Genomic DNA, 144,179 nt, shown 5'->3' with positions numbered 1-144,179 from the left:
AGTTTGCATACCCAACAACAACAAAAAAATGGTTCAAATGGCTCTGAGCACTATGGGACTTAACATCTGAGGTCATCAGTCCCCTAGAACTTAGAACTACTTAAACCTAACTAACCTAAGGCATCACACACATCCATGCCCGAGGCAGGATTCGAACCTGCCACCGTAGCGGTCGCGCGGTTCCAGACTGAAGCGCCTAGAGCCGCTCGGGCACACCGGCCGGCATACCCAGCAACAGATGGCAACACTTATCTCTAATTATTTACATTTGAGGTTTAGCCCGTTTTTCTGCACATGTCTTCATTTTTTGTGTGTTCTCCGCACCTAGTTTCGAAGTTTCTGCCTGTCTGTCCCATGCAGAATTTATTACGGTTTCCACAATTTGTTTTATATATGCCTGGTTGTGTGTGTAGTAGTGGTTTCACTTTATCGGAATGGAATCGTGTTCTGGGGTTGCATTAGGTTATGTACGCGAATTTACCTGCTGTCTTCTTTAGTAATGTGTTTAGTTCAGCTTACATTCACCTGTGATCTTGCAATCTTAACCACTTAAATACGTCACCTAGCCAAATGTATTCCCGAAATTTCATTACTCTACATTAATTATGTTTTGGTGCTGCGATTTCTTTTCCAACGCGTAATTTCGTAACAAACAATCCTGCGTGAGCCAGCGTACAGTGTTTCAACGACCAGTATGAAGTGAGGAACCAGGGAACTGTTTGACGGCGCTGGTCAGGAGCGGGAATGAGCTCCAATGTATCCCCACGTGCAGCTGCAACGATTAAGATGCAGGACCGCAGCTGGGCTGCTTACGGTCCCTCCCCCCCCCCCCCCCCCCCCTTCTACTGTGCGAGCACCCAGCCTGGGTGGGCGTGTTGAGCCATGCTGCGCAAAACCCCGCGTCATTCCGTGGCACGGCCTTGCCGCGTGCCAGGACGCCATTCCGTATATCGCATCCGCTGGTGTCGTTCCAAGCCCGCCAGCGATGGCACACAATCGGCACGGCTCGTAAATACCTCTCCACATCACCGTGGCCTTTCTTCCTGCGTCTTCCGCAAATAAATTCGCCTGATATCCGCAACACGTTTTCAGACGTTTAAGCAGCTGGTTGGAACGTTGGCAGCGTGCCGCTGGATTGTACGTGAACCGTAGCTACGTGCGTTGGACAAAATAATGATAACAACCAAGTTTAAACATCTGATTTCCCGGTATCGGTTTTCTAGCTTCCGTACGACATGCGAACATTACACTGCTATAAAGCGGTTTTTTTTTCTTTTTTTTTTTTTGTAGAAGCGAAAGTAGACGGCCTTTATAGGTTTCGATATATTGAACACAAACATCACATTAAAATTGTCTCCTAGCTCACGTATATTGCTACACTGATCAACAGTATCAATACATCAATTGAACTTGCCTAGTTTCTTCTTGGCGTTCTCTTGTCTTCCTCTTGTACGTGGTGTCTACCGTCGTTTCGTGAGAGAAATGTCCTGGTGGAGCCACTTGCCATTCTCATCCCTCAGTGCACCACACATCTCTGGGAACACATCGAGCTGGGAGTAAAGGAAATACACAATACTTAGTGTAAATCAATTTGTAAACCTAACAGCACCACAATGACTCTGCAGTCTGCAGATCCTGGCCTTCATGCTTATTGTAATTAACACAGTTTACAACGGATTTCAACATAACTTTCTTTAGCTAAGGCAGTAAACCAGGGGGTACCCAAAAAAGGACGGGATTATTTTTTAAAAGATATATATTTTCAAATTGTTTACAAACCAACCTTATTCCCTTCAAAAATACTCTCCATTATTTACTAATAATGTCCTTCCACTGTTCGAAACATTTTTTACAGTCATCTTTAGAAACAGCTGACAGCTCCTTCCTCGTTTTTTTTCTTGACTCCTTCAGTGTTGTCAAATCGATGTCCTTTCATGCTTATTTTCATGGATCAAATGGCTCTGAGCACTATGGGACTTAATATCTGAGGTCATCAGTCTCCTAGAACTTAGAACTACTTAAACCTAACTAACCTAAGGACATTACACAAATCCATGTCCGAGGCAGGATTCGAACCTGCAACCGTAGCAGTCACGCGGTTCCGGACTGAAGCGCCTGGAACCGCTCGGCCACCGCGGCCGGCCCATTTTCATGCATGGAAATGAGAAAAAGTCGCACGGAGCCAGGACAGGACATGACAGGTGCGTGGGACAGCGGAATCGTGCCATTTTTAGTCAAAAACTAACAGAGATGGTGGTGCGTTGCCGTGGTGGAAGAACCAGTCTCCTGTCTTTTTTGATCAACATAATTGCGCAATCTTCTTAAAACTTTGAAATAAGAGGTTTGATTGACAGTCTGACATGGTGGAACAAATTCTGAATGAACTACGATCTTAGCATCAAAAAAGCAAATCAGCAATTTTCTATGTTTGATTTGACTTGACGACTTTTGTTCGACATGGTGTCGATGACGTCTTCCATTGGCTTGGCTGTTGCTTTCTTCCTGGGTCGAAAAACCCTTCAGCAGCATTTTTACTGTCCAGAAAACAAAATTTCACAGCTGCACATTGTTCACTTAAACTTGCCATCATAAACAACAAAACAGCGCTAGCAAAAACAGTCAATGCAGATGAACCGAATAACCCTGGTCGACATCACAGGCAGCAATGAACTGGTCATGAGTTAACGCTATACACGCCTACTGGCATACTGGCAGAAATGGGTACTACTTAATCTCCGTCCACGGCAATGTTATCCTTTTTTTTTTTTTTTTTTTTTTTTTTTACACTCCTGGTTTGCATATAATGTTCAGGTCATCTAACAAGCTGTCCTCTTGTTATTATCGACTCCTTTCCTTAAGAGACATCCACACAAAAATAGCAATCAGGTGCATGATTTATTGATTTACGCCAAATATCAGGCATGGCAATTTCCATTTAGACGTTTTTACCATGCATCCAACCATTCAGTGTCGACCAACGAACACAAGGTGCAACATACACGTGGACCACAGAATTATCTTGGAGTCCTACTCGACCCCTGAAGTACCAGGTGTACGCTTCTTTCAGTGCTTTACCCGATGGTCGCCTTCTTGAACCACAAATAACATTTGCACAAATGTAACAGAAGTTATCAGGTTTGTTACTGCTTGTGATGGGCACTTTTTGTGAAACCATACGCATGCACAATAACACAGTTCTTCACCTCACATACATTCACTGCCAACCGCCACGACACTCGATCCAATAACAGGGTGCTTGGTTGATTTGGGAGAGTGGACCAAACACCCACGTCATCGGTCCCAGGGTTAGGGACGGATAGGGAAGGAAGTCGGCTGCGCCCTTTTAAAAGAACCATTCCGGCATTTTCCTTAAGCCATCATAAAATACCTGAATCAGGATGGCCAGATGCGGGTTTGAACAGTCGTCCTCCCGAATGCAAGTCCAGTGTGCTAACCACTGCGCCACCTCACTCAGTCCATAACTAGTGAACTAATGCAGCACCAGAGCACGCAGGCGTGACGAACGACAATCAAAATTGCTTCTGGTTTGCACATTCGACAATGCTCACGTGACTGGACGGTGCGCACGAGGCATGGTGTATAGCAGTGTTGCCAAATTGCACTGGTAGTAACCACCTCACTCACTCACGGCAGAGGAATCCTTGTCACAATGCTTTTGCTTGTAGCTCTTATAATGCGCCATAACTGTGACTGTGAAGTGTAGACACCTTATTTGCTTGTAACCCTGCGCTGGTCTTCAGTCCTGAGACTGGTTTGATGCAGCTCTCCATGCTACTCTATCCTGTGCACGCTTCTTCACCTCCCAGTATCTACTGCAGCCTACATCCTTCATAATCTGCTTAGTGTATTCATCTCTTGGCCTCTCTCTACGATTTTTACCCTCCACGCTGCCCTCCAGTACTAAATTGGTGATCGCTTGATGCGTCAGAACATGTCCTACCAACCGATCCCTTCTTCTTGTCAAGTTGTACCACAAATTCCTCTTCTCCCCAATTCTATTCAGTACCTCCTCATTAATTACGTGATCTACTCATCTAATCTTCAGCGTACTTCTGTAGCACCACATTTCGAAAGCTTCTATTCTCTTCTTGTCTAAACTATTTATCATCCACGTTTGACTTCCATACATGGCTACACTCCATACAAATACTTTCAGAAACGACTTCCTGACACTTAAATCTATACTCGATGTCAACAAATTTCTCTTCAGAAACGCTTTCCTTGCCATTGCCAGTGTACATTTTATATCCTCTCTACTTCGACCATCATCAGTTATATTGCTCCCCAAATAGCAAAACTCGTTTACTTTTTTAAGTGTCTCATTTCCTAATCTAATTCCCTCAGCATCACCCGACTTAATTCGACTACATTCCATTATCCTCGTTTTGCTTTTGTTGATGTTCATCTTATACCCTCCTTTCAAGACACTGTCCATTCCGTTCAACTGCTCTTCCAAGTCCTTTGCTATCTCTGACAGAATTACAATGTATCTAAATCTATAAAGCATGGCTACTTTTGTTTCTGTAAAAAATGAAAACAGAAAATTTGTGAACGAGTGTTATCTTGTTCTCTAAAATGTGTGACGGTGTTCTAAACACATCTGCAACGATACATGGCAAAGGCCGGTTTTAAAGAGGTCCTTTACGTCCAGCACACCACATGTGTGCCAAACACTGACCATGTGTACTTAACGTTTTGCGCCAGTGATACTTCGATTTTCTCTATCTATGATTCACTTTATTAGAAAACACTTCAGTGTATTCTAAAAATTTAAAAGTTTGTCTCGGGTGAACTATTATTATCAGGGGCCTAACATCAAAATCCTTTGAAAGTATTATTGTTCCACCAGAAGAATTACGACGGCAGCCTAAAATATGAATCTGACTGCATAATAAAATATTCAACTCAATGCGCCAATCAAGTTCTCACAAATGCAGAGAGTACTTCCCATTACACCTAAGAATAAACAGTTCTCACACCTTCACATACAAGTTCTATACCAAAAAACAAATTACTGTCTTGTCTGAATAGTGATCTCAAAAACTACTAGCCGAATTTTCATGGCGTTTTCGTAGGTAATTTGAGCAAAGCTTGGGGCACAGTATAGGCTTGATTTCACCAAATTCGGACCAAGAAAAAGAAAAGCTATCGTGATTTAAACTTTTATCTAAAACTGTCATATCTCTTTCTTTGCTCAAACACGCTAGTCTCCAAAACTACCAAACGAATTTTCATGGGCTGTTCATAGGTAACTTCATCATAGCTTGGGGCACCGTATAAGCTTTATTTGATTGGAATCGGATCATAGAAAAAAAATACGCTAATTGAAAATGTTATCCATACTACTGTTGTAAATGTGAAAGTAAGTCTGTGACGTTTTCGAGACTAACCCGCTGAACCGATTTCGACTAAATTTAGGTTTGGAGATGGGTTAAATGCTGAGGAAGAACATGGGCTAATCTAAAAAGTGTATGGTACGAGACAGTTATTGATTTGAAGAATATTAGACGAATTAGGCAAAAATATTTAATCTTTGAAAACGCTATTTACTCTTTGATTTTTAATCTTTTTCTCATTAATATTTGTGAAAATGTTTTTATTGATTGATGTGTGCTGTGTGATACTTTAAAGTAAGGAATACAATGTTTATGTATTCTTCAATGTGTTTAATCCATACTTAAACACACTATTTGTTTCATAATGTACACGTTGTGTAATATATAGCTTCTTAAATAGCATGATGCACAGATACACACTCCTGGCATTGCCCCCCTGCACGCTCTGCTTGGTATGATGCTACACATGCCGATGCATGGAGCATTGGGACTGCTTGAGAGGGGGAGGGTAGAGCGCATATCATGATGCGTGCTTACCCGAACAGGCAGACGCGTGAGGACAGCTGACGTTGTTGTGTGTACAGTAGCTTAGAGACTCACCATCATTCATCATAAGGAAACTACTGGTATGTGAACACAGTCACGGGTAACAGCTAGAACTAAATAAAAAGAAGCAGTACAGACTGCAATAAATTCAATAAGCACACTAACACTCATATCCCTTCCTTACGAAACAGAAAGTGCCGAATTATTGTCAACACTTAAAATATACAAATATTCTGCAAAGAACAATAAAATCTCATAATATTGACACTAACTGTTTTTGAAAAATACGAAAAATACACTCCTGGAAATTGAAATAAGAACACCGTGAATTCATTGTCCCAGGAAGGGGAAACTTTATTGACACATTCCTGGGGTCAGATACATCACATGATCACACTGACAGAACCACAGGCACATAGACACAGGCAACAGAGCATGCACAATGTCGGCACTAATACAGTGTATATCCACCTTTCGCAGCAATGCAGGCTGCTATTCTCCCATGGAGACGATCGTAGAGATGCTGGATGTAGTCCTGTGGAACGGCTTGCCATGCCATTTCCACCTGGCGCCTCAGTTGGACCAGCGTTCGTGCTGGACGTGCAGACCGCGTGAGACGACGCTTCATCCAGTCCCAAACATGCTCAATGGGGGACAGATCCGGATATCTTGCTGACCAGGGTAGTTGACTTACACCTTCTAGAGCACGTTGGGTGGGACGGGATACATGCGGACGTGCATTGTCCTGTTGGAACAGCAAGTTCCCTTGCCGGTCTAGGAATGGTAGAACGATGGGTTCGATGACGGTTTGGATGTACCGTGCACTATTCAGTGTCCCCTCGACGATCACCAGTGGTGTACGGCCAGTGTAGGAGATCGCTCCCCACACCATGATGCCGGGTGTTGGCCCTGTGTGCCTCGGTCGTATGCAGTCCTGATTGTGGCGCTCACCTGCACGGCGCCAAACACGCATACGACCATCATTGGCACCAAGGCAGAAGCGACTCTCATCGCTGAAGACGACACGTCTCCATTCGTCCCTCCATTCACGCCTGTCGCGACACCACTGGAGGCGGGCTGCACGATGTTGGGGCGTGAGCGGAAGACGGCCTAACGGTGTGCGGGACCGTAGCCCAGCTTCATGGAGACGGTTGCGAATGGTCCTCGCCGATACCCCAGGAGCAACAGTGTCCCTAATTTGCTGGGAAGTGGCGGTGCGGTCCCCTACGGCACTGCGTAGGATCCTACGGTCTTGGCGTGCATCCGTGCGTCGCTGCGGTCCGGTCCCAGGTCGACGGGCACGTGCACCTTCCGCCGGCCACTGGCGACAACATCGATGTACTGTGGAGACCTCACGCCCCACGTGTTGAGCAATTCGGCGGTACGTCCACCCGGCCTCCCGCATGCCCACTATACGCCCTCGCTCAAAGTCCGTCAACTGCACATACGGTTCACGTCCACGCTGTCGCGGCATGCTACCAGTGTTAAAGACTGCGATGGAGCTCCGTATGCCACGGCAAACTGGCTGACACTGACGGCGGCGGTGCACAAATGCTGCGCAGCTAGCGCCATTCGACGGCCAACACCGCGGTTCCTGGTGTGTCCGCTGTGCCGTGCGTGTGATCATTGCTTGTACAGCCCTCTCGCAGTGTCCGGAGCAAGTATGGTGGGTCTGACACACCGGTGTCAATGTGTTCTTTTTTCCATTTCCAGGAGTGTAGCTGCAATAGCTAGCGCACACATATGTCAGTCAGTCCTTATCTTATTAGTCCATCTAATTTCTGCATACTTGTACGGCACCACAGATCGACTGCTTCCATTCTCGTCTTTTTCTGTTTTGGTTCGGTCCATGATTTAGTATCATTCAAGGTGTACTCCAAACATCTGTTCCCAGAAATTTCTCTCTCAGGTTAAGGCCGATGTTTGAGAGCATTAAATTCCTATTGGCAGGAATTCCCTCTTCACCTGTGCTAATCTGTTTTTATGCCCTTCTTGCTTGTCAGTCACGTGTTATTTTGCATCCAAGGTAGCAGAATTTCTTAACTTCGACTACTTGATGGTAGCCAATTTTGATGTTCAATTTATCGCTAATCTCATTTCTGCTAGTCCTCATTACTGCTTTTCTTTGGTTACCAAAAAATGGTTCAAATGGCTCTGAGCACTATGGGACTTAACATCTATGGTCATCAGTCCCCTAGAACTTAGAACTACTTAAACCTAACTAACCTAAGGATATCACACAACACCCAGTCATCACGAGGCAGAGAAAATTCCTGCCCCCGCCGGGAATCTAACCCGGGAACCGGCGTGGGAAGCGAGAACGCTACCGCACGACCACGAGCTGCGGACTTCGGTTACCCCTCAATCCGTATTTTGTACTGACTGGACTATTCATTCCATTCAGCAGTTCCTGCAGTTCTTGTTCACTTTCACTGGGGTAGCAGTGTCATCAGTAAATCGTATCATTGCTGTCCTTTTACACTGAATTTTAATCCCATTCTTAAACCTTTCTTTTTATTTTCGCCATTACTTCTGAACAGTACGGGCAAAATACTACATCCTTGTGATATATTCGGTTTAATTTAAGCACTTTGTTCTTTGACTTACTTTCTAGTTGTTCACTCATAGTTCTTGTACGTATTATATATTATCCGTCCTTCCCTCTAGCGTTCTCCTATTTTTCTCAGAATTTCGATCATATTACATCATTTTACATTGTTGAATGCCTTTTCAAGGTCGACAAATTCTATGAACGTGTCTTGAATTTCCTTAAGGGGGGTAGGACGTCAAACGGGCAGACTTGGAGCAGGAGAGGCACCACAGGACATTTTAATTTCTACTGTCTATACTTTTACAATTAAATTCATAAAACTTTGTCAGCATGACCAGGAAGGATTGAGGACTCACACTCATAGCAGTGGAAGTTCAAAAACGTAGAAAAATACCTTTTTTTAAAATGTGAAATTTCATCATTTTTTTCACTTACTACTGGCTGCATTTGTTTCTGTAGGTACAATTTTCCTCCTAAATAAGAGAGATTCTTCAATGAATTTTGCACAGCATACAAGCAGTACTTACAGGCGTATGAAACTCTAGAATTTTCCAAATCTATTGAAAACCGTGATAAAAATAGAGATAATTAACTATAAAATTTGAGTTTTTTCTAAACATCAAGTTTAAAATGTAACAGTTCATTCATTTTTTTAATAAATTAAATAAACTCTAGTTTGTATGCTGTGCAAAATTCATCGAAGAATCTCTCTTACTTAGGAAGAAAAGTGTACCTATAGCAACAAATGCAGCCAGTAGTAAGTGAAAAAATGATGAAATTTCACATTTAAAAAAATGTATTTTGTTACGTATTTAAGCTTCCACTGCTATGAGTGTGAATTCTGAATCCTTCCTGATCATGCTTTCAAAGTTTTATGAATTTATTTGTAAAAGTACAGACAGTGGAAATTAAAATGTCCTGTGGTGACTCTCCTGTTCCAAGTCGGCCCGTTTGACGTCCTACCCCCCCTTAAGTGTTGCTTCCATTATCAATCAGAACCTCGGAACTGCCTCTCTGGTTCCATCATATTTCCGAAAGCCAAAGTAATCGTCATGTAATAGATCCTCAATTTTCTTTTCCATCATATTTCCGAAAGCCAAAGTAATCGTCATCTAATGGATCCTCAATTTTCTCTTCCATTCTTCTGTCTATTACTCCTTGCCGGCCGTTGTGGCCGAACCGTTCTAGGCGCTTCAGTCTGGAACCGCGCGACCGCTAGAGTCGCAGGTTGGAATCCTGCCTCGGTCATGGATGTGTGTGTGATGTCCTTAGGTTAGTTAGGTTTAAGTAGTTCTGAGTTCTAGGGGACTGATGACCTCAGCTGTTAAGTCCCATAGTGCTCAGAGCCATTTTCCGTTACTCCTTTCAGCAACTCGGATGCGTGAGCCGTTAAACTGATTGTGCGATAGTTCACAGCTGTTACCAGCAGTAGTAAAGAAAGAGTAGCTTGCACCTTTGCACTCGGTTTGTTTTGCAAACACTCCTGATGCCTGCGTTTCCGTCGCTGTTGGCGGTGGAGAGAGCCACGGGCTTCCTGTTTGCCGACGCCGACCGCGCTGCGCCCGAGCCGCTGTCCTACTGGGAGCGATAAACTGGGAATAAACAAAAACACCAGCCGACCGATACGGACAGCGTCCGTGACACGCACGCAGTGTCCGTCCCACTTGGAGGTTTGCCCGCTGCCCACCGCCTGAGGTTGCTCCAGGTCGTGACACGCCGAGCGCTGCTCGTCTCCAAACACTGCGTGTCCAAAGCCACTTACCACCCACGATCAATGGCGCCGCCATGAAAAACTTTGCGCGTCGGTGTCTCTGTCTCGTGTGTGTGTGTGTGTGTGTGTGTGTGTGTGTGTGTGTGTGTTGTTTATGCTTCCAGTTCCCTTCTCAGTACCTTGAAGAAAGAAAGATTGAGGTTTAACGTCCCGTAGACGACGGAGTCTTCAAAAATGGATGGAAATCCGCTTCCTACACAGTGTTCTGTATCCGTAATGACCTGTTCAATGACGACACCGTAAATTCTGATGCCAATTCTTCTTCTAATGATGATGTCGGCGATGAAACAGCACACGTTGATCTTCGTTCCCTTATGTTTACTGTTTTCTCTAGTTGAATCACTATCGACGTAATGTAAGCGACGTTAACCAGGAATGTCACATTTGTTTAAGCATTTACGAGCGCATATACAGGGTGTCTTAAAAAAGTGTCACCTATTGCTACAGGAGATAGTGTTGGTTGAAAGTAGAAGAAAAGGTCCGATAATGATATGACCGGAAATCAAATCACACATATCTGAGGGCTGTAAATACAACTAAATACTTAGGGATTACAATTACAAATAACATAAATTGGAACGATCACATAGATTATATTGTGAGTAGAGCAAACCAAAGACTGCGATTCATTGGCAGAACTCTTAGAAGATGCAACAGGTCTACCAAAGAGACTGCTTACACTACGCTTGTCCGCCGTATTCTGGAGTACTGCTGTGCGGTGTGGGATGCGCATCAGGTGGGACTGACGGATGACATCGAAAAAGTACAAAGAAGGGCAGCTCGTTCTGTATTATAGTGAAATAGGGGAGATAGTGTCACAGACATGATACGTGAATTGCAGTGGCAATCATTAAAACAAAGGCGTTTTTCGTTGCGGCGGGATCTTCTCCTAAAATTTCAATCACCAGTTTTCTCCTCCAATTGCGAAAACATACTGTTGGCAACCACCTACATAGGGAGATCACGATAAAATAAGAGAAATCAGGGCTCGCACGGAAAAAATTAAGTGCTGGTTCTTCCCGCGTGCCGTTCGACAGTGGAACGGTAGAGAGACAGCATGAAGGTGGTTCATTGAACCCTGTGCCAGGCACTTTATTGTGAATAGCAGAGTAATTATGTATATGTACAACAGCGGTACATGTTGGGGTATGGGCCGTTGAAGATGCGCAGTAAACAAATGGTTCAAATGGCTCTGAGCACTATGGGACTTAACATCTGAGGTCACCAGTCCCCTAGAACTTACAACTACTTAAACGTAACTAACCTAAGGACATAACACACATCCATGCCCGAAGCAGGATTCGAGCCTGCGACCGTAGCGGTCGCGCGGTTCCGGACTGCAACGCCCAGAACCGCTCGTCCACAGCGGCCGGCTGCGCAGTTAATAACGTGCATTTTATTTATAGGTGAGGTAGAATTCGCAGGAGATCTCACAGGAAATTACGCACATGGGCAGAGCATGAGCAAGCATGAAGGTGAGCCCAGGATCGCGTCAGTATCGATGTATGGGCAGTAACTGTCGGTATCAGCGTGTTGAATTACCAGCGCTGTTGCAGAACGTTGCCCTTACAAAAAGACGGCTGCTGTGGTTTATGCACGATAGGGCATCATCTCATGTTCTGCGGATTGTCTGAAAGTAGCTCACCACAACATTTCATGGGCGACGGATTGGCTGAGCAGATCCGGTAGCACGGTTTCCCATTCATCTCACCTAAATTCGTTGGGTTTCTCGGTGTAGCGAACACTCGTAGACAATAAGATAATTTTCACAGGTAGTGCAGGAACTTAGAGGTGCGAAAGGTATAGTTAAACATCGTATATTCATCAGCGACAAGCGCATTGCTTATATTCCCTGTCTGAAATAAGCTGTCCGGACTTAATTTTCGTTACCACCATAAAACGGGACGCTGGTCGATTTACAACGCTGAAGATGGAATAGAACTTCCAGTGCGCGGTCAGAGCCGCCCTCCTCCCCCTCCTCATCCAACAAGTCATGGCTGCCAAGTAGTGCGTATACACCAGCCTGTTGTGTGGCATGGGGTCAGTAAGGCGGGTGCCCGTGGAGACGTAACAGAATGTCAGAAAGGAGATATCGTCTTTGAACGCCCCATGACCATAGTGTGAATAAAGCTTTACCCGATTTTTTGGCATATCAACGCAGACTGGTTGGTGCACGGTTCAGAGGCATGTCAAACACATTCAGAACAGTGTTCGCAAAAATATCCTAACAGGGCTGGAGACGCCAAACAACACAGAAACTGGGGAGGTGTGTGGTGCTGTTTGACAAGTCCCGATTTCGACTCCATTCAAACGTTGCGAGGCTCCGAGTGCAGCGACGGCCTAGTGAGGCGTTTTAACCCGCTTTAAGGGGAGGGAGGGGGGAGGAAGGGGGGGAGGGGGTTAGCTCCGACCAGCGGTGGTTCTGTGATGTTTGCCTGGCGTTTTTAATACCATGACCTGGGCTTGGCCCGCCCGGTTGGCCGTGCGGTCTAACGCACGGCTTCCCGGGCGGGAAGGAGCGCCTGGTCCCCGGCACGAATCCGCCCGGCGGACGTGTGTCGAGGTCCGGTGAACTGGCCAGTCTCTGAATGGTTTTTAGGCGGTTTTCCATCTGCCTCGGCGAATGAGGGCTGGTTCCCCTTATTCCGCCTCAGTTACATTATGTCGGCGATTGCTGTGCAAACAAGTTCTCCACGTACGTGTACACCACCATTACTCCACCACGCAAACATTGGGGTTACACTCGTCTGGTGTGAGACGTTCCCTGGGGGGGTCCACCGGGGGCCGAACCGCACAATAACCCTGGGTTCGGTGTGGGGCGGCGGAGGGGTGAAGTGGACTGCGGTAGTCATCGTGGGGTTGTGGACCACTGCGGCTGCGGCGGGGACGGAGCCTCTCCGTCTTTTCTAGGTCCCCGGTTAACATACAATACAATACCTGGGCTTACTCGCTCAGGTTGCCATAAACATGGACCAGCGTGTTTAATTCCATATCGTCGGTGACCCTTCTACGACTTCATTTCATGCTGTGGGTGCTCCCGTCTTCCAAAGTTGACAGCACCCGTGTTCACAGGGGTGCACGCTTACGTTCCTGGTTTGATGTACACTCAGGTTGTAACCTTCCGCTTCCTAATCAGCCTACTGGACTGCGATATAAATGACCGTCATCGCATACGCCTAATGGAATTTTTAAAGTGAGTAAGGCTATCCTCACGGAAGGAAAGTAGTACTGCAGCCACTAGGACTTTGTTTTTATAAAAAAGATCTGATGATGGTCATTATAGACCGAAACCGGTAATCTGTTAACAAAATGTTTGTGGTTCAAATGGTTCAAATGGCTCTGAGCACTGTGGGACTTAACATCTATGGTCATCAGTGCCCTAGAACTTAGAACTACTTAAACCTAACTAACCTAAGGACATCACACACATCCATGCCCGAGGCAGGATTCGAACCTGCGACCATAGCAGCCGCGCGGCTCCGGACTGAGCGCCTATAACCGCTAGACCACCGCGGCCGGCAAAAAGTTTGTGACCATAGACGTTAATTAAATGAAATTTATTGTAGATACGGGTCACTGTTTTACTCGCGACAATGTCACAGCTTGTGAAGGAAAATAATACAGGTTAGAAGAAGGAAAGTGTGCAACTGATCCTTCTAAAGGCAGAATCTATTCTAAACATAGTCTAAATACTGATAATAATTTTGAAACGGGTGGAACTGGGTGCACTTTTTCACGAACCGTACGGTTGGTAGGGGAAGGGGGAGAGGGATTAGTACCACTTAATATTTAATATAAAAAATACTGATTATGAAAAGGAAGGGATAATTAAACGCCCGCCAGTCCACTAGGGCAATGAATATCAAAATCCTAAGAAAGGTAACTGCAAAGAAAACTAAACAAACGGTCACTGGCGTGAGCAGTACATCATCGCCATCATCATCATCATCAGCCAATTCAATCATTAAATGATGTGGCCTCTTTGAGTCGTGGATTCAGGTAGGGTTTCAGCAGTCTTCTCCAAGTGGGACGGTCTTGGGCAGTTCTCTGCCAGGTGTTGCTAGCGATCTTCTTGATGTCTTCGTCCCGTCTGTCTGGTTGTCTTCCTCTAGGCCCCCGGTGCTCTCTTGGATTCCAGTACTAACTTCGTCCAGCTGTTGTCTTTTCTTCTTGTGACGTGGCCAGCCCACTGCCATTTCAAGGAACCTACTGTCTCTAAGATGTCATTAACCTTCGTCACAGACCGGATGTCATCTGCCCTTTTCCTATCCTTTCTTGTATAGCCCAGCATTGATCTCCATCCATGGCTCTCTGTGCTGTCCTAAGTTTCCCTATTGTGAATGAGTTCAGTGTCCATGTCCCGCAGCCATATGTCATCACGGGAAGAATGCACTGATCAAATACTGCTTTCTTCAGATTTACAGTACATGAGAAAATAAATGAATCAGAAAGCTCTCAGTTTCTGATACTTATTCTGAAATACTAAATTTTCAAAGCAAGTTAACAGAAGTTGCTGCTTAAATAAACGACTGTAACTGAACCTTCGTTACATGAAAATGACTTTCAGTAACTTCAGCGTAGCGCAATAAAAGATTTGGAAAAAGGCAAGCAATTTGTTTTTAATTATTGAAATATTCAATTGAATTTACTTTGAGCAAATGAGCAACTGACTTATTTTCAACATTAGAACAATAAAATACAAGCCAGCAGAAGGCAATCACTAAGCTGCATACAGAATAAATGAAACTGCGCGCTCTTAATTTGAGCTGTATCTTTAGTTATTAGTTTTGCCAGTGAAATTTTACATTAATATGAATGAAGCTAATACTCAAAATCACAAATTAGTTAAGCCTCTGTTATGCAGTACAAGAATGAACAGTTAATGAGGCAGCAAAATTTAGACTGAAACTGGTCATTAGCAAACAACCAAAACTGGCAGTAAATAGTTAACGTTTTCATGTCTTACGACGCTCGGTGATAGCATACAATGGAAAGTGACCCTACTTGGTAATAATATCTGAGGACAATGACAACAAGGGTGCCCTACAAGTTTTAACTATTGCACGCTATTGTTCAAGAAAGGTAGTCATCATACTTTGTTAAAGTAATGCCTCACGGTGATGCCTGTACAATATTTAGTTAGTTCTTATGATGTTGTACCTGTGCCGACGACAATACTGGGCTGCTCCTGCTGGTTGAGAACCACGAGTCGTCTTCAGAACCACTGATAATTACAGGGCAGGCAACAGTTTGAATTGCAGCTTCCTCTGCCTGCGCAGTGACTGCCTTCAGCTGTATATGGCTTACCTGAAGAAACGTGTGGACGCTCTTGGTAGTCGAATTGAGGCCATTACCTGGGCTGGACGCGGTTTTACACGGAACTAGCATTATGCTTCGTCTTACTCAAGTGCCAGTTATCTTTTGAAACTAAGTGTTCCTCCCTTCCCCCAGCGGCGTCGTGATATCGTTTGACACCCAACACCAGGGCTCTCGCTGCCCGCAGCATCTGAACGGGTCAATAAACACTGCGAAGCACGTGTACACTTTATCCACCAATAAAGAACTCAGTTACAGGTCGGACACTGAATGAGACACCAGGCGGGCAGCCGATGCAGTGGGGCCCGGACGCTCAGTAAGTGCCCAAATCGCGTATCGCCATATGCCAACGTAATGAGGTATCTTGAACGGAATGATCTCTTCAGTGCCAACCAGCATGGATTCCGAAAACATCAATCATGTGAAATCCAGCTTGCACTTTTCTCACATGACAAACTGAAAGCTTTGGAACAAGGCGATCAGGTAAGTGCAGTGTTTCTCTGTTTCCAACAAGCATTTGACTCAGTACCACACCTACACTTATTGTCAAAAGTACGACCATATGGGGTATGAAGTGAAATTTGTGACTGGATTGAAGACTTTTTGGTAGGGAGGACGCAGCATGTTATCTTGGATGGAGAGTCATCGTCAGATGGAGAAGTAACGTCGGGTGTGCGCCAGGGATGTGTGTGGGGACCCCTGCTGTTCAAGTTGTATATTAATGACCTTACAGACGATATTAATACACTACTGGCCATTAAAATTGCTACACCACGAAGATGACGTGCTGCAGACGCAAAATTTAACCGAGAGGAAGAAGATGCTGTGATATGCAAATGATTAGCTTTTCAGAGCATTCACACAAGGCTGGCGCTGGTGGCGACACCTACAACCTGCTGACATGAGGAAAGTTTCCAACCGATTTCTCACACACAAACAGCAGTTGACCGGCGTTGTCTGGTGAAACGTTCTTGTGATCTTCGTGTAAGGAGGAGAAATGCGTACCATCACGTTTCCGACTTTGATAAAGGTCGGGTTGTAGCCTATCGCGATTGCGGTTTATCGTATCGCGACATCGCTGCTCGCTTTGTACGAGATACAATGACTGTTAGCAGAAAATTGAATCGGTGGGTTCAGGAGAGTAATACGGAACGCCGTGCTGGATCCCAACGGCCTCGTATCACTAGCAGTCGAGATGAGAGGCTCTTATCTGCATGGCTGTAACGGATCGTTCAGCCACGTCTCGATCCCTGGGTCAACAGATGGGGACGTTTGCAAGACAACAACCATTTGCACGAACAGTTCGACGATGTTTCCACCAGCATAGATTATCACCTCGGAGACCGTGGCTGCGGTTCCCCTTGACGCTGCATCACAGACGGGAGCGCCTGCGATGGTGTACTCGACGAACCTGGGTGCACGAATGGCAAAACGTCATTTTTTCGGATGAATCCAGGTTCTGTTTACAGCATCATGATGGTCGCATTCGTGTTTGGCGACATCGCGGTGATTGTACATTGGAAGCGTGTATTCGTCATCGCCATACTGGCGTATCACCCGGCGTGATGGTATGTGGTGCCATTGGTTACACGTCTCAGCCACCTCTTGTTCGCACTGGCGGCACTTTGAACAGTGGAAGCTACATTTCAGATGTGTTACGACCCGTGGCTCTACCCTTCATTCGATCCCTGCGAAACCCTACATTTCAGCAGGATAATGCACGACCGCATGTTGCAGGTCCTGTACGGGCCTTTCTGGATGCAGAAAACGGTAGACTGCTGCCCTGGCCGGCACATTTTCCAGATCTGTCACCAATTGAAAACGTCTGCTCAATGGTGGCCGAGCAACTGCCTCGTCACAATACGCCACTCACTACTCTTGAAGAACTGTGGTATCGCGTTGAAGCTGCATGGGCAGCTGTACCTGTACACGCCATCCAAGCTCTGTTTGACTGAATGCCCAGGCGTATCAAGGCTGTTATTACGGCCCCAGAGGTGGTTGTTCTCGGTACTGATGTCTCAGGATATATGCACCCAAATTGCGTGAAAATGTAATCACATGTCAGTTCTAGTATAATATATTTGTCCAATGAATACGCGTTTATGATCTGCATTTCTTCCTGGTGTAGCAATTTTAATAGCCATAAGGCTTTTTGCAGATGATGCAGTTATCTATAATGAAGTTCTATCTGAAAAAAGCTGCATAAATATTCAGGTTTCCATAACATTTCAAAGTAGTGCAAAGATTAGGAACTTGCTTTAAATGTTCAGAAACGCAAAATTTTGCACTTCACAAAACGAATACTATAATATCACTCAGTCACTGTTGTAATCGGCTAACTCATACAAATTCCTGGGTGTAACACACTGTAGGGATATGAAACTGAATGATCATGAGGGCTCAGTCAGGGGCAAAGCATGTGGTAGAGTTCTGCTCATTGGTAGAATACTGGGGAAGTGCAGTCAGTCTACAAAGGAGATTCAAGTGTGTTGGACCCATACCGGATAGTACTAACAGGGGATATTAAACGTACACAGAGCAGGGCAGCACGAATGGTCACAAGTTTGTTTGAACTGTGGAAGAATGTCACAGACATACTGAAGAAACAGAACTGGAAGACTTTTGAAGATAGACGTAAACTGTTAACAAAGTTTGAAGAAACGTGTTTAAATGGTGGCTCTAGGAATGTACTAAAGTCCGCTACGTATCGCTCAGATAGGAATGGTGAGAGTAAGGTTAGAATAGTTACTGCACGGACAGAGGCATTCAAACAATCATACGTGAATGGAACACTAAGAACCCTAATAACTGGTACAATGGGACGTACCCTTTGCCATGCAGCTCACGGTGCTTTGCAGGGTACGGATGTAATTGCAGATGAGAGAATGGCTGCAGACTTGGGCCGATTGTTTAATCTGTGACTAAACCCATTCTCGCTCTAAAATTAGCGAACGAGTGTACAGGTATCGTTTTGCACACACTGTATAATTTAGAGGCGGAACGGTTGTAGGGCTGCTTAGTAAGTGTAAAATAAGTTTGTTGAAAACATCGTTAGTGAGTCGACTCTAACAGGAGTTTGTTGTCTCATTACACCGGGGTCCGTCTGTATCGGCAACACCGGTGTAATAGCTGGTGCGGGCCAGGAGGGAACATTAAAATCTCGGTGCGAGCTTATGCACACCCCCCCCCCCCTCCACCCTGCTGTCGCCAAAGCTCTTGGCTCGCCTCTGGTGAGACGGCTTGCACTCGCCGCAGACAAAACAGCTCTCCTTATCGCTGTGCCCGCATCCGGTGTGCGCAGACTGCACTTGCCTGAGCCGCCCGTACAGTCCACGTCGTGCCGCATATCGACTCCGCAGGCTTCCACGTTCGCTAGCGAAGCGCGTTTCACACACATCAAGACATTATCGACACAGTGGATAGGACTAGCAAGAAGAGGGGCGGTGTATACCGCATCAGTGAAAACGAATCGACGAGTCTACGTTTCACAGTGAGGTGGTATCACGTAAAATGCATAACCTAAAATATTTCTTACTATCATTTGCTTGTCAGCCCTCAAAAAATCGTGTCATATTTTGATCGTAATTATCTGCGTCGGTTTATTTCTTTGCGAGCCAAACACACGAAAAAAATACAAAACTCCACTTCTGTTTCATCAACATCTATATCTACATGGTTGTCCTGGCAGAGGGTTCATCGAAACACCTTCAAAATAATCCTCTCTAATTCCACTCTCGAACACCGCGTGGAAAACAAGAACACCTATATCTTTCGGTGCGAGCTCTGAGTTCCCTTATTTTGCTGTGATGGTCTTTCCTCGCTATGAAGGTCAGCGTCAAAAAAATATTTTCCCATTCGGAGGAGGAAGTTGCTGATTGAAATATCGTGAGTAGATTCCGTCGCAACGATAAACGGCAAATATCGTGAGTAGATTCCGTCGCAACGACAAACGGCTTTGTTTCAGTGACGTGCACCCCAAATCCTATATCTTGTTCGTGACACTCTGTGCCCTATTTGTCGATAATACAAAACGCGCTGCCCTTCTTTGAATTTTCTCGATGCACTCCGTTAATCCAACTTAATAAGGATCCCACACCGCGCAGCAATACTCCAAAAGAGGACGGTCATGCGTTGTGTAGGCAGTCTCTTAAATAGACGTTGAACCGTGATTTATTTGCAAAGAATATTCTTAAGAATTTATTTTATTTACTACCGATTCATCAAGAACATTAACACATTTAATCACACTATGTAAGCATGGAAGCAGTTGCCAGAGAGTAACTGATGAAATCATAACCAAATTTCTTTTAACAAATGGGAATTTTATTCACTTTAATAGTGCCTAAAAGCATTTTTTAAAGAAAGATTTAAAATTATAATCAGAAAGCACCCTCTAAATATTAAAGCTACAATTTATTCAGAGGCAGAAAGAAACAAGTTTTGACTGTATGAGCTTTTGGGCAGAGAACCTTGCCGCTCTCTTTTGATACGGCCGTAGTTACGACCGCTCACAACAGCCTCTGAAAGACTACACTGGTGCAAATCTGCAACACACCAGATAACTTTAAACTAAGAGTTTTAACAATTTACACAAGCACACAAACTATGCACCCCCCGTGGGAGGGATGGAAATGGTACAAAACACTAACAATTAAAATATTAACCTTGCCACCGAAGGTGCAACTTGATTTTAACTTATAAGAAAAATCTTACAGTGAAAGGGTGGCAACTTTATATACTAAAATGATCATTTAAATAAAAGCTCATGAAATGCAATCTTATATAAAATTCTACAAGCTTGGCCAAACAGTAGTTAAGATGCTCCACAGTACACAGATACCGTCTCTCAAGATCATAGGCAATAATATCAAAGTTTCAAAAGATCAAAACATATTTCAGGTATTAGGGCGTTACACTCCAAGCAATAAATTCGTTAACACACCAAATCCGACAAATATGACAGAGGCAGCTACTAACGTATGGTAGATTGATAGGGAGAGTACCGAACAACCCGAACCGCATGTTGCTGTAACCCTAACCCGCCCCTACTCCACGAGGGAAAAACGGACCATCCAATTTATAAACAACCACCTTCCCGTGGGTGGTGTGTCTCAGTGCGCGACCGACCAACTGATCGATCCAACCGCCAATGACCATCGCCTGAGCAAACTCGAGCAGACTGGCGGCCTAACGCGCAGACTCAGATGCAGGAACTAAGCCCCGACCGGGCGACCACTCGCTGACTTCTCTTACTGGCGGAGTGGAAAGACTCTCATTTTGCCGGCTTTAAAGTTTGATCCGAACGAAAGACATACTACCACCCCGAACGACAGACAGACACTAACTGCCTAACAAATGCGGACGAGAGTCAGACTAGCAAGCTGGGGACGAGAGACTGGCCCAGACTGACCGACTGGCGAGTTTTTTTTTTTTTTTTCATTTATTGAATTTCAATTCCTCCCGAAGGGGGCGGGCTGGCAGCAGCTTAGTATGCCGCTCTTCAGCCTACAGACTTTGTTTTAAAAACATGAAGAGAGTAAATAATAAAAACAGGCGATAAAATCGGAGACTTAAGGAGTAGAGTAACATGGCGAAAAGAAATCTTGGAACTTAAAACAAAGAACAGAGGGATGATGACGCTAAGAAAATACATACAAAGCAGACAGGTAAAACAATAGACAGACAATTAAAAAAACACGGCGACAGTCTGACATAAAATTCACACCCAGCGACAGCATGGTTTCTGTTCGCAACACGAGAAAGACGAACAACACTGAACAGTCACTGGAACACTGCACTAAAAAGTTGGCAAATGGGATGTACCACAGCCGGGAGCAGGTGGGGGGAAACTGGATAGATGATGGGAAAATAAAAAAAGGGGGGGAGCCGGTAAAGGAGCTGATGGAGGATGAGAACCCATAAGAGGGGTGGGGGGCGCTGGGGAGACACGACACGGAGTGGGGTAGGCAGAGGAGGGGAATACAAAAGGACTCGGGGGGGGGGGGGGGAGAAGGGAGGTAGGGAGAGGTTTAGTGGGGAGAAAACAGGACGGAAGGGGGGAAGAGGGAGCCCAGGGAAAGGACAGAGGAAAGGAGGGGGAGTGAGGATCAGAGTTGATAGGAGGGATAAATGGAGGGAGAGAGGGCATCATCTGGGAGGGGGAGTTGATGGAAGCCACCTTGGGAAAGGAGATGTAGGGTGTAGAGATGGAGGGTAGGGGGGACACAACAGTGAAGACGTGGCAGGGGGCGGGGATGGGAGAGGAGAGGAGAGGAGCAACCAGGGGCTGAGGGGGTTCAAGATGGCGGGAGGTGTAGAGGATGTGGATATGTTTGAGGAATAGGAGCAGATGGGGGAAAGGAGTGAGTTCATAGAGGATCCGCATGGGGGATGGGAGGCGTATACGGAAGGCGAGGCGGAGTGCATGACGCTCGAGGATCTGGAGGCACTTATAGAATTTGGGGGGGGGGGGGCAGATATCCGGGCAGGACTGGCATAACAGAGGATGGGATGGATTAAGGATTTGTGGGTGTGGAGGATGGTAGAGGGGTGCAACCCCCATGTCTGGCCAGAGAGGATTTTAAGGAGTCGGAGGCGGTTGTGGGCTTTGGATTTTATGGAGCGGAGATGAGGGATCCAGGTGAGGTGACGGTCTATGGTGAGGCCAAGGTAGGTGAGGGTGGGGGTGAGGACTGGCGAGCTCATAGCGCCCCTTAAATGCACGTGAACGGGCAACCTTTCCCCTTTCCCACCAGAGGGAGACACCAAAGCTGCGATTGCCGCAGCGGCGCCACCGCCAGAAACGGAGGGCGACTGCTTCACACTACACGCTGCGGCGCGCTCTTCAAAACACCAATTTTTACCACGGCTCAGACGTGTTACATTTTCTAAGTGTTCTGCCAATGAAACGCGGTCTTTCATTCGCCTTACCGGCAGCATTTTCTACGTGTTCTTTGCAGTTTAAGTTGTTCGTGATTGTAATGCCTAGGTATTTAGTTGAATTAACAGCCTTTCGATTTGACTGATTCATAGTGTAACCGAAGTTTAGCGGATTCCTCTTAGCACTCACGCGGATGACATCACACTTTTCATTATTTAGAGTCAATTGCCAATATTCGCACTATAAAGACATCTTTTCTAAATCGTCTTGCAGTTTATTATGATTTTCTAATGACTTTGCCAGACGATAAACGGCTGCATCATCTGCAAAGAACTTAAGACGGCTGCTCAGATTGTCTCCGTAAACGTTTGTATAGACAAGGAACAGCAGAGGACGCATAACACTACCTTGGGGAATGCCAGAAATCACTTCTGTTTTACGCGATGGATTACCATCAATTTCTAGGAACTGTGACTTTCCTGACAGGAAATCACGGATCTAGTCGCATAACTGAGACGATATTCCATAAGCAGGCAATTTCACTACAAGCCTTCCGGGAATCTAGAAATACGGAATCAATTTGAATTCCTTGACAATAGCACTCGACGCTTCGTGTGAGTAAACAGCTAGTTGTGTTTCACCGGAGCGAATTTTTTTTTTCGAAATCCGTGTTGGCTGTGTGTCAGTAGACCGTTGTCTTCTAGGTTACTCATAATGCTTCAGCACAATACATGCTCCAAAATCCTGCTGCAGATCGACGTTAACGATATGGGCCTGTAATTACGTGGATTACTCCTACTACCTTTCTTAAACACTGGCGTGGCCTGCGCAACTTTCCAGTCTTTGTTTCTATCGCCCTCAGCCCAAAGCCTGATTTGATGCAACTCTCCAGCCCAGAATATCCTCAGCAAGTCTGTTCCTCTCAGAATACCTACTGCAACCTACATCCGTTTGAACAAAGTCACAATATTCGAGCCTTGGTCTCCGTCTACAATTTTTATCACCCAGACGTTCACTTCCCGCCATTATAAATTTAATTATTCCTTGATGCCTTATAATGTCTACTATTAATCGATCCCTTTTTATAGTCAAACTGTGCCACAGATTTCGTTTCCCTCCAATTCAGTCCAGTACTGTCTCGTTACCTTGCTGATACACTCGGTTAATCTTCTGCACTCTTCTCTAGCAACAGATTCATCATCCACTTTTCAGATCCGCATCAGGCTGCACTCCAAAAGGTACTTTCAAAAAATGCTTACTGCTACTTAAATTTATTTTTTATTTTCAAGTATTTCTCTTGTTCAGTAGTTGGTTTCTAGCTATTGCCAGTCTGCCAACTGCGACATGGTCGCGTATACAAACAGTGATCCAAAACTGTCAAATGTTCTTTATTCCAGTCTTTGATCACAATATGAATTCTTTAGACGATGACCGGTTTCAGTCCGTAATGACCCTACTCAGATATATAATATACAAATATATACACCTAGTGAGCAGTCTGTCTTTCAACATAATACAGCAACACGTATCACAATATACTATCATACAACCAGGGAGAGTACAGAAAATACGGTAAAACGTACCTTTTTTACACCATGTCCTAAAGTGATAAGCCCATAATGGCATCGTCAAAACATCTAAATATAATCAGCATAGCATCGTCATATAGATCCAAAATATGGTGTAGAATAGGCCGCATCGTCCACACAGTCATTATTGCAACTGGCTACTGAAGTACAGTAGCTACCAGAAATGTGTTTTCCTACATCATCCCTAGATGTCGCTACTGTCGGCTTAGATGTAGTCATCCTTTACGCAAAAACCATAATCTGATAAAAACACATTATGTAAAATACATGTAGCAAACTTTTAAAATTGACATTAAAAGGCGAATACAGTTACCCATATAAAATTATTAAAAGGAAATATATGAATAGAGTAGGATCGATCCTTTTTATGGTGAATTTACGGTCAACAATTAATATAAGTATTACATTGCCTGTAGCAACCTATAAATTACCTATGAAAGATAAAATGTCTATACGACAGCTGAAAAAAAGGACAGACCAATGATCAGCGCCCTCTGTTGGGTCAGCCGCCAGGATGTTATTTAGGCGTGCACCGATCTTAAGAACTTAACCACTAGAGGGCTTTGCATACAACGTGATATATCTCCAACAGGAAACTTTTGAACAACATATTAACACGGTGTAAAAAAGGTACGTTTTACCTTATTTTCTGTACATCTCCCTGGTTGTATGATTGTATATTGTGATACGTATTGCTGTATTATGTTGAAAGACAGACTGCTCACCAGGTGTATATATTTGTACATTATAGATCTGAGGATGGTCATTACGGACTGAAACCGGTCATCGTCTAAAGAACTCATATTGTGAGCAAAGACTGGAATAAAAAACATTTGAATTTTTTCTGCGCTTATCTTTTACTTACTGTTCATAGTCTCCTTCGAAATACTCTCCTCCACAATCGATACACCGCTCCCAATGCCGTTTCCACTTCCAGAAGCAGTCTTGGTACGCCTGTTGCTGGATCGCACGAAGCTCCGTCAGCGGTTTTTCTTTTATCTCGTCTATCGTTGCAAATATTCGTCATTTCAACGGAGTTTTCAGCTTCGGGAATAAAGGAAAGTCCGCAAGGGCCAAGTCTGGAGCGTACGAAGGATGAGGCGGTACAGCATTTCGTTTTTCGTGCAATAGCCACGCGCCAACAGGAATGAATGTGCGGGTGCATTATCGTGATGCAAGAGCCATGAATTGCCTCGCCACATTTAAGGCCGTTTCCTCATCACATTTTCTCGCACGCATCGCAACACGTCCCGACAGTACCATTGATTAACAGTTTGTCCCTGTGGCACGAATTCATGCTGAACTAGTCCTTCAGAGTCAAAGAAAGCTATCAGAATGGCTTTGGCATTTGACCTGGACTCACGAGCTTGTTTTGGAGAATCTTTCCCGACCCATTGTGTAGTTGAACCTTGGTTTCAACATCGTAACCGTACACCCACGTCTCATCACCAGTTATGATTCTGTTAAGGAACATCCCGTTCTCATCTGCTCAGTCGAAAAGCTCTTCACAGAATGCCAGACGAAGGTCTTGACTCATGAGCCGTTGGACGAACTTGGCTGCAGTACGACGCAATCCAGGATGCAGTGTCAGGATTTCATGACATGATCGAACGGAAATGTTGCATTCTTCCGCAATCTCTCGGACAGTCAGTCTTAGATTGGCACGCACAGTTTCGTTGACGTTCCTGATACGAACGTCGTTGGTAGACGTCTAAGGGCGTCTTCAACGAGAGTCAGCTTTAACTTCCGTCCGGCCATTTTTAAACCGCGTGCACCGTTCGTAAAACCAAGTACAGCTTAAGTACTCATTACCGCAGGTTTCCTGCACCATTCGGTGTGTCTCTGTAACGGTTATATCGAGTTTCACGCAAAACGTAACGTAGATACAGGACACAAGATGTTACACGTAGCCCGCATCCCGTGGTCGTGCGGTAGCGTTCTCGCTTCCCACGCCCGGGTTCCCGGGTTCGATTCCCGGCGGGGTCAGGGATTTTCTCTGCCTCGTGATGGCTGGGTGTCGTGTGCTGTCCTTAGGTTAGTTAGGTTTAAGTAGTTCTAAGTTCTAGGGGACTTATGACCACAGCAGTTGAGTCCCATAGTGCTCAGAGCCATTTGAACCATTTTGTTACACGTATGTTTAACAAGATCAAAAACAAATCCGCGGGCATCAGTAGCGATTCTAGGAAAATTAAAGTTAAGAAGAAGTTTGTCACCCTGACATACAAAGGGCGTGTGTCGGAAAGAATTGCTAAATGCTTTCCAAAAAACATCGCAGTGGCATTTCAGAACGAAGGGCAAATGGCACATAGATTAAGACATAAACCAGCAACGACGAAACAAATGAAATACAATAATTCCGGAGTATATAAGATTAAATGTGCTGAATGTGACAGTTATTATATAGGGCAAACAGGGCGGAATTTTGAAATTGGATACAGGGAACATTGCAGTTATAGCAATCGAACAGCATTTGGAACACATGTAAAAGAGAGTAGACATGAAGTGAGTAATATAAATGAACAAATGGAGGTGCTACATAAAGCTCCAAAAAGTCTATCTCAACGTGCTCGAAGAGATTGAAATATACGCACATCAAAGAAAAACGCCAGGCCTACTACTTAATGAGCAAAGTGCTTTTATGCACAGGAATTATGAGATTTCTAAAGACCTGTTTTAGGCTTACTCTTGAATGCAACAGCACGCCCCAGTAAGAAACAGCTACAGCGGAACGGCCCTCAGCGTACTGGCGGTGAGGTGAATTGGGCGCGGAGCAAGACGACGCGGCGTGGCGTTGTATGCGTTCTGACGTAGGGAAATCCACTCCACCACCAATCAAAAACAAAGAAGAGCAAACGCACATTTTCGGAAGAATATCTACATTTTAATTATATTTTATGTTTCTTTATAAAGAAATTTTAAATTAATGGAAAAATTTTTCGTTTCATGGTCCACTCAAAAAGATTATTCATATGTTATTACCTTAAAAATAGTTTTATTGAAAAGAATATTCGCCATTAATATATACGGCGAAATAACAGATGCACAATTGCTATAGGTAGAGGGCACTTTTTACTGTTACCAATCAGGTTACTCTTAAATACTGCGATATAATGTTTTAACAGCTTGAAATTACTTTACTTATGACAGTGAACTTTGTGTTCTGTACGGACAAGTTACTCTGTAACTACAACATATGGTATGTTGGCATTTAATACGTTCCAAAATTTCTTTTTGTAAACTAAGATATTTTTATCACTAACTGTATCCCTCTTATTAATTACATTTTTAACATTGTCTAACAGATCTGAAGATGGGCAGCTAGCCCGAAATCGGTAATTGAAAATAAAGAATAGCGATCGAAGACTGAAACGCCATATTTTATTTAACGTAGATGAGTTGCTCCTCTAGCTCTACCATCTCGAAATTCGCCAACTGTGCGACAGACGTTCTACTCAATACAGCACTGAACTATAACTAACAGACATACAACAATGAAACTTCGGCAGTTAACGCATTATACACGAGCGTTCTTAACGATGCCAATCGCATTTCACTCCAGCACGTCATTGGCGCGAAATTACGAATGTTCCTTAATTTTTTGAACAGACCTCGTACACTGGCTGGTCAAAAGTATCCGGACACTTATTACTGGATCTTAATATGGGATGTGTCCACCCTCGCCTTTACGGCGGCTCGAACTTTGCTGCGGACACTCAACGAGATGTATGTTTATCTGTGGAGGAATGGCAGCCCAACCTTCCGTAAAAGTCGAAACCAGAGACGGTAGTGGCGCGGTATGAAAGGGTCCGAAGCGAAGTCGATGCCTCTAACTCGTCCCAGTGGTGTTCCATTGAGTTGAGATGGGGAGACTCTACGCTGCGCAGTCCATTTCAGGGGTATTATTGGCCACAGACCAGTGCCCCAAACAAGCTGCTATACTACAGGGTGCACTGTGGTGCTGATACAAAAAATAATCGGCTCTGAACTGTTCCTCTACTGTACGCAGTAGCAGTGCTTTAAAATGTGATCATATCCATCTACACTTAGGCTTTTCTTAAGCACGAAGAGGGGACCCACGTCCTAAGCACTAAAAGCAGCCCTGTACCGAAACAGCTCCTACTATAGCTTGTACTAAACATGATGGTTCGTAACCTTCCCCAGGCATTTGCTGGACACAAACCCTTCCATCGGATTGGCACAGGGTGTGTCGTGACTATAAATCGCTCATTTGCAATCGACCACTGTCCAGTGGCGTCTCTCTTCACACCGCCTCAACCGTCGCTCAGCACTGACGACACAAACATGTGGCTTATGAGCAGTCGTGCACCCATCACACCACATTATTTTCCACTCCCTTCCCACAGTCATTGTGCTATCTGGACTGCTACCAGCACTTTGGAGATCCCTAGTGTTTTGTTCCACTGATTTCGTACGATTTTTCACAACCATCTGTAAGGTGGCAGAATAATTGGTCAGATTCGCACTTTACACAAGACCTTTACACATCGCAATGAGAAGGTGAAGATGACACCTAACGTAATTTGGCAGCTATGAGAACATTTGTCTATCAGTATGTAATGCAAAAAGGGAATGACAGCCAATTGACAGGAATTATCACATCATTCCTATACACAGCATGTCTCTGAGCACAAGGTAGAACAGGGAATGCGAGTCGAGTCGCTTTTAGTTTTGAAGAGCCAGCCGCACAACGATGTAGCAAAAGTGCACTGCAGGAGTTACGCCGGAAACCACTTAAAGGGGTGGACAGCGACCCCGGGCCAGGTGATTCAAGCCAGACGACTGAATGTAGTGGGACATCTGAACAAGGGCAGAGGGCGTTTCGGAATTCCTACGGGATACGAACTAAAGCAAGTGACGCATTTTCGCCCAGCGAGAGTGACACGCGGAAAGGTCAATGTACTCTAGGAGTCTAGAAACAAAGTAAGAGCATATGGACTATCAGACCAATTGTGTGACTGGATTGAAGAGTTCCTAGATAACAGAACACAGCATGTCATTCTCAATGGAGAGAAGTCTTCCGAAGTAAGAGTGATTTCAGGTGTGCCACACGGGAGTGTCGTAGGACCGTTGCTATTCACAATATACATAAATGACCTTGTGGATGACATCGGAAGTTCACTGAGGCTTTTTGCGGATGATGCTGTGGTATATCGAGAGGTTGTAACAATGGAAAATTGTACTGAAATGCAGGAGGATCTGCAACGAATTGACACATGGTGCAGGGAATGGCAACTGAATCTCAATGTAGACAAGTGTAATGTGCTGCGAATACATAGAAAGAAAGATCCTTTATCATTTAGCTACAATTAGCAGGTCAGCAACTGGAAGCAGTTAATTCCATAAATTATCTGGGAGTAGGCATTAGGAGTGATTTAAAATGGAATGACCATATAAAGTTGATCGTCGGTAAAGCAGATGCCAGACAGATTCATTGGAAGAATCCTAAGGAAATGCAATCCGAAAACAAAGGAAGTAGGTTACAGTACACTTGTTCGCCCACTGCTTGAATATTGCTCAACAGCGTGGGATCCGTACAAGATGGGCTTGATAGAAGAGATAGAGAAGATCCAACAGAGAGCAGCGTGCTTCGTTACAGGATCATTTAGTAATCGCGTAAGCGTTAAAGAGATGATAGATAAACTCCAGTGGAAGACTTTGCACGAGAGACGCTCAGTAGCTCGGTGCAAGCTTTTGTTGGAGTTTCGAGAACATACCTTCACCGAGGAGTCAAGGATTATATTGCTCTCTCCTAAGTATATCTCACGAAGAGACCATGAGGATAAAATCAGGGAGATTAGATCCCACACAGAGGCATACCGACAATCTTTGTTTCCACGAACAATGCGAGACTGGAATAGAAGGGAGAACCGATAGAGGTACTCAAAGGACCCTCCGCCACACACTTTCAGATGACTTGTGGAGTATGGATGTGGATGTAGATGTAGAACGGGCAGAAAACGAACGGTGGGCGGAAACGCACTAGGAAGGAGAAAAATACTGAAGTTTCAACGCAATTTGATAGAAGGGACATTGCGACTGGTAGAGAGAGTTTCTACAAAACAAGAGGAACGCTCCTATTCGTCGAAAAAAAAGCAATGATATGTAAGAGAAACCTAAGTGGAGGGAGGCAGTTCTGCCATGAGAAAGACAAGAGAGAAATTTTTTTGAGGAAGCTTCTCTGACCTGGCGTCAAGTGCAGAACAGAGCGCTTAATGCTCTGTACGACGCAGAGAAGAAATTTGTGTGGACACTGCGTTCACAGCGGCTGCACTTCACCTGGAAATTAGCTGTAGCAACGTTTAGCTCCAACTGTGGAGAAACGAACCACCCAAATTAGTTAATTGTTCTTGCGAGAACTGAGAGGGCACTATAATATGCAAGCTGCTCCAACTGTGCGCATGTATTTCGCCACATAATAAGACTATCGCATATCGAGAAACATAGGAAAAGTTTCTGCTGGAAAGTTCAGCAAAGGCCAGATTAGTTTCATAGGAACTTCAGTGGGAGAGAGCGGCCTTGCAGATAGCAGCACGTCACAGCTTAAGGGAAATACCGTGTGCAGAGGTGTAAACGTTGTTGGTTCACCAGCTTGCGTCCACTGTAAACTCGAGCGGCCTTGGGTAATCTTGCGCTCAATTTTGTCACTTGACTAACCATCCACCGTAGACTTGATTGTCATCCTAAATAGTACCGAACTTTGAACCGGAATTGGACGATTTTCATAGTACTGACCAACATCATAACGTATGTGTAGGAGCAATTTTGTGAAGAAACTTCCATTTAAACTTTCATATTATTGTGCTTAGGAGTAATGTAAAGAAATTTTCAATTAAATTTTCATAATATTGTGCTTACGATTGATGTTCTTTCAGAGAGTTAATATTTAACATTGTCGTGCATAAAATTTTGATGTTGGCAAGATGCATTATCCATTCTGCTGCTTTTATGTTAGCGAGTTGAAAACTGTGTAAAAGCTGTAATTTTGTGAGAAACATTGCGGCATTAAACATGTCATTTCACTTTACACGGCTGTTCTCAATTCTAGAAGAAGAATTAACAAACCTAACCTTACAAATGGCCACCATGCCAGGATGGCAATTGGTCTGCCTGGATGACAATTAGTCAAATTAGTGATAAAAACAAATTATTTGAATTTTGAAAAAAAAAATTTCAAGTTGTTTTGTGACGAGGTTACCCAATGCATATAAATGTATAGTGGCCAGTAAATGTGTGATCCAAAGTGTAGAAAAGTTGTATTAACACGTAGAATCAAAGTATCATTGAGTAGAAGTAGATTGTGCCTGACCTCGCTGGTGCGCTCGAAGTTGTTCACGACGTTGTTGAGTTGGGTTGAAATTCCACAAACAGTGAACAGTGTTGCTAATCTTGTGTACGTAGTCTAAGAAACTTCCTATGATATTTTGGAAACGTGTAAGGTCCTATAACTTGATGTTGAAGAGAGTGCAGGCTCGCGCATTTCGAGAAAGACTGAGGTTAGCTAAACGATCAGAAATGGTGGAAGAACGGAGAGTATCGGAGATAGGTCAAACTCAAGATCTTGACAGGATAGAAATTGATGTAGAACAAATGGTACCGAGTACAGGTCACTAAATGGGACATAGTGATAGTTCAGAGGGAATGGTAGCAGTTTCAATATTGACATCACATTCTGAGAATGCACAAAAAGAAATGACGCGGCTAGTGGGTCGGAAATAGAGTCAGAGGACGAGCAACCTCGGTACGTTGAACCTAATGTAGTAATTTTGAACCAAACGGGACAGTTTCCAACAGAAAGAATGTGTGCAAGTGCATCCGCACTGAGCACGGAAGTCGGTGAAACGCCACGTGAAAGACGGGAAAATTTTCGTCGAATAGTGACAGGTGACGAGGGCGAAGAATCAGATAGTATGTTCGCAATATTGAAGCAACTCACTATGGTCGTAAAGCAGACAAATGCAGGGTTAGCTGACTTGAAAACTGAAACGGCAGATGTAAGGACCGAAACGGCGAATTTAAAAACAGAAACAAATGCAGGGTTAACAGATTTAAAGACCGAAACGGCAAAGCTCCAATTTGAAACTTACGCTGGGTTCGAAAAATCCGCGAAGATCAGCAAAAATTACGAACAGAAGTCAATGAACAGTTTAATGAAATCTGGAGAGTGGCGAGAGACTCACGAGAGCCGATACAAGCATTCAAATGGTTCAAAGGGCTCTGAGCACTATGGGACTCAACTGCTGAGGTCATTAGTCCCCTAGAACTTAGAACTAGTTAAACCTAACTAACCTAAGGACATCACAAACATCCATGCCCGTAGCGGTCTTGCGGTTCCAGACTGCAGCGCCTTTAACCGCACGGCCACTTCGGCCGGCGATACAAGCGTTAATGGCTCACCAGAAAAAGATGCGTTCTGACGTTGACCAGGTGCAGGATGCAGTGTCTAACGTTAACCAAAGAGTGGGTAAGTTAGCACGTAAGACGTCTCGTAAGGTGCAAAAAATCGTGGAAGAGCTCAATGTCAGAAAAAGTGTCACGCGAGTCGCATTAAAAAGATTTGACACACGCATTGAAAACATAGTCTCGAAAAATCAGAAACAGTTTGAAGACCCTCGCTCAGAATTGAAACAGTGTATCGAGAATCGTACAGAAACTAGCAGCGAGACACCGGAATCGGTAGTATCACCTACATCTACATCTACGTGATTACTCTGCTATTCACAATAAAGTGCCTGGCACAGGGTTCAATGAGCCACCTTCAAGCTGTCTCTCTACCGTTCCACTCTCGAACGGCACGCGGGAAAAACGAGCACATTAATTTTTCCGTGCGAGCCCTGATTTCTCTTATTTTATCGTGATGATCATTTCTCCCTATGTAGGTGAGTGCCAACAGAATGTTTTCGCAATCGGAGGAGAAAACTGGTGATTGAAATTTCATGAGAAGATCCCGTCGCAACGAAAAACGCCTTTGTTTTAATGGTTGCCACTCCAATTCACGTATCATGTCCGTGACACTATCTCCCCTATTTCGCGATAATACAAAACGAGCTGCCCTTCTTTGTACTTTTTCCATGTCATCCGTCAGTCCCACCTGATGCGGATCCCACACCGCACAGCAGTACTCCAGAATATGGCGGACAAGCGTAGTGTAAGAAGTCTATTTGGTAGACCTGTTGCACTCTCTAAGTGTTCTGCCAATGAATGGCAGACTTTGGTTTGCTCTACCCACAATATTATTTATGTGATCGTTCCAATTTAGGTTATTTATAATTGTAATCCCTAAGTATTTAGGTGAATTTACAGCCCTCAGACTTGTGTGACTTATCACGTAATCGAAATTTAGCTGATTTCTTTTAACATTCATGTGAATAACTTCGCACTTTTCTTTATTCGGAGTCAATTGCCACTTTTTGGACCATACAGATATCTAAATCATTTTGCAACTCGTTTTGATCATCTGATGACTTTACAAGACGGTAAATGACAGCATCATCTGCAAACAATCTAACACGGCCACTCAGATTGTCTCCTACGTCGTTAATATAGATCAGGAACAACAGAGGGCCTATAACACTTTCTTGGGGAACGCCGGATATTACTTCTGTTTTACTCGATGACTTTCCGTCTATTACGACGAACTGTGGCCTTTCTGACAGGAAATCACGAATCCAGTCGCACAACTGAGGCGATACTCCGTAGGCACGCAGTTTGATTAGAAGACCCTTGTGAGGAACGGTGTCGAAAGCCTTCTGGAAATCTAAAAATATGGAATCAATTTGACATCCCCTGTCGATAGCACTTATTACTTCATGAGTATAAAGAGCTAGTTGTGTTTCACAAGAACGATATTTTCTGAATCCGTGCTGACTATATGTCAATAAATCTTTTTCTTCGAGGTACTTCATAATGTTCGAATACAGTTCAGCGGATTCTCCTACTTCCTTTTTTGGTTATTGGTGTGACTTGAGCAATCCAGTCTTTAGGTATGTATCTTTCTGTGAGTGAGTGGTTATATATATATATATATGCTAAATATGGAGCTGTTTTATTAGCATACTCTGAGAGGAACCTGACTGGTATACAACCTGGACCGGAGGCCTTTCCTTTATTAAGTGATTTAAGCTGCTTTGTTACAACGAGGATATCTACTTCTAGTTTCTCACCTTGGCAGTTGTTCTTGATTGGAATTCAGGAATATTTAATTCGTCTTCGTTGATGAAGGAGTTTCGTAAAACCGTGTTTAATAACTCTGCTTTAATGGCACTGTCATAAGTGACTTTACCGTTGTTATCGCGGAGTGAAGGTATTGATTGTGTCTTGCCCCTGGGGTGCTTTATGTATGACCAGAATCTCTTTGGGGTTTCTACCAGATTTCGAGACACAATTTCGTTGTGGATAATTATTAAAAGCATCTCGCACTGAAGTACGCGCCATATTTCGAACTTCTGTAAACCTTTGTCAATCTTGGGAATTTTGCGTTCTTTTAAATTTGGCATGCTTTTTTCGTTGCGTCTGCAACAACGATCTGACCCGTTTTGTGTACCATGGGGGATCAGTACCATCACTTATTAATTTATGTGGTATACAGGGTGTTACAAAAAGGTACGGCCAAACTTTCAGGAAACATTCCTCACACACAAAGAAAGAAAATATGTTATGTGGACATGTGTCCGGAAACACTTACTTTCCATGTTAGAGCTCATTTTATTACTTCTCTTCAAATCACAGTAATCATGGAATGGAAACACACAGCAACAGAACGTACCAGCGTGACTTCAAACACTTTGTTACAGGAAATGTTCAAAATGTCCTCCGTTAGCGAGGATACATGCATCCACCCTCCATCGCATGGAATCCCTGATGCGCTGATGCAGCCCTGGAGAATGGCGTATTGTATCACAGCCGTCCACAATACGAGCACGAAGATTGTCTACATTTGGTACTGGGGTTGCGTAGACAAGAGCTTTCAAATGCCCCCATAAATGATAGTCAAGAGGGTTGAGGTCAGGAGAGCATGGAGGCCATGGAATTGGTCCGCCTCTACCAATCCATTGGTCACCGAATCTGTTGTTGAGAAGCGTACGAACACTTCGACTGAAATGTGCAGGAGCTCCATCGCGCATGAACCACATGTGGTGTCGTACTTGTAAAGGCACATGTTCTAGCAGCACAGGTAGAGTATCCCGTATGAAATCATGATAACGTGCTCCATTGAGCGTAGGTGGACGAAACTAAAATGAACTCTAACATGGAAATTAAGCGTTTCCGGACACATGCCCACATAACATCTTTTCTTTATTTGTGTGTGAGGAATGTTTCCTGAAAGTTTGGCCGTACCTTTTTGTAACACCCTGTATATGTCTCAATTGCTGTCGATACTAACTCTTTGAAACATTCCACAACTTTTCTACACTTACATGATCAGATCGACATAGTAATGGATAGTACTCCAGAAAGAAAAAAGTCAGTTGTGCAATCTTCCGTAGCAGTAGCGGAAACACAAAAACGCCATGAGATTCCAGTCGTACATCCACAGGAGGTTGCGTCTATAATTACGGAAGCAGGTTCGAATCCTGCCTCGGGCATGGGTGTTTGTGATGTCCTTAGGATAGGTAGGTTTAAGTAGTTCTAAATTCTAGGGGACTGGTGACCACAGCAGTTAAGTCCCATAGTGCTCAGAGCCATTTTTTTACGGAAGCAAAACAAAAACAAATAGGGAAGGAACAAGTAACACAGGCGAGCGAAGTAGGTGAAGAGCGGTCACACCAGACAACGGAGCGAGAAACGGTAGACGCGCGCGTTCCGGCAGAGCGGCAGCCGACCCACCGAAAGAAAGCGGGTGACGCGAGAGCGGAGCAAAATGCGGCGACACATGTCCCGATTCTACCATTTCCGATTTACAGCACAACAGGTTACAGACCGCAAGTCAATGTAAATCTAATAGAAAGGCAAAACACGAAACCAGTAATGGGAAATGTAAACGAAACTTTCAATCCGATACACGAGGAACGATACAGTGTAGGCAACTGCACACCACTGCGTAGCTACGATGCTAAATGGGACATAAATACGTCAGATCAAGACCCAAATGTGGTTGAACGAGTACAAGAAAATATGACACAAGTAAAAGATACGGGTAATGTTGTGAAAACACAAAAGCCTTATGATGGAAGAGAAAAATTTGGCAAAGGTCACTTTTTGAAAGTCAGAAAATTTCAACATTACAAAGAAGGAGGGAACGGCTTACATCCACACACGTTCATAAATCAATTTCAGATCGGTTCACCAGAGCACCGACCACTTAGCTATAAACTTGACTTCATTTCTGGACCTATGGACGGCGCAATAGCGGAAACCATGCAAAGAGTAGCCGCGAACTGTCATTCTCATGAACAATTTAAAACTGCATTCTTGGAGCGTTACTGGTCCACAGAAACACAAAATAGAATAAAGTATGAGTTGTTGCAGAAAGAGTTGTTCGAAAATTCCGGAGAAGAGAAACCCGTTAGATTTTTCGAAGATATGACAAAGAAAAATCAGTGCTTAGATAAGTGGTGGGGAACTGATATGGATGTGCGCAATGAAATTACCGTTACGTTGTGAGCAGTCATTGGTTGGTATGGCAGGAGATAACACACCAGCATTTAAAGGAATGTTGAGAGAACTTGGATTCATATTCAGTAAAGATGACGCAAGAAAACATCGTACAGCAGTTGTAGGGGATTTGCACAGCACTGGAAGACCTAAGTTGAAATAACGTTCCGGGAGTAGACAACATTCCATTAGAACTACTGATAGCCTTGGGAGAGCCAGCCTTGATAAAACTCTACATCTGGTGAGCAAGATGTATAAGACAGGCAAAATACCCTCAGACTTCAAGAAGAATATAATAATTCCAATCCCAAAGAAAGTAGGTGTTAACAGATGTGAAAATTACCGAATCATGGGTTTCATAAGTCACGACCGCAAACTATTAACACGAATTTTTTACAGACGAACGGAAAAACTGATAAAAGCCGACCTGGGGGTAGATCAGTTTGGATTCCGTAGAAATTTTGGGACTCGCAAGGCAATACTGACCCTACGACTTATCTTAGAAGAAAGATTAAGGAAAGGCAAAGCTACGTTTCTAGCATTTGTAGACTTAGCGAAAGTTTTTGACAGTGTTGACTGGAATACTCTCTTTCAATTTCTGAAGGTGGCAGGGATAAAATGCAGGGAACGAAAGGTTATTTTCAATTTGTGCAGAAACCAGATGGCAGTTATATGACTCGAGGACCATGAAAGGGGAGCAGTGGTTGAGAAGGGAGTGAGACAAGGTTGTAGCCTGTCCCCGATGTTATTCAGTCTGTATTTGGACCAAGCAGTACAGGAAACATTTGGAGAAAGAATTAATGTCCATGGAAAAGAAATTAAAACTTTGAAGTTTGCCGATGACATTGTAATTCTGTTAGAGACAGCAAAGGACCTGGAACAGCAGTTGAACGGAATGGACAGTCTCTTGAAAGGAGGATATAAGATGAACATCAACAAAAGCAAAATGAGGAGAATGGAATGAATAAAATCAGGTGATTCTGAGGGAATTAGATTAAGAAATGAGACACTTAAAGTAGCAGATGGGTTTTGCTATTTTTGGAAGCAAAATAGCTGATGATTCTCGAAGTAGAGAGGATATAAAATGTAGACTGGCAAGGAAAGCGTTTCTGAAGAAGAGAAATTTGTTAACACCGAGTTTAGATTTAAGTGTCAGGAATTTTCCGAAAGTATTTGTGTGGAGTGTAGCCATGGACGATAAATAGTTTAGACAAGAAGAGAACAGAAGCATTCGAAATGTGGTGCTGCAGAAGAATGCTGAAGATTAGATGGGTAGATCACATAACTAATGAGGTACTGAGTAGAATTGGGGAGAAGAGGAATTTGTGGCTCAACATAAAAGAAGTCATTAAACGAATACCAATTTATTATTGAGGGGAAGCGTGAAGAGTAAAAATCGTAGAGGGAGACCAAGAGATGAATACACTAAGCAGATTTAGAAGGATGCAGGTTGCAGTAGTTATTTGGAGATGGAGCGGTTTGCACAGGATAGAGTAGCATGGAGAGCTGCATCAAACCACTCTCTAGACTGAAGACCACAACAACAAAATCTCTCGTTTACGTTAAGCAGTGATCTTGCAATATTAATCACTTACACATATTACCTACACAAATATATTTCCGAAATTTCATTTCTTTATGGTAATTATTTTTTGGTGCTGCGATTTTTTTCCGTCAGTGTATGCGCGAAAGGCGATGTGAAATGTGTCAAAGATATGTCACATACGTGTACACGGGTGAAGCACTGGGTAAAAAGCTAGTGTTTTAGTAAAGAATTAACATACAACTACCAGTATTGGGCGAAATCACGGTATTTCACAAATACTTCTATTCAACTTTGTGTTAACGGAATTAGTTTCCAAAGTCGCAAATGGGGCCTCATAAAACTGCAGCAAAACATTTGGCAGTTATAACTCGAATAATGGCTTACCAAAGAGTCTGATGTGCCCGCTGGCTTTGACTGTTAGTTGACAGGTGGATATTATTATAAAATACGTCTGAGACCCTAGGGTCGCACCTAAGCCTCAGTTGGGCCGCATGGTCCCCTCGGGCTATAGTTTGGCGACCCCTGACTTAAACTGTATTTACTTATATTTCTTCTTCGTTTGGCTTTTTAAGCCATTATCGAGAGTTTAGCAGGGAAAAGGTGTCACACATACGAAAATGTTAGTGTATACATATGGTGTGTTTCCGTTAGTTTTCGTTTTCGTTCTATTACTCGTACGATTTGTAAACCAAAACGAACGGAGGGACATAATGTGAGTACGCTGCCATTTTCGTACGTATGGGACCTTCTTTCTGGCTAAACACTGAAAAATGACTTAGGCAAAACGAGTCCAAAGCAATAATATAAAGAAATGCTGCGTAAGTGGAAAAATACCACACTCATTTCATAAATTTATGGGTGTATGAAAAAGACTGGCTCTGATGAAGGCAACCTCAGATCTTTCCTACGACTTGTGAGGAGAGTTACGTAAGTCGTAGTGGAAATGTGTGTGCGCGTATCGTGTGAGAACTGAGGCGAAATCGTGAGAAGCGGCCAACGTGCCGTGGGAGCTCGTGAAGGGAGAAAAGGGCGAAGTGCGAGGAGTCATCCAGTTACACGGGCGCGCGGACCCACCACACCTCGCGATAAGCGACTGCTTCTCTGCTGTTTCCCTATTATTTACATTTTAATGCACGAAACATTTAGACACTACAAAAGTGCTGCGATACGCTGTACTGACCCAATTTCAATGTATTATGTGCCAACACTAACAAGACACTGGTTAAGTGTACGGAGTAATATACCGTATGCGCCACTGTTACAGCGTCCATTACACTTCTTCAGGACGCTTAAAAAATTCACATCTCAAAGAAAAATCAAAACATATCTGGACCACCTTCGTTTTGTTGAGGACATTATACTGCTTGCGTCTAATTCAAATTAGCTTCTGTAATTAAAGTAAGTTAAAGTAACCTCTGGCGTGCCACAGGGGAGTGTTATGGGATCATTGCTTTTCACACTATATGTAAATGACCTAGTAGATAGTGTCGGAAGTTCCATGCGGCTTTTCGCGGATGATGTTGTAGTATACAGAGAAGTTGCAGCATTAGAAAATTGCAGCGAAATGCAGCTCGCGGTCTTGCGGTAGCGTTCTCGCTTCCCGCGCACGGGGTCCCGGGTTCGATTCCCGGCGGGGCCAGGGATTTTCTCTGCCTCGTGATGACTGGGTGTTGTGTGTCTTTCATCATCATTTCATCCCCATCGACACGCAAGTCGCCGAAGTGGCGTCAACTCGAAAGACTTGGACCAGGCGAACGGTCTACCCGACGGGAGGCCCTAGCCACACGGCATTTCATTTCATTTCAGCGAAATGCAGGAAGATCTGCAGCGGATAGGCACTTGGTGCAGGGAGTGGCAACTGACCCTTAACATAGACAAATGTAATGTATTGCGAATACATAGAAAGAAGGATTCTTTAGTGTATGCATATATGATAGCGGAACAGACACTGGTAGCAGTTACTTCTGTAAAATATCTGGAAATATGCGTACGGAACGCTTTGAAGTGGAATGATCATATAAAATTAATTGTTGGTAAGGCGGGAACCAGGTTGACATTCATTGGGAGAGTCCTTAGAAAATGTAATTCATCAACAAAGGAGGTGGCTTACAAAACACTCGTTCGACCTATAGTTGAGTATTGCTCATCAGTGTGGGATCCGTACCAGGTCGGGTTCACAAAGAAGATAGAAAAGATCCAAAGAAGAGCGGCGCGTTTCGTCTCAGGGTCATTCGGTAAGCGTGATAGCGTTACGGAGATGTTTAGCAAACTCAAGTGGCAGACTCTGCAAGATAGGCGCTCTGCATCGCGGTGTAGCTTGCTCGCCAGGTTTCGAGAGGGTGCGTTTCTGGATGAGGTATCGAATATATTACTTCCCCCTACTTATACCTCCCGAGGAGATCACGAATGTAAAATTAGAGAGATTCGAGCGCGCACGGAGGCTTTGCGGCAGTCGTTCTTCCCGCGAACCATAAACGAGTGGAACAGGAAAAGGAGGTAATGATAGTGGCACGTAAAATGCCCTCCGCCACACACCGTTGGGTGGCTTGCGGAGTATAAATGTAGATGTAGAATTAATGGTAGAAATTAACAGACAAAGCTGGAAAGCAGGGTTGAAAAGCAATTACAAAAAGATTGAAATTCAACATGCTGAAAACTCACGAAAAGCTTTAGAAACTGAACTGTCAATATACCGCTAAATGGCGTATATGTTCACGAAATACTCGCTTAATGAAACGTTACACACTCAAAATATTTACGACAGCTTACAAGGCGACATAAAATCGGTGGCACCAAATAATATAAAATCCATGATTCGTCATTGGCTGTAAAAGTACGACACCTAAAGTAACATATCACACTGTGCCAGTATGTATCACAAAATACTTAGATACGTAGTATAAATTACATCTTCAATGGTGGAAATGTACCAGGCACTGCTCTTCCTCGCGTTACAGTAACAGTCAGTTTACATCGTTACGAGGGCAGTCACTTTACGTACTGCCTACCCTACAGCTGATTATTGTTTACAAGTCGAACCAAACATGATCCAAAGGTTTGCCTACATCGACAGCTACAGTACGATTTCAGCGATTATGTTGTGCAGGATGTATGCCATATGTTACTGTGAGTAAATGTGACGTCCTAAGTGTAACTTTATATACGTTGTACATAGTAGCATTATGTGCCTTACAAGAACATCAGTGTTGACAGCAACAAAACTGAAGTGTGTAATGTCTTATATAGTCACGTCTGTGTGAAATAAGTTACACTTGTAATTTTGAACGTTTATAGTGACTTTATTATGATATAGTTTGTTTCTGTAGAATTCGAAAGCGTTTTCGAGAAGGCATTACATGTCTGAAACTTCATCAAACAGAAAAAAAGACAACACCGCCTCAGACCACTGTCTCACTGTCAAGAGAAGAGGTCCGAAAAATTACAGCCCTTGTGCTCCAAATGGAAGCAAACACGTGACTCAGATTCGGTTCGAGTATTTATTATTATGACTGTCATATCAAGTGTTTAAATGTTTACGTTGAGCGTCCATACAAATTATAAACTTATTCCAGACAAATAATAATTCTTCTTCTTTTTCTTCTTCTTTCTACGTGTATTAGGTATTTCCCTGTTACTACCTCGTAGTTTAAATTATTGATCTTTCCACATTTTCGTCTGTCTTCCTACATATCTGTGTAGGAATTCACCATCAGTTTTGGTGCTCTGTCTTCTTCCATTCTTGTGAGACACCCCTTCCTGTTCTTCTTGTTTAGCTCGTCACTCCCAGACCTTCTCTGATGACAGAATTTCTCCACCTGTCGGTCGGTGTGTAACTAGTTACTGTTCTTAGCAATCGCATCCCTGAAGCCTGTATTTTTTGTTCATTTCTTTTTGTTACGATCAACGACTCACTTCCATATGTCATGGTTGGTACTGATGTCGTTTTGTCTTTCCTTAGTCCTAAGGGTTCCGCAGATTGTTAATGTAATTAAATCATTCTACTTTCTTTTGTATGTCCATTTCTGTCAAGAATAAGATAGTACACACATCAAAAAAAGTTTTGCTTGACCTCGGTTCCGAGAGTTCCGGAACCTGTACACAAAATTGGATTAGAGATCAACATAAACATCATTCCGCCCTTTTTATTGCTCATGAAAACCACACATTGCATGTTATACCACCATACAGCGAGACCTTCAGAGGTGGTGGTCCAGATTGCTGTACTCACCGGTACCTCTAATACCCAGTAGCACGTCCTTTTGCATTGATGCATGCCTTTATTCGTCGTGGCGTACTGTCCACAAGTTCATCAAGGCACTGCTGGTCCAGATTGCCCACTCCTCAACGGCGATTCGGCGTAGATCCCTCAGAGCGGTTGGTGGATCACGTCGTCCATAAATAGCCCTTTTCAATTTATCCCAGGCATGTTCGATACAGTTCATGTCTGGAGAACATGCTGGCCACTCTATTCGAGCGATGTCATCTTGATTATCATTCACAAGATATGCACGATGGGGGCGCGAATTGTCATCCATGAAGACGAATGCCTCGCAAATGCCTCTTGGGTAGCAGCCCATTCAGTTTCGGCGGCTTCTCTAGGCCTGCCTTTTTTACTGCATTAAATCACCATGCCCTTATAAGATGTTTAACTTCTTCACCTCCCTCGTCAATTCTGACACTTTAACAGTGTATACTGAAACAATGAGTAGAGACTATATAAGGCCCCTTAACAAATATAATAAATGAAATCATCACATCAAAGACATTTCCGGAGCAGTTAAAACAGGCAAAAAAGGTAATGCAGAAGACATAGAAAATTACCGGCTCATTTCCCTGCAGTCAGTGATTCTCAAAAATAGTAGAAGCAATTATGAAAGACAGATTAATGAATTGCCTGAATAAATACAATCTTTTAAGCGAATCACAGTTTGGTTGCCAAAGTGCAAAAATACAGAGTCAGCCATAGCCACAAACGTTGTACTTGATGCTATTGACGAAGATGAGTGTGTCACAGGCATATTTTTGGATCTTTCTAAGGCCTTTGATACAGTCGACCACCAGATTCTATTAAGTAAATTAAAAGCATTATGAATAAGAGGGGCAGCTAATGACTGGTTTCGATCATACCTAGCAGATAGCGTACAGCCGGCCGAAGTGGCCGTGCGGTTAAAGGCGCTGCAGTCTGGAACCGCAAGACCGCTACGGTCGCAGGTTCGAATCCTGCCTCGGGCATGGATGTTTGTGATGTCCTTAGGTTAGTTAGGTTTAACTAGTTCTAAGTTCTAGGGGACTAATGACCTCAGCAGTTGAGTCCCATAGTGCTCAGAGCCATTTTTTAGATAGCGTACAAAGAGTAGAGGTAACACATACCTCAAATAGAGCCAAACATAGTAAAACACTTATCAGAACCAAAATACATTAACATAGCGGTTCATCAAGGTAGAATATTAGGAGCAATACTATTCCTGGTATACATCAATGACTTCCCCGGTAGTGTTACTTGTGGCGAAAAAATTCTCTTCGCCGATGACAGCAATATTATAGTCAATGAGAAAACAAGAGAACTACTTGCGGAGAAAGCAAATGAAACTCTCAAGGAAGTTTATGATTGGTCAATAAGCAATAAAGTGACACTGAATATAAAGAAAACTATTGCAATGAATTCAGTTTGAAGAGGTAACATGACAATGTTAAATTAAATGTAGATGGCACCTCTATAGACTCTTTAACAAATGCAAAATTTCTACAAATGAATATTGATTCTCAGTTGAAGTAGTGTGAACACACAAAGGTACTTGCAAACAGAATGTCTTCAGCATGTTACGCCCTTAGAATCCTATCACCAGTGTGTAACATGCAGTGTCTTTTAGTTACATATTGTTCATATGTACACTGAATTGCTAGCTATGGCATTCTTTTTTGGGAAACAAATGCACAAAATATGAACACAATTTTCAAACTCCAGAAAAGAGCCGTATGAATAATAACCAAAAATAGTAGTTGAGCTCATTGTAAAGATCTGTTCAAAACCCTGGGGATTTTAACTGCTCTTTGTGAATACATTTTCCAGTCAGCTGTACAAATCAAAAATAACATTGGTAATTAGTACACAAACAGCTCTGTCCATGACCATGGAACAAGAGCTAGACTCAACTTACATTTACCAAGAAAAAATAAACTTAAAATTCAAAACAGGGTTTTCTACCAAGGAATAAAACTGTACAATAAATTACCAAAAGAGATTAAAGAAATTGCAAAAATACATTTTTTTAAAAAGACAGATAAAAAGTACCTGTTATGCAATACATTTTATACATTTAAGGATCACTTAGATAAAACAGAGTAGGGGTTTGATAAAAAAATTGTATACAAATAAATAATAATAATAATGATTATAAAACATCCAACATTCCACATAACACCTTAACTTTACGCTTTTTTCCTTCTTTTTTCCTTTCTAGAAATACTTTACCCTAAGCTATGCATAGCACAATACTAACATCCCTTCCTCTTTCTGAGATCAACATCTCACTTATTATGGAGGGATACTGTCTCAGGTTTTCAGGACAGCAAATGGGAAGTTGCGGTACAGAGAATGGCCCAGAGATCACCAATGTGTGTGTGTGTGTGTGTATGTGTGTGTGTGTGTGTGTGTGTGTGTGTTATTGAGTGAAGTGTTATGAAACAATGTGTGTATAGTCTGTGCAGTGACAATGAGATATGAGTGAACAGTGTTACATTACGTTATTTAATAAGTTGTTTTGCCGGCCGGAATGGCCGTGCGGTTCTAGGCGCTACAGCCTGAAGCCGAGCGACCGCTACGGTCGCAGGTTCGAATCCTGCCTCGGGCATGGATGTGTGTGATGTCCTTAGGTTAGTTAGGTTTAATGAGTTCTAAGTTCTAGGCGACTGATGACCTCAGAAGTTGAGTCGCATAGTGCTCAGAGCCATTTGAACAATTTTGAATAAGTTATTTGTCAAAAAAGTATTGTATACCAGGAGTAAATCTAATGGTTGTCTCTAACTAGAAGTCTGTAAATGTATGTGTATACTATGATGTATCATGCAGCGTAACTTGCTGTGACAGTGCGAGAGAGAGACAAAGATATTGTTTATTACTCTGTGGCGGTCAGCGCTCACATAATTATTCTTAGGATATAGAGTTTTTTTTTGTTCTTGTTAAGAAAAAATTTGAGGGGAGGAGAGCCATTCTTGTGATGTAAAAAATCGACGCCATTGCGAGTTTTTGATTCACATTGTAAAATATAAGTGCATATGAAAGGAAATCAGTTAATAGAACAATAAAATATTGTTCATTTCAAGAAGGTACGTCTTATTATACACCCAGCGATATACTGCTATTGTGATTTACTAATAAACACCAGCTGAGAACAGTTCCGACGGGAGCGTTCAGTTCTAGCGAAATAGTTCGATGTTTTCTTCGGAGAAGAAGTCATTTCATGGATCATTCAAATCCACAATAGTAACTGGACATTTCTCAGAACTGAAAGCAATCTGATTGCTATGCAACAGAGCCCCGAAGAATATTTCTCCGTACTTTGGTTACCACTTTCAGCTCAACACGGTATCTGCAGCATCTGGAGCAGATTTCTACAACAGCGGAAGATTGTAATCGCTATCAGTTTCACACACCGCCGACACGATCCTGATACAACACTCATAGTGAACATGAAATATAACCATGTTAGTAATTTAGTAATTAATGTTTCATTGTGTGTATATATGTCTAGTTTTATAGAGTAACTACATTATGGTCCTTTGTATGTTTCATGCTAACTGAACGTGCGGGAGTATCTTGTGAAGAGGACGAGTACGCCGTCCCAGCAGCCGAGCAGAAACTTCAAAAAGGCCAGAACATTTGAATTACTAGCTTTCTGGAGCATTTATGCATTTAGTGACCTTTCATGTAAAAGAATCCACAGTTATGGCCGAACGATTGTAGTTTCGTCAGGTCATAAGATTCAGAGTGATGGCTTCCTATAACTGCAGTAGAATATTTGTTACGAACTGTAGATGACTGTTTAGAGTCTCATCATAAAACAGGGGCCTGTGTCGCTATACTCGAAAAACATACACTAACCAGACCAAGGCCGTTTTTGGTTTCTCTCAGCCAGAGTTGATTTTCAAGGGACCAATAGTGCATGTTGCGAGTATTGATTTGCCTGTGAGTTACAAACTATGCTTCATCCGCAAACAAAATCTTACTTGGAAACACCACATCGCCTTACGCTTTTCGTAGACACCATACAGAGAAATGTAAACGAATTTGAAAATCATTGCCATTCAGCCATCGACAGGCAAGTCGCCGAAGTGGCGTCAGCTACAAAGATTTGCACCCGGCGACCAGTCTGCCCGATGGGAGGCCCTGGCCACATGACGTTTCATATGAGTTGTTGGTGGAGCGAAATGTGGAAAGGATGAAATACGCTTGAATGAATAATGGAGTGATGGGGAACCTAGCCCGATTTTGGCATTAAACTGATATCATATTAATTGCACAAACTGATTAATTGTTCAATTAATTCCCCCCATCGTCTCGTGACGTCATGGGTTTTCCCCAACTGTCACATGAGCCTCTTACCCCTCCCCTCCTGGCCGGCCGGTGTGGCCGAGCGGTTCTAGGCGCTTCAGTCTGGAACTGCGCGACCGCTACGGTCGCAGGTTCGAATCCTACCTTGGGCATGGATGTGTGTGATTTCCTTAGGGTAGTTAGCTTTAAGTAGTTCTAAGTTCTAAGGAACTGATAACCTCAGATGTTAAGTCCCAGAGCCATTTGAACCATTTGAACCCCTCCCCTCCCCCTACCATGGAAAGAATAGGAAATTGAAATTTTGATGGGAAATTCAAAAAAATAAATTCAAATTTACTTGCAGGAATATTAAATTTTTTGTGTGTTCATCTTGAGGTTCAGAGACCAACTGACCAGCTCACAACACCACCACCAGAGGCTGCTATGGCCCTATCCCACTCCCCACTCCCCTCTCCCAGCTCTTCTCTCCACTCCCATACCCTGCCCTCCCCTCACCATCCCTGCAGCCCCATCCAGAAACTGGAGGGAAAAGGACTAGGTCTGTGCAGAGCTGCTGGGTAGGACAGGTGCAAGTCTTCATTATTTTGTACACAGTGCGGAACACCGCTTATGTAAACAATTTGAGTTGCCATTGATCGATCACTAGATAGTAGCTCAAACGGAGACATATAGGTACTCTTTTCCCTCGCTGTATATGCAAGTGGAATAGGAAAAGCATTGACTGCTAGGTGTACAGGATATCCCCCGCCTCGTACCGTAGGATGTCTTGCAAAGTAAACTTATAGATGTAAATTTAGTCTATGTATTAAGATGTCAGTCTGTCCTTTTATAGGCACACAAAACTTAAGAAAGAATGTCTCTTGTTTATCTAGGGAACCAAAAGATGGAACTTACGCTGCTGATTGTCTCTCCGTAAAAACTTTCGTATTAGCCTCTACTTCCCTCACTGTAGTCACTCCGCGAGATGTATGTGAGAGGTGTAATGTTTGCCCACAATACTTAGAAGAAACGGTATAGAGCTCACCTCTCAACTCGCCTTCCGTCACAGTATCGCTTACCTGCCGTATTCTCACGAATCTTCCAGTCTTCCATATGAGCAATTGAAGCCACCTGTTTTCGATGAGCCACAGACTCCTGCTACTTCTCTCTAAATACTATCACTCTCCGACAGCGCTGTACCAATAGTTAGAAGCGCCCGCACTGACTGGGCACACAAACGTACAGGAGGAAATTCAAAACCATGCAGAGTATACATGGATTGCACAAAGAACTTCGTAAGCGTGACACCTATAATTCATTCATATCGATTGACTATAAATATATCTCCTGTACATGACCTATCTTCTTCATGGTATTACTAAGATTATAAGGGGAGAAATACAACAGTGTAATGGTGTCTGAGTCTTCATCCACAGCGCAGTATCTCTCTCTCTCCTCGTTATTTTTATGACACACAACTGAATAAATAAAACTACAAACTATAAAAACTTCGCTAATGTCGCCTGGTATAGAACTGAAGAAGATTTTACAGCGTCTCTCTCTCTTCTGATATGTCTGCACGTTGACATCGACCAAATGTGGTGATCCCATTAAATTAAGCTTACTTCCTAATATCATGCCGGACCTCCTACTGCCAGGCGTAATGCAGTAGTAGTTCGACGTACCATGGACTCAACAAGTCATTGGAAGTCCGCTGCAGAAATACTGCGTCAGGATGTCTCTACGGCCGTACATGATGGCGAAAGTGTTGCCGGTGCAGGATTTTGTGCACGAACTGACCTCTCAATTATGTCCCATAAATGTTCCATGGGATTCATATCAGGCGATCTGGATGGTCAAATCATTTGCTAGAATTGTGCAGAATGTTTTTCAAATCAGTCGTGAACAATTTTGGTCCGATGACATGGCGCATTGTAATGGGTACAAATGGTCTTCAAGTAGCCGAACATAACCATTTCCAATTAAATATCAGCTGAGTTGGACCAGAGGACCCTGTCTATTCGATGTAAATACAGCCAGCACCACCATGTTCGTCCTATAACCCACATTGGGTTGGGTGTGCGCTTATTTCACGTAGTTTTGCCTGCTTGTTAGCACTGACAACTCTAAGCAAACGTCGCTGCTCCCGGTTGTTAAGTGAAGGCCGTCGACCTCTGCACTGTCCGTGGTGAGAGGTAACACCCGAAGTTTCGTATTCTCGGCACACTCTCGACGCTGCGTATCTACGAATACTGAATTCTCTAACGATTTGCGAAATGGAATGTCTCCTGCGTCTAACTCCAACAAATATTTCGCTTTTAGTCTGTTAACTCCCGTCTTGCGGCCTTAATGATGTTGGAAATCTTTCCAATGAATCACCTGAGTACAAATGACAACACGCCCAATACATTGCCCTTTTATTCCTCAAGTACGCGATACAACCGCCATCTGTATTTGTTCGTATCACTGTCCCATGACTTTTGTCACCTCGGTGTAGTTTATAATAAAAACAGACAGTAGTTGTTCTGCTGCCTACGTCTTCACAATGTGCAATTATCTGCTTATGGCCCTCACAAACGGACAACTTAACACGAAAAATAGAGTTCTCCAACCTTAGATTACGCCTTCCAGCGCTGACTGTTCTCAAAGTCGTAATAGAAGTATGGTTCTCGGTTACAAAGCGATTCTTGACAGAGATTTGAAAAATTATAATCAGTGGGAGAATACTGGGATACTTTTTGTAGTATTCAAACCCTCGTCAGCTTTCGAGAAAAGCAGCGAACGGTGGACGGACAGGGTTCTCTTTTATTTGCCTATTTTATTTGATATTTTAATTCTATATATTCATTCATAGTAAGGCTTTCCTCTGCCTGACAGCTTAGGGAATCACGCACGCTAGGTTTGTCACTGATGCGCTAGCAGGCATTGACGATGCGTTGCCGAGGTATTCGTAAATTATTAACGGAGCTTTCAGACACCAAAGATTTCAGTTGTTCCAGAACTGAAGTCTGAGAGAGTCGTTTAATATTACTGGTATTTAAAAAAATGTAATATTAAAAATTATTGCTTTTGCTGGTGACATGCTTCCAAAATGGTAAAATGGTGCATAGAAAATTTTTACTTGTGGATAATGAAATTATACATTCCTCCAACCAGCATCAGATTCCCATCAGACCGACGAGAACGTTGACCGACGGCATTGTTTAGAGGCCAGTGACCGATCTTAAAATTACGCAGTTTGCGTAGTTACATTGCCCGCGTACTGACAGAAACGACCGGTAAAAGCGATCTGAGGGATGCTGAAATAAAAGTTTGATAAAGTAAAAGCCGACTGAACACTAGTAGCGTTCGGCTGTGGCCACCAAACAATTCGCCGGCAACTCTACTTCGCTGCAGCCTGAAAAAGTTCTAAACTGCAGCATAATAATTTGATATGTGGAATCAGTGAAAAGAAAAGTATATTGTTAATTTCAATACGGCTATTTTAATTAAGTTACCGTAATTATTGAACCAAGAGAGACTCTTACATTTTGTGAAACAGTCATCAAAAACAAACGAGAGAGAGAGAGAGAGAGAGAGAGAGAGAGAGAGGCTCACAGCTCCTTCTTCTATATAGTCCAAAAACAAATTTCGGCGACTGCCATCAACTTGCTTTACAGTTTCGATACATAAACATTTCTCTCGATCTCTGTACCGGAACAGCAAAAATAAATAAATAAATAAATAAATTCCTTACATTTCATCGTGACCTTTACTCCTTACTTTACAGATTTATTTACACAGAAAAAATAAATTCTTAATGTATTTTAGCCATTATCCATAATTAAAAAATTGGGGCATATTCTATTAATTATTCAAAAAAGCAACATTTCAGTCGTATAATTTTGGAACGGTGGTGCGATGTCTACGTTTATTGTTGAAAAGAACAGAAATAAAATATCGAAAATCGCTTATTTCAGAAACCGACTGATTTGAGGGGTTTTAAACAGTCAGGTTAAAATGGAGAGTAAAACAACAGGTAACCCAGAACTCGTGTTTTCGGCGATGAAAGCGGGATAATGCGACTGCTGACTCACGTCTCGTGTGTGAAACACAGCCAGCCCAGACTTGCAGCGCCTGGCAGCTGCCCAGTAACGTCATGTACGTGTACACTCACAACAGACCTGTTTAAAGCGTATGCCGTTCCATTTGGTTCGGTTCAAATGAAACCCTTTCACACGTACATATTTCTCACACGGTTCGTATTAGGTTTTTTCTTCTGTACACAGGCTCAGTAGTGATCATGGGAAAGAGGTCAAGTTCAGCCATGTTCTTTTTCCTATAGAAGAATTAAAAAAACGAAGAAGGAATACTAGTACTCATTGAGAGCGCACGTAGTGTTTCTCAATTTAAAAAATTAGTAAGCGATAGAGATAAGATATTTTTATATGATTTTTGTTTGGTTAGATCGATATGAATTAATTAATTAAACTGGAATGTTAACAGATTTCATTTCTGCTAATAAACATGACTTTGAAGAAAACAGTGAATGATTAATAAATACAGGTTGAAAGCACTACGTGAATGTTTCTTGCTTTGCTGGAGGCTATGCTATTGAAATGTTAAAACATGGCACAGAAAAATTTTACTCACTTTTCTAATTAAGCTGAATTCTGCCTTCCAGCATCGTCAGTACATCAGACCGGAGAGTGCATTGGTAGACGACGTTGTTTGGAGGCCAGTGACCGATCTGAATATTACACGGTTCGCGTAATAACGTTGCCCGGATTTTAAGAGAAAAAGATCGGTAGAAAATGATTTCAGTGACGTATGAATTATAATCTGATGTATTAAACGGCGAATGAACACTAACAGCTTCGATGCAACCTGAAACTGGTTTAAAAAGCTGCATAATAAAATAACACGTAATATGAATACCAAGGAAAGGGATCTTCAAATGAAATACTGCTACTTAACATTAAATTAGCATAATTATTTAATAAAAACGTACAAGTGACACTTACACAGCGTATCTCGAGAGCTGAGGACAAAAGAGAGAGAGAGAGAGAGAGAGAGAGAGAGAGAGAGAGAGGTAGTCGCATTCCGCTTTCTTATATCGGTAGACAAATGAAAGTACTTACTGCATTTTGTTTCACAGATTTTCTTTACGCATTTTAACTCATAGATATTTTTTTTACAGAATAATTCATTAATAATTAAAAATATATCCTCTCATTACTACATCGTTTCTTTCTATTAAAATACAAATTTATCAATTTATGTAAAATTTTGAGGCGTTAATTAAAATTGGGGCAGCATTTTATTCATTTATAAAGTAACGTTTCACACCCTCTTATCACTTTACGGCAGGAATTTGGAGCAGTCTACACCATTTTCCCGAAGCGGGAAGAGCAGTAACATAATTTTTTATTAATTACTTCAGGATGTCAACGAAATTATTGAATGAAATACACATGAAGCTAAAGGACTGTGTTCAACGCCAAGATACATACGAAGAGGGAATGTATCCAACCGATTCAGATGCTGGTCCTAACTTTGAGGTACGAGAATACAATCAACACAGTTTTTTAAGGAAACAGTTTTTAGTTAGATTTCAATAAAAAATTAAAATAAAAGAGGATTAAAAATAATAGGTCAGAGCAAAAGTAAGGAAAAGTGAAGTTAAATGATGTTTTACAAATTGTGAAACGCATTGGAAGAAGAACTGTGGAGATAGGTCATGCCAAGGTTGTGTACGCCCTCGTAGAAATGAATAGCGGACATTTGTGTCTTAATTGGCTTCTTGTAGGCTGAAGAACTGTGAACTGTGCTGCGGATTTGGCTTGCGCTGTATGTACTTATAAAGTACCGTCGGTGAAGAACAGATGGAGAGACCATCGGTGGAGCACTAGTTGGAAAGGCATATGCCTGTATCGGATGTGGAAGGAAGAGAATGCTTCCGCTGCCTGATTTTCTTTACAACTTGCAGCACTTACATACATTTGAAAATCAAGGTGTCAAATTTATCGAAATCTTCAATAGAAAAGAATATTTCTTTGAAAAATGAAATGTGCCGATCTGGTATTATATATATAGGGTGTTACAAAAAGGTACGGCCAAACTTTCAGGAAACATTCCTCACACACAAAGAAAGAAAATATGTTATGTGGACACGTGTCCGGAAACGCTTACTTTCCATGTTAGAGCTCATTTTATTACTTCTCTTCAAATCACATTAATCATGGAATGGAAACACACAGCAACAGAACGTACCAGCGTGACTTCAAACCTCTTTGTTACAGGAAATGTTCAAAATGTCCTCCGTTAGCGACGATACATGCATCCACCCTCCGTCGCATGGAATCCCTGATGCGCTGATGCAGCCCTGGAGAATGGCGTATTGTATCACAGCCGTCCACAATACGAGCACGAAGAGTCTCTACATTTGGTACCGGGGTTGCGTAGACAAGAGCTTTCAAATGCCCCCATAAATGAAAGTCAAGAGGGTTGAGCTCAGGAGAGCGTGGAGGCCATGGAATTGGTCCGCCTCTACCAATACATCGGTCACCGAATCTGTTGTTGAGAAGCGTACGAAAACTTCGACTGAAATGTGCAGGAGCTCCATCGTGCATGAACCACATGTTGTGTCGTACTTGTAAAGGTACATGTTCTAGCAGCACAGGTAGAGTATCCCGCATGAAATCATGATAACGTGCTCCATTGAGCGTAGGTGGAAGAACATGGGGCCCAATCAAGACATTCCCAACAATGCCTGCCCAAAGGTTCACAGAAAATCTGTGTTGATGACGTGACTGCACAATTGCGTGCGGATTCTCGTCAGTCCACACATGTTGATTGTGAAAATTTACGCCCGCATCTCGTGGTTGTGCGGTAGCGTTCTCGCTTCCCACGCCCGGGTTCCCGGGTTCGATTCCCGGCGGGGTCAGGGATTTTCTCTGCCTCGTGATGGCTGGGTGTTGTGTGCTGTCCTTAGGTTAGTTAGGTTTAAGTAGTTCTAAGTTCTAGGGGACTGATGACCATAGATGTTAAGTCCCATAGTGCTCAGAGCCATTTGAACCATTTTTTGAAAATTTACAATTTGATCACGTTGGAATGAAGCCTCATTCGTAAAGAGAACATTTGCACTGAAATGAGTATTGACACATTGTTGGATGAACCATTCGCAGAAGTGTACCCGTGGCGGCCAATCAGCTGCTGATAGTGCCTGCACACGCTGTACATGGTACGGAAACAACTGGTTCTCCCGTAGCACTCTCCATACAGTGACGTGGTCAACGTTACCTTGTACAGCAGCAACTTCTCTGACGCTGACATTAGGGTTATCGTCAACTGCGCGAAGAATTGCCTCGTCCATTGCAGGTGTCCTCGTCGTTCTAGGTCTTCCCCAGTCGCGAGTCATAGGCGGGAATGTTCCGTGCTCCCTAAGAAGCCGATCAATTGCTTTGAACGTCCTCCTGTCGGGACACCTTCGTTCTGGAAATCTGTCTCGATACAAACGTACCGCGCCACGGCTATTGCCCCGTGCTAATCCATACATCAAATGAGCATCTGCCAACTCCGCATTTGTAAACATTGCACTGACTGCAAAACCACGTTCGTGATGAACACTAACCTGTTGATGCTACGTACTGATGTGCTTGATGCTAGTACTGTAGAGCAATGAGTCGTATGTCAACACAAGCACAGAAGTCAACATTACCTTCCTTCCACTGGGCCAACTGGCGGTGAATCCAGGAAGTACAGTACATACTGAAGAAACTAAAATGAGCTCTAACATGGAAAGTAAGCGTTTCCGGACACATGTCCACATAACATCTTTTCTTTATTTGTGTGTGATGAATGTTTCCTGAAAGTTTGGCCGTACCTTTTTGTATCACTATCAACCTCTTACTTGTTGTTTTTGTAACAACTTGCGTTGCAGTAATTTAGTCTAGTGGCTTTGATTTTCTGTTTTAGATATTTCGCAAGTAGTTGTACTTTCTCATTACGCTTATCTGTTTGGGATTTCGAGTATAAACAAGATCGCCAGAGAGGTTTGTTGTGCAATCTGGGCGGTAAGAAATGGGAATCAGCTGTCCAGAAATTTGAAACTACCGGTAATTTCCCGATCTGCTTGGGCGCCATTGACAGGAAACGTACCTATAAGGACCGTCCACCCTCTCAACTCGATGAATATCAGCTATAAAGAATATTCGTCCATAGCTCTGATGGCTGTAGCTGATGCAGAATACTGATTTGTTTACGCTAATGTTGGAGCATATGGAAAGAACTGCGATTCTAAAGTTTTTCAAAACTGTCAGCTGTAGAGATGTATCATCAACGGCACGATGGACCTACCTGAGGACAATTGCTATCCAGGCACAAAGAATCCCAAAATGCTTGCTGCTCCTTAGCGGGTGATGCTTTTGGCTTACATAAGTATCTCCTCAAACCATACCGTGGACATATTTTGTCAGTGGAGAAAAGGATCTATCACGTGTGCAGAGCTGCCAGATAAGTGGACTGTACTTTACGAATATGCAGCAACAAATGGAGAATCTTCCATCTCAATTATCTTGGATCCTGCCTACGCTACTGATAAAGTGAAAGCTTGTGTAGTTTCACATAATTTCGTACGAGACCGAGATGGTTTCCAGTTTTGAATATGTCACCCCGGGTGAAATGAAGAGAAATTGGGCAACTATATTAGCCAAAAATGTAGGAGATGTGTTTTATAATTAAGAACTAAACTCCGCCCGAACAGGCTATGAAGGCCCAAGGGGACCGACCGGCCGCCGTGTCATCCTCAACCCACTGGCGTCACTGGTTGCGGATATGGAGGGGCCTGTGGCCGGTACACGCTCTCAGGGTCGTATGTCAGTTTACGAGACCGGAGCCGCTACTTCTCAGTCGAGTAGCTCCTCAGTTTGCCTCACAAAGGCCGAGGGCACCCTGCTGGTCAACAGCGCTAGGCTGACCGGACGGTCTCCCGTGCAAGTTCTAGCCCAACCTGACAGCACTTCGGTGATCTGACGGGAACAGGTGTTACCACTGCGACGAGGTCGTTGGCCAATGTATTATAAATGGACATGTATTTTAAATAAATGCCATTGGTTATTTTCTTAATTTTCAAATCATTTATTTTAAATTTGTTCAAAACCGCGGTGAGTCTACCAGTTGCCCTAATGTACTACGTCTCTTACCCGACAAAAATGAATTTTTCACTACTTACCAGCTTTCATTTCTTAATGAAGTCAAATTCCATCTTCCCTGTGTCTTAAATTTGTCCTTATATTTTTCGCGCGTTTTCCCCACGGCACTGGTGTGGACTGCGCTGCAGAAATCGGCCGATCCACATCAACATCTGGTGAAGCGCTCATTTTATCAGACAAATTGCAACAACCACTTTCAGAAAAAATAATAAGAGATAATTTTGAAAAAGATCAACTTGCTATCAGTTTAAAACAGAAACTGAATGTTGGTAAGCACACACAACCTGAATGACGGCTTTTTTTTTAATGATACAACATGCCAGCTTCCACCGTCGTTGTTCCCCCTCTCCCTGCCCCCTCTTCCCATCCCCTTCCCCCCCCCCCCACCCCCTTTCCATGTTGATTACGAGTGTTGGGACTTAAATAGTGGCAATTATTTATTCACAACCGATACAAAAGAGTTACATGTTTGCAACTGTTACTGTCCTTCGAAGTAGTCACCAGCGTTGTGTAGAACAGGTTGCCAGCCATGTTGAAGGCGTAGTATACCGTTAGCGGAACGTGTTCTGCTGATGGTACGAATGGAGCGGTCTACTGCCTGTCGAATCTCTGGAACAGTTCTGAAGCGAATGCCACGAAGTGGTTCCTTCATCTTCGGAATCAAATCAGAGTCACAAGGACTTACGTCCGGAGAGTATGGTGGGTGGTACAGTACTTCTCAGTCCCATCGAGCGAACTGAAGCGCCTAGAACCGCTCTGCCACAGCTTGGAAAACCATGGCCCAATCAGATGAGTCTCGATTTCAGCTGACAAGAGCTGATGGTATGGTTCGAGTGTGGCGCAAACTGCAGGCAGCCATGGGCCCAAGTTGTTAACTGTGCAAGCTGGTGGTGGCTCCATAACGGTGGGGCTGTGTTGACGTGGAGTGGACTGGGTCCTGTGGTCCAACTGAACCGATCATTAACTGGAAATGCTTATGTTCAGCTACTTGGAGACCAAACAACGATGGAATTTATATCGATGATAATGCCCCATGTCACTCGGCCACAACTGTCCGCGCCGGCCGCGGTAGTCGTGCGGTTCTAGGCGCTCCAGTCCGGAGCCGCGCTGCTGCTACGGTCGCAGGTTCGAATCCTGCCTCGGGCATGGATGTGTGTGATGTCCTTAGGTTAGTTAGGTTTAATTAGTTCTAAGTTCTAGGGGACTGATGACCACAGCAGTTGAGTCCCATAGTGCTCTGAGCCATTTGAACCATTTGAACAACTGTCCGCAATTTATTTGGATAACTTTCTGAACAACTCGAGCGAATGATTTGGCCATCCAGATCGCCCGACATGAATCCCATCGAACATTTATGGGACATAATCGAGAGCTGAGTTCGTGCACAAGATACGAAACTGGCAACGCTTTCGCAATTATGGACGGCTCTAAAGGCAGGAAAACTCACTATTTGTACAGGGGATCTCTCAGCGACTTGTCGAATCCATGTGACGTCGAAATGGCTCTGAGCACTATGGGACTCAACTGCTGAGGTCATTAGTCCCCTAGAACTTAGAACTAGTTAAACCTAACTAACCTAAGGACATCACAAACATCCATGCCCGAGGCAGGATTCGAACCTGCGACCGTAGCGGTCTTGCGGTTCCAGACTGCAGCGCCTTTAACCGCACGGCCACTTCGGCCAGCTAGTGACGTCGAGTTGCTGCAGTCCACGGGGCAGGAGCTGGTCCGGCACGATAGGTGGTCCATTGATAGTGACCGGGCCAAGTATCTCACGAAATAAGCGTCAAACGAAAAAACTACAAAGAACGAAACTCGTCTAGCTTGAAGAGGGAAACCAGATGGCGTTGCCATACATCAAACGGATATCAACTGAGTTTTTTTTAAATAGGAACCCCCATTTTTTATTACATACTGTGAAGTACGTAAAGCAATATGAATGTCTTAGTTGGACCACTTTTTTCGCTTTGTGATAGATGGCACTGTAATAGTCACAAACATATGGCTCACAAGTTTAGACGAACAGTTGGTAACAGGTAGGTTTTTTAAATTAAAATACAGAATGTAGGAATGTCTGAACATTTTATTTCGGTTGTTCCAATGTGATACATGTACCCTTCTGAACTTATCATTTCTGAGAACGCATGCTGTTACAGCGTGATTACCTGTAATATCACATTAATGCAATAAATGCTCAAAATCATGTCCGTCAACCTCAACGCATTCGGCAATACGTGTAACGACATTCCTCTCAACAGCGAGTAGTTCTCCTTCCGTAATGTTCGCACATGCACTGACAATGCGCTGACGCATGTTGTCAGGCGTTGTCGGTGGATCACGATAGCAAATATCCTTCAACTTTCCCCACAGAAAGAAATCCGGGGACATCAGATCCGGTGAACGTATGGGCCATGGTACGGTGCTTCGACGACCAATCCACCTGTCATGAAATATGCTATTCAATACCGCTTCAACCGCATGCGAGTTATGTGCCGGATCTCGTTCATGTTGGAAGTACATCGCCATTCTGTCACGCAGTGAAACATCTTGTAGTAACATCGATAGAACTTTACGAAGGAAATCAGCATACATTGCACCATTTAGATTGCCATCGCTAAAATGGGGGCCAATTATCCTTCCTCCCATAATGCCGCACCATACATTAACCCGTCATGGTCGCTGATGTTCCACTTGTCGCAGCCATCGTGGATTTTCCGTTGCCCAATAGTGCATATTATGCCGGTTTACGTTACCGCTGTTGGCGAATGACGCTTCGTCACTAAATAGAATGCGTGCAAAAAATCTGTCATCGTTCCGTAATTTCTCTTGTGCCGAGTGGCGGAACTGTACACGACGTTCAAAGTCGTCGCCATGCAATTCCTGGTGCATAGAAATATGGTACTGGTGCAATCGATGTTGATGTAGCATTCTCAACACCAAAGTTTCTGAGATTCCGGATTCTCGCGCAATTTCTCTGCCTGATGTGCGGATTAGCCGCGGCAGCAGCTAAAACACCTACTTGGGCATCATCATTTGTTGCAGGTCGTGGATGAGGTTTCACATATGGCTGAACACTTCCTGTTTCCTTAAATAACGTAACTATCCGGCGAACGGTCCGGACACTTAGATGATGTCGTCCAGGATACCGAGCAGCATACATATCACACGCCCGTTGTGCATTTTGATCACAATAGGCATACATGAACACGATATCGACCTTTTCCGCAATTGGTAAACGGTCCATTTTAACACGGATAATGTGTCACGAAGCAAATACCGTTACGTGGTACTACGTACTTATGGTATACGTTTGTGACTATTACAGCGCCATCTATCACAAAGCGAAAAAAGTGGTCCAGCTAAAACATTCGTATTTCTTTACGTACTAGACGAATATGTAATAAAAATGGGGGTTCCTATTTTTAGAAAACGCAGTTGATATCCGTTTGACTTATGACAGCACCATCTAGTCGGCCAACCATAGCGCCATCTGCTTTCCCCCTTCAAGGTAGACGAGTTTCGTTTTTTGAGGTTTCTTCGTTTGATGCTTATTTCGTGAGATATTAGGCCCGGTCACTATCAATGGACCACCCTGTACACTAAAATGCACAACATATTACTGTAATTGGTCTGTCTCCTTGGGCCACCATGTTTAAATCTGTATGTCAGCTCGTTTTAAGTATTCCACGAACAAATTATACTTGTCTACATCGAACTTGTAGATTAAGGAGGTAACAACTGTAGGTAGAGGAAAAACCCTTACAACCTATATTCCGTACAGTACTGTCTTATGCTTCAGGGTCATATGATTCAGATCGGCCACGCGAGCTTAATGCTGGTCTTACCATCCAGAAAAGGGAACTTCTACTTGATGTCAATGCGCGGCGTAACATTCGTGTCCCACCTTCGTACGAATGACGGTGGTCATATGACGTTTACGTAACTTCACGTAGTGGAATCACGGTCGGGAGAGACGTCCGATTGTATGGCCGCTAGGTGTCTGCCCTTATATTGCTCAGACACGTGGCATTTAGTTTTCCTGTCATTGTAAAGAGCCTTTTTGATCATAGGTTTGAAATCAGTGTGAGGGATTTGTGGCCGACGAAAAAAAAAATGGTTCAAATGGCTCTGAGCACTATGGGACTTAGCATCTGTGGTCATCAGTCCCCTAGAACTTAGAACTAATTAAACCTAACTAACCTAAGGACATCACACACATCCATGCCCGAGGCAGGATTCGAACCTGCGACCGTAGCAGTCGCGCGGTTCCGGACTGAGCGCCTAGAACCGCTAGACCACCGCTGCCGACCTGGCCGACGAAATTATACCTCAGTAAAACTCCTCATTTCCAGCTAGTCGACTATTTCTTCATGTAGTATCCCATTGTGTCGTTCTACACATAATAAACAAAGTCTGTCAGTTTTCCTTGCTTCTAAGATGGTCTCCAATATATATGGTGTTAGTGGTATAGCTACAGATATTGCGATCATTGGAACATTAACATGTACTCATTTCTGTGTGTCAGTCGATTTTTTCTCTGTATATAACAGTCTTCGCACAAACACATCAGATGATTAATTACTGCATAGTCGTAACTGTGCCACTAAGTGGACTACGACTGTCATTACAGAGAATCCGTTTTGCGCCCAAACCTGCTGTTGTCCAGGAGAAAACAAACATTAATGGCTTGCTTTTGTCAAGTGTACATGGAGGTACTAACCAACCTAAAATCAGACTTATCTTAATACGTATAATTATTAGTCTGCAAACGAAGTAAATGCTGATGTAATGTTGTTGAGTGTACTCTCATCTGACACCAATAAAAATATCTGCTCTTATACTCCTCACACCTTGTATGTTTCTTCGTTTGCGTGTCGAATTTTTTATTTTGTAATTTCTGCCGTAGTGTTTTGGGAGTATGTGAGTGCTATTGTTTTGGTCTTCAGTCCGAAGACTGTTTGATGCAGCTCTTCATGCTGCTCTGTCCTGTGCAAGCCTCTTCATCTACATCCTTCTGAATCTGCTTACTGGTTTCATCTCTTGGTCTTCCTCTACGGTTTTTAACGCCCAAACTTCCCTCCAGTACTAAATTGGTGATCCCTTGATGCCTCAGAACGTGTCCTATTAACCGATCCTTTCTTCTAGTCAGATTGTGCGACAACTTTTTCTTCTCCCCACTGATATTTAGTAACTCCCCATTAGTTACGTGATCTACCCATCTAATCTTCAGCATTCTTCTGTAGCACCACATTTCAAAAGCTTATATTCTCTTCTTGTCCAAGCTGTTTATCGCGCATATTTCACTTCCATACTTAGCTACACTGCATGTAAATACTTTCAGACAGGACGTCCTGACACTAAAATCTATACTCGATGTTAATAAATTTCTCTTCTTCAGAAACGCTTTTCTTGCCATTGCTTGTCTGCATTTTGTATCCTCCATACTTCGACCATCAGCAGCTATTTTGCTTCCAAAACTCATCTACTACTTTAAGTGTCTCATTTCCTAATCTAATTCCCTCAGCATAATCTGATTCAATTCGATTACATTCCATTATCCTCGTTTTGCTTTTGTTGTTGTTCATGTTACATCCTCCTTTCAAGACACTATCCATTCCGTTCAGCTGCTCTTCGAAGTCATTTGCTGTCTGTGACAGAATTACAATGTCGTCGGCAAACTCCAAGGTTTTTATTTCTCCTCCATGGATTTTAATTCCTACTTTAAATTTTTCTTTTATTTCCTTGACTGCTTGCTCAATATATAGATTGAATAACATGAGAGATAGGCAACAATACTGTCTCACTCCATTCTGAACCACCGCTTCCGTTTCGTGCCCCTCGACACTTGTAACTGCCATCTGGTTTCTGTACAAATTCTAAATAGCCTTTCGCTCCCTGTATTTTACCCCCTGTACCATTCAGTTTGAAAGAGTACTGCAGTCAACATTGTCAAATGCTTTCTCTAAATCTACAAATGCTATAAATGTTGGTTTGCCTTTCCTTACCTATCTTCTATAAGAAGTTGTGCGATCAGCGATTTCCGTTCAGCAGTATCGCAGAATATTCGAGCGCCTTCTGCGGACATGCCGAACGCTGCCTATCGAGTTTCGGTACCTCGTGTAAGGCCTGCTACCACGCTTGTACTGCGGTACTGTGTTCTTACATTTCTCCTGAATGCAAACTGATCTTCTTCGAGGTTGGCTTCTACCAGGTTTTCCATTCTTCTATGAGTATAATAGTTAATAATAACGTATGACTTGAAGGCCTGGTGCAAGTCTTTAGATTTGACCCCACTTTGGCAGCTTGCGTGTCCTTGAGCATACGGCACCCGGTGTTTCCTGGCTATCACCAGTCAAGTACCAACCGCGCTGTACGTTGCGTAACTTCAGTGGTAGGGCAAGAACAGGTCTATCGAGCAGGGCAGGGCAGTTGTCCTTGATTATCAGTATGAGCTCAGATGTCTGTATTCCATAATAAACCGGTTCCCACATTGCCAATAGTTCCGTTGTAGTGATAGAAGTTACAGGTGGAAGTGCAATCTTTTGACAGGTGCCGTTAGAGGGGCTGATGAAGGCATAGCGCCCTCACTCTTCAGTGGTTCAGAAGACGTAAGCAGGAGCAACTGCGCTATAAGAATGCCCTGCTGGCCCATTTCCACGATGACAAAACTTTATTTACAGTGAATCTCGCTCTTACTTGGCGATATTTATAAACAGGAAACGTCGTGCAAAGAGCTTCAAGGGAGGATAGAGCAATTTAAAAGCTGAACAACATTGGTGTTTGTCTGAACTGCGAAGCTAGGAATACACGTTTTCCATCACAGTGTTTTTTCTCAGACACACGTCTGCTCCGCTTTGCTTTAATGTTTTCGCGTCAGCCGAACCGCAGGATACCGTGTCACCGAAGCCGTAAGCGTCCGGACTGCAGGATGGTGGAACGTTCAGAAGCTGTTGTCATCGTCCAACTTCACTAGAAAGGGTGAGCCAGCCGAGGAGCGACCTGCTCGGCGGCCTGTCGCGAACTGTGGCGTCGCGGAAGCCGAAACGAAAAATTTCCATTCAGCAGTATCGCAGAATAATCGAGCGCCTTCTGCGGACATGCCGAACGCTGCCTATCGAGTTCCGGTACCTCGTGTAAGGCCTGCTACCACGCTTGTCGAAGAGCGATGCTTTGCGCAGTTGCGACACCTGCTATCCTATCGGCTAAGCGATAGCAGTTCAATCGTGAACAACTTGTCATCTAAGCTGTACCTCGTGTCGCGAATAAATTGCAGTAGGCTACAGATCAAGTTGCCGTTGTGATACGGAGAGCTATGGTATTATAACATAGCGGTGGAAGTTGGCGCTGGATGGGTTAATGTCTTTTGGAGGCCCGGATAGCTTCCACACACAGCAGGGTTGTGGATCAGAAGAAGAGCTGCGTGGTATGTTATAAGAGGTAAGATTCCACAACCGAGAGACTGCGTGACAGGACGAAGGGTGGAAGCGATACAGATTAATACGAGTTTTCCCAGAGGCTGGCGTAACGTCCCACTATCGTATATAACCGACAGCTTAACCGGTAATGGGGATTCCGTTTGAACTCCACCTCCGACGTCGCCTCTGAGCTCCTTTGTCCTCGGGCTGGTACGTTTGCCTGGAGGAGCTAGTTTTGCGCTCAGACGGTACTTCTGCCCTCTGGCGGTACTTCTGCCCTCGGGCAGTACTTTTAGCGGTACTTTGGGCCTCAGCCAGTACTTTTGCCCTTGCGCCGGTACTTTGCCCTCGGGCCTGTACTTTTGCCCTAGGGCCCGTACCTTTGCCTCGAGGCGGTACTTTTCCCTCAGGCGGTACTTTTGCCCTCAGGCGGTACTTTTGCCCTCGGGCCGGTACTTTTGCCCTCGGGCAGGTACTTTTGCCCTAGGGCCCGTACTTTTGCCCTAGGGCCCGTACTTTTGCCTCGAGGCGGTACTTTTGCCCTCGGGCGGTACTTTTGCCCTCGGGCAGGTACTTTTGCCCTCGGGCAGGTACTTTTGCCCTAGGGCCCGTACTTTTGCCCTAGGGCCCGTACTTTTGCCTCGAGGCGGTACTTTTGCCCTCGGGCGGTACTTTTGCCCTCGGGCAGGTACTTTTGCCCTCGGGCAGGTACTTTTGCCCTAGGGCCCGTACTTTTGCCCTAGGGCCCGTACTTTTGCCTCGAGGCGGTACTTTTGCCCTCGGGCGGTACTTTTGCCCTCGGGCAGGTACTTTTGCCCTCGGGCAGGTACTTTTGCCCTAGGGCCCGTACTTTTGCCCTAGGGCCCGTACTTTTGCCTCGAGGCGGTACTTTTGCCCTCGGGCGGTACTTTTGCCCTCGGGCTGGTACTTTTGGGCAACGACTTTGCCGCAGTGGATACACTGGTTCCTGTGAGATCACCGAAGTTAAGCGCTGTCTGGCATGGCCGGCACTTGGATGGGTGACCATCCAGCCGCCATGCGCTGTTGCCATTTTTCGGGATACACTCAGCCTCGTGATGCCAATTGGGTAGCTACTCGACCGGATAGTAGCGGCTCCGGTCAAAGAAAACCATCATAACGACCGGGAGAGCGGTGTTCTTACCACATGCCCCTCCTATCCGCATCCTCAGCTGAGGATGTCACGGCGGTCGGATGGCCCCGATGGGCCACTTGTGGCCTGAAGACGAGTGCCGGCTCTTTTGCCCTCGGGCGGTACTTATAATTTCGCGGCATCTACTCGCACAAGGTAACGGCGCCTTTCTACGTTTTCTCAGTTTCTCAGTTATATTCTCAATAGCTTACACTACATCATAATCCTTCCTTTTGACTTCCTTTCCAGAGAACCCCAGAGAACTATAACTTGGAAGAGCCCACACTCTACTTCTCGAAACTTAACATCGAGGTTCCTCATTCCTTATCCGCTCAGCCCGAAGTTTAGACGAACTGTCTTCTTAGACGAGGAAGGGGAAAGAAGTTTAGACGAGGCGGACGTCGGAGGCGGACGTCGGGAGGCAAGGCGAGCAGAAGACAGGAGAGAGTAAGGGGGTCCGCCAGTCAAGCGACGGCTTCGAAGAGCACGGGCGAGAGTGCACGCTCCACCAAAGAAGGGGAGCGCACTACCGGACCGAGCCAGTAGCAGCACTCGGCCACGAGATAGCGACGCACCGCAGCGGAAGGTGGGAAAGAGATTCTTCAGAAAAACATGGCCTAACGAGCAGCAGGCATCTGGTAGACAGGGAGCATCCTCGGCACCGCAAAGACAGTATTTTAGTTTGAGTGATGCAATGAAATTGTACCAACATTCTTTTGATGACGATAAGGTGCAACCCAATGACTTTCTTGACAACGGCGATAGGCTTTCGACCCTCTTAGTATCGTCCATTAACAGAAATTCTTTTTCCGGAGCTGTATATGTGAACAATCTTTATGGCTGTCTGTTTTGGCTTATAAACATGAAATACACTGGTGTCAACTAAAGGGGTGTTTAACACATAACTCAACATATTTTCAGCAATAAATACATCTGCCACAATTACCTTCATTGACTAATACCTTTTTTTCAGTAAGTGCTACTAGGTATTGCTCATCTTTAATCTCCTCTTTAATTAGTTCCAGATATTTAACTATTCATATAGCAACATTTTGGAACACATTTTGCATTCACATATTATGCGTTACCTAGACGAGAACGGTCTATTGACGCATAGCTGACACGGATACACAAAACATCGTTCTTGTGAAACACAACTAGCTCTTTACTCACAGGAAGTGTTGAGTGCTATCGACAAGGGATTTGAAATTGATTCCGTATTCCTAGATTTCTAGAAGACTTTTGACACTGTACTACACAAACGGCTTGTAGTGAAATTGTGTGCGTATGGAGCATCGTCTATGTGACTGGATTCGTGATTTTCTGTCAGAAAGGTCAGAGTCCGCAGTAATTGACGGAAGGTCATCGAGTAAAACACAGAAATGATTTCTGGCGTTCCCCACGATAGTGTTATAGGCCATCTGCTGTTACTTATCCATATAAACGATTTAGGAAACAATCTGAGCAGCCGTCTTGTTTGCACATGATGCTGTCGTTTATCGACTAGTGAAGTCATCAGGAGATGAAAATAATATGCAAAACTATTTGGAAAAGGTATCTGTATAGTACAAAAATTCGCAATTGACCCTAAATAACGAAAAGTCTAGAGTCATCCACATGAGTGCTAAAAGGAATCGTTGAACTCACACGATAAATCAGTCAAATCTAAAGGCCGTCAGTTCAACTAAATACCTAGGAATTACAATTACGAACAACTTAAATTGAAGGCAACACAAAGAAAAGGTTGTGGGGAAGGCAAACCAAAGACTGCATTTTATTGGCAGGACACTTAGAAAATGTAACAGATCTACTAAAGAGACTCCTACACTACGCTTGTCCGTCCTCTTTTAGAATCATGCTGCGCGGTGTGGGATCCTTACCAGGTAGGATTGACGGAGTACATCGAGAAAGTTCAAGGAAGGGCAGCACGTTTTGTACTATCGCGATATTGGGGAGAGAATGTCACTGAAGTCATACAGGATTTGGGGTGGACATCATTAAAACCAAGACGTTTTTTCTTGCGGCAGAATCTCCTCACGAAATTGCAATCACCAAGTTTCCCCTCCGAATCCGAAAACATTTTTCTGACGCAGACCTACATAGGGATAAACGATAATCATAAGAAAATAGGGAAAATCAGAGCTCGCACGGAAAGAAGTACGTGTTCGTTTTCTCTGCGCGGTGTACGAGATCGGAATAATGTAGAATTATTCTGAAGGTGGTCCGATAAATCCTCTGCAGGCCCATAAATGTGATATGCAGAGTCTCCATGTAGAAGTAGATAAATTAAGGGCAATTCCAGATATCCACTTGGCATCTACTATTGCTGTGATTAATAAGTCATACTCTCGTTCAAGTTCACTAAATACAGACATTAACTGTATAAGTTGCTCATTTAGAGTAAGTGGATACCAGCCATTCGCAGCTGTCAATTAGTGGTATTTTTATGTTGTGCAACGTGTTGTTTTCACTTCGGCATCCCTTCTGTAATGATCTTTTCGTTTCTTGCAAGTGAACTAATCGTGTGATTAAAACGGTGTAAAGTGGCCTTGTCGATCGTTACCTCTTATTTTGATAATGTTAATAATTCTTTAGGCTCCCTTTCCAGGATGTTGATCCTATTCTTAAAACAGGAACGTTACCTTTATCCAGAGCCCTAAATAATACCTTGCTTATTTCTCCAACAAAGTTTACAACTCCGCGCTTTCGAAATTTGTGTTCATGTCGAGCTAATTACCCAATTAGGGCTTTTGAGTTTTCTGTCTTACGTACCTGACAATTTAATATTTGTTTTCCACTAGTACGTTTGAAGATGCTCATATTAAGTTGCAATAATTTCTGATTAAAACAGGTGAATACAGGGTTATAAATACAGGGTTATAAATACAAAATCAAATAGGCGTAATGCAGGAGTAGGTTTAATAATGAATAAAAAAATAGGAGTACGGGTAAGCTACTACAAACAGCATTATTGTGGCCAAGATAGACACGAAGCCCACGCCTACTACAGTAGTACAAGTTTATATGCCAACTAGCACTGCAGATGACGAAGAAATTGATGAAATGTATGATGAAATAAAATAAATTATTCAGATAGTGAAAGGAGACGAAAAGGGAGAGAAGGAAACATAGTAGGTGAATATGGATTGGGGCTAAGAAATGAAAGAGGAAGCCGCCTGGTAGAATTTTGCGCAGAGCATAACTTAATCATAGCTAACACTTGGTTTAAGAATCATAAAAGAAGGTTGTATACATGGAAGAACCCTGGAGATACTAAAAGGTATCAGACAGATTATATAATGGTAAGACAGAGATTTAGGAACCAGGTTTTAAATTGTAAGACATTTCCAGGGGCAGATGTGGACTCTCACCACAATCTATTGGTTATGAACTGTAGATTAAAACTGAAAAAACTGCAAAAAGGTGTGAATTTAAGGAGATGGGACCTGGATAAACTGAAAGAACCAGAGGTTGTACAGAGTTTCAGGGAGAGCATAATGGAATAATTGACAGGAATGAGGGAAAGAAATACAGTAGAAGAAGAATGGGTAGCTTTGAGGGATGAAGCAGTGAAGGCAGCAGAGGATCAAATAGGTAAAAAGACGAGAGCTAGTAGAAACCCTTGGATAACAGAAGAAATATTGAATTTAATTGATGAAAGGAGAAAATATAAAAATGCAGTAAATGAAGCAGGCAAAAAGGAATACAAACGTCTCAAAAATGAGATTGACAGGAAGTGAAAATGGCTAAGCAGGGATGGCTAGAGGACAAATGTAAGGATGTAGAGGCTTATCTCACAAGGGGTAAGATAGATAATGCCTACAGGAAAATTACAGAGACCTTTGGAGAAAAAAGAACCACTTGTATGAATATCAAGAGCTTTGATGGAAATCCAGTTTTAAGCAATGAAGGGAAAGCAGAAAGGTGGAAGGAGTATATAGAGGGTCTATACAAGGGCGATGTACTTGAGGACAATATTATGGGAATGGAAGAGGATGTAGATGAAGATGAAATAGGAGATATGATACTGCGTGAAGAGTTTGGCAGAGCACTGAAAGACCTGAGTCGAAACAAGGCCCCGGGAGTAGACAACATTCCATTGGAACTACTGACGGCCTTGGGAGAGCCAGTCCTGACGAAACTCTATCATCTGGTGAGCAAGATGTATGAGACAGGTGAAATACCCTCAGACTTCAAGAAGAATATAATAATTCCAATCCCAAAGAAAGCAGGTGTTGACAGATGTGAAAATTACCAAACTATCAGTTTAATAAGTCACAGCTGCAAAATACTAACACGAATTCTTTACAGACGAATGGGAAAACTGATAGAAGCTGACCTCGGGGAAGATCAGTTTGGGTTCCGTAGAAATGTTGGAGCTCGTGAGGCAATACTGACCCTACGACTTATCTTAGAAAAATGATTAAGGTAAGGCAAACCTACGTTTCTAGCATTTGTAGACTTAGAGAAAGCTTTTGACAATGTTGATTGGAATACTCTCTTTCAAATTCTGAAAGTGGCAGGGGTAAAATACCGGGAGTGAAAGGCTATTTACAATTAGTACAGAAGTCAGATGGCAGTTATAAGAGTCGAGGGGTATGAAAGGGAAGCAGTGGTTGGGAAGGGAGTGAGACAGGGTTGTAGCCTATCCCCGATGTTATTCAATCTGTATATTGAGCAAGCAATAAAGGAAACAAAAGAAAAGTTCGGAGTAGGTATTAAAATCCATGGAGAAGAAATAAAAACTTTGAGGTTCACCGATGACATTGTAATTCTGTCAGAGACAGTAAAGGACTTGGAAGAGAAGTTGAACGGAATGGACAGCGTCTTGAAAGGAGGGCATAAGATGAACATCAACAAAAGCAAAATGAGGATAATGGAATGTAGTCGAATTAAGTCGGGTGATGCTGAGGGAATTAGATTAGGAAATGAGACACTTAAAGTAGTAAAGGAGTTTTGCTATTTGGGGAGCAAAATAACTGATGATGGTCGAATGTAGACTGGCAATGGCAAGGAAAGCGTTTCTGAAGAAGAAAAATTTGTTAACATCGAGTATATATTTAAATGTCACTAATTTAGTATTGGAGGGCAGCGTGAAGGGTAAAAATCGTAGAGGGAGACCAAGAGATGTATACACTAAACAGATTCAGAAGGATGTAGGCTGCAGTAGGTACTGGGAGATGAAGAAGCTTGCACAGGATAGAGTAGCATGGAGAGCTGCATCAAACCAGTCTCCGGACTGAAGACCACAACAACAACAACAATTTCTGATGCCAAAAATCTACAACTCTCGATGCTAAATTTTATGCTTCTAATAGACAAAAATAGCTTACAATTTTTCCGGCGACATTGTACAAGCTGACTGTATTTTTGTTATCATAATATAAATCTGGGGACGAATGGAATTTTGTCACTTGCAGGTCTTGCTGTAATTCCAAAAACCATCATGGACAATACATTCTTGCGTGTGTTGCCATCACCCTATAGTTCAAAAGAACGCCTTTAATATGTTACCATGTTATTTTAGGTATTCATTTCGTCTTAATTCTGCCAAGTGTTCGATAGGTTCGCTCTAATGCTCCATTTGCTTGTGGATGATGACTGGTGGTTTGAGTCTTGCTTGTGTGTAGTAATCCGCATACCCAAAATATGGCTTCACTCATAAAATTACTACCCATGTCGCATAGTAATATCCACGGTACGCTACAATATTATCTTCACTGCCGTACTCTAGCGACTGTTTCTGCATCTTGCTGTTCGATCGGTTCTGCTACTAAAAATTTGATTAAGACATCTTGAAAGGTAAGTGTATATTTATTACCTCGATCTGTTTGAGTTGATGGGCCTACAATATCCATGTCACGATGTTCGAATGTGTATTCCGGGGTTATGGTTACTTCCAAAGGCATCTGCATTCTATTCTATGTTATCTTATTCCTTTGACATCTTTCGCGTTTGTGAATATACAGCTCGACATCAGCTTTCATACCATATAACGTACAATACTTGTAGATCCGTTCATAGGTCCTACCTACGCCTTGGTGTCCGCCAATCGCTGAGTTATGATATTGTTTAAGAATTTTCAATTTGTCTTCCTCACTCGAACTATCTTCATACTGAATTATTGTCGCGTCATCCATATCTAAAGCCCTGGGAACAGCTATCACCGTCTCTTGATCATTCATGGGCGTGTACGACTTGACATTATCACTTGAATCATCCTCATTAACATTCTTCGCGGGCTCTTTCATATCATTATCTTCGGTCAGCCCAAGATACCATATTCTTGAGAGGGCTGTGAACAAGTTCTTTTTACCGCTTTTATAGATAATTTGGTAAACATATTCCTCCAATCTCAGCCATAACTTCAACAATTGGGATGATGGATTTGAGATGCTGCTGACCCACATTAGTTGCTTGTGATCCATATAAATTGTAAACTTTCACCTGAAGAAATAGGGTCGGAAATGTTTGACTGCCCAACAAATGGCCAACGTTTCCCTCTCTACGGTATTATAATTTCTCTCTGCTTTATTTATAGTTCGTGACGCATAGGCGATAGATACATCACTACTAAGTTTGCCCTAACCCAAAACGGCTCCAACAGGGCAGTGGCTCACATCATTTCTGACTATAAAGTCCCTACCAAAATCAGAGTATTGAAGTATTGCAGGATTCAACAAGTTTTCCTTCAGCTGTTGAAATGGCTCTTCTTGTTGTATTCCCCATGTATAGATTGCACCCCTTTTTCAACAGGTCGTATAATGGTTTTGCCATTTTACTGTCATTGCTTAAAAATTGACGATAATATCCACTTAAACTCAAGAAAACCTACAACTGTCTTGTAATCTTTCGTTGTGGATATTGCTGTATTTCCACTTTCTTTGGATCCGGCTTTAAGCAGTCACCAATAAGGACATGATCTAGAAAGTCAACTTCCTTACACAGGAATTCACATTTGTCGATTTGTAACTTTAAATTGTACTTTTGGAGTCCTCCTTCATCCTGCGGTTATGTTCTTCTAATGAAGGTCCAAAGGCAATGATGTCATCTAAAAGACAAACACGTTCTCACCTTGAAGTCTCATCAGGAAAGAAGACATTAATTTTTGAAAGGTGTTTCGGGCTGTCTTTAATCTCATAAACATTCTTTTGTACTCATAGTGCCTATATGGAATGCTAAAGGCTGTCTTTTCCTGGTCTTTTTCGTCCAATAAGACCTGGTGATAACCCTTAGTGAGATGAAGACCTAATATCTCATCTATTCTGGGCAAGAGATATAGATTAGTAGCTGCCAGATGCCTATAATCCTCTACTACATGTCACTTTTGCTTTCCACTGGCGTCCACTTTTTTCGGAATTAAAAGGAGAGGTGAGTTCCACGCACTGTAACTAGGTACCACAATAATATCTTGTAACACTATTTTCACCTTGCAAAATCTTTTTTTGTGCATGTGGTATTCTATACGGTCTTAAATTAATTACCTTTCCTTAAGCCTCTGAAATCAACGGAATTTCATGTCTGACGACGTGATATAAGTTTGGTTGTCTCCCTGCAGATGAAAGACTCCACTGTAAGATAGGCACAGTTCTAAAACGACTTTCCTCTCTTTATTATTCAAATGATCAACTCGAAGGCTATCTTTCAGTTTACTAGCTCTTAATTTCATTGTCTTACGGTCATTTCTTCCACTAATTGTAATTTTTCTAGTCCTAACTGAAGATAATCGATTTCAACCTTTTCTTCTGTAGCACTTAAAAAACGTACCATACACATACTGTCTATCACTGTGAGTAACGCTTAGGGTGTAAAAATACACCTAGTTTCAACCCTTATTTTGGAACTATCCTTTCTGATACATTCTTTAATCCAATTCGCACTTTTGCAACTTTTTCTTCCTGGGGCCGATACTTATCTCACAATTCTATTATACTTCTCTTCTGCTGGCGTGATTACCCTCGTAATGAACTCTTAAGACTGCGGCTCCGACTGCACTCAACTCGCCGGACAATTTCGTGCCCTTTACCACTTCTGAATAACTACGTTTACACCCTTTTGTGTATTCTACTCTTACTTCATCGGCTCCTACCATTTTGATTTACCCGCCTTGGCTCCTACAGAGTTTAAATTATCCTCATTGGCTGCTACCAGTCTTATATTGTCACATCTTGACTTTGACTTTATAGTGTCAATTACAGTAAACAACAACCACAACACTGTTGGTTCGTAGGTCTTGTTATCCTCTCATTAAAGTTTCTTTTTTGTATTGCCTATGCCGCCCTTGAAGTAGTCATTACTGCCTTCGACGTACCTTGATGTCATCAGACGGCCCCGATCATGGACGGATAAACACATTGCGGTGCTTCAATCGTTAAGACACCCATGCCACTCTTTCCGTTACCTAAATTGCTCCTTAATGTGTTCTTAACAACGTTCTCTAGAAGCGACTCATGTGCCATTTGCAAAAAAACTCATTTCCCACAAATGACGCCATTCCTCGAACGGTGATCTACAGGGTGAAGCGAAATTCGCGCACTAGGGCTTCGCAGCGCGACTCCTCACATGCCAGCTATAAAAAAATGTCTGTCACAAAACTTCGTCCGGCGAGTACATCAGGCAGAAAAAGAACGTTAAAGCGTAGCAATCTCGCAACACTGTAACCATATGTACGGTAATAACCTCCGTACATTTGGTGCTTACGTATTGTTAAAAAAAAAAGTGTGCAGGGGATAGAGTTTTGGGTTAGTACGCAGATGGTCGAGGGTTCGATCCTGGGTTGGGTGTGGTTTTTTTTTTTTTTTTTTTTTTTTTTTTTTTTTTTTTTTTTTTTTTTTTTTTTTTTTTTTTTTTGCTGGTTTCATTCTGACATTTCATACTTTAATAGACAAATAAGAAACTGGTGATCGCTCTTTTTTGGGAACCTTTCATTTTTACCAGTTCACCGTTCATTGTGCTTGGTACATGGTTCTTATGAAAAATTAAAAATTAGTAGCATAGGTGACTGAAGATGGAAGGCCCCAAGAGGTGGACTTACCTCCCCCCCCCCCCCCCCCCCTAGAGTACAGAGTTTTTATTCATAACAGAATTCTCACACACTTGTGATTTTCGTGATTCTGCAAAACATCTCGTTTGGCAGCTGTAGCGTTATGTGGCCCAAGTAAAACTGGCCGCGAGTACAGACTGTTCGCCAATTACGCACGATTTGTTGACCGCTACGAGCAGAATAGGTAAACATGTAATAATTAGGCAGTGAAAAAGAAAATGGCTCTGAGCGCGGTTCCAGGCGGTAGCGCCTACAACCGCTCGTCCACCCCGGCCGGCAATTATGCAGTGAAGAAATAACAAATAAGCTAACGCAAACAACTTCGAAAGTATAGATGGCGATTGGTAAGCGACAATGAGCAGTCTAGTACTCGCGGCCGATTTTTCGTGCGCCACCCTGTGCCACTGAAATAATATTGTAGGGGTTATCGTATTCTCTTTACAAAATGTGACACCGTACATTCGATTACGAAGCGCGGGCTTCATTCGGTTGTAAGTCGGTCTGCCTTCCACAGCAATGAACATGCTCTTTTACCTTGGATCAAAAAAAAGACGGAAAACAGCCACTCGTATGTGCCGTGCCGACGTCATTTGCATGTGTAATAACAGAAAATCTTACCTTTTTACATGTATTTCTTCTGCTGTTTATCGAAATAGTGAAAAAAAATGGCTCTGAGCACTATGGGACTTAACTACTGAGGTCATCAGTCCCCTAGAACTTAGAACTAATTAAACCTAACTAACCTAAGGACATCACACACATCCATGCCCGAGGCAGGATTCGAACCTGCGACCGTAGCGGTCATGCGGTTCCAAACTGACGCGCTTAGAACCGCACGGCCACACCGGCCGGCGAAATAGTGAAGTAAGCTGATACACGGTTTTGTTACCTGAATAGATGGATGTATTACATACCACGTAATCTTTATGTAGTTTAAGTAATTATAAAATACATTTAAATTACCGGTCGTGGACGCTGAATAGAATACGAAAAGAATCAGAAGGTCAGAGTTAAAAAATGGTTTGAAACAGATCTAGAATAGACGCGCGAAGCGCACGAAACGAACAACAACTCGATACTGAACTAACTATGAGCAGTCGGCAGTGGAACTGCGACGAGTGGCCACGCGAAGAAGGACGAGTCCGGCCGAGCGAGACCGACACCGAGACAGGCGGGAACGTGACCGAGACTGGAGCGAGACCGGCCGACGTGCCGTCGCGGGAACCAGACCGACCGTTGCCCGTCCCCGGGAACTGTAAGTAGAAAGGCGCGACCGAAGTGAACTATGAAAGACCGTTCCGTAGAATTTGTTTCTCGCTCGTTCCGTTCATCTTGGTGAACCGTTCCTTTGATCCGTTAGTTCGCGAACGATCCATCTCTAGTCCAAACATTGCGCAACCCGCCGGATCACACAGCTCTAGACTCTTTGCAGAAAAGTTGCGTGCGCAGTAACAAGAGCAGCACCAACGCGTCCTACCAAATCTTCCACATTCGTCGGCAGAGCAGAGTACCTGTGCTTCTTCAGGTGTCTCCACAGAAAGAAATCCAGTGAATATAAGTCAGATGAACGCCGTGGTCATACATACTCCACATCTGAACCATTTCCTCTGTTTCACAGAAGAAGACCGCACTGCAGTTCCTTCTCTAAATCCTCGCACAAACGAAAAAAATGGCTGACATCGAAATAAGTGTCCAAGAAATAGAAAAGCAACTGGAATCACTCAACAGAGGAAAGTCCACTGGACCTGACGGGATACCAATTCGATTCTACACAGAGTACGCGAAAGAACTTGCCCCCCTTCTAACAGCCGTGTACCGCAAGTCTCTAGAGGAACGGAAGGTTCCAAATGATTGGAAAAGAGCACAGGCAGTCCCAGTCTTCAAGAACGGTCGTCGAGCAGATGCGCAAAACTATAGACCTATATCTCTGACGTCGATCTGTTGTAGAATTTTAGAACATGTTTTTTGCTCGAGTATCATGTCGTTTTTGAAAACCCAGAATCTACTATGTAGGAATCAACATGGATTCCGGAAACAGCGATCGTGTGAGACCCAACTCGCTTTATTTGTTCATGAGACCCAGAAAATATTAGATACAGGCTCCCAGGTAGATGCTATTTTTCTTGACTTCCGGAAGGCGTTCGATACAGTTCCGCACTGTCGCCTGATAAACAAAGTAAGAGCCTACGGAATATCAGACCAGCTGTGTGGCTGGATTGAAGAGTTTTTAGCAAACAGAACACAGCATGTTGTTATCAATGGAGAGACGTCTACAGACGTTAAAGTAACCTCTGGCGTGCCACAGGGGAGTGTTGTGGGACCATTGCTTTTCACAACATATATAAATGACCTAGTAGATAGTGTCGGAAGTCCCATGCGGCTTTTCGCGGATGATGCTGTAGTATACAGAGAAGTTGCAGCATTAGAAAATTGTAACGAAATGCAGGAAGATCTGCAGCGGATAGGCACTTGGTGCAGGGAGTGGCAACTGTCCCTTAACATAGACAAATGTAATGTATTGCGAATTAATAGAAAGAAGGATCCTTTATTGTATGATTATATGATAGCGGAACAAACACTGGTACCAGTTACTTCTGTAAAATATCTGGGAGTATGCGTGCGGAACGATTTGAAGTGGAATGATCATATAAAATTAATTATTGGTAAGGCGGGTACCAGGTTGAGATTCATTGGGAGAGTGCTTAGAAAATGTAGTCCATCAACAAAGGACTGGCTTACAAAACACTCGTTCGACCTATACTTGAGTATTGCTCATCAGTGTGGGATCCGTACCAGATCGGGTTGACGGAGGAGATAGAGAAGATCCAAAGAAGAGCGGCGCGTTTCGTCACAGGGTTATTTGGTAACCGTGATAGCGTTACGGAGATGTTTAACAGACTCAAGTGGCAGACTCTGCAAGAGAGGCGCTCTGCATCGCGGTGTAGCTTGCTCGCCAGGTTTCGAGAGGGTGCGTTTCTGGATGAGGTATCGAATATATTGCTCCCCCTACTTATAGCTCCCGAGCAGATCACGAATGTAAAATTAGAGAGATTAGAGCGCGCACGGAGGCTTTCAGACAGTCGTTCTTCCCGCGAACCATACGCGACTGGAATAGGAAAGGGAGGTAATGACAGTGGCACGTAAAGTGCCCTCCGCCACACACCGTTGGGTGGCTTGCGGAGTATAAATGTAGAATGTAGATGTAGATGTAGAAATGATCCATCATGTTGGAACCCTATTCTCTGCCGAACATGTAGTGGAAAATCTTCCTGAGCATCAGGCAGATAGTTTGAAAGGAATGCATGATACCTTCTTGCAGTCAATTGGTCAGGCAACATGTAGGGGCCCAGACGCCTGTCACTCAATATTCCAACCCAGACGTTGATACCAAAGCGAACTTGATATCCACGGTCAACCCCACACCAATGGAGGGGAATTGTGCATATTAAGACACCCTCACGAGTGAGTGGCGCTTCATCCGACCACAGGTGCAGCTCCAGACGATGAAACACATTTTTATGTGGATGGCGTCGACGAGGATATCTAGCAGCACATTCATGAGCGGTAACACGTCCTGTTATCAGATGCACCAAGGACCAGAATCATATCCAAATATTCATCGTTTGTGTATGCCATACGTATGTCACATTAGTTTAGTGGCTTACAATGAGAAAATTCGTTATGTGTACGCACGTACATTGGAGTCTGTTTCGAGCGCGTTCCTCCGCTCGCAACTAGTTCCTATCTGGTGGACAGCGCATACAGTATAAACACGCCGTCAGTCCTGCTGGCCGTTCCAACTAACGCGCGTTACCCCTCTGATATATATTGTTCTGCATGATTCATCCCGACACCGCTAATTGTGAAATGTTGGGGTTCGAATTACACTGTTTCCCTATCGGTGATATTTCCACATCCCAGCGATAGAATGATAATAATAATAATAATAATAAAATAATAATAATAATGATGCATTGAAATACGTACTAAACAGCATGTGGTTACCAGACTCAACGTTGAAATGTATAATTAGTGGGACCATGGTGACAACACATACAAATAGTAACCGAATTTGAACATTATTCTCAAAGAACGTTGCTAGTCCTATTGGTAACATAAGGCCCTAACGAAATGTTATGGACCTGAACGAGGCAGGAATAATAGTTGGAGGAGGGTACAAAGAAAACAGGTTTTTCATCTAGTAGATGAAGTGGTGTGAATAAATTCACGCCCACGACGTGGAAAGGGCTTCTTTCAAAGCTGACCAATCTTCCATTTCTACGACTGCAGTATGCAACCGCAAATGTTTTCTAGAGGACCCGCTGCAATCGCTGTTTGACGATTAAGATGCCAGATACCGTACCACCTGGACTACATTTACGAAATATAAAACATATGCCTCAACCGAGCAACGAACCATCGACCTTCTGCATGCTAACCCTTACCCTATCCACCGCACCAAATGTATACAGCACAATAAATACGTGCTGACAGAGGTCTTTACCATCCATGTGGATTTTCTATTTGAACGCCCTATTCTTTAAAACTACCACACGAATTTTCATGTCGTTTTTATAGGCAACTTAAGCGTAGCTTGGAACAACGTATAGGCATTATTTCATTAAAATCGAATCACTGAAAAAAGTATATCGTCATTTAAAGTGTTAGGAACTTGCTGAACTTAGTAGTTGCCCATGAGCATCATGGCATACTGCACCAAAGAACCAATAGATAGTGCTTTTATTATTTTTGTTTTTGCCTCAGTGACAGAAGTTTTTTCGGGAGTTTGTCAGTGACAGAATTCAGTGCCGCAATCTTATCTTTATGAATAGAAACTAACTCTGAATTTACTTAGCTAAAATATACGAATTTATTGATTTCGCTTTGTACATTGAAACCTTAACGAAATTGCTTTGCTTCTTGCTATAGGTTTCATTTATATTTGACTACTTGGCTGGGAAAAAGGAATTTATTGGCAAATTGATCGCATAAGAATTTCATTTTTACCGATTGAGGCACTGAACACCAAGAAGCGACGGTATCCAAATATCCTTCTGTAACTGCTCTTGCGAAGCATGGTTGTATAACTAGTTTGTAAACAAAGTGCTGTCCAGGCGCCTCTGGACAACTTCGCTTTCATTTGTAGGCGCTCGTCAGGATAGAACAACAGTTGGAGCTGCCAGTTTCTGGTTTGAGCTGGTAAATCAAGGTCTGCCTACAGCAATATCAGGAACGCGCGCCTGGAGTTTGTCTCCCGGAATTTCCGTGCGACGTTTTACACGGATGTTCCATAGCTCATATCAGGGCGTAGCATCGACTGGGCTGAAATTTTCCTAATTCCGAGACAATCCTGCTAGCTAAACAATCCATAGCGTAATAACTGTTATGAAATGGCTCTCTATTATGCTCTCCAACAATTTTTCCACAACAGACAATAATTTTTCTCATTATTCAACTAATTGACGCCCTTTGTAAATTTTTTTCAAAGAAAACTGTCTCATTGGAAGGGGAGAGTTTTTCAGAGACTCACTGCCACCACTCGATGCTTTTAGAGTCGTTTAATCCACTTTTGAAATCGTCCAATACCCATCTCGATTGTGATAGCTACTGTGTAACGCACAGAGGGAATCAGCAGCAATAATAAACAGTGATAACTACAACTTGCATAAAAATTTGGAAAATATTTCGAGTAGATTTGCCGACCATGTTATAATTTTGGGTGGAGATTTTAATTTACCAGATATAGACTGGGAGACTCAGACGTTTATAACGGGTGGCAGGAACAAAGAATCCAGTGAATTTTTTTTAGGTGCATTATCTGAAAACTACCTTGACCAGTTAAACAGAGAACCAACTCGTTGCGATAACATATTAGACCTTCTGATGACAAACAGACCCGAACTATTTGAAACAGTTAACGCAGATCAGGGAATCAGCGATCATAAAGCGGTTACTGCATCGATGATGTCAGCCGTAAATAGAAATATTAAAAAAGGTAGGAAGATTTTTCTGTTTAGCAAAAGTGACAAAAAGCAGATTTCAGAGTACCTGACGGTTCAACACAAAAGTTTTGTCTCAAGTACAGATAGTGTTGAGGATCAGTGAACAAAGTTCAAAACCATCGTTCAATATGCGTTAGATGAGTATGTGCCAAGCAAGATCGTAAGAGATGGAAAAGAGCCACCGTAGTACAACAACCGAGCTAGAAAACTGCTACGGAAGCAAAAGAAACTTCACAGTAAACATAAACATAGCCAAAGCCTTGCAGACAAACAAAAATTACACGAAGCGAAATGTAGTGTGAGGAGGGCTGTGCGAGAGGCGTTCAACGAATTCGAAAGTAAAGTTCTGTGTACTGACTTGGCAGAATATCGTAAGAAATTTTGGTCTTATGTCAAAGCGGTAGGTGGATCAAAACAAAATGTCCAGACACTCTGTGACCAAAATGGTACTGAAACAGAGGATGACAGACTAAAGGCCGAAATACGAAGTGTCTTTTTCCAAAGCTGTTTCACAGAGGAAGACTGCACTGTAATTCCTTCTCTATATTGTCGCACAGATGACAAAATGGTAGATATCGAAACAGATGACAGAGGGATAGAGAAACAATTAAAATCGCTCAAAAGAGGAAAGGCCGCTGGACCTGATGGGATACCAGTTCGATTTTACACAGAGTACGCGAAGGAACTTGCGCGCACTTCTTGCAGCGGTGTACCGTAGGTCTCTAGAAGAGCGTAGCGTTCCAAAAGATTGGAAAAGGGCACACGTCATCCCCGTTTTCAAGAAGGGACGTCGAACAGATGTGCAGAGCTATAGACCTATATCTCAAACGTCGATCAGTTGTAGAATTTTGGAACACGTATTACGTTCGAGTATAATGACTTTTCTGCAGGCTAGAAATCTACTCTGTAGGAATCAGCATAGGTTTCGAAAAAGACGATCGTGTGAAACCCAGCTCGCGTTATTCGTCCACGAGACTCAGAGGGCCATAGACACGGGTTCCCAGGTAGATGCCGTGTTTCTTGACTTCCTCAAGTCGTTTGATACAGTTCCCCACCGTCGTTTAATGCACAAAGTAAGAGCATATGGACTACCAGACCAGTTGTGTGATTGGATTGAAGAGTTCCTAGATAACAGAACGCACCATCTCATTCTCAATGGAGAGCAGTCTTCCGAAGTAAGAGTGATTTCGGATGTGCCGCAGGGAGTGTCGTAGGACCGTTGCTATTCACAATATACATAAATGACCTTGTGGATAACATCGGAAGTTCACTGAGGCTTTTTGCGGATGATGCTGTAGTATATTGAGAGGTTGTTACAATAGAAAATTGTACTGAAATGCAGGAGGATCTGCAACGAATTGACGCATGGTACAGGGAATGGCAATTGAATCTCAATGTAGACAAGTGTAATGTGCTGTGAATACATAGAAAGAAAGATCCTTTACCTTTAGCTACAATATAGCAGGTCAGCAAATGGAAGCAGTTAATTCCATAAATTATATGGGAGTAGGCATTAGGAGTGATTTAAAATGGAATGACCACGTAAAATTAATCGACGGTAAAGCAGATGCCAGACTGAGATTCATTGGAAGAATCCTAAGGAAATGCAATCCGAAAACAAAGGAAGTAGGTTACAGTACACTTGTTCGCCCACTGCTTGAATACTGCTTACCGGTGTGGAATCCGTACCAGATAGGGTTGATAGAGGAGATAGAGAAGATCCAACAGAGAGCAGCGCGCTTCGTTACAGGATCATTTAGTAATCGCGAAAGAGTTTCGGAGACGATACATAAACTCCAGTGGAAGACTGCAAGAGAGACCTCAGTAGCTCAGTATGGGCTTTTGTTGAAGTTTCGAGAACATACCTTCACCGAGGAGTCAAGCAGTATATTGCTCCCTCCCACGCATATCTCGCGAAGATACCATGAGGATAAAATCAGAGAGACTAGAGCCCACACAGATGCATACCGACTATCTTTCTTTCCACGAACAATACGAGACTGGAATAGAAGGGAGAACCGATAGACGTACTCAAGGTACCTTCCACCACACACCGTCGGGTGGCTTGCGGAGTGTGGATGTAGATGTAGATGACAAACGCCACTGACGGGTATCTTCTTGGGAAGTGGAATAATAAAATGTAACACAGTCTGGCTGAAAAGTTCCACAGTGACCGTCCTTGTTGCGGACGCCTCATCGCCCAGTGCTGGTACATGTTGACCATTTGGGTGGGGTCGACGCAAGGTACAGCGACCGATGCTCAGTGACCAGTTTTCGTCCAAAGCGCTGGGCGAGTTCATTCGTTTGTTTGGAAGGGGAGGCCGGCAGTGTTTGCAATTTTTCGGCCGGACAGGGAGGGCAGAATGGAGGCGTACGCCCTGCGACATTTCTCAAACGATTTTACAAAAACTGTTCGGTAAAAAAAAAAAACATTTTTGCGTTACTTGAAGGTTTATATGTCAGGTTCATGGTAAACTGACCATTCATTCGTTAATGGTCATGACTCTTGTGATATTTACATGGAAGTAAGACACTGCGCGAAATTTGAAAAAGTTTGCAATGAAAAATAGGGATCGCTGTGATTTTGTGTTTGGTGCATATTACCTAATATGTTGCTGCATACGAAACTTAGTTAACATATCAAATTTTTCTTTAGACTTGGGTGGAGATTTCTATCTGTCAGCAATCTCGAGATAATTCATCTGATGTAGCACATCTTTGGGATCGCGCTGCGTCAGCTTATCGCTGACGCAGAGTGTAATATCCGCAATATTACTTATATTTCGTAAATGGTTTGAGATATCGAAATGGGATTTTGCCTAATGATAGCACAGAGAGAGGAGAGTATTTTTCCATATAGTTATTACATAAAACTAGCTACAGACTTTTCCGATGAAAGAACGTAATTTTCAAGAGCCGTCGATAACTGATGAATTAAATTTTAGTACCATTTTTGCTTGTTATTTAGGACTATAATTCGTTTTAGGTATTATGGAAGTTTCGATATGTCGGACTGTTACTACGAAAAATGCGAATTTTCTTTCAGATATATCACATATGAATTTATGGCTGGTTGAAGACTGTACATTCTTGTGGTTCCAAAATGAAACCAATTTAAAACCCCTGAGCTTCACTTTTTGCCAATCTCTTCTTGTATTCGTTGTTTACTCTGATAATAAAGGCTACTTTTTTCTGAAAATGTAATATACAGGGTGGTACATTGATCGTGACTGGGCCAAATATCTCACGAAATAAGCGTCAAATGAAAAAACTACAAAGCACGAAACTTGTCTAGCTTGGACCGCTAGATGGCGCTGCCATAAGTCAAACGGGTAACAACTGCGTTTTTATAAATAGGAACCCCCATATTTTATTACATATTCGTGTAGAACATAAAGAAATATGAGTATTTTACTTGGACCACATTCTTCGCTTTGCGATAGATGGCGCTGTAATAGTCACAAACATATGGCTCACAATTTTAGACGAACAGTTGCTAGCACGTAGGTTTTATAAATTAAAATACAGAACTTAGGTACGATTTAACATTTTATTTCGGTTATTCAAATGTGATACATGTACCTTTGTGAACTTATCATTTCTGAGAACGCATTCTGTTACAGCGTGATTACCTGTACATACCACATTAATGCAATAAATGCTCAAAATAATGTCCGTCGACCTCAATGCATTTGGCAATACGTGTAACGACATTCCTCTCAAGAGCGAGTAGTTCGCCTTCCGTAATGTTCGCACATGCATTGACAATGCGCTGACGCATGTTGTCAGGCGTTGTCGGTCGATCACGATAGCAAATATCCTTCAACTTTCCCCACAGAAAGATATCCGGGGACGTCAGATCCGGTGAACGTGCGGGCCATGCTATAGTGCTTCGACGACCAATCCACCTGTCATGAAATATGGTATTCAATACCGCTTCAACCGCACGCGAGCTATGTGCCGGACATCCACCATGTTGGAAGTACATCACCATTCTGTCATGCAGTGAAACATCTTGTAATGACATCGGTAGAACATTACGTAGGAACGCTAAACAGAACGCGTGCAAAAAATCTGTCATCGTCCCGTAATTTCTCTTGTGGCCAGTGGCAGAACTGTAGACGACGTTCAAAGTCGTCGCTATGCAGTTCCTGGTGCATAGAAATATGGTACGGGTGCAATCGTGTTGATGCAGCATTCCCAACACCGACGTTTTTTAGATTCCCGATTCTCGTTCAATTTGTGTGCTACTGATGTGTAGATTAGCCCCGACAGCAGCTAAAATACCTTCTTGGGCATCATCATTTATCGCTGGTAGTGGTTGACGTTTCATATGTGGCTGAACACTTACTGTTTCCGTTAAATAACGTAACTATCAGGCGAACAGTCCGAACGCTTGGATGATGTCGTCCAGGATACCGAGCAGCATACATAGCACACGCCCGTTGGGCACTCTGATCACAATAGCCATACATCAACACGATATCGACCTTTTCCGCAATTGGTAAATGGTCCATTTTAAGACGGGTAATGTATCACGAAGCAAATACCGTCCGCACTGGCGGAATGTTACGTGATACCACGTATTTATACGTTTGTGACTATTACAGCGCCATCTATCACAATGTGAAAAAAGTGGTCCAACTAAAACATTCATATTTCTTCACGTACTACACGAGTATGTAACAAAAAATGGGGGATCCTATTTTTAAAAACGTAGTTGATATCTGCTTGACCAATGGCAGCGCCATTTAGCGGGCCAACCATAGCGCCATCTGGTTTTCCTCTTCAAGCTAGACGAGTTTCGTTGTTTGTAGTTTTTTCGTTTGACGCTTATTTCGTGAGATATTCGGCTCGGTCACTATTTATGGACCACCCTGTATGTATATTGTTGGGACTCAGAGGGCTAATAAGACCAACCCAGCTCCTGCCTCGACTTTCAGCGGTTCGCCACACTTAATCGTAGCTCATTCTTCCGCCGCTTCGCCACTTTCGATACACGGCAGGAAATACGCCATCTCTCGAAGAGTCCGGCCCTCTGGGTGTCCGTAATACGTCGTTTGTGAGTCATTGTGCCTGTACAGGAGGCGGGGAACGCGGTGGCTTGAGTAAACGCGGCGCTTTTCCGTAGGCCAAGGTCACTGCACTTACCAAGCTCGCTCAGCGTGTGCTCGCGAAACCAGCAGCGCTTTGCACGCACGCCTCCGCGCTCCTGGGTGCTAATCTGCGCCCAAAGCACTGCGTATTCGCTGCAAACACGCCACACTCCAGTAATAGCAACACAAAGACGCAGCAAATCCATCTGCAAGTGCCGCGAGCGGAAGACGCCTTGTTCATTGCATCCATCGACCTAAATACGAGATTTGACACTCTCAGCTTTACTGGTAAAGATAGGTTGTCTTCCAAGACATTTGAAGATGGATCAGGGCTTTTCACGGCGGTGTGAAGCGAGTTGTGGCATCTGGCGGAAGCACATCTGATGTGTTTGCGGTGCAAGGAGGAGTTCGTGAAGGATGTGTATTGACTCCTGTCTTGTCTGGCATATTCTTCTCGCTACTTCTCAAAGTTGCTTTTCAAGGAACAAACCTGGGCGTCCATAAACATACCACACCTGGCGGGAAACTTAATATCTCGCTGTCCGCAGCTCGTGGTCGTGCGGTAGCGTTCTCGCTTCCCGCGCCCGGGTTCGATTCCCGGCGGGGTAAGGGATTTTCTCTGCCTCGTGATGACTGGATGTTGTGTGATGTCCTTAGGTTAGTTAAGTTTAAGTAGATCTAAGTTCTATGGGACTGATGACCATAGATGTTAAGTCCCATAGTGCTCATAGCCATTTGAACCATTTAATATCTCGCTAGCCAGATGCAAGCACTATCGTGAGGAGCTACTCGTAAACAACCTTTAGTTCGTTGGCGATGCAACAGTCGTAGCACATGAAACCTTCCCGTCTCCTCTATATCTCTTTTGTTTTTTCTGTCTCTTGCTTAATAATAGCAAATGAAATCTTCCCTTTGAAATTAATTATCTTCCTCAATAATATAATAAGTGCAATCTTCGCATACAAATTTAAATGCTGCTTATTAAAAGTGCTGATTATTTCGTCGAAACTTAGAATATGTCGTCGTCGTGGCCCTCAGTCGTTACCTGCAATAACCCAAAACTATTCCTTACCTTTTTTACTGTTACTGGATCGCCATCTGACTGCTACATGGAAATGCGACATGAATATACTTACTCTCTTTTACTATACTCTATTAGCTGCTGGTGGGCTGTCATAATAAGTAGCTGTATTTATTGCCAAAGCTGGCGTTATTCTTTAATAGCAAAGCTGACGTTCTTTAATTAATTTGACTGAAGTTACGTAATTCATGGTTAAACTTTTTCTTGACAACAGTAAAATTTTGCAAAGTTTTACGTTGATGGTTTTTGGGATGGATTATAATCAGTAATGCAATACTGATGGCAAACATTTATTATATTCTGTAAACGATTCTTCAAATATTTACTGAAGGTAATGAAACGATTTTACAATCGTTCAAATGGGACTTACTTTTTACAATAATCTTACAACTAGCATTGCGCAAACATACCTTCAGTAGTCTCGAGATTCTAAAGAAAAAAAAATCAATAATATTAGTTCCTCTTATGATAATAGTTAGCTGATGTATCTGCACATCCGTTTATAATCTCTTGTAAATCATAGCTGGTGGCTGGCAGGCACACCGCTCCTTTAAACCTCTCGCTTCACACCTGCTACCGACTCGCTTCACTTCTCGCTTACTACTGACTTCCTACGAACGCGTAAGTGCGGTCTCTCCCGCCAACAATGCTTTCTGGTGCAGACATTCCTTGCTACCACAATTATTTCGAAAATGACAAATATTAATTATTCCTACTTAATCCTATTAATAAAATATAAACATCTTTCATAAATTGTGATTTGACAATAGACAATAGAAATATACACGTCTTACGCACATATTGCAGACGACCTTCAGAGGCTTATTGATAAATTTACTACTGTGTGCAAGCTCATGTGTCTGCGGATGTAAATAATACTGCTATTATGGCGTAAGGATACACGGATATGTCTAGTGTCAGAAGATACATCTCTGGACAACAAAATGTATGCCAGAATTGGCAAAGAGGAGAATACTTTCGGGAAGCTACGCAACAGTCACCTTACTGCAGCTCTGACCACAAAAACCCTCTTTTACCGAGCATGTGTGCTGAGCACCCTCATCCGCAACTGACGGTTGGACATCATACGATAAACAAGAACGTTAGTTAAACTCCTTTCATCTGCGTCGCTTACGAAGTGTGCTAGTAATAACATGGAGGGACCACGTGACGAACGAGACGGTTCTGGATGCTGCAAAGCTACCAAGTACCGCTGGCGGTGGGACACTTAAATCATATGGGCACCGCGACGAATACTACACTCGTCGGCAACAATTCCACGTCGACTCCTGGCTCAACAGCTGCGAAACGAGCATGTAGAATACTCTGAAGTGGGGAAGATTAGGCTGAAGAGATCGCGTACAGGGACACTGTTAATCTTAATTGTTGCTTCGGTAGATATGTCACTACCTGTCTTCTGAAGCTCGAGATGTTATCTGGTTCTCCAGTGTAATGTGCGGGGTTGTTCCAGAGTCAGGTTTCTGATTCTGCGAAGAACTTCGAGAAGACGGCTGAATAATGGAGAGGGGCAGAAATGTGATGGTGGTGGTGGTCAGTTCCTGCTGAGGTCATCGGTCTCTAGACTTACACACTACTTAATCTAACTTAAACTAACTTACGCTAACGACAACACACGCACCCATGCCCGAGGGAGGAGATGGAAGGGAGCCGCGCGAATTGTGTTACGGCGCCCCAGACCGCGCGGCCACCCATCGCGGTAGGACAGAAAGGATTTTGCTCTGATGGTGTAAGTAGGCTGTTTTGGTTTTTTTATTGGTAACGTCACCTCTGTATGAAAATCACTGGCTGTGCTGTGTGCAGTCTGTGGCTGCTTTGTATTGTTGTAATACTCGCCATTGTAGTGTTAGGCAGCTGGCTGTGAACAGCGCGTAGCGTTGGGCAGTTGGAGGTGAGCCGCCAGCAGTGGTGGATGTGGGGAGAGAGATGGCGGAGATTTGTAATTTGTCATGAACTGCTATATTTATATATCATGATATCAAGGTAAATACATTGTTTGTTCTCTACTAATATCTTTCATTTGCTAACTATCCCTATCAGTAGTTAGTGCCTTCCATAGTTTGAATCTTTTATTTAGCTGGCAGTAGTGGCGCTCGCTGTATTGCAGTAGCTTGAGCAGCGAAGATTTTTGTGAGGTAAGTGATTTGTGAAAGGTATAGTTTAATGTTAGTCAGGGCCATTCTTTTGTAGGGAATTTTGAAAGTCAGATTGCGTTGCGCTAACAAAATATTGTGTGTCAGTTTAATCACAGTCGTGTAGAATTGTTCAAAGGGGACGTTTCATAATGGGAACGGGTGTTTCTGCCGCGTTGTTCAGAACAAGAACGTTAAGGTCGAGGTGAGATATGGGGGACAGTGTTCCTTGATAAGACTTTAGAGAAGACGGAGGGTATGGATATCTATGCGCATATCTGCTGATGGCCAGGATAGCTGTGCATGTTGTTGTTGTTGTTGTGGTCTTCAGTCCCGAGACTGGTTTGATGCAGCTCTCCATGCTACTCTATCCTGTGCAAGCTTCTTCATCTTCCAGTACCTACTGCAACCTACATCCTTCTGAATCTGCTTAGTGTATTGATCTCTTGGTCTCCCTCTACGATTTTTACCCTCCACGCTGCCTTCCAATGCTAAATGTGTGATCCCTTGATGCCTCAAAACATGTCCTACCAATCGATCCCTTCTTCTAGTCAAGTTGTGCCACAAACTTCTCTTCTCCCCAATCCTATTCAATACCTCCTCATTAGTTACGTGATCTACCACCTTTTCTTCAGCATTCTTCTGTAGCACCACATTTCGAAAGCTTCTACTCTCTTCTTGTCCAAACTGGTTATCGTCCATGTTTCACTTCCATACATGGCTACACTCCATACAAATACTTTCAGAAACAACTTCCTGACACTTAAATTAATACTCGATGTTAACAAATTTTTCTTCTTCAGAAACGCTTTCCTTGCCATTGCCAGTCTATATTTTATATCCTCTCTACTTCGACCATCATCAGTTATTTTGCTCCCCAAATAGCAAAACTCCTTTACTACTTTAAGTGTCTCATTTCCTAATCTAATTCCCTCAGCATCACCCGACTTAATTCGACTACATTCCATTATCCTCGTTTTGCTTTTGTTGATGTTCATCTTATGCCCTCCTTTCAAGACACTGTCCATTCCGTTCAACTGCTCTCCCAAGTCCTTTGCTGTCTCTGACAGAATTACAATGTCATCGGCGAACCTCAAAGTTTTTACTTCTTCTCCATGAATTTTAACACCTACTCCGAACTTTTCTTTCGTTTCCTTTACTGCTTGCTCAATATACAGATTGAATAACATCGGGGAGAGGCTACAACCCTGTCTCACTCCTTTCCCAACCACTGCTTCCCTTTCATGCCCCTCGACTCTTATAACTGCCATCTGGTTTCTGTACAAATTGTAAATAGCCTTTCGCTCCCTGTATTTTACCCCTGCCACCTTCAGAATTTGAAAGGGAGTATTCCAGTTAACGTTGTCAAAAGCTTTCTCTAAGTCTACAAATGCTAGAAACGTAGGTTTGCCTTTCTTAATCTTTCTTCTAAGATAAGTCGTAAGGTTAGTATTGTCTCACGTGTTCCAACATTTCTACGGAATCCAAACTGATCTTCCCCGAGGTCCGCTTCTACCAGTTTTTCCATTCGTCTGTAAAGAATTCGCGTTAGTATTTTGCAGCTGTGACTTATTAAACTGATAGTTCGGTAATTTTCACACCTGTCAACACCTGCTTTCTTTGGGATTGGAAATATTATATTCTTCTTGAAGTCTGAGGGTATTTCGCCTGTTTCATACATCTTGCTCACCAGATGGTAGAGTTTTGTCAGGACTGGCTCTCCCAAGGCCGTCAGTAGTTCCAATGGAATGTTGTCTACTCCGGGGGCCTTGTTTCGACTCAGGTCTTTCAGTGCTCTGTCAAACTCTTCACGCAGTATCGTATCTCCCATTTCATCTTCATCTACATCCTCTTCCATTTCCATAATATTGTCCTCAAGTACATCGCCCTTGTATAAACCCTCTATATACTCCTTCCACCTTTCTGCCTTCCCTTCTTTGCTTAGAACTGGGTTGCCATCTGAGCTCTTGATATTCATACAAGTGGTTCTCTTCTCTCCAAAGGTCTCTTTAATTTTCCTGTAGGCAGTATCTATCTTACCCCTAGTGAGACAAGCCTCTACATCCTTACATTTGTCCTCTAGCCATCCCTGCTTAGCCATTTTGCACTTCCTGTGCATATGATGGCGAAATGTGATCAAACAGCCGAACATCACAGATATAACGAACACAACCATTCATAACCATGAGCTTTCCTGAGAAAGGCCATGCAGGATAATATCGCTGTAATCAATAATTCGAAGTGTTTGTACAAGTCTCTTATTCACGTCGTGAGGGAAGGGCTTTTTATATTTCTGTAAGGCATGTAGGAATGCTGATGCCTTGTTACACATTGCAGTTACGTGCTCAGACCAATTTAGATTTTCATCTATTATTAGATGTCGGCCGTTGCCTCGCTGCAGCAAGTGAATACTCGGCCCGGCGGGCAAATCGGCAATCGTATCCCGTCTACGAAGATTACGGTGCGCCAGTTCTTGAATGCAGTTGTTTCCTCAAATTTCTGAATCTGTGTGTCTGTTTGTGGCTCTGAGCACTATGGGACTTAACTTCTGAGGTCATCAGGCCCCTAGAACTTAGAACTACTTGAACCTAACTAACCTAAGGACATCACACACATCCATGCCCGAAGCACGATTCGAATCCTGCGACCGTAGCGGTCGCGCGGTTCCAGACTGTAGCGCCTAGAACCGCTCGGCCACCTCGGCCGGCTGTCTGTTTGTGTTTGTGTTTGTGTGTGTGTGTGTGTGTGTGTCTGTGTGTTGTTGTTGTTGTTGTGTAAGACGAATCTGACTTTGTCCACGGGTGCTGATTTGGGCGCTTGTTACATCGTTATCTCGGCCAACGGCTTATCGTCGATCTTGTATTCGAGATGTAACGTTGTCCACAGGAGCCTGACCAATTTTTCCGTTTACGACACAAAACAAACAACGTTACTGGGAAATTCTTTTCGCATTTTCTTTCCGTCACCGTTCAACAAATGCTACACTCTTCATGCACACGGCTTTCTCACAGTTTGAGTAGTTCGTCTTGAACGACATATTTCTATGCCGCCAAAAATGATGGAACAAAATCCTTACCAACTTTAATCATTTACAGATGAAATTCCATTGGCGCCAAACCGTTCAAAACAATGTTACATGCCGGCCGCGGTGGCCGAGCGGTTCTAGGCGCTTCAGTCCGGTACCGTGCGACTACTACGGTCGCAGGTTCTAATCCTGCCTGGGGAATGGATGAGTGTGATGTCCTTAGGTTAGTTAGGTTTAAGTAGTTCTAAGTTCTAGGGGACTGATGACCTCAGCAGTTAAGTCTCATAGTGCTCAGAGCCATTTGAACCATTTTCTTTTTTCTGCTGAAATTTCTTGGAAGTGGGGCGTCTGTCCTCCCAAGTATCTGTCCCGCTTTTACTTTATGACAATATTACAAAAAGTCCTTATGAACATGGAGCTGAAAATCCTTCGTTAGCGAAGGCCTTCGCTGGTCATCTTCTTTCCTACTTGCCCAGAATCTTTTCATTCGTTCTGATCTTTTTTGTTGTTCCTCATCTGCAAACACCCATTTTATTTTTGCCGTTTGTCTATTTTTGGTTAGCCGGCCGCGGTGGCCGAGTGTTTCTAAACGCTTCAGTCCGGAACTGCGCGACTGCTACGGTAGCAGGTTCGAATCCTGCCTCGGACATGGATGTGTGTGATGCCCTTAGGTTAGTTAGATTTAAGTAGTTCTAAGTTCTAGGGGACTGATGACCTCGGATGTTAAGTCCCATGGTGCTCAAAGCCATTTGAGCCAATGTTACATCAACTTCCAGTGTGTCCATTGAGAACATGAGCCCTGTTTGGACATGTACAAACAGATCAAGTTGATACTTGACTCGCCTTTTTACGTATCATCTGCCAGTATGAGAAAGTAATATGAAATCCTTAAGCAGGGTAGAGTTCAACCCTGGCTTATTCTCTAGCCGTCTGTTTCAAACCAGAGCATTAGCACTCATCCTTGTAAATGTGCTCGAATATCTAAATCATGTGTTTTTTCGCCTTGCAGATGGCGTAATAACTACTAAAGAAGACTAGCTGTCCGTTTCACTAAAATGTGCACACTGGTTGCCAACACCACTCCACTACTCATTGTCTGGAAATGACATGACACTCTATACAATAATAGTTAAATACTTGTGTAAGTGCACCCTAATTATTTAATGTAAACTAATAGGATAAACATTAAAGTAAACGCTGTGGTGGCGCAGAAATGTCAGAACAAACACTTATGCATATATCCACTCTTTTCCTAGGACACTTTAGCTTCATGCAGAAGGAGGGTTACCAAATCATCTGGTTTGTCCGAATTCCACCTAGTTTTGAATACTTTCTTTCAATTCCCAGTTGCAAATTAATAAAACAGCAAAAAAGAACCTGAGTTTTGGACTTCCATGGCAAGCTGTTATTCGGTGATGTCAAATGTCATCTGGCAGACTGTAATCGAAACTGGGCATAAATTGGGAGAGATAAAACTAGGTTGGCAAAACACTTCCGGGGATCGCAGACTGTCATAGCACGGCGACTCGATTTTCAGCTTCTCTTTTCTACAGTGTGGTTCCGTGCACCGAGCCGTGACGCTGGCAACCTTGATGGTTGGAAAGACGACATCACATTTACAGATAGTTATGTTGGCCATGATGCTCCGTATATATGGATAGTGATAAAACCTTCAGCTCCTGAAGATGGCGCACTGAAGCGCCGAAACTGGTAGGTACACAATGAAGAAGGTGATAAGGACGGCTGTAGATGTTTCGTTTTGGCTGTGGTCCCCCAGACCTCCAGTCAAAAGGATGGACATATAAAAGGTTAATATTAGGTGTTGCGATTGTAGAGAACGTTTCGAATATGCCAACAGATTGAGGAAGTAAATCGCCTAAAAATGTTTCTAAGTGAAAAGCTCCAATCGGAAACAGATCAATATTTTTAGAGAAAACTGTGTGTCGTAAAAGTTGTGATTTCATGAATACTCCACTCAGAGTTGAATATGCAGAACTTTCAAAACTGTGTATTACTTTTTTGGAATCCCTGACCTCAATGCAATTGTGGAAAGGATATTTTCCTTGTGATATATACATTGGAATGATGGAAGGAATAGTCTTTCTGTACGATGTGTAAAGAATTTGTTGGTTGGTTGATTCTGGGGAGGGGAGCAAACAGCGAGGTCATCGGTCGCATCAGATTAAGGAAGGATGGTCGAAGGAAGTCGGTATTTGCCTGAAGCGATTTAGCGAAATGACGGAAACCCTAAATCACGATGGCCGGACGTGGGTTTGGACCGTCTTCCCCCCGAAGTGTGTCCAGTGCGCTAACAACTGCGCCAGCTCACTCGCTGAATTTGTTCATCGTCAGCAGTTGTAACTGTAAAAGATCTCACTTGTTCTTCATGCTAAGATAACGTCAAAAAGGTACGAGGAAGCAAGATATATGTTTATGTAAAAAATGTAAGCTATTGCGTTCATTTACAGACTGTCTGTAATTCGCCCCCATCCTTTTTTTCATTTAGAAATACGACAACCAAATGTAGAAGGAACTTTCTCGTAATCTCGTTCACGGTGTTGCATTCAACGTAGAACATAAACGAATGACTCATTTACCATGTTTAGAGTGCCTTAGTGTCCTGAGAGAGAGAGAGAGAGAGAGAGAGCGAGAAAACGGGGGGGGGGGGGGGGGGGATTGCACATGCTCTGTGAATTTGTCGCGCAGTGATTCCTCCGTCGAGTTGCTGCGCAGTTCTGTTATCACCAGGCGCTGGAGAGAGAGACAGAGAGTTGTAGGGATGAATCAGCGCAAAACGTCAGCTGGTGGAATGTTGGCAACAGGCGACAGGAGCTGCCTAACTGATGCCCAGTGTAGTGGCACTATTAGCCGAAAACACGTTTTTTTCTTTTTTTTTAATATTGATCCGTAAGAATCACTATGTAATCTACGTAAATTGAAGTCTCTTATTACACCAGTAAATCGTATCTGTGCAGCATGTACTACACATGTCAGTTAACGATTATTGCAGCCTACTCATTGAAAAGATTTACAATAAAGACATGTTGCTGCTCAATAGTACATCGTCTGACGTGACAGTCTTTACCATTCCACTTTCGCAACAACTTCATTAGAAGGAAGCCTGCTGCCACATCTTTGGACTGGCGTTTATCCTCACCATGGCAACCACTAGTTTGCCTATCGACTTTGCAATTTCAGTGGAAAGAAGCCTGCTGCCACATCTTTGGAACGGCGTCCAGCTTCACCATGGCAACCAGTGGTTCCAAATGGTTCACTAACAGGCCTTGAGAGGGCAACCCATGTACTGTCAAAACGAAGTTCATTTATCCTACATGTTTCAATACTTTTGTTGTTGTTGTTGTGGTCTTCAGTCCAGAGACTGGTTTGATGCAGCTCTCAATGCTACTCTATCCTGTGCAAGCTTCTCCGTCTCCCAGTACCTACTGCAACCTACATCCTTCCGAATCTGTTTAGTGTATTGATCTCTTGGTATCCCTCTACCATTTTTACCCTCCACGCTGCCCTCCAATGCTAAATTCGTGATCCCTTGATGCCTCAGAATATGCCCTACCAACCGATCCCTTCTTCTAGTCAAGTTGTCCCACAAATTTCCCTTCCCTCCAATTGTATTCAATACCTCCTCATTAGTTATGTGATCTACTCATCTAATATTCAGCATTCTTCTGTAGCACCACATTTCGAAAGCTTCTATTCTCTTTTTGTCTAAACTATTTATCGTCCACGTTTCACTTCCATACATGGCTACACTCCATACAAATACTTTCAGAAACGACTTCCTGACACTTAAATCTATAAATACTTTTAACGCTTCTTAATTGACAATAGCTGTTGAACAAGTTAAGTTTAGTGTGTGTTTATTTTATTTTCTTGACAATGTTCTTTTAACTAAGAAATTTTACATTGTTATTCGACCTGTAACCCATTGGTTAGTAACGACATCATTCCGTCAGAAGTGGGCGGAGCCTCCATTATAACTGTTTTTGATAGTAAATATTTGCAACACATTGATCACTGTTCACTCCCACAATGTATTCAAAAGTAATTAAATGTTAAAAATCTGTTTTCTACTAGGTAAAAGTGTTAGTGAAACTGCTGTGATGTTGAAGACAGCTCACCAATATGACGCCATGGGAAAAACTCGAGTGTGCGAGTGGTTTGCTCGATTTAAAATGGCTACTTCTCGATTGATGACAAACCTCGTCCATCAACTTCCAGAATCGACGACAATATTGAAGAAATTCAAAAAATTAGAGGGCTTGTGCTCACAGACCGTCGTTAGGCAGTTGATCAACTGTCAGAGATTAGTGTATCTCGGAGCTCGGTTCAGCGAACTTTAACGGAAGATATTTTAATGAAAAGGGTTGCTGTCAAGATTGTTCTCGACTTCTGACTGACAATCAAAACGAACGTCGAGTTGAAACATTTCGTGCTTTGAAATAACAGCTGGAAATTGATGCTGATCGTCTGTCAAAAGTCATTACTGGTGATGAGTCAAGATGCTATGGTTACGACCGAGAAACAAGGCAACAGTCAAGTCAATGGATGACATCATCGTCACCCCGTCCACAAAAAGTCAACAAGTCAAATCAAACATCAAAACAATGCTGATTTGCTTTTGTGACGCCAAGAGTGTAGTTCATTCAAAGTTTGTTCCCCAGGTCAGACCGTCAATCAAACGTTTTATTTGAAAGTTTTAAGAAGATGGCGCAATAGTGTTCGTCAAAAAAGACGCTATTTTTGGCAGACAGGAGACTGGTCCTACCAACACGACAACGCCCGTTCACACATAGCCATCTGTTAGCGAGTTTTTGGCTAAAAATGGCGTGGTTCCGCTGCCCCACGCACCTTACTCGTCTGACTTAGTTCCGTGCGACTTTTTCTTATTTCCACACATCAATAGGGGCATCAAAGGACACCGATCTGACACTGAAGAAGTCAAGAAAAAACAGGGAGGAGCTGTCAGCGCAGTTGGGAGAAATGTAATAGTTGGAATGGAGAGTATTTTGAAGGGGACAAGGTTGTTTCGTAAACAATTTGAAAATATGTAGTTTTTAAAAATAATTCCGTATTTTTGGGTACCTACTTGCAAGAGCTGCTTTTGCCAAATTTTGAACAAATTTTAAGCAAAATCATATTGAAAAGTATATTGTTCTGGATGGAGAAGTTTTGTTTGCCTCAATCGCATGAACTACATATGTGGACGACTAATTTTGGCAAACCTTAATAACTACCTTTAAATCTGAAAGAATTTTATTTATATTGACAATAGTATTTTCAACGGTTATTTACATTCTAATGGTCAACGTACATTTAGAACAACATTGTGCAAAATATGTGTTACATACCCTTAACATAAATGAATTTAGTGTCACGGTACGCGGTGCACTGTCGTTTAGTCCTGGATACTATAGCGTCCCCAGTGAAATAATACGAAAAGACTTAAAAAACAGTATTTATAAAGAAGAGACATTTAAAATTGAATAATTTGTATTTTTATCATGTACCTGTAAAATAATAATTTCTCTGTGTAAGTTTCGAGTGCAAAGAAATATAACAAAATGATCTAAAGAGACGACAAGATACGCTCTTTTGTTAATTTTTTAGTCGTCTTCACTTCTTCTCTTGTCTTGGTTGCGTGTAGACGGACAACTTGCAAGAGCTGGCAAATTTAAGCATATTTGTACTAATTAAGTAGATAATATATTGATTTAATATCATTGTTCACTTTTAATTTGTAAGAGTTGATCCCGATTTCATGTCCACCTTCCTTGAATTAACCTGCATTCGAGTAATTTACAGTTCAACAATCGCAGCGACCGATGCACCCAACAACGCCATTACGTGGCGATATTAACTCATAAAAAATTAGTGGAAGCGAAAAACTCGCCCGCTATTAACATAATATACATTTTTCTCCACAGCCTCCCGACACTGCAGAAAATACGTAGCTTTAAGATTCTTATTTTCAGTACCACAGCCGAGAACCAGAGCCAGGACTCCGACTACAATGCAATGGTTAACGGAGGTAAGAAAAACATACTCTCGCGCGTGTGTGGGCCGTAATTGTAATTAATAACTAAAGACAATTTGCTTTAAAGTGAACTGACTAGCCGAGGAAATTAATATGAAAAGTTCATTCCATTGCCCAACTTATATGCTCATGTTTTAAGGTTCACGAGTCTAACATTCATTAACGTAACAAATAATTTAAGATTAATATTGTTAAAAAGGAGAAATTCACGAAAGCATTTAATTGTAAATCAAAATAAAATGAAATATCATTTTTATTAAGGCTCACCACGAAAGTCGGCAACAATCAACATAATAAATTAAATTACGATGGCCGACGGACGCGAGAATACACAGGGACTTAACTACAATATAAATAATTATGGAAGGTCCAATGTCAAAAGCACAATAAAACGTATCAGACGTGCACATAACTCGCACGAGCAGATGCATTAGTGTTGCGCCGTACACCAAATGATTAAACCGCCCACTTGGTGCACATTTGTAAACGTTGATGATAAAATACAAAACGTTGCATGCTTCCTCTGTCTGTGCTGAAAGCTGACGCCACACTACCCACCAACAGTCAACCGGACTGTGTCGTGTTATAAAGTATCACCAAATGGCAGCAGGCTCCTATTTTATAACTGGGAACACCTAATACATGTTTTCCATGTTTGTATAATACACTGAAGAGCCAAAGAAACTGGTACACCTGCCCAATATCGTTTAGGTCTCCCGCGAGCACGCAGAAGTGACGCAACACGGGATGGCATGAACTCGACTAGTGTCTGAAGTAGTGCTGGAGGGAACTGACACCATGAATCCTGCATTGCTGCCCATAAATCCGTAAGATTGTGATGGAGTGGAGGTCTCTTCTGAAAAGCAAGTTGCAATGCATTCCAAATGTGTTCAATAATGTTCATGCCTGGGGAGTTTGGTGGCCAGCCAATCTGTAGAAATTCTGGACGTGTGGGGTGTCGCATTGTTCTGCTGGAATTGCGCAAATCCGTCAGAATGCACAATCCACATGAAGGAATGCTGTTGATCAGACAGGATGCTTACGTACGTGTCACCTGTCAGAGTCGAATCTAGACGCATCAGGGATCCAATATCACTCCAACTGCACACGCCCCACACTACTACAGAGCCTCCACCACTTGAACAGTATCCTGCCGACAAGCAGGGTGCATGAGGTTGTGTTCATACTCGTACACGTCCATCCGCTCGATACAATTAAAAATGAGACTCGTCCGACCAGGCAACATGTTTCCAGTCATCAACGCTCCGATGTCGCCGTTGACGGACCAAGGCGAGGCGTAAAGATTTGTGTCGTGCAGTCATCAAGGGTACACTGGGAGCGCTCCATCTTGCATAAACAACTGTTCATGTGACATCCATTCAGAAATTGTTTGTTGTTGTTGTGGGCTTCAGTCCAAAGACTGGTCTGATACAGCTCTCCATGCTACTCTATTCTGTGCAAGCCTCTTCACCTCTGAATAATTACTACAGCTTATATCCTTCTGAATATGCTTAGTGTATTCATCTCTTGGTCTCCCTCTACGATTTTTTACCCTCCACGCTTCGCTCCAGTACTAAGTTGGTGATACCTTGCTGCCTGTGAACGTGTCCTACCAATCGACCCCTTCTTCTAGTCAAGTTGTGCCACAAATTCCTCATCTCCCGAAATCTTTTCAGTACCTCCTCATTAGTTACGTAATCACCCATCTAATCTTCAGCATTCTTCGCATTCTTCTGTAGCACCACATTTCAAAAGATTCTATTCTCTTCTTCTCTAAACTGTTTATCGTCCAATGTTGCACATCCATACATGGTTACACTCCATACAAATACTTTTAGAAGAGACTTCCTAACACTTAAATCTATGCTCAATGTTAAGAAATTTCAGAAACGCTTTTCTTGCGATAGCCAGTCTACATTTTACGGATATCCTCTCTATTTCGACCATCGTCATTTTGCTGCCCAAATAGCAAACCTCATCTACTACTTTAAGTGTCTCATTTCGTAATCTAATTCCCTCAGCATCACCTGATTTAGTTAGACTACATTCCACTATCCTCGTTTTGCTTTTGTTGATGTTCATCTTATATCTTCCTTTCAAGACACTGTCCATTCCGTTCAACTGTCCTTCCAAGTCCTTTGCTCAGAAATTGTAGGCGATACAAAACTGTCTAACATTTCCAGGCTTTTTTCAGGGTTCATAGTGTCTCTCAACAGATAATATCCAATAATGCAGCAAGATGATAATCCACACCACACTGTCACTTTCAGCTTGCCCTGCATTTTTTCAACGGCCTGTTTGGGCTCACCTTCCTCCCAATAACAGTTGTTACGCCGATTAATGGACCTCTCTATATGAAATAGCCTCATCACTAGACAGAATTTTTTCGAACAGTTGTGGATGATTTTTGTGCCACATGAGCATCGTTTCACAAAACTTTCCAATTTTCTGGATACATAATGAGACTTTATGGTGTGTAATGTAACTGTCTGTGGAGAACTGCACGCACAGAATAGCTTATAATGCCACTCAGTCTTGCAGCTTGCTTGTTGATTTTTCGGGGCTTGAGAAGTCGAGGGCCTGGCCGACGTCTTCATGTCCGAACACCTGTGGTAGTCATTAATTTTCTGCCGTAATTTTTAACTGTTTTTGTATCCACAACAGCTTGCCTTCCATGTTGAGTCCTGCGCCATCGCTAGACCAGAATTACAGATTGCTTCACCTCAAACCTTCCTGCAATTTTGGCTCTCTCTTAATGCCTAATCGTCCTGGCGTCTGTGGCTTCAAAGCATCTGTAAAAGGTTGAAAAATGACATACTTTAGTGTATGAAACAAGATAACTTTTATTCTATCTACACCTAACACCAATAGAATTAAAAATTCAGAACTTTTCGCCCGGTCAGTGTACTGTAATACTTCGCCTCCAGATGCTGAAGACAAGATGTGATAATGGAGCTGCAACCTGCACGAGGGACCTTTCCGAAAGCGAGACAGTTGCGGGTTAAGTGGAGTGTTTAGTTCACTTTGAAAGGGTTGCCAAGTTTAAAGTCTGACGGTCAGTAAGAGGGACGCCACCGTTTACGTTGATGGACAACTGGCATCTGGGTGCTAATGACGCGTCTGGGTACGAGACATCGATAAACACTCCACAAGAGCTGGTTTCTAGTTCGGCTTAAACTGCAGCTATTATTCGTGAAACACCTGCTTGTCTTGAGTCGTTATGGACAATCATTAGCAGGCAGATGCTAGTTGTACATTAACGTGGATAGACGACATTTTCAGAAACATCTCTAAAATAATATTCATCAGACGACTGTTTGATCACCGTATGTGAAGATCACTAGAGTCAAAACGTTCGTGAATCCGTAACGGGGAAACGGTGCTCCTGTGACATTTTTGTCACATAAAAAAGTGTTCCTTTTTATCTCGTCTAAGCACAATAAAATTCTGTGTATACTGTTTTTGCGCCCTGTATGTAGTTCATATGATACCATGAGAGAAGATCTCAAGTCAGATTTCTTGTCAAAGGTGTCCTCAAACTTTATGGTGGCTGTCGTAGAACAGGTAGTTTTGCTCGAGGTGAATCGGTGTGTTTGAGCTTAGAATTTATTCTAAGGTTCTGTTTGAATTATAGGTGAGAGATATTAAACTGCAGTTCTGTGCGGTAGTTGTCCTTTTTTCTATTTCTGCATCTTTTTTCAATTCTTGAGAAAAGTGTTTACTTCAGGAGGTAATTTATCTGCAAACAGAGCGTAGCACCTCATAGGGACTCCATTGGGTGCTGGAGTCTTGTTGAGTTTTGATATTTTCCAGTTCTTTTTCTAATTCATTAGGATTGACAAGAAGATAACATATTCTAATTTTTATATTGTGAGGTAATGTGATTTGTCTATTACAAAAAGACTCTCATCAACTAGTGTCTGCACAAACATTTGTGAGTTGCTGGTCTAGAATGGGGTATGGCAGCAGTTTGAATGAGTATTAAGCTATCAAATTTTCAGTCGAATTGGAAGTGTTAGGGCGTGATAGGCCTTCGTTGCGTCTTTCGTTTCTTCTTCCTTCACTTTTGGTTCGTCATCCAGATTGGAAGGTGGGGGGGGGGGGGAGTAGATGGGGCTGGCGACTGTAGAGCTCAGGCCATTTGAGCCGAGCTCCAGAGAGCTGGGATTGAGGAACAGGTTTCCAAAAATGGTTCAAATGGCTCTGAGCACTATGGGACTTAACATCTATGGTCATCAGTCCCCTAGAACTTAGAACTACTTAAACCTAACTAACCTAAGGACATCACACAACACCCAGTCATCACGAGGTAGAGAAAATCCCTGACCCCGCCGGGAATCGAACCCGGGAACTCGGGCGTGGGGAGCGAGAACGCTACTGCACGACCACGAGATGCGGACAAACAGGTTTCCAGTTGCTGCAGTCGCCTTACAAGTAAGGAATCCTCACGGAAACAGTGATCTTGTTTCAGGACAGTCTTAGTGGAAGTCAAATGAGCCTAGTGCGCTTAGCTGTTTGCTTGCTTGAAACTTCTAAGTGGGTGACACTGAAAGCCGTTCGTTTTAAAAGTCGCCTTTTAAGTCATTTATTTTATTATAAAACCACTTTCACACCCTGATAGCTCTGACTCACATTAGCACACACTATCACCGGGCCCTCCTTGACGCTGCATCACAGACAGGAGTGCCTGCGATGGTGTACTCAACGACGAACCTGGGTGCACGAATGGCAAAACGTCATTTTTTCGGATGAATCCAGGTTCTGTTTATAGAATCATGATGGTCGCACCCGTGTTTGGCGACATCGCGGTGAACGCACATTGGAAGCGTGTATTCGTCATCGCCAAACTGGCGTATCACCAGACATGATGGTATGGGGTGCCATTGGTTACAGGTCTCGGTCACCTCTTGTTCGCATTGACGGCTCTTTGAACAGTGGATGTTACATTTCAGATGTGTTACGACCCGTGGCTTTACCCTTCATTCGATCCCTGTGAAACCCTACATTTCGGCAGGATAATGCACGACCGCATGTTGCAGGTCCTGTACGGGACTTTCTGGATACAGACAATGTTCGACTGCTGCTTTGGCCAGCACATTCTCCAGGTCTCTCACCAATTGAAAACGTCTGGTCAATGATGGCCGAGCAACTGGCTCGTCACAATACGTCAGTCACTACTCTTGATGAACTGTGGTGTCGTGTTGAAGCTGCATGGACAGCTGTACCTGTACACGCCATCCAAGCTCTGTTTGACTCAATGCCCAGCCGTATCAAGGCCGTTATTACGGCCAGAGGTGGTTGTTCTGGGTACTGAATTCTCAGGATCTACGCACCCAAATTGAGTGAAAATGTAATCACATGTCAGTTTTAGTATAATATATTTGTCCAATGAATACCCGTTTATCATCTGCATTTCTTCTTGGTGTAGCAATTCTAATGACCAGTAGTGTACACTGACATCCGGTCCTGTTTTCTACGTGCCTCATTTTTTTTTTTTTTTTTTTTTTTTTTTGGGTAGTGTATAATTTACATCACATTGGCTGCAGCCAGTGATGCGGGGCATGACACTCCAGTGTGGTAGCAGATTCTTCTCCCTGAACTGGTCCAGAACCTGTAGTAGCAGCTGCCACATGTTTATTCCGCATTTTTTTTCGCTCTACATTTTCTGGTAGCCCCTGATTCTCTGTTTGTGCTGTAAGTAGGCTGTTTAGGTTTTTTTATTGGTAACGCCACCTCAATATGAAAATCACTGGCTGTGCTGTGTGCAGTCTGTGGCTAGTTTGCATTGTTGTCTGCCATTGTAGTGTTGGGCAGCAGCAGCTGGATGTGAACAGCGCGTAGCGTTGCGCAGTTGGAGGTGAGCCGCCAGCAGTGGTGGATGTGGAGAGAGAGATGGCGGAGATTTGTAATTTGTCATGAACTGCTATATTTATATATGATGATATCAAGGTAAATACATTGTTTGTTCTCTATTAATATCTTTCATTTGCTAACTATCCCTATCAGTAGTTAGTGCCTTCAGTAGTTTGAATCTTTTATTTAGCTGGCAGTAGTGGCGCTCGCTGTATTGCAGTAGCTTGAGCAGCGAAGATTTTTGTGAGGTAAGTGATTTGTGAAAGGTATAGTTTAATGTTAGTCAGGGCCATTCTTTTGTAGGGATCTTTGATAGTCAGATTGCGTTGCGCTAAAAATATTTTATGTCAGTTTAAGCACAGTCATGTATAAATTGTTCAAAGGGGACGTTTCATATGTCGACCCTTAGCCGAGGATACCTCACTGGAATCTTCTGATTTTTTTCTTGTAGTTTGTGTATTTAGTGTAGCTTTTGTTTATTGCTAGCGCGTAATTGTAGAGAGAATCTCCTTTGTAGTTGTAGCCTTTCATTGTTGTACAGTAAAACAGTTGTGGCATGCACGTAGATTTGCACCAAGTATTTCGCAGCTACGCTTGCAATTAACTACATATTATTTTCAGTGCTATGCTAATGTGTTCTCCTATTTTTGCACTTCAAATTGTGCTTTTCTGTGCTATCGTGTGAAATATTGTGACAATTATGGCGTGTGAAAAACGTAACACTAGGCTCCAAATTAAACTGAGAAATAATAGTGACGACGAGCGTAGCTTATCAGCGCCGCAGAGTAATGAATTAACTGATGTTCAAAGTAGTAATTTGGTAACTGTGCACAGGGAAATGGAGCGGGCGTCAAACAATGGCGTGGACAGTGAAACAATTAGTGAAGAGGGAAGCATTATCGATCGATCGGTCGGCAATAGCTCGCCTCAGGAAGCCGAAATGACACGACACGATCTCGCAAATACTGTAGATTCAGGTTTTGGATCCTCACCGTTTTCTCAAATAAGTCAAGACACATTTTCTGCTGGTCAAAATGTGAATGTTGCCGGTGCAAATTCATTGCCGAAAAGCACTGAGGAACATGTTTCAGACACCAGTGCATTGTTATTACAATTAATGCAACAAATGGGACAAAAGCTTGAAAAGTTAGACACAATGGAACAACACCAGAGACAAACACAGCAACAGTTAGACACAGTGGAACAAAATCTCAAAAAGTTAGACACAGTGGAACAAAATCTCAAAAAGTTAGACACAGTGGAACAAAATTTTAAAAAGTTAGACTCATTGGAACAAACTCTTGAACAAACACGTGAAGACTTAACTACTGAGTTACATAACATTGAATCGAAATGTCAAAAAGTCTGTAATGACGTAAAAACACAAATTTGTGAGCATTTTCAACCTATTTTTTCGCGGCATGAAAATGCATTACAGAATCACGAAGCAGCCATAAAAGAACTGCAAACCACTGTTCATGAAAATCATGAGACATTGTGGGCTAAAATTGACTCAGTTGCATCTACCGATTCGGTTACGCAACTTGCAAAAACTCAGGAAAACTTAAAGGACACAGTAGATTCGATTTCAACAGAAATGGATACTCTGAAACTTGGTTCAGAAAAACACACTGAGGAAATGTGTTCACTATCGGAGAAAGTAGCCGAACTTTCGGATCAGGTCACTAACTTATCTACCAAGGTAGATGATGATCTGAATGACACAAGACCTGTAGCCTTCACTGACACAGAAGAGTATGAACAAATTAGAAAATTCAAACAGAATCAAAATCAAATCAATACACAGTACAAAAGAGAAATCCGGGAAGTACAAGATCAGCTGACTCAGGTAATACAAGAATTACGTATTTCAGAGGCCACTCGCGCTCCAACACGGGAAGAGGGACTTAGAAATACGGAACAACCACAAAATAATAACACAGGACATTTCGGAAGTTATGAAAGAAATTGGCAATGTGCACCGAATTTTGAGATGGAACGGCCGACACGACCTAACAATGACCGATATGCGACTCGCCGACATGATGATTTTGACTATAAGCTGTTCATTACTACACGTAAATTCAAAACATTTAAGAATTCTGGCAACGACATTCATCCACAAGCATGGCTCCATCAATTCTCTCATTGTTTTCCTCCCAACTGGTCGTTGGAACACAGATTAGAATTTATGTGTGGCTACTTAGAGAATGAACCAGCTGTAAGAATGCGGTCGGTCATTCACGATTGCCACAGTGAAGGAGAGTTTTACCATGCCTTCCTCTCAGCATATTGGTCTCAGGCCACACAAGACCGAGTAAAACAAAGCATCATAATGATGAAACATTTCGAACAATCTGAATTTTCCAGTCTTATGAAATATTTTGAAGACATGTTGCACAAGAATCAGTACCTGTCAAACCCATACAGCCCCTCAGAACTTATCCGCATTTGCTTAATCAAATTGCCTGAACATTTACGACACATTATTTTGGCAGGACGTTGCAAAGACGACATTGAAGCTTTTCAGGGATTGTTACAAGAATTGGAAATTGACACTGACAATCGCGGAATGCGGAAACAGGAACACAACAATTACAGGTCACATCCGTCACAATTCCTCGATAATAACTGGACGCGACAAGGCTATTCTCATAACACAAATCGTGACCAAAACAGACACCACCCGTATGACAACCGTTGGCAGAGTAATAATAGTTACAGAGAAAGATCGCATTTCCGTAGTAATGACTATCACAGAGACAATCAGAGAAACAGACAATATGGGAACCAAAACAAGTATTATCAAGGGAGACAGAATAACTTCAGACGCAACAGTTCAGCGCGGAGTTACGATTCAGGGAGAAATTCTCCACCACGTGACCGACAAGGAAGAAGCTACGGAATCTACCGAAATGACGACAGACGATATGATCATAACGACAGACGTCAATTGCATCAGAACTGGCGGGATTCAAACAGAGCAGGGCCCTCTCGGCAAGGCGAATTTGTAGAAGTTAGGTCTCCTAATCCCAATAACGACGCGCGCCAACAAAGAGACAGACAATGACTCGCACAGCAGGCAGCCGCGTGCGCCCGCTGGCTCCGAGAAAAATAACATAAGACGCTAGCCTTGAGAAAAAATTTAGCATTCTTTACCGATGTATACAACATGACAATTGCATTCAAGTTCCAACTCTGAGTACTATGAAAAGTAAAAGATTTCACCACACTTCACATGTAAAACCGTTTATTGAAAGATAATCTGCTTTTTAACTTTGTCTTTGCCCTATAACTTTTCACTTTACATTGCTAGTATGCTTTGTCAGACTTAGAATCTGTTAACATACAACAATGTTTGAAGTTAAATATCCAGTCTAGAACCTAGGGAACATTTTTAAACAGAAATTACGAATGCATTGTTATAGTGAACAGACGACACAGTGTTGTATTTGTACATTCTTGCTTGTTAGTTGCACGATTACGTAACGACTATAAGGCTCACATACTTAGAACATTTACCAGTACTGCTAAGGAGATTTTAATGCAACATTTTGGTTTACTTGAAAATACATTCTGAATTTAAAGTGCTTTCTGAGAGATACCAGATGACACAGAGGTTAGTTTATGTGACAGCTACACGATTTTTATCACGACGCTGCTAATGAGTGAAAACTTACAATGTTGCTTTTGCAGTGTATCTGTTTTATATCTGGACAGTTTTTCTGAATTCTTCTGGAAAGCAAAACATGTTTTATTAGTAACTTTTGTAGTATAGCAACAATGAGACAGCCTTTTTCGTGGCACAACAATACGTTACTGTACAGTACTTTCTTCATCACGCCAATAAGCATAATAACTACGACATCTATACATAAAGCATTTCACTTTTGTTTATCATGTGGTAAGTACATTGACTTCTGCAGAACTTAGCTTTCGGAGGACGATAACTACGACACTTCCACAGAGATTATGTTGCGACAAGATGCACAGTTTAGCGCTACAGGACACGCATTTGAGTGATTAATCTTATACTTAAAACACTTATTTTCAAAGATTTTTTAATTACAAAGAAAGTTTTCCGTGATACATTTCATTCCATTGCTGTAATTTGTAACACCTGAGGGTATAATTACATTTATCCTCAGGGGGTACACGCTTACTTTGTGTACCATGTGTTTGGCAAGCACAAGGAGCCCTAGCTAATATGGTATTTGCTTATACAACTTTACACATCGGTACCATATTTCTCTAACACACAAATTACACAGCTATCTGATCATTTAACTGAGAGATAAACATGTTTTTTACTACGTCAGTGACACATGTTTACGTAATTACACCGTTGGATAACTTCACACTTACGAAATTGTATTTTGTCTGTACTGTGTGAACTCTTCATATTTTTTTCGGAATCATTGTGATACTATGAGAGCTTTGAATGATGTATTTTGTATGGATTCATGATTTTTAAAGTACATTTGAGGCAGCTGACACTTTTGACATGAGCAGAGAATTTTTTTAGGCTTAGAAATTATTGGAGGAAGTTACGACGATTTTGAGATTTGACTGAGGTGTTATGATGTTATTATTACGACGACGATGTGTATTATGTTGTTGAGGAATGTTTATTATGCTACGTATTTCTCACGATGAAATATTGAAGAAGTGTCGACGAATATGTATATGTATAATGAGGTAAGGAATAATGAGTAGTGTTTAGGGACTCTGATTTATGAAAAGGTTGTTGGAAACCAAGAATCGTACTTTAACAGTTATGAACTGTGTGTGTATATGCATGAATGTATTACAATGCAGACGAAAATTTTTGACACTGTTATATCAATAGCATTTTGTTTCTACAGATTTGTAACGCAAATTCTTGACCTGTGAAACATTTTCATATGAGACTGCCACCGTAGCAGAAACTGTCGTCGTAAATATTTCCGTACGAAAGTTAAGTGACCACCTGCACGTAATGCGTCGCGGGCACCCAGCTGTGTCAGACGCCTGGAGAAAAAGCCATTATTGCGAGCCCTTTTCTGCGGCACAGGTAGAACAAAAAAAAAGTGGAGGCCATTATCCTTGGAAATGCATCTGCACACCTGATTATGACAAGCGTCTTTCTATGAGAGTTGAGAGAATTTCTACTGCCTTACGAAATGCCACATAGCTATTAATGATGTTTTTATGCTTTGGTTTGCGTAATTGCTTATTTCATTTGACATCTGTTTTCCAGCTGTGTTGCAGCATTAGTTTTATAAAATAAACTTAGATGCATTTGCTAATGTGAACACTTTCTGTCAACAGATCTATTAAATAATTATTTTATGATCCACATTCTTTAAAAAAGGAGCACTTGGAAAGGAAAGAACAATAAGAAGGAACTAGTAACAGTAACACATAAATTTCTTTTCAAGTACATGGTAATATTTCTTTTTACAATCAGTTGTTGTGGTGCACCACTTTAATTACTTAGACATTAAGATGTGATTATACATTTGCCTTATCTGCATTGTTATCTTTAGTGTACTATTTTTTCTGCTTTAGCTATGTCATGTTTAGGTAGAAGTTATTTAATTTTCTGCTGCTGTTTGCCAGGTATAGTGCTACTGAACTTTAATTTGTGTTACTCTGCTAAGCCAGATTTATTTTTTTGTTGCTGCACATTGGCTCATATTAGTTGTAATTTTGCATTTTATCTGTTAATTTAGATTTGCTGCTGCTTGCTTTGCAAATTGGCATTTTTTTGTCATTGCTGTTTGTGATAATTTGTTATGTGATGCTGCATTGCCTCGTCCCTTAGTTTAGCATCTGAGCTCAGTAGATTTAAGTTAGCTTAAGAGGGGGTAGCCTCTAAGAGAATGAGTTTCGATGAATTGGAAGAAATGCATTGAGAAGTTATACGAAAAAAGTACAGAAAACAGGTTTAGGTAGGATTTTCTTGGAAATAAATGTTGAGGTGAGAAATGTGTGAACATACAAATACAGAAAGCATGCTTAGATAGAATTTTTTTGGTGGAAACAAAGGATGAAATAAGAGGAAAGATATATGAAGTTTTGGGTTGGACTGCAGTACCAAATGTTACACTGAAAACGAACCCTGTCCTTTCCTATTGGTGTTATCCCACTATGTGTTTGTGTACCCTTGTGTATTTGTTTTCTTCCTGTCTCTGTGTAGTTTCATAGAATTTTTTCTTCTTTTAATATTAAGCTACATTCACTATGATGAGGAATACTGTTATCCTCAAATATAATTTGCATTAATAATATGTTATTTACCTTGTAAATATGCTTAGACATTATTTATTCTGGTTTGTTGCTCACATGTGAAGGTGCTGTTTCAAAAGTTCTTGTGATCTTTATGTATTTACTTATGTCATAATTCCTGTAACACTGACGTATATGTCTATTTCTATTCTTTTGTAAAGCCTGTACTACAAATGTTATCTATATTGTTATGTTTTTAATGATGTATTTTGTACCTTTACTGTATTATTATGTTATAAAATTGTAATTGTCACCAGTTCATGATATTATTAACTTGTTAGTTACATTTCACTGCACACGTTTCTGTTGGTCATAGTATATGGACAATATGTGAGAAGTAGGGACTGATAGTGTTTGCACGTGTGTTAATAATTCAGCAAGGGACTGGATAACAGCATTGCTGGTTCTAAGGAAAATTCCAGAACCTTTGTGAGTGCACAAGTGGTGGTTTATGGATTTGCTATATTCTCCGCAAGACTCTTCAATGGTGATTGTGCACCTGCACAGTCACAACAGATGGCTGCTGGCTATCTCTACAAGGACTACAGTGGGTCTACATCTTTGATGATCCACCAGTACCATTATCTCTACAAGGACTACAGTGGGTCTGCATCTATGATGACCCACCATGCCATTATTTCTACAAGGACTGCAGTGGGTCTGCACTTCTGGTGGCCCACCAATACCGTAATCTCTACCAGGACTACAGTGGGTCTGCTCTGTGATGACCTACCTACCAATATTCTTCCAAACTTCGAATGACTCTGCTGTGGGTTTGCTCTGTTGTGGCCCATTACCTGTATGCATGTCAAGAGTCAGCACTGTCTTTCCGTTGGAAGGACAACACTACTTCTTCAAGACTGCATGGAAATCCACTACTTCTGTGTGCAATTTCTTTTACTAATGAGACTTTGTAAAAAAAAATGTAATTACTATTATGATGAATGATTAGGACTATCTTTATGGACTGTGAGAAAATTTTAGCTTTTGACCAACATTGTATCAATAAGTGTGTGCATTTGATTTCTTTGTTATTGTAATTATGAAAAAAAAATTTTCAAATCTGTATTGGCCACTGCCCAATCCCATCTGTAAAAATTTTTGTGGGGAGCATGGGGGCTATGTAAGTAGGCTGTTTAGTTTTTTTTATTGGTAACGCCACCTCAATATGAAAATCACTGGCTGTGCTATGTGCAGTCTGTGGCTAGTTTGCATTGTTGTCTGCCATTGTAGTGTTGGGCAGCAGCAGCTGGATGTGAACAGCGCGTAGCGTTGCGCAGTTGGAGGTGAGCCGCCAGCAGTGGTGGATGTGGAGAGAGAGATGGCGGAGATTTGTAATTTGTCATGAACTGCTATATTTATATATGATGATATCAAGGTAAATACATTGTTTGTTCTCTATTAATATCTTTCATTTGCTAACTATCCCTATCAGTAGTTAGTGCCTTCAGTAGTTTGAATCTTTTATTTAGCTGGCAGTAGTGGCGCTCGCTGTATTGCAGTAGCTTGAGCAGCGAAGATTTTTGTGAGGTAAGTGATTTGTGAAAGGTATAGTTTAATGTTAGTCAGGGCCATTCTTTTGTAGGGATCTTTGATAGTCAGATTGCGTTGCGCTAAAAATATTTTATGTCAGTTTAAGCACAGTCATGTATAAATTGTTCAAAGGGGACGTTTCAGTACAACCGGTGTGTATTGCCAAATTTTTGACCGGGGATAGCCATTCCCTCCTCAAGAAATACTAGTGCATTGTGTCACTCATACTGATGTGTGGATCAACTGGACCAAATCAAAGAGGTGCTTCTGTCGTCGTGGTTTGCTCTTTGGTATCCTATGAATGACGCCTGGGGACTTGAAGGCGAGTGTACCTGCAGAAGACAAAAACGGGCCGGCAGACGGCGGATGGCGACAATCTCCCAGGAGGGCAGTCGGATGTTGAGCCTTTATGACGTGAAGGCGCGGCCGCGGGAAAAAGCGGGCGCCCTTGGCGTCGTGCGTGCGCTTTCCTGTCCCTCTGTCCGTCTCTCGCCTTACAGGCGAAGACCCCGCTCGTGACTGACAGAACACCTCACTTCTGCCAGGAGGCCAGCTTCACTGTGGAGGCCCAACACCGAGCCTCGGGGAGTTCGGTGTGTGCGAAAATGGCGCGATACATTGTGTGGCTTCTTCTCGGTTAATTTAGTTCTTACTAGATCTGACACAGAGTAAGCCAAACTGGTCGAAGTAGCCCAAACCCCTCCTACCTATATAATACAGTATCGTGAAATCTCGGAACATCCAGTAGCATAATGTTAAAGTCAGTTTCGTAGAGGACACATGGTGTCGAGGAAATATCCTCTGTATGATGGTCATATATCTCAAACCTCTGTAACACAGAGTGAACTGATGGCTTCCACACCGTAAAAATTGGATCGTAAATGGCACGACTGGTACAAACTGAACTCGGAGAGTTCTAAAATGTACGTCTCTGCGGGAACCGCATTTTTTTATCATCAGACGGGACGTCGTCTATCATTCCTGTTACCTACTGTATCTACATCTACATCTATATCCATTCTCCGCAAGCCACCTGACGGTGTGTAGCGGAGGGTACTTTGATTACTTCTATCGGTTCTCCCTTCTATTCCAGTCTCGTATTGTTCGTGGAAAGAAAGGTTGTCGGTATGCCTCTGTGTAGGCTCTAATCTCTCTGATTTTATCCTCATGGTCTCTTCGTGAGATCTACGCAGGAGGGAGCAATAAACTGCTTGACTCCTCGGTGCAGGTATGTTCTCGAAACTTCAACAAAATCCCGTTCCGAGCTACTGAGCGTCTCTCCTTCAGAGTCTTCCACTGGAGTTTATCTATCATCTTCTTAACGCTTTCGCGATTATTAAATGATCCTGTTCAAATGTGTGTGAAATCTTATGGGACTTAACTCCTAAGGTCATCAGTCCCTAAGCTTACCCACTACTTACTCTAAATTATCCTAAGGACAAACACACACACACACACACCCATGCCCGAGGGAGGACTAGAACCTCGGCATAGACCGCTCGGCTAATCCCGCGGGGCAATGATCCTATAACGAAGCGCGCTGATCTCCGTTGGATCGTCTCTATCTCTTCTATCAACCTCATCTGATACGGATCCCACTCTGGTGAGCAATATTCATGCAGCAGGCGAACAAGCGTACTGAAACCTATTGCCTTTGTTTTCGGATTGCATTTCCTTAGGATTCTTCGACTGTAGAGTCGATATTAACAGCTGTATTCGCATGCCTTTTGCCAAGCTATGCCTTACATAGTCGACTTGGAAGTCTACAATAAGGAGTGGCCTACAGTCTCTTACGAGGTACGAGGCTACTCGCCGCTTCTGCCCACCGAATACACTCGTTTTTTGTCATCAGGTGGTCTGAATGTAATTGATTTAGATTGGTAATGCTGCTTTCGTACTTTTAAGTTTACTCAGTATTGTGATACCAGGAGGTACACTACTGAAATTAGCAAATTCGCAGATTTTGCTATGCAACATATATTTCGTTAAAAACACGAGCACTGATATTGGCAGACACGGCACAGAACACTTCAAACAAACTGTCTGCCACTAAACAATAACTGTATGCATGAGCGACTATCAAGTCTGCCTCCAACGAACGACTATCTGATCTGTCTGAACGCTACTGCCTCCAAAGCTCGGTCGCTCCACAACAGTTACAACTATCCTCTCTGTTACTTTTGAATACGTCGTGGAAGCAGACAGTGATCAAAGTTATTAGTAATGCTTACTTTTAAAATCAGTGTTGATCCCAAATTTATTTATTCTGGTAGCCGGTTTCGACCACGCCTGTGGTCATCTTCAGACCAGGTGACCACAGGCGTGGTCGAAACCGGTTACCAGAATAAATAAGTTTGGGATCAAGACTGATTGTAATAGTAGCCATTATACTCTCTGCTGCCTGCACGTAATAGATCCAAAGATCGTATGTAAAGGGTATTGTATCCTCACAGAGGTCAGCCGAAGGAAACATCAGGCTAGCTGCCCATCTTCGTATCACATATTGCAGTTACAGAGTAACTTGTCAGTACAGAACTATCGGTTCGCTGCCATGACAGCGGTTATGACAGCGAACCGATAGTTCTGTACTGACAAGTTACTCTGTAACTGCAATATATTATCTGAAGATGGCCAGCTAGCCTGAAACCGGTCATTGAAAATAAAAAATAGCCAAGATCGGTAAGAAACCATTTTATTTGATGAACAGTTTCGACAGAGCTATGCTGTCATCATCGAATCTTATGCTTTTAAATATTACAACATGTCCTACTCTTCCGATTATCAAGAAGAATAATTGAATCAGATAATGAGTCAACAAAGTACATTAGAATGACAGTACCATTACAATAAAATCCACCAAATTTTATCTTAAAATCCACTTACATACGTACATAATGAAACATAAAAGATATCTTAAAATTTTAAAGTTCTGTTTTACAAAGACGAATGAAATGGCAAGTACATATCGCAACGTACCTTTTCGTGGATCTGAGAGCTACGCCAAGACAAAAACAGTCCTTAATTTTTAAAATATTGTACAAAAAAATGGCTCTGAGCACTATGGGACTTAACAGCTATGGTCATCAGTTCCCTAGAACTTAGAACTACTTAAATCTAACTAACCTAAGGACAGCACACAACACCAAGTCATCACGAAAATATTGTACAGTCTTACATTTCTTGCATTATGATATTTATCACATTCTGTAAATGTAGGTACAGTGTGCATGTCAATGAGGCAGGAATCACAATTTCAAGAAGGAATGAATTTTAAGGAGCCGGCCGGAGTGGCCGAGCGGTTCTAGGCGCTTCAGTCTGGATCCGCGCAGGTTCGAATCCTACCTCGGGCATGGATGTTTGTGATGTCCTTAGGTTAGTTAGGTTTAAGTAGTTCTAAGTTCTAGGGGACTGATGACCTCAGAAGTTAAGTCCCATAGTGCTCAGAGCCTTTTGAACCATTTTTTTAATATTACAAATAATGTTATTAAAGAATACGGCCGACTGACTACATCAAATAAGATGGCACGTACATTCGCTAATTGTTGGCCAAAAAGAAAAAAAAAAGCGTCAATACTGTGTAGGAAATGAGTCTTAAATACGAACGGGATAGAGGCACGTACATTTTGAGTGCAATCATCCTCCGTGGCCTGGATAAAAAGAATTACAGTTAAATGCATTTACTCATCTTAGAACGTAAATGCGTGGACTTGGAAATTAAATGAAAAGAAAGACTGCAGATTCTGAATGTCGCGGCAAATATATTGAAATTGACGGTAGCGGCCACGAAAGGAAAAAGATGAACACATTCCCGTACCTCTATTGTTGAGCAGCGTCACCGTGATGATCGTCGCCTCCATCTAAATTCTCTGCATAAAATTAAAATAATAGTAATAATTTTCCAGAATTTCAGGAGCTGGGACCCATGGCATCACGAAAGACGAAATCGGTCTGCTTCAAAATCAATTTCATTATTTAACCCAATTTTATCAGTAGGAAATGGCACAACACGTCTTAACGCTAGGACAGCATAACAGCGAAAGGTAACTTATTCTGAAACTAATAAACTAAGAGCGTAAACATCTTCAACTTTTGTGGTCCTGTCCTCCTCAGTTGCGCGTAATACTACGGTATATTGATAATTTTCACTTATGGACCGTCTGACAGCAACTGAATAGAACACGTGAAGAACAACAAAACAATTGTGAAATAAACATAGGACTGACAAGGGAACTAGTAAAAGAAGAAATAAAAGGCATAATAAAACAAACACAGCAGACACACAATGAGAACAACCAAACAGAAGCAGCTACTATGAAAAGGTTAAAACAACAGTTAACAAACAACAACGTATTAATAACAAGAGCAGACAAGGGAAATGTAACAGTACTCATGGATAAAGAGCAATACATCACAAAAACCAAGGAATACATAAACACCAACGCAATACAAAAACTGAAGTCAGATCCAACTACACGAACACTGAAAAACATTGAACACACACTCACAGACAAACAGAAATACTACTTAACACAGAACAACCCACAAGCACCAACACTCCGCAGTCAACCGAAAGTACATAAAGACGGAATGCCAATGAGAGCTGTTATAAACTTCAAGAAAGCCCCAACATACCGCATAGCCAAACACCTCCAAAAGTTAGTTACAAAACACTATAAAGTAGAAAACAACAGGACAGTGATAAACACAGGAAACCTAATAGAAAACATACAGAACATACAGGTACCACACACAGCATCACTGATTTCATTCGATATAGAAAATATGTATACCTCCATCCCTATCACAGAAACAATAGCAATCATAGAACAAAATCTCTCATCCCACAGCAACCACACCACAGACGCAATAAAAGAAATAACAGATATGCTCAGACTGACAACGGAACAAAACTACTTTCAGTTTGAGGAAGAATATTATCTACAAACTGATGGACTGCCCATGGGATCCCCAATATCAGGAACACTAGCAAACATTTTCATCAGTCACCTTGAAAATCAGATATTTGATAAGATAACCACAAATGAAAGTTTCAAAATCATATATTGGTACAGATACGTGGATGACATTATTTGTCTGGTAGACGAGCCAAGTGAAAAAATAGATGAACTCCATTCAGAAATAAACAAAGCTCATAAGAACATAAAATTCACACTTGAAAAAGAAAAAAAAATCAAATAAATTTTCTTGACATTACAATTAAAAAAGAAAATGGAAAACATACATTTAACATCTTTAGAAAACCAACAGCCACGGACACAATAATACATTCCACATCCAACCACCCCCAAAGCCAGAAACTTGCAGCACTAAGACACATGTTACATAGATTAAACAGAATCCCACTCAGCAAGAGAAACTATGAACAAGAAATGAAACGATCATACAAATAGCTAGGAACAACGGGTATGACACACATGTGGTACACAGGCTCAATCAAAAAATAAAAACACAAATAAAAAACAAACACAACATTTCCACAATGCAAAAGAACTCACAAGCTGAAAACTTACAAACACACTCAACAAACACACACAGTGACAACACCACACAGAAAAGAACCAGATGGTACACCATGACCTACACACATAAACTAACACACAGAGTTGCAAACATACTAAAGAGACAGGGCTTCAAAATAGCATATAAGCCTGGGCAAACCCTTCAATCACACCTAAGCCAGCCAGCTACCAAGAGGGACAAATTCCAACAATCAGGAATATATAAACTTGAATGTCAAAGTTGTGATGCAGTATAAATAGGCATGACATGCAGGAATTTTGAAACAAGATACAAAGAACTTATCAGATGTTGGAAGTATGAAACAAACCATTCCACATTTGCAGAGCATTTAAAACACTACAACCATCATCCTACAAACATGGAACAAGAAATGAAAATAATGAGAATAAGCAACCATGACAAACATCTTATACAAATGCAAGAAAACTTCCACATCCAGAAATCCATAGCAGAAAACAAACATGTGATAAATGAACACACACACATCAGCACAGGCTTCCTACTACACTTAATAAAGGAAATGATAACATAAATATAAATATATATATAGATAACACCAAAATAGAGACAGACAGACACACACACACACACACACAGCCCACATCCCAAAAAAAAAAAAAAATTTTACATAACACCAAAATACAGACACACACACACAGCACAAAAAAATATATATCACACCAAAACACACACACACACACACACACACACACACACACACACATACACAGGACAAAAACAAAAATAAATAAATAAATAAATACAATAAAATTAAATTAAATTAATACGACACCAAAAAACACACACACACACAAATGCATACACGAACAGACCACAGATACTTCAATAGTTACACTCATAAGTTTGGCAGTAATATTCGATCTTTGGCAAAAACATTTGACAGTCGGCAACAGAAACCAAAACATTGTATTAAAACAAGCGTTCAGTGCATAGTGCTGTGGAATGCGGAAAAAACAGCAAATTGGCGCTCATAGGAAGAAGAATAACACCAAAAATGCAACAGGAGCGTAATATGTAAGAAACTGTCTACGCAACCTGTAAGTACCGTTCAAAACATTACTACTTAATAGGAAATACCAACCACCAGAACTGTTTATAACCTATAGGCACAGTGACAAAAATGTAAATAAAATAGCTAACATATGTACATATTCCAGGCCACTGATGATGCCTTGCAGAAAATAAAGGCGAAACGCGTATGGCACTAAAATTGTGTTTTATTCAGTTGCTGTCAGACGGTCCGTAAGTGAAAATTATCAATATACCGTAGTAAGAGCGTAAAGCTTCTTTTGTTCAACAAATGCTTTATGCATTAATCTCTGGTAGTTGAACTAGTGTCTATATATTCATTAAAAAAATTATATATAATTCCTTTAAAAGTCGATAATGATCTTTGAAATATCGATATATTGGACAGACGATATTTTTACAAATATGAACAGTTCTAAGGAAGAGCAGAGACGAATGGCACTCGTTGTAGGAACGGTACAGAGCGCAGGAAATCACTCGAGATTACCGACTTTGAGACAGGCAGTTTATTACGGTACGGCGCCTGAGAACGAGCATCTCAGGAATTGTGAGACAATCGGCTCTCCGCAAATTACTGTTTGAGCATCTGTGGAAAGTGATTAAAGGACGGTCAGCCCACGACTCTGCGACGAGGTGCTGGAAGATTGGCGTCTTGTCCGCTCAGTAACGTAGGATAAGCGACGCCCTGCGTCGAATCTGGTGAGAGAGTATAATGGTGGACAGCCACAGTGTTTCGGCGCACAACGTTCAGCGAGCTTAGGGGCTCTGTGGCAGATGACCCTTGCGTGTTACGCTAACCCAGTAACGGAAATAACGATAGCAGTGGGCAGGATACCACAAAGATTGGACCGTGAATCACTGGAAACGTGTCGCATGCTCGAATGAATCAAGTTAACAACAGACCGAAGGTCATATGCGAATACATCTACATCTAGACTTCGCAAGACAGCTCGCGTGTATGGCGGAAGGTAATTTGTGTTGGGCCTGCTGATAAAATCGCAATATATTGATATTTTTTGCAAAAAATATCACTCTATACGAGCGATATCTTTTCCCGATATATCCTTATATCGATATCTAAATGGCAGTACCGAAAGTCGAAACTTTTGTTTTATATTACGTTTCCTTTCGCGACTTTCGGTGTATACTTAGGATTGTTTTTTTGAAATTGTAGTACAGCATAATTTTCCTTTCACTGTGTGAGAGTCTCACTACTTTTTGAGCTTTCATCACGTCCAGTCTTTCTCTTTGACTGTGTGAAGCAAGTATAGAGAGCGGAAAGGAAAAGTCCGATTGCACTTAGCGGGGTCAGTGTGAATGAAATAACAAGATTTCAAAGCAGCTGATGTGCTATTTCTTCACATCAGCGTTCTTCGAAAACAGTTGCTGAAAATGATGAACAAAAATCGAAAAGACAAGTTTAGTCTTTGCGGTAGGAGGAGACGGGTGAGGGCAAATCGGCGCTCAGCGCTACCAACACAGGAACTGCAACGTTTAGCTTCACCACGAAATTTTGACGCGACAACTGCTAAGTCACTGGCGTTTGCAGAAACGGAAAAACATGGAAGTCGATAGCAGGTGCTCTGGACAAATCAGATATGTGACGAAAGCAAACGACGGACCCATGGGACACCTTACATTGTGCCACTTACATGCTGTTACCGTTGTCAGCAAAGTGGTTATTGCCAAGCGTGAACGTGCATCGTTTTCCTTTCAGTTCTCCCTCTAAGGGGGATAAGCAGGTTGCTAGCTTGTCGATGTACAGAATATCTAATAATAAATCAATACTTAAATATACCCCTAAATCCCGCAGTATATCCAAAATGTGCAGCCGATATTTTTATAGGGTGGTACGTCGATACTTTTTACGTCGAGGTATCAATATATCGGCACTTTTTTCGACGTGTAGAGAGACTGTAATGATGTCCTTTTTAAATATCGATATATCGAATTCACTATATTTTTAAAGATATCACGAGTCCTACTTTGTGTCCCGTTGTCATTCTTCCGTTTTCCTGTTCCAGTCGCGAATGGTTCGCGGGAAGAGCGATTGCCGCTAAGCCTGCCTTGGTCTCGAATATCTCTCATTTTATTTACATGGTCCTTTTGCGAGATATTTGTAGGAGGAAACAAAATACTTCTTTATCTCTTTTAGGAACGTACGCTCTCGGAACTTTGACGGTAAACAGAACGTGATGCAGAACGCCTTCCTTGGAGGATCTGCCACTGGAGTTGGTTGATGATCTTTGTGACGCTTTCGTGTTTATTACTCACACCTGTGGCGAAACGCACTGCTCTTCTTTGAATCTTCTCTGTTTCCTCTATCGATGCTATCTGGTACGGATCCCATACGGACAAGTAATATTCAATTACTGGTCAAACAAGAGTCTTGTAAGCTATCTACTTTGCACACGGACTACATTTTCTTAGGATTCTTGCAATGAATCTCAGTGTGGGATCTGGCTTACCAGCGAGTAGTTGTATGTGGTCGTTCCACTCTAAATCGCTCCGTACGCACGCTGCTAAATATTTTGTTTCCTCTATCGATTCTATCTGGTGCGGATCCCATGCTGACGAGTAATATTCAATTACTGGTCATACAAGTGTTTTGTAAGCTATCTCTTTTGCACACGGACTACATTTCCTTAGGATTCTTATAATTAACCTGTGTGGGATTTGCTTACCTGCGAGTAGTTGTATGTGGTCGTTCCACTCTAAATCGCTCCGTACGCACGCTGTTAAATATTTTGTGGAAGTAACTGCTTTCAGGGATTGTTCACCGATCGTGTAACGATACAATATTGGATCTGTGTATGCGCAATGCGTTACATTTATGTTGAGTCAATTGGCGCTCCCTGCATCAAGCGTAGACCCTCTGCAAGTCTACCTGCGTATCGCTACAAGTTTCTAGCATTGCCACTATTCTGTATACAACAGTATCATCCGCGAAAAGCCTCATGGAACTTGCGACCCGGCATACTAGGTCATTTATGCATGTTGTGAAAAGTAATGGACCTATAACACTCCATCGGGGTGCATTCCAAGGTACTTTACGTCTGAAGAGTTCTCTCCGTTGAGGGTGATGTGATGTGTCCTGACTGTAAGCAACTCTCGAATCCAATCACATGGCTGGTCCGATTTCCGTACGCTCGTATTTTGTTCATTAAGCGAAACTTTATCGACTGCCTGCGCGCTCCTGTATACTGCTCTCTGCTATCTAGGTTTAGACGATCGTTGTCTTCGGAACACACGTCGATTCCTGCAGGGGACCTTTCTGCTCTCCAATAGTGTCATAATACGATGTGATCAAGGGGAATAGCTGTTCTAAATACGCACTACGCCACGGACTCTGGTCGGTGGGGAGCGTATTACCCAGTGAGGACCATTCAGCTGACTTCTGTGGGGTCTCTGATAGTAATCGGAGACACCGTCACAGTTTGTAATAACGTGAACATAATTATGGACCTCCTGCATCCCTCCCCAACTGATGACGGCATCTTCCAGCAGTACAACTGGCCCTGTTACGAGACCAGAATCCTGCTACAGTGGTTTGAGGGCCGTGATAATGAGCTCACGCAGGAGTACTGGCCTTCAAATTCGCTCGATCTGGACACGATAGAAGACATCTGGAAGGCAACCAGTCACTGGATCTGTGTCCTCAAACCACCGGGCTCTAAGTTGTGGGAATTGTGTGACCTGTGCGCAGCACTTGTCGAATTCGTGCCATACAGAATCGCTGCTTTATTGCTTTCCAAAGCTACTGTGCAGGTGGCCATCAAATATTTGCTGATTGGTGTATTTCTGTATTTTCTCATTTGTTGATCCTTACAACTCTCTTATACATATTTTACTTCATTATGATAAGCGTGTTATAAGAGGTCTTACGTCTTGTATAGAATACAACTTCTAGAAATAAGTATGACATGAATAATGGAACCAGTAGTAACTATAGCAAGAAAAAAATAACTGTTTATATTCATTCACGAAGAGTAGAACAGAGAACATGAAAGACAAATTACAGCGAGGTACATTTAATTTAGCAGCGCTGGCAGCCATGGGCGTTAGAGAATGGGATAAAAAGGATAGTTGCAGGAACGTGATAAAATACAATAAGGCAGAAAGGGAAATGTAGATGGCGTGACTGACTACAGAAGGAACTGCGACTGGTAGTGTTTGACAGAGGAAAACTGGCCATATAAGTCGTAATATTCTGGGGGTGAAAGTTGTGAGGCGTTCAGAGGTGGGCAGTAGCCACAGAGGAGGTGCAATGTGCCGCTGGGCTGCAGTGCGCTCTCTATTCTACCTCTTTCCACTTTTGGGCTACTTGCTGTGTAATTATCTGACAACCTGTACAAAAAAGTACTCCGTCTTCAGGCCACGAGTGGCCTACCGTGACCATCCGACCGCCGTCTCATCCTCAGAGGAGGATGCGGATAGAAAGGGCGTGGGGTCAGCACACCGCTCTCCCGGTCGTAAGATGGTATTCTTGACCGAAGCGGCTACTATTCGGTCGAGCAGCTCCCCAATTGGCATCACCAAGCTGAGTGCACCCCGAAAAATGGCAACAGCACATGGCGGCTGGAGGGTCACCCATCCAAGTGCCGACCACGCCCAACAGCGCATAACTTCGGTTGTCGCACGGCAACCGGTGTATCCACTGCGGCAAGGCCATGTCAAATCAGGGAAATGTCGGATGGCGTTGCAAAGCCGTATGTATATTTAATGTAAAAATCTGAGTCAGATAATTGTCAAACACCCTCCCTTAAGAACCAAACTAAATTACTGAATGCAAACAGATTAATAAACCCAATGAAATGTTAAGGCCCTAGCTGGGGATCCTAAACAGGGGAACTGCCTAATATCAAAATGAAAATAGCTAACGTGGTATGAAATGCACAATTTGAATGAACATATTAATTTATTCAAACAAAGCACAATATGGAAACGCATCTATCTCGCAGTAAACTAAGTATAAATATAAAATATACCAAGAACTCCTAGCAAACTGAATCTTCCTTTTGGCAGAGTTATTTCGAAAGTTGAAAAGGGCAGCTATAAATGAAAATCGTGTTCTGAAATAAATCACTACCTATTGCCCTTACTGAAAGTTCCTGGCAGATTAAAACTGTGTGCCTGGCCGAGACTCAAACTCGGAACCTTTACCTTTCGTGGGAAAGTGCTCTACCATCTGAGCTACCCATGCACGACTCACGCTCCTACTTTCCAAACTTCACAGAAGCTCTCCTGCAAACCTTGCAGAACTAGCACTCCAGGAAAGTGGGAGACGAGATACTGGCGGAAGTAAAGCTGTGAGGACGGGGCGTGAGTCGTGCTTGGGTAGCTCAGATGATGGAGCACTTGCACGTGAAAGGCAAAGGTCCCGAGTTCGAGTCTTGGCCAGGCACACAGTTTTAATCTGCCAGGAAGTTTCATATCTGCGTACACTCCGCTGCAGAGTGAAAATCTCATTCTGATTTGTTACTTGTTGCCTGAATGTTAAACTGAAAACTCACGTCCATCTGCCAGTCCACCGATAGAAGTAGAACAATTTCAATCTTGGGACTGAATTCCGATCAGGGATTGTCCTAATGTGCCGGTGCTGCCATTATGCTCATCATAAATTGTCAGCGGAAGACGAAAAGGGGTTGGCTGCATCTCTGGCTCTCTGAAGTGCGACACGAACACTGGATATCCAATCAGGTGCTGCAGTGGAACTCGCAGCCTACAGAGATGTATTCAGTGCTTACACTGAAATCCATTCTCATCTACAAGAATTTAGCAGGCTGCTCTTTCCTTCCTGTCAAGACGACATGACCACCAGTCATTTTGCAAGTACTGTCTGTCCGTCAGTGGCATAATTGCATCTTCAGCACAAATTCCGCCGACAAAGTGTGTCACCAAAAAACTCCAATGACTTCTAACGCTCCCCTCTTCTCCCAAAAAACTTCTCTGTGCGATCTGGCCTCATGACACCACATGTATATTCACCAATCCACGTTTTCGTGCGCAGCAGCTAGCCTCAATTCCCAGCCCCTGGGAAAGTTAAAATACTGTGTCCGAGACTACCCGCTGATTCTGCGGCCTCTTCACGTTTTCTTGGTAAGGTGGAGATACTTATCTGCTGAAGATACCATTCAGGACACAGCAGGACGCTGGCCTCTTGCTGATACAAATTCTTTCTTTTTAATTTTACCGATGTTTTGTAGCTTAAAACGTGACTGTATTCAAAACATTGGAGGTATGCATTTCGGACCCTGTACTTTGTTTTAATACATGTTTCATTTCCTCTCTTGAATGAGGTGAAATGCATATTCCTGCCACGAAAAGGTTTAATGTTAGGTTATGAATTTCGTGATTGGAATGCGGAAAATATGTGTAAAACAGTGGAAAATGAACAGTTTTAAGTTACCACATAATCCAAGGATAGCATTTTTAACGTTTTAACACTGGCGGACATTCTTTTCTCCGTCGTTTTAGCACATGTCACTTCATACAAGAGGCACATTTGTACACACATGTTTAAAAACACTTCACAGATGTTTTTGTAGGTGGTGTTGTCAAAGATGAATTTATTCGTAGTGCTAAAGGTTTTACTATTAAACAATTGACATATGCAAGAAATAACTAATGAATAGGTCTTTAAAATTACTGAAATAACTATGGCTTGCGAAATCTGTTTGTTCATTTGACATGGAGTCTGGTTTTTTGATTTTGTGGAGGTATATCTCCAGTTGTTCTAAGAGACTTAGAGTCTTACCATTGGCTTTGTTATGTAGTATTACCAAATTGTTTTCTAGACTGTTGATGACATGTTTAGTTTCCAACGTATGTTGTGCAGTGACTGATTTTTCGACATTCTTGAGCCTGAAAGCATTTACATGTTCTTGAAAACAGGTCTTGAAGTTTCTGCCTGTTTTCCCTACATAGTAGGCAGGACGACTGGGACATGATACTTTGTACACTTCGCTGTTGTTGCACGTTTGTGTATTTGATTTTACGTTTGTTTTTCTGAAAAAGTTGGCAGTTTTTCGTAATATGGGGCCCAGGTATGGGATACTGGCGAATATTTTCTCTTCTTTCACAGTGCGTCCATTCGTTGTCTTGCTTTTGTGTATTTGTCTGCCTAAATTGTCAATTGTCTTGGCTGTGTAGCCATTGCTTATGGCAATGCTCTTTATTGTATCTATCTCATTCTTGACGGTGTTTTCTTCTAAATCAATGGAGTGTACTCTTTGTAGCATGGACGTAAGTGCAGCATGTTTCTATGTGGTGGAATTGCATAATGAGTTGTCCAGTGTTATGTCTGTGTATGTGCGTTTCCTGTGTATGCTGAACTTGTGTTTTTGTTAGTGGTTGGTGATTTTAAGATCCAGGAAGTTTATGGTTTTGTTGTCCTCATGTTCTATTGTCAATTTTATGTTTTTGTGGAAAGAATTGAATACTGCTTGTAGTTCTTCGAGCTCATCTTTTGTTCCATCAAATAGCGGCAAGCTGTCATCAACATATCTCCAGTAATATACTATTTTACTTTTGAGTATATTATCTTCATTAAAGACCTTAGTTTCCAGATGATTGAGAAATATGTCTACCAGAAAACTTGAAATGCTACTGCTCATGGCAAGACCCTCATTCTGTTGGTGATCTTTCCCATTAAATGTAAAGTAATTGTGACACAATTTTAGCTGTAACATGTCCTTGACTTCTGTTATTTCTGCACTTGACAACTTTTTATGTTTTATTAGTTTTCAAAGATGATGTCTATTGCTTCTTCAGTTGGTACATTTGTAAATAGATTAGTTACATCAAAAGAGGCAAACCTGTCACCTGCAGGAATATTTATGTCCTTAATTTTAGTTTCTACTTCATTTGTGTTCTTAACTGAGTATGATTTTTCGAATGTATAGTACTGTTTCAGAATTTCATTCAGTAATTGGGAGACTTTGGGGGCAGGTGTGCTTCTAGAAATAACAGTTGATCTTAATGGAACACGGGGTTTATGGGTCTTAGGTTGAGCTCTTAGTCTTGGGGCTGTGGGGTTCATTAAAATGCAGGTTTTTGCTTGTTTTTCTGTGAAGGGGAAATTCCATTTATTGACCATTTTTCTTTCTGATTTTGTTTTGGAATTTTAACGTTGGATCTTGTTTGAGCTCTGTTATGTTGTTTTCAGAAAAGAAAGTCAGTGATTTAGTGATGTATTCGTCTTTGTTCATAAATACTACAGAATTGCTTTTGTCAGCTTTCAGTATCATGGCATTGTTATTATTGGGTTTCATGTTTATGCTCTTTACTAGCTGTCTCTCATCCCACAGCTCTGTTCGCCGGGCCAGAGTGGAAGTGTGCTATAAATGTAAACAAAAGCTTCCTGCCCGCTAGCGGACCACCCAGCGACGTACTGTAGCTTTCACCCAGCCGACATACTTCTGCTTACCTGCGGTGTGGGCCAGTGTCGTTTGTGCAAACGGCTGTGTTCGTGTTCGATACCAAGCCCCATTTTCCTGCCGGACCCCACATCGCCCGTCCTAAACCATCGTGTGTGCAATTCGGAAAAGCAAAGAACAGTCCCGGACCAGGATAAATGTAAAAAAGGTAATTAAAACAAGAAGTTGCTAAAAAGCCAGCACATACAGTTTACGCAGTCACATTTACTCTACTATCATGTTGAATGAAAAGAGACAAACCGAATGGCTTTCCACCTTCCAATGTAAGGATTTTTTTTTTTTTTTTTTTTTTTTTTGGATCGGTCTAAGAAAGTATCTGCTTTTACAATATACTTTGAGCTTGACCTAAGCTTAGGGATCTGAACACTGGGAGTCAATATCGTCGACATTGAGGCAGTGTAGAGGGCAAATTTCGAGCTGTTTGGCTGACGCAACAGGACACCTGGCTCACTTCGGGTTCCTAGCCTCGAGCCTCCTCGAGCACTGGCACATTTCTGCTTCTGCTGAATTCTCTGTGACGACGCCCCTTCGCTACAAGAATGAGAGCGCCCATTTACCCATACAGGAGGAAAACATGAAATAGTGCGCAATGTTTTTATCTGTTTTTGACCGCTGTTCCGGTCTGTAAATTTTGCTTCTCTTCTATGGTGATTAACGAAGGCAAGGTGCACTGACAGAGATGACCGCGCAACGCACTGAAACACCCGAACGATGCGAGACATCACGGGAATGGAGCCAGGTGCTTTCAGCCCAACATGTAACCAGGAAACGAGGTAATCATCTAGCGCCGCCCCTCGACCAGATCATAGCTTCCTCACTTGCTCTCTTGTGACATCTCAGGGCCCTTAAGTGAATACAAATTGCTTCGATCTTCGCTGTGTTCTATTTCCTAATGTAACATAATAAACTTTATTGGTGTTTTCTACCCATATACTTGTAACTTTTCCTACAGTGCGGTGCTTAACACAACCTCTAGTTGCATATGTTGTGTTGTGGTCTTAAGTTCGAAGACTGGTTTCATGCAGTTCTTAATGCTGGTCTATTCTCTCCATAACTATTGCAAACCACAACCAATATATTTACGTTTAAGTCACCGTCAACAATTTTTACCCCCGACACTTTCCTCCATTACCAAACTAACCTTCCTTGATGCCTTAGGGTGTGTCCTATTAATCGAGCCCTTCCTTTAGTCAAATTGTTCCATAAATTTTTTCCCTACTTCTATTTAGTATCTCAGTATTAGTTATTTGACCTATCCCTATGATCTTCAACATTCTTCAGTAGAACTACAGTTCAAAAGAGCCTGTTATCTTCTTGTCTGAGCACCTTATTGTCCACTTTTAACATCCATATAGGGCTACATTCCATACAGATACCCCCAGAAAAGACTTCCTAACGCTTCAGTTTATATTACATGTTAACAAATACTAATTCGTCCTGTTCAGATATGCTTTACTTCCTATAGCCAGTCTGCGTTTAATATCCTCTCTACTTCGGCCGTCATGAGTTATTTTAATGCCCAAATAGCAAAACTGATTGTAAGTAGGCTGTTTAGGTTTTTTTATTGGTAACGCCACGTAGCGCTCTATATGAAAATCACTGACTGTGCTGTGTGAAGGATGTGGCTGGTTTGCATTGTTGGAATTTGCTACTGTAGTGTTGGGCAGTTGGCTGTTAACAGCGCGTAGCGTTGCGCAGTTGGAGGTGAGCCGCCAGCAGTGGTGGATGTGGGGAGTAGAGATGGGCAAACTGAAACACATAACTGTTTCGAAACAAATGAAACAGTACGATGTAATGTTTCGATACGATGTTTCGAAACAGTTTGTGTTTTGTGAGGCACAGTGGCTATAGACTCACAAATAACGCCAAATAATTCGAACAAATAACAAAAAATTTTGTCTTTCAAGGTGTTTCGAACCGTTACTATAAATTCACCATGCTTCCCAGCCCTTCCTGTTCACCATTACACTATCAGTGATATGTCAAACAGATTGCTTCCAATTATACCTACATAAAATTTATGTGTATGTCTAATAACGGTCACTCTACGCCTTTTTTTATTCAAAATGTTGTAGGCTTACTTGCGTTTTTTTAATACGATTACTGTACATTAACAGAGAAGCGTATGTTATAAAAAAAGTGTAATTTAACTGAGTGATTTTCACATATTTATTACTTTGATTGTGAATAGTACGCGTTGTTTTATTGTTTGGTCAGTGTTTATAAAGCAGATGGTTCAACTGGCTCTGAGCACTATGGGACTTAACATCTATGGTCATCAGTCCCCTAGAACTTAGAACTACTTAAACCTAACTAACCTAAGGACATCACACAACACCCAGCCATCACGAGGCAGAGAAAATCCCTGACCCCGCCGGGAATCGAACCCGGGAACCCGGGCGTGGGAAGCGAGAACGCTACCGCACGACCACGAGATGCGGGCTATAAAGCAGATGTTACGCCATTTCGGAATAGGGCAGTCAGCTAGAAACGAAGCTTTATTTTCTGAAATCTTAAGCTTCATGCTATTGCTTATCAAAAAGATTTCGACACTCTTGAAAGAGTTTCATGAAGTGGTATGTTGTGATTCAGTACCTGTGCCGAGCCCGAATCTCGTCCGACACAGAGCGGAATGAAACATCACTGTTTCGATACAATTAGTCCGTTCCAAGCACAGGTGGACTGAAACAGTCTTATTTTGAAACAACGATACAGTTTCTGTGTGTGGCTCGAGATCGAATCGGGTCCTGTTACCCGAGACAGGGCCGGAATGAAACACCACTGTTTCGAAACAGTGAACCACTGCCGTTCCGAAACACTGAAACAGTTCCACGTATCGATACACTGCATCGAAACATAGAAAAAGTGGCCAAGTATAGTGGGGAGTGAGATGGCGGAGTTTTGAGGGCGGATGATCTGGACAGAGACAGTAAATTTGTAAGACTGGTTGTCATGGACTGATATATATTATGACTTTTGAACACTATTAAGGTAAATACATTGTTTGTTCTCTATCAAAATCTTTCATTTGCTAACTATGCCTATCAGTAGTTAGTGCCTTCAGTAGTTAGCATCTTTTATTTAGCTGGCAGTATTGGCGCTAGCTGTGTTGCAGTAGTTCGAGTAACGAAGATTTTTGTGAGGTAAGAATTCATGAAAGGTATAGGTTATTGTTAGTCAGGGCCATTCTTTTGTAGGGATTACTGAAAGTCAGATTGCGTTGCGCTAAAAATACTGTGTCACTTTAGTGAATGTCTGAGTACGTTCAGTTTTCCTCAGCTGTTTGAAAATCAAATAACGTAGGGGTTTATCAGCACAGTAATTCCTTAATTTTTCTATGGGGACGTTTCATCATCTACTTTCAGTCTCACTTCCTAATCTAATTACCTCGGCACTATCTGATTTAAATCGACTAATTCCATAATACTTGTTTTACGTCTGTTGATACGCGTCTTCTAAACTCTTTTCAAGACAGCATTCGTTCTCTTCAACTACTGTTGCAAGTCCTTTGCCATTTCTGACAGAATTACAACGTCATCAGCAAACTTTGAAGTTTTTATTTATTTCCCCTCGACTTTAATTCTCTTTCCAAATTTCTAGTTGGTTTCCTTCTTGCTTGGTGTACAGATTGAATAACATCAGCGATAGGCCGCAACCCTGTCTTTTCTCAAACACTGCTTCCCCTTGACGTCCTTCGTCTCTAACAACTGCCGTCTGGTTTCTGTACAAGTTGTAGGAAACCTTTCGCTCCCTGTACTTTTTCCCTGTTACTTCCAAAATTTTAAAGAGCATTGTGCATTTAACGTTGTCAAAAGCTTTCTGTAAATCTACGAATGCTATGAATGTAAGTTTGCCCTTGCTCTACCTGTCTTCTACGATAAGACGTAGGGTCAATATTGACTTGCGTGTTCCTATATTTCTCCAGAACCCAAACTGTTCGTCCCCGACGTTAGCTTCTACTAGTTTTTCCAATGTTATGTAAATAATTCGTGTCAATACGTTGCAACCGTGACTTATTCAGACCTTTCGACACTTCCATTCTTTGGAACTGAAATTATACATTCTTCTTGAAGTCTGAGGGCGCTTCCCTGTCCCATATATCTTGCATCCGACGTGAAATATTTCTGTCATCGCTGCTCTCCGAGGGATGTCAATAATTCTGTAGGGACGTCGCCTCTCGAGATCTTAGTGCTCTGTCAAATTCCTCTCGCAGTATCGTGTCTCCAATCTCATCTTCACTTCTCTTTTCTTTCCACAATGTTGTTATGCTAATCTAAAGAACATATCTGTTTTTGTGAATCTAATAAAGATCCTTCCCTTCATTTCATCTGTAACGTCGCTGGCTCTTACTCTCTCTCTGGGGGACTCTTGTTCCCTCCTGGAATCTGGTTACAGCCTTTCTTGTTATTTATAATTCTCTCGGATTTCTAGCAGTCACTTTCTGCGACTCCACTAAACTCCATATTTAACATTCCGACATATTGTAGCTTTAGCAATTTTGTATTTTCTTATTCTCACTACGTTCACCGGAAATTACGTCGATTGCATAGCGTGTCTGCGGTTTCGTAATTGATCTGCAGTCAATACAGGTAAGAAATTTTACAGACCCGTGTCGAAATAATCTGTTCAATTTTTTTTTGCTGTCTCTTCCTCGTTTTATACGACAGAGCTACTTAGTCCAGTGAAACTGGCAGAAAAAAAGCCTGTACCTTACAAAAGGTGGGGTAGAAGATTTTATTTTTTTAACTCGTTCGTATTGTTGGAAAGGTTAGAAAACCGAGTTTTGCCAACAAAAGTTCTCTTGGGAAAACTTTCTGCAGTCAAAAAGCTTCGAAAATTTCGGACTTTTTTCAGTTTTTTCAAAATATCTCAGTTTCATTTGCTCCTATCGCTTTGACGTCTATTTTCTTTTTTAAAGAGCACAAAATTCTCTACAAATTTGATTCTTACCATTTTTTCTACTCCCACTATCTCAGGCGCTACAGCGCGTCAAAAAATATCAATTTTTCAAATTTCGAGCAAATAATAGTTGGTGACAATTTCCACGATGTAAAGTTCCGTAGAAAAGGTAAAGTTGTGACTCTCCTTTCTGCGTTCAATTCTGTAAAAGCTGGGAGCACTAAAATTACTCCTGTTGATCCTTTAACTCTTTTCCAAAGGATTTGTTTAATGAAACAAAGTGAAGAAGAGTTAAAAGCCTTTCTGAAATATGAACTTGCTCCTTACCCAATGTCCCTATTCTCAGAAAAAGGCATGCGAAAAGGAACAAAATCTTCATTCTACAATGCCTTCGTTCCAGTCTAAGATGTGAAGTCAGGTGGACCGAGTAAATTTTTTGTCATTGATGGAGGGTACCTTATCCACAAAGTGACTTGGACTCGAAATGTTTGCTTCAAGTCAATCGCCCAAAGCTATGTTTCTTACCTGCAACGTCATTTTGGAGCTCAGTTTGCTATTGTATTTGATGGCTATCCATGTGACGGAGACAAATGTAGCACAAAGAGTGCTGAGAGGATTCGTAGGTCCAAACAACATTCTTCGGCTGATGTTGTGGTTGAATCAGAGATGGTGAACCAAGTCCCTCAGGACAAGTTCCTGTACAACGAACGAAACAAGATGCGTTTGATCACACTTCTTAAAATGGAATTTCTGGAGTGTAGCATTGAAGTGCACCAGACACAAGAAGATGCTGACGTTATAATTGCAACACCTGCGATTTCAAGAACCAAAGATTTTGGAAGTGTTGTCCTTGTAGGCGAAGATGTTGACCTGCTTATGCTCATGACCGGTTTGGGGCAAGGGATTGAAAACTTATTTTTCTTAAAGCCAGGAAGAGGTAATGCAGAAGACAAGTGGTTTTCCATTGCATCTTACAAGTTTGACAGTGAATATATTCTGTTCACTCACGCATTTATGCGGTTGTGATACAACATCTGCTTTTTTTGGTCAAGGAAAAATTAAGTGCTGCAATATTGTTGCGAAAAATGAACACCTAACCTCAGCGCTTTGCATGTTCAATAAACCACATGCTACCCGTGAAGAAATAATAACTGCAGGAGAGCAGGTTACTATCGCATTGTATAGTGGAGGTGTCAGCAGTTCCCACACACTAGACCATTTGCTGTACCAGCTATTCGCCAAGTCTGCCACAAAAAGCAAACTGAATCTTGCACGGTTGCCACCTACACAAGATGCTGCACAACATCATTCGTCGCGGACTTACCAACAAGTCCAAAGTTGGATGGGAAACTGAGAACCTCCTGAGAAATGGGGCTGGAATCACAGTGACCACGGTCCAATACCCGTTATAATGAGCCAAGATCCAGCACCTGAAGCATTTCTTCACATTGTTTCAGGCTCATGCAAGCTGAGCTGTGGCGGAGCGTGCTCCTGCAGAAAAGTGGGTTGGAAATGTTCTTCGATTTGCAAGAAATGTATTGGGGTCAACTGTGAAAACGTGCCAAAATTTTTATATGAAGACAGTGAAGAAGATGTTATGGAGGATGTTGAGGAAACCGCTGACGAAACCAACGAACTTGTTGAGGCTGACTTGCTGTTTAAAGAAGAGGTCAATCTGGGATCAATCGTATGTACAGACCCTGAATCCGTGACTCGAGGTATTCCTGGTGACACTGAGGAAGCTGGCCCATCAAACCGTTGGAAGTGACGCTCATATCTGTCTCAAGGGCACTTAAGTGCAATATTACAAGTATTACACACCCAGAATTGTCAACATTTTTGAGTAACTGACAATGCATTTTAATTGTAATAGAGCTACTTATTTTTAATGTCAACTGTGTGGCTTTTATACACAAGAATAATTACCTACCTAATTAGGTTGCCTATTGCAGTTCAGTTTCCTGTGTGTGTGTTTATGTTTATATCTCTTAATGATGTATTTTTATATTTATAGTTTTACAAATACCAGGGCTGAGGTGGCCCATAGTGAACTTCAGGTAGTGATGTAAGAATCACAATAGTTGGGTGCCCAGCAATCCTCATGTCGCATCCAGAGAAATTGCATACCTGAAAGTGAGGTGGTAAATTCCAACTTATAACATGATGTATAATGTATTTATACTACACAAACAGAAACTGAAAAAATAGTGTTCAAAAATAAGGTATCTTGCCACTATGCTCAAAATTTGAAAAATTGGTATTTTTTGAGGCGCTGTAGCGTCTTAGATATTGGGAGTAGAAAAAAACGGCAAGAATCAAATTTGTAGAGAATTTTGTGCTCTTTAAAAAAGAAAATAGACGTTAAAGCGATAGGAGCAAATGAAACTGAGATATTTTGAAAAAACTGAAAAAAGTCTGAAATTTTCGAAGCTTTTTGACTGCAGAAAGCTTTTCCAAGAGAAATTTTGTTGGCAAAACTCGGTTTTCTAATCTTTCCAACCATATGAACGAGTTGAAAAAATAAGCTCTTCTACCCCACCTTTTGCAAGTTATATCTACTATTTGACTGGACTAACTGTAGTACACTCGGAAGAGTGCAGTCTTGCTATATTGTAGGTGTATATGTCTTATCCCAAACGCGTCGAAAAAAGAAAATAACTTTTTTGTGCTACAAGAGAGGAGAAAGAAGTGCGAAATTTCAAGGCTAAAAAAATGTTCTCTCCGAGATTGGGACCTTCTCAAAGTCTATGGGCGTAACACACCATCACATGGAGCCACGGAGATACGAATCCTACAATCTAGAGCCGTGTTGCACAATGATGTGCAAACTGGAGAGATGAGTATTACCTTGGTGCAGTCCCAGGTCCCTAAAAGTTGATGCTACTGGCAAGTTTCAGGTTGGTTTTGGGAGGTTTTCCGCATTCATCCAGTCGTATATTGGTCCTGGTTTACATTTAACTAGCCAACCCAAAAACATGTAGCTTTCAAAATATCATTTGCTCAACTTCAGTTATAGCAGCGACACTAAACAAAAGCGATCATGAAAGTAATGCAATAAAGCTATTAACATGAACAGATGTGAAGTTTTACAAGCACACGAAGTGTTATAGATGGCATCAAATTTGAATACTCTCTTTTCATAGTTTATTCCCTGTTTCTCTACTTCAAGGGACATTAATGTGGCATTTTGAATGTTTCTTGTATTTCAGATTTTAAATTTTCGGTTCCCCTTAACATTACGAGAGTGTCAGTGAATTATTTTCGTGGATATTTCCTAACTTTATTTCATAATTCGTGGGATATATTGGATTTAATTATATGAGATCCAGTTTCAGATCACTGAATCAGAAAAATGATATCCATATTGATATTAATAACAATTACGCTGATACAATAGCTCCCCACTTAGCAATAATATACAACCGCTTGCTCACCGATAGATCTGTACCTACATATTGGAAAATTGTTTAAGAAGGGTAGCAGGAGTAATCCATCGAATTACGGACCTATATCATTGACGTCGGTTTGCAGTAGGGTTTTGGAGCATATACTGTATTCAAACATTATGAATCACCTCGAAGGGAACGATCTATTGATACGTAATCAGCATGGTTTCAGAAAACATCGTTCTCGTGCAACGCAGCTAGCTCTTTATTCGCACGAAGTAATGGCCGCTATCGACAGGGGATCTCAAGTTGATTCCGTATTTCTAGATTTCCAGAAAAGCTTTTGACACCGTTCCTCACAAGCGACTTCTAATCAAGCTGCGGGCCTATGGGGTATCGTCTCAGTTGTGCGACTGGATTCGTGATTTCCTGTCAGGAAGTTCGTAGTAATGGACGGCAAATCATCGAGTAAAACTGAAGTGATATCAGGTGTTCCCCAGGGAAGCGTCCTGGGACCTCTGCTGTTCCTGATCTACATAAATGACGTGGGTGACAATCTGACCAGTTCTCTTAGGTTGTTCGCAGATGATGCTGTAATTTACTGTCTGGTAAGGTCATCCGAAGATCAGTATCAGTTGCAAAGCGATTTAGAAAAGATTGCTGTATGGTGTGGCAGGTGGCAGTTGACGCTAAATAACGAAAAGTGTGACGTGATCCACATGAGTTCCAAAAGAAATCTGTTGAAATTCGATTACTCGATAAATAGTACAATTCTCAAGGCTGTCAATTCAACTAATTACCTGGGTGTTAAAATTACGAACAACTTCAGTTGGAAAGACCACATAGATAATGTTGTGGGGAAGGCGAGCCAAAGGTTGCGTTTCAATCGCAGGACACTTAGAAGATGCAACAAGTCCACTAAAGAGACAGCTTACACTACACTCGTTCGTCCTCTGTTAGAATATTGCTGCGCGGTGTGGGATTGACGGAGAACATCGAAAGGGTGCAAAAAAGGGCAGCCCGTTTCGTATTATCACGTAATAGGGGAGAGAGTGTGGCAGATACGATACGCGAGTTGGGATGGAAGTCATTAAAGCAAAGACGTTTTTCGTCACGGCGAGATCTATTTACGAAATTTCAGTCACCAACTTCCTCTTCCGAATGTGAAAATATTTTGTTGAGCCCAGCCTACATAGGTAGGAATGATCATCAAAATAAAATAAGAGAAATTAGAGCTCGAACAGAAAGGTTTAGGTGTTCGTTTTTCCCGCGCGCTGTTTGGGAGTGGAATGGTAGAGAGATAGTATGATTGTGGTCCTATGAACCCTCTGCCAAGCACTTAAATGTGAATTGCAGAGTAATCATGTAGATGTAGATGTAGAAAGGATGTACGTTGCATACACTACAGAAATGTGCTTACCACGTAGGTACGAAAGTAATCTACCAGTTAACTGTCAGTATTTTAAGATGTATTAAATTTGTGTACTTCTTGAAAAATTTAGTTTTTGATACGCGACATGATTCCAAACTCACTAAGTCTGTTGCATCAGAACTGTCAAGTTCTGAATCTTGCCCGCTTAGAAAAAGTTTTGCGAACGCCCATGAAGAGACGCAGAATTTCCATAGGGACAGGCGCAGAACTTCCATAGACGTCAATATCGGTGGCTGGTGTTAGGCTAAAGAACAGCCGTCCTACTCATTGGTCAGGTGGGTATAAGATAAACTGCTCAATGCAGTACAGACCGCCATCCTGCGTCTGCTTCACAGTAGGATCTTTTGCAAGATCCAGGGAGCTATAACAATGACGTAACTGAACACACTACAAGATTATGTTCATTTCATATGACCAGAGCGAGTGATCATTTTCTTAAATGTGTAATCAACAGGCAAACAAACGAGTTAAATATTCCTTCATATTAGATTATTCTTCTTTTTCTCCGCATGAAGGCCACAACACACGTCAAGACTATAAACAATAAATTTAATACCTACATGTATTTTTGTTAAACGTTTTTGTATTGGCATTGTAGCCTGAAGATGACGTTTGTACTTACAAGGAGAACTCCCCATTGCACCACCTCAGATTTAGTGGTAAGATTGCCCAGTGGATAGCCCATCAAAAAGGGAACATGGATTAAGCATGAACATAAAAACAACGTGCACCGAACTGTGAAAAAAGAAGCAAAATAGAAACAACTTAAGATATGCAACATCGAACGAATCTGAATAGTTACGGCGTCGTGGTTATGTAGTCACGTTGTTGGTCTGCGAAGGGGGATACGTGTGTTCAAAACTCCCTCGTGCCCCACCCTTATTTTTCACAAAGTTATGAACTGCCCGTCTGGTCATTGACGAGTCTGTTCGCTGTATTCAAATTTGTGTCTGTGTCGTGGTGTAACGTCCATTTGCAACACCGAGGTGTAAGGCATGGACCTACAGACGTACGTACCTCCTACTTATTCTACACAAGTCCATTCTTGCGTTCCTTTTTTGAAGTTTCGACTCTTGAATTCCTTTGTTGTAACATAGTTCGCTCTCGTTTATTTGTTGTTTTCATTTCTGTGCGAGGTTGGCTCTGAGCACTATGGGACTCAACTGCTGAGGTCATTAGTCCCCTAGAACTTAGAACTAGTTAAACCTAACTAACCTACGGACATCACAAACATCCATGCCCGAGGCAGGATTCGAACCTGCGACCGTAGCGGTCTTGCGGTTCCAGACAGCAGCGCCTTTAACCGCACGGCCACTTCGGCCGGCTTTCTGTGCGAGGTCTATGCGGCATGTCGCCCGCTCTCGCTATTCGTCACATTTACTTGCGACGGGAATATATTCTTACCACATGACTCATAGTCTGTAACCAATGTATCGTATGACAATAGCCAAGACTACCGAAGGAAAACATACACGTCAATGACCGGAAGAAAAGTTCACAGTTTTGTGAAAAAAAAAGAAAAAGAAAACTGTAGCACAAGGAAGATTTGAATACGGATCTCCCACTTCGCAGTCCAACACTGTGACCACACAACCACGACACCATTGTTCCCGTTTTCGCACGATGTTGCCTGGACTAAACCACTAAATCTGAGGGGGTGGGGGGGGGGGGGGCGATGGTAAGTTTCCCTTCTTAGAAACATGTAGTTTCATTGAATAATTTAGGTAAGTCAACAAAATTCGTAACTGATAGCCATCTCTGAAAAACTTATTCATTTGAAAAACATTTTCAAATATTAATAGTGTTTGTTCGGATGTGGTCGTCTAGGTGGTTTGGAACGTACGGTAGTATGAAACTGGTATGAAGAAGTAAATGAAATAAATGGTGCAGAGTCGATCTTGGTGATTTATGTCCGTAAAGATTATCAGAATCAGAATATTTCAAAGGCTCATTCTATGAGGAATTTATTAGACCCAAGGGACGGCATGCACAGGCTGTTTGTATTAGTTGTACTTTTCCACTCCGTCTACAGAGATCAGAATTTCTGTGAGTACAGGAACGGCTGTATACGCTCTGCCCAAAGGATAGCATAGCCTCGGTTGTGTAACAGTTGTCAGCCACGCACTACGCTCGGACATGACTACTTCAGTGTTCCTCGAAACAATCTACAAATTTAGCCAGGAGACATAATGGACAGAGAAGTCCAGTTTTTGGAACGCACTTTACTTAACGGTCATGGTAGGTATCCCCAGTTTCACCATGTAAGAAGCGCAACGATGTGCAACTTGCTATGGGCATAGCTTGCTGGCGGTTGCGCCATACACGAGCAATGCCCTGGTGACTGGCTACACACTCACACGATAACCACTGCTTCTTCTCTTCACAAGGAAACCTCAACGTTCGGTGTCGAAGTCAAAAGCGCTGTACAGGGCCATTTTCATTGACGAGAAAAGCAGCCTCAATTCAGCTGTACTGTGAAGGTTCGTCATCTGAATTTCGTTGGCTCACTAGCAAATGGGACGAGGGACATACAGTTGATGCTACACTATAAATCGGGTGACAGCATGATAGTCAATACTAACAATGAAATGTTAGTATAACGGATGAAACTGTCTTTAAATTACTTGTTCGTTTCCTGCAAGTTCTTTACCATTTAATTAATTTAAAAATCTCATTACACTTACCTACGACGTAGATTAAAAACTCGTTAGTAACAAGTGCGTAAAGCCAAGAGCCTGAATTGGAAATCAATACAAAGTGTTTCAGGCAGAAACGGGCAGACATTAGTATGTGCAAGTGCATATTGTTGCCAAAGGCATGCGACAAGTTTTGTTAATGTGCTACAGGATTAATATAACAAGGAAACTCATTCCTTGTGTTCTGCAACTATTATTTATTTGATCATGAAACTATTTTCAGTATCTTAGTCCACCATCGAGCGTGACAAATGAATGTCTCAATCACAGATAAAATGACGAGTGACTTAACGGAGTTATTAGTGATAGTGATACGAAGTGCATACAAAATTTGTACCTTTTTATGGAATCAAGGAAAACATCCGTTTAAAAAATGAATAATTAAGTCGATTTTACTGCTATAATCTAACATTTGCACAACTGAAACTCAAGAATAAAAGAAATGGGGTTTGGTTATTTAAAACAGCTGGTATTCTGTCACACACATATTAACGGACAGAGAAGCCAAAATTTTGGACAGCACTTTACTTAATGGTTACGATAGCTATCTCCACTTTCACCGCTTAAGACAATCGGCGCAACGATGTGCAACTTGCTGTGGGCGTGGCTTGCCGATTTAGCCAGGCGGTTGCGCCACGAACGAGCAATGCACAGGTAGCATAATATTTCTACTTCCTTAATGGTGTGTAAAAGGTTAAAATGCACATCGCATGTATGGATTGTGTTTTGCTAAAAGAAGTTTCTTGAAGGCTGACTCTGTCTTTCCTTGTGTCCAACTTCTCTAATGTTCTGTGAACCTACTAATCGAACAAATTACGTTGAAACTCGGCGCGGTGGCTGATGGTAGCGACCGTAAATGCATTTCCCATTTACAGTCGCTCCCATCAGCAACCGCGCCGAGTGTCAACATAGTTTGTGCGAATAATAACTACCACGGCACTGCCTCATCTTTTCAACATTGTGGTTCGATGCGTCGGTGCCTGTGACGTAAAACGATACTTCTTGCAATTGTTTCATGCTTTCGGACACGGACTGTGGCGCGAGAATATTTTAACAATCGCCGTAGCTTTGGTCCTAGTAGGAGACTGCTTTGCGGCGACTTGGGAGTCAGCATACATTCAGTTTTACGGCACAGTCGAGATCACTGAAGGTCTGATGATGACTGACAACGTTATAAGCTGTTGGTAGTTCTGCAGTGGCGCTGTTTAAGCAGTTCCAGCCCCGTACTACTGGGGAAGTCTTGTATTTTCCTGAACAATGGCACAAGATCTAGAAGATCCTTGCATTGTCGATACAGGATACGCAACATGCTACGACATCTGCGAAACGACTTTGTCGACACAAATTTGTTGATATAAATAAAACTAACTGGGGCTGCATTTACATGTTGCACTAACAGATGGCGTTACTATAGTATCTGAGCACAGCTCATAACAGTATTTTACAATCTCGGGACATAATTGGGTCTTGTCGGGGTCTCGGGACAAAGACAAGAAGGTTCGTAACCGTGACTGTTCCGATATATCGGGATGGATGGCAACCTCACTTGAAAGCCTTCCAAACTTGGTATTCTGTTTCGAAACATACCCCATTCTAGGATGTGGGCTTCCGTGGTGTTGGACCTGTCAAGATCTTTCCGAGCTTCTTTAATCCACGTCGTGGTGGTCCTCTTGTACCACAGGTAATCAAACATTTGTCTGGCTAGTCTACTTTTGTCAATCCTGCACAGGTGTCCGAGAAATATTAGCTTTCTTTTCCTCGTGGTGTTCAAGATCCTCTCTACATTGTGATAGGCGCCTTTGTTGCTCCGAAGTTTCCAATCGGCCTATCTCCGGCGCACCCATGATTTTCGTGGGATTCTCCTTTCCAGGCACTCCAGTTTCTCTACGTTGCATTTCATCGAGAGGCACTGATCACACTAATATAGTATTTAATTTGTCATTCGAGCAGATGCGCTTTTTACTGTAAAAATTTGTCAGCCCATATGCCCCCTCGATTTTTGAGATCCGATCACCTATCGCAGCTTTTTCTAGTCCATTTTGTTGTGTGGTCTCACGAAGGTACTTGAATTTCTTTACCCGTTGTAATCGCACGTCTCTGTTTCAAGGACTTTCTGTCTATATTTCTTCCTCATCATAAATTTGGTACTTTCTGCTTATAATATTTAAAAAAATGTAGGTCTAATATTTTCTTACATAAACATCTTGGAGGTATAATAAGAGGAATGGCACTGCAGATTTACGCTGTAGGCATACGTTGCAGTGAAGCCGCCGCTGCCATGTTAGATGCCCCGAACTGTTTACGATGGTTCTTAATATTTGCCATTTGCACGCAACAGTTTTTTTTAAATACCAGATGTTTCCGTGAATAACAGTGAAAGGAAGGCATTTTGAGACGTTTCTCTTGTCTTAAATGCATACTTGATCCAGGAATACCACACATTTGGCCTCGTCAAATTTTTTGTTATACATTTCGGTTAACCAAGAGTGCGGTCGCAGGTTCGAATCCTGCCTCGGGCATGGATGTTTGTGATGTCCTTAGGTTAGTTAGGTTTAACTAGTTCTAAGTTCTAGGGGACTAATGACCTCAGCAGTTGAGTCCCATAGTGCTCAGAGCCATTTGAACCATTTTTAACCAAGAGTGGAAATATGTGATGTGAAAAGGCTGGTCTCGTAATCCAGCATTTTCCATAATACGGACTGGCGAATCTGATGTTCGGTCCGTGTCATCTTCTTGAAAATGCCGAGGACACATTTTGCTATGTTTGGCGTGTTTGCAGTCTTTCCTCCCACAGCGTTCACCAAGAGAGGTTTTCTAGTTGGACTGATAAAAAATCTTAGGTCAAATGACAGAAACAAAGCCACTACAGTAAAAGTAAACAGTGCGACAAAAATTAGTGTATATATAAAAGTAACTATCATTTGAAAGAGTCCACTTACAAATGAGGTGTGATTTACTCATAATTTTTACCGTAATCAGAACGATTTGTATACCAGTAACTGACTCAACCTGGTATTTTTGGTCAAAACACTTCCACACTGAAAGTACTTTAATGTTGGGGCAACTGACATGGAGGGCTTCGTCTTCAAGTTTGCAACTGAATGACAGTTCCACTTAGTACACGTCCATGGTAAATACTCTACATGTAGATCATTAATATCTTTGTAAGTTGCACTTCATTTTAGCTGTGACTGCGAGAGTCAGTTGTCGCTTGACGATGACCTAAGAAACCCAAGCAAGCTCGTGATTAACAAATGTCATTGTTACGTAGCACCAGGAAAGTGTTCCCCTTTTTATATTATTGTTGCTGTAGCCTTGTTAGTGTGGACACGGAATCCATCCTCTTACGAATACGTCCTAGCACTTGCTGTGAAAGCAAAATCCGCGTAGTATTCTGCCAATACAGCCCGTAAAAAATTTCTAATATGATGATCGCTTAAAACGACTGCTCACAGCGACTAAATTACTGAGCTGTTTATGAACGGCGGACATTAATGAGTTGGTATTAGCGTCATTCATTAGTGACTGACTGTTGTTTACCCGCGGATTATAACGTAGGCTCATCGGTTTATCATTAGCCATTACCTCTTCACGTAGTTCCTGCTGCTTCCTCCCTGTAGGTGCCACAAAGTACGAACGTTAGTGGTGGAGGATAAAAGCTGTATTCAAGTAACGTGTGTCACATTCATTCGTGTCGAATGTATAGTCTTCCAGGGTAAGTCTTTGAGCTGAGTTCAAAAATTCGAAGAATTTTCTCCATTCCATTTAGAGGAGATACGGATAGTACAGCCCAGCGGGTAATACGGCCCACGAATGGTTCTAGGATCTGACGATGCGTAACAGCACGTTATGGTGACCCGCGAAAAGAACTTGTGGCGTTCTGCTAGGTGCAAAGAAATGGCTGCAGTCAGTTATACAGGCTGGTTGTAATGTATTCGCTTTGTCTACGTGTCTCCAAGTTGAAGTGTCTGTGTTTCGGTGATTCACTGAACGGAAACTAACAAGAAACCAAAAAGGAACAAAAAAACCCAGCTAATTACGTTAGGATGTAGACAGATACACCAAGAACAGACCGTTATATTTTTAAATGAACATTTCCGTTTGTTTTGATTCGTTGTCACATTTTACTTTACAACTTCGGTTGAGTAATTTGGGCTATGTAAACAGTCTTTTCTTTCTTTTCCAACAAACTATGGCTAGAAAGGACAAGCCAGTGTAATGGCCTGCAGAGAGCATGAAACTAGCCCTTCAAGGTATTTTTACGGCATGAAATCTCGACATGGGCTTCAACAGAATGGAACAACGCATCAAGAAGTAACTTTTGGTATAAGAACTAAACCACAGGCGCAAACCCAACTTGGTTACTGACAAGCAGCGACGACATGCAAGCGAATTAGTAAAAAAAAAAAAGAAATATTTGGGTGTCCAGCTAATGCCACTATCACGGAAAACTTCGTAAGAATTTCTTTGATTTTGCAGTAAGAGAGACAATATCGGACAAGAGTAAATGAAACATAGAATTACCTCAATAATAATGAAATTAGGTACAAGGAGTACTGTAATTGGGGTCAGGAAACACACTACACGGTACCAACTCGACGGGGGGTGTATCCTGATACCGTATAAGAAAACACTAAAAAACTCGGGTTAACTTCAGTTGAACACTACAGTCGGGCAGAAAATAGTGTCACGCGTACAAGAAGACTTCTACTTGCTTCTGTGCCCTCCGCAAATTTCGAAATGGAGCTACACAAGACATGAAACGTAATTTTGTGAAATCATTCGTTTTGCCGAACCTCAACTACTGCTGTATAATCCAACACGGCAATGTTACAAAGAACTCTAGAGTAATTACGTAGGGACTTGAGAAAATACGTTACACATGTCGCCACGTGCTAAGACTCCTGCCCGGCAGTAGTGTCGCATTCTAAGAACAGTGTGTGTGTCACGTGTTTGCTGCACACACAGTTCTGCCGTGCCACCTTTGGGATAACAGTTGCATCACAATGTGCGATTGAAATCGTGTGAAAACTGTAAACGTACTACAAAGCTGAAGCAAGAGGGGCAGTACGATTCTTCCGAATAAAGCGTCTAAATTGCGCACTATGTGGATCAAATGCGATGGCGCGGTCAGTCGTAATGAAATGGTGCCAGCAGTTTGACCGGGGCCGCACAGAGGTGGGTTATGCTGGCCGGGAAGTCCAGATCTTATACCATGCGACTTGCATATTTTCGACAAGCTGAACGAGCATCTGGGTAGAAAGAGATTTAAATAAATTGTTGATGGTACACCGCGATCAGACACAAATTGGCTTTTGGCTACTTTATTCAAAAAGTAGCGTTGCCGGTTTCGAATTTTTCACAGTTCATCATCAGGCGGTTTTTTCATGCTTTCATCAAAACAAATGATACCTTGGTTTCCTTTGAGCTCCCCACAGATAAGCAATTTTTGTTGTTGTGGTCTTCAGTCCCGAGACTGGTTTAATGCAGCTCTCCATGCTACTCTATCCTGTGCAAGCCTCTTCATCTCCCAGTAACTACTGCAACCTACATCTTTCTGAATCTGTATTCATCTCTTGGTCTCCCTCTACGATTTTTACCCTCCACGCTGCCCTCCAATACTAAATTGGTGATCCCTTGATGCCTCAGAAGATGACCTACCAACCGATCCCTTCTTCTAGTCAAGTTTTGCCACAAAATTCTCTTCTCCCCAGTCCTACTCAATACCTCCTCATTAGTTATATGATCTACCCATCTAATCTTCAGCATTCTTATGTAGCACCACGTTTCGAAAGCTTCTATTCTCTTCTTGTCCAAACTAGTTATCGTCCATGTTTCACTTCCATACATGGCTACACTCCATATAAATACTTTCAGAGATGACTTCCTGACACTTAAATCTATACTCGATGTTAACAAATTTCTCTTCTTCAGAAACGCTTTCCTTGTCATTGCCAGTCTACACTTTATATCCTCTCTACTTCGACCATCATCAGTTATTTTGCTCCCCAAATAGCAAAACCCCTTTACTACTTTAAGTGTCTCATTTCCTAATCTAATTCCCTCATCATCACCCGACTTAATTCGACTACATTCCACTATCCTCGTTTTGCTTGTGTTGATGTTCATCTTATTTCCTCTCTTCAAGACACTATCCATTCCGTTCAACTGCTCTTCC

Source organism: Schistocerca serialis, chromosome 5 (genome assembly GCF_023864345.2).
Source record: "Schistocerca serialis cubense isolate TAMUIC-IGC-003099 chromosome 5, iqSchSeri2.2, whole genome shotgun sequence".
In the NCBI taxonomy this organism is placed as follows: Eukaryota; Metazoa; Arthropoda; class Insecta; order Orthoptera; family Acrididae; genus Schistocerca; species Schistocerca serialis.
The sequence above is the reverse complement of the archived record's forward strand: the minus strand, read 5'-3'. Positions refer to the sequence as shown.